The sequence below is a fragment of the Vigna unguiculata genome, chromosome 5 (assembly GCF_004118075.2).
Source record: "Vigna unguiculata cultivar IT97K-499-35 chromosome 5, ASM411807v1, whole genome shotgun sequence".
In the NCBI taxonomy this organism is placed as follows: Eukaryota; Viridiplantae; Streptophyta; class Magnoliopsida; order Fabales; family Fabaceae; genus Vigna; species Vigna unguiculata.
Window position 1 is genome coordinate 5,241,558 of NC_040283.1, and position 142,249 is coordinate 5,383,806.

The 142,249-nt window shown below is 32.7% G+C and overlaps 16 protein-coding genes across 30 annotated transcripts; 10 read left to right on the forward strand and 6 right to left on the reverse strand.

The window, feature by feature from the left end:
• Positions 1–3,061: 3,061 nt before the first annotated feature.
• Positions 3,062–6,096, reverse strand: LOC114185915 (putative receptor-like protein kinase At4g00960). 5 transcript variants are annotated; one of them, XM_028073870.1, is made up of 8 exons: positions 5,984–6,096; positions 5,113–5,897; positions 4,903–5,028; positions 4,561–4,691; positions 4,228–4,438; positions 3,885–4,122; positions 3,638–3,788; positions 3,062–3,558 (listed from the first exon to the last, which is right to left on the reverse strand). In XM_028073870.1, coding segments are annotated over exons 1-8 (1,992 nt in total). In that variant the 5' UTR covers positions 5,986–6,096; the 3' UTR covers positions 3,062–3,210. The 5 variants fall into 5 exon arrangements, with proteins under 5 accessions (XP_027929671.1, XP_027929670.1, XP_027929668.1 ...); XM_028073869.1 differs by having other exon boundaries at positions 4,561–4,694; XM_028073867.1 differs by having other exon boundaries at positions 3,885–4,438.
• A 2,536-nt stretch (positions 6,097–8,632) lies between these two features.
• Positions 8,633–20,310, forward strand: LOC114184925 (C-terminal binding protein AN). Its single transcript, XM_028072329.1, has 7 exons — positions 8,633–9,318; positions 14,414–14,567; positions 14,671–14,801; positions 18,161–18,934; positions 19,097–19,144; positions 19,367–19,480; positions 19,933–20,310. The coding sequence occupies exons 1-7, from the start codon at positions 8,761–8,763 to the stop codon at positions 20,002–20,004; spliced, it is 1,851 nt and encodes a 616-aa protein (XP_027928130.1). The 5' UTR covers positions 8,633–8,760; the 3' UTR covers positions 20,005–20,310.
• An 8,600-nt stretch (positions 20,311–28,910) lies between these two features.
• Positions 28,911–30,129, reverse strand: LOC114182975. The gene is made up of 4 exons (XM_028069786.1): positions 29,804–30,129; positions 29,517–29,674; positions 29,357–29,431; positions 28,911–29,209 (listed from the first exon to the last, which is right to left on the reverse strand). Exons 1-4 carry the CDS (start codon positions 30,127–30,129, stop codon positions 28,911–28,913), a joined length of 858 nt encoding a protein of 285 aa, XP_027925587.1.
• Positions 30,130–33,157: 3,028 nt separating this feature from the next.
• LOC114183930 (protein REVEILLE 3-like) lies at positions 33,158–39,425 on the forward strand. Of its 3 annotated transcripts, none has more exons than XM_028071125.1 (8): positions 33,158–33,455; positions 33,768–33,825; positions 34,965–35,088; positions 35,388–35,567; positions 35,699–35,803; positions 37,353–37,462; positions 37,659–37,721; positions 38,886–39,425. In XM_028071125.1, the coding sequence occupies exons 1-8, from the start codon at positions 33,295–33,297 to the stop codon at positions 38,982–38,984; spliced, it is 900 nt and encodes a 299-aa protein (XP_027926926.1). In that variant the 5' UTR covers positions 33,158–33,294; the 3' UTR covers positions 38,985–39,425. The 3 variants fall into 3 exon arrangements, with proteins under 3 accessions (XP_027926926.1, XP_027926927.1, XP_027926928.1); XM_028071126.1 differs by having other exon boundaries at positions 37,662–37,721; XM_028071127.1 differs by having other exon boundaries at positions 35,442–35,567.
• A 1,278-nt stretch (positions 39,426–40,703) lies between these two features.
• LOC114185239 lies at positions 40,704–48,178 on the reverse strand. 6 transcript variants are annotated; one of them, XM_028072854.1, is made up of 12 exons: positions 47,862–48,176; positions 47,254–47,735; positions 47,052–47,150; positions 46,698–46,894; positions 46,314–46,507; positions 46,021–46,126; positions 45,583–45,893; positions 44,394–44,424; positions 44,035–44,249; positions 43,509–43,590; positions 41,823–43,394; positions 40,704–41,134 (listed from the first exon to the last, which is right to left on the reverse strand). In XM_028072854.1, the coding sequence occupies exons 2-12, from the start codon at positions 47,313–47,315 to the stop codon at positions 40,983–40,985; spliced, it is 3,021 nt and encodes a 1,006-aa protein (XP_027928655.1). In that variant the 5' UTR covers positions 47,316–47,735; positions 47,862–48,176; the 3' UTR covers positions 40,704–40,982. The 6 variants fall into 6 exon arrangements, with proteins under 6 accessions (XP_027928655.1, XP_027928657.1, XP_027928658.1 ...); XM_028072856.1 differs by having other exon boundaries at positions 40,704–41,128; positions 47,254–48,178; XM_028072857.1 differs by having other exon boundaries at positions 44,035–44,183; positions 47,254–48,177.
• A 7,422-nt stretch (positions 48,179–55,600) lies between these two features.
• LOC114185781 (50S ribosomal protein L5, chloroplastic) lies at positions 55,601–58,866 on the forward strand. Its single transcript, XM_028073691.1, has 3 exons — positions 55,601–56,036; positions 56,680–56,880; positions 58,216–58,866. Exons 1-3 carry the CDS (start codon positions 55,773–55,775, stop codon positions 58,558–58,560), a joined length of 810 nt encoding a protein of 269 aa, XP_027929492.1. The 5' UTR covers positions 55,601–55,772; the 3' UTR covers positions 58,561–58,866.
• A 1,444-nt stretch (positions 58,867–60,310) lies between these two features.
• Positions 60,311–70,160, forward strand: LOC114185386 (CAAX prenyl protease 1 homolog). Its single transcript, XM_028073082.1, has 14 exons — positions 60,311–60,500; positions 61,694–61,841; positions 61,981–62,065; positions 62,141–62,236; positions 62,481–62,546; positions 62,679–62,777; positions 62,943–63,056; positions 63,584–63,694; positions 64,538–64,600; positions 65,340–65,432; positions 68,055–68,168; positions 69,157–69,228; positions 69,427–69,492; positions 69,734–70,160. Exons 1-14 carry the CDS (start codon positions 60,470–60,472, stop codon positions 69,848–69,850), a joined length of 1,275 nt encoding a protein of 424 aa, XP_027928883.1. The 5' UTR covers positions 60,311–60,469; the 3' UTR covers positions 69,851–70,160.
• A 3,731-nt stretch (positions 70,161–73,891) lies between these two features.
• Positions 73,892–78,044, forward strand: LOC114185530 (probable serine/threonine-protein kinase At1g01540). Its single transcript, XM_028073296.1, has 7 exons — positions 73,892–74,824; positions 76,059–76,163; positions 76,270–76,392; positions 76,479–76,649; positions 76,766–76,895; positions 76,988–77,197; positions 77,310–78,044. Exons 1-7 carry the CDS (start codon positions 74,229–74,231, stop codon positions 77,433–77,435), a joined length of 1,461 nt encoding a protein of 486 aa, XP_027929097.1. The 5' UTR covers positions 73,892–74,228; the 3' UTR covers positions 77,436–78,044.
• Positions 78,045–85,227: 7,183 nt separating this feature from the next.
• LOC114184839 (protein BPS1, chloroplastic-like) lies at positions 85,228–87,611 on the forward strand. The gene is made up of 2 exons (XM_028072180.1): positions 85,228–85,403; positions 86,311–87,611. Exon 2 carries the CDS (start codon positions 86,323–86,325, stop codon positions 87,379–87,381), a length of 1,059 nt encoding a protein of 352 aa, XP_027927981.1. The 5' UTR covers positions 85,228–85,403; positions 86,311–86,322; the 3' UTR covers positions 87,382–87,611.
• A 1,967-nt stretch (positions 87,612–89,578) lies between these two features.
• LOC114184964 (protein BPS1, chloroplastic-like) lies at positions 89,579–92,142 on the forward strand. 2 transcript variants are annotated; one of them, XM_028072401.1, is made up of 2 exons: positions 89,579–89,781; positions 90,780–92,142. In XM_028072401.1, the coding sequence occupies exon 2, from the start codon at positions 90,792–90,794 to the stop codon at positions 91,839–91,841; it is 1,050 nt and encodes a 349-aa protein (XP_027928202.1). In that variant the 5' UTR covers positions 89,579–89,781; positions 90,780–90,791; the 3' UTR covers positions 91,842–92,142. The 2 variants fall into 2 exon arrangements, with proteins under 2 accessions (XP_027928202.1, XP_027928203.1); XM_028072402.1 differs by having other exon boundaries at positions 89,602–89,925.
• A 1,398-nt stretch (positions 92,143–93,540) lies between these two features.
• Positions 93,541–96,824, reverse strand: LOC114185773 (probable polygalacturonase). The gene is made up of 6 exons (XM_028073681.1): positions 96,605–96,824; positions 96,115–96,450; positions 95,145–95,265; positions 94,679–94,853; positions 94,486–94,556; positions 93,541–94,409 (listed from the first exon to the last, which is right to left on the reverse strand). Exons 1-6 carry the CDS (start codon positions 96,632–96,634, stop codon positions 93,682–93,684), a joined length of 1,461 nt encoding a protein of 486 aa, XP_027929482.1. The 5' UTR covers positions 96,635–96,824; the 3' UTR covers positions 93,541–93,681.
• A 4,788-nt stretch (positions 96,825–101,612) lies between these two features.
• LOC114186221 (U-box domain-containing protein 15) lies at positions 101,613–104,175 on the reverse strand. Its single transcript, XM_028074259.1, has 4 exons — positions 103,766–104,175; positions 103,417–103,533; positions 102,804–103,229; positions 101,613–102,710 (listed from the first exon to the last, which is right to left on the reverse strand). The coding sequence occupies exons 1-4, from the start codon at positions 104,051–104,053 to the stop codon at positions 101,667–101,669; spliced, it is 1,875 nt and encodes a 624-aa protein (XP_027930060.1). The 5' UTR covers positions 104,054–104,175; the 3' UTR covers positions 101,613–101,666.
• A 2,610-nt stretch (positions 104,176–106,785) lies between these two features.
• LOC114184211 lies at positions 106,786–109,220 on the forward strand. The gene is made up of 3 exons (XM_028071491.1): positions 106,786–107,751; positions 108,244–108,783; positions 108,883–109,220. Exons 1-3 carry the CDS (start codon positions 106,912–106,914, stop codon positions 108,979–108,981), a joined length of 1,479 nt encoding a protein of 492 aa, XP_027927292.1. The 5' UTR covers positions 106,786–106,911; the 3' UTR covers positions 108,982–109,220.
• A 1,020-nt stretch (positions 109,221–110,240) lies between these two features.
• On the forward strand, positions 110,241–111,958 carry LOC114185088 (probable receptor-like protein kinase At5g24010). The gene has a single exon (XM_028072592.1). It carries the CDS (start codon positions 110,355–110,357, stop codon positions 111,732–111,734), a length of 1,380 nt encoding a protein of 459 aa, XP_027928393.1. The 5' UTR covers positions 110,241–110,354; the 3' UTR covers positions 111,735–111,958.
• Positions 111,959–118,446: 6,488 nt separating this feature from the next.
• LOC114186059 (ferric reduction oxidase 2-like) lies at positions 118,447–121,960 on the forward strand. Of its 2 annotated transcripts, none has more exons than XM_028074059.1 (8): positions 118,447–118,690; positions 118,764–118,869; positions 118,965–119,156; positions 119,257–119,491; positions 120,161–120,488; positions 120,593–120,836; positions 120,927–121,621; positions 121,771–121,960. In XM_028074059.1, exons 1-8 carry the CDS (start codon positions 118,498–118,500, stop codon positions 121,908–121,910), a joined length of 2,133 nt encoding a protein of 710 aa, XP_027929860.1. In that variant the 5' UTR covers positions 118,447–118,497; the 3' UTR covers positions 121,911–121,960. The 2 variants fall into 2 exon arrangements, with proteins under 2 accessions (XP_027929860.1, XP_027929861.1); XM_028074060.1 differs by having other exon boundaries at positions 118,968–119,156.
• Positions 121,961–123,551: 1,591 nt separating this feature from the next.
• Positions 123,552–135,306, reverse strand: LOC114185002 (RAB6A-GEF complex partner protein 1-like). 2 transcript variants are annotated; one of them, XM_028072470.1, is made up of 23 exons: positions 134,942–135,306; positions 134,432–134,534; positions 134,163–134,311; positions 133,480–133,561; positions 132,919–133,334; positions 131,889–132,321; positions 131,586–131,809; positions 131,141–131,336; positions 130,854–130,999; positions 130,286–130,460; positions 130,096–130,149; positions 129,103–129,282; positions 128,078–128,190; positions 127,221–127,400; positions 127,037–127,094; positions 126,703–126,762; positions 126,572–126,613; positions 126,344–126,471; positions 126,118–126,253; positions 125,948–126,025; positions 124,827–124,943; positions 124,125–124,187; positions 123,552–124,027 (listed from the first exon to the last, which is right to left on the reverse strand). In XM_028072470.1, the coding sequence occupies exons 1-23, from the start codon at positions 135,073–135,075 to the stop codon at positions 123,941–123,943; spliced, it is 3,354 nt and encodes a 1,117-aa protein (XP_027928271.1). In that variant the 5' UTR covers positions 135,076–135,306; the 3' UTR covers positions 123,552–123,940. The 2 variants fall into 2 exon arrangements, with proteins under 2 accessions (XP_027928271.1, XP_027928268.1); XM_028072467.1 differs by having other exon boundaries at positions 134,432–134,539.
• Positions 135,307–142,249: the final 6,943 nt, after the last annotated feature.

A 142,249-nucleotide genomic window follows, 5' to 3' on the forward strand; every position in this document is an offset into this window, starting at 1 on the left:
AATTTTGTTTTATATATATAACCTCTTATGAAGATTTTTTTTTTCTAAATCAAACCTTAAGACTAAAATGACAAGTTATAATAATGAAAGGAACTTAACTAAGTATATTGAACTTAACAAAGTTATTAAGTTTTATGTAGTCCATACAAAGTTTTTCATTTATTCATGCTTGAAGGATTTGGGCCTATTTTGTAGTGGGCTAAGATATTGGAACTGCAACAAAAGAAGGTAATATATAATACTTGAAAAGTGAAAAAGGAATGGAAGAAAAACAGCAATTTAGAAACAAAATCACCAAAATTTTGATAGATTTTTTTCAATTCAAATAAATTGGCAAAACTAATCATCTTTAAAAGTAGAAGTTGTTTATATAAGAGATTTGTTATACTTCTAGCATAAAACCTTAAAATTTAATGGTTATGAATTTTATTTTTATATATACCACTTAACCTTCTTTTTTAGGTGATATAAGACTTTTCACTCTTATTTCAATTTGTAACAAATTTAAGATTATCCATATTTATTTGATAATCCATATATATATATATATATATATATATATATATATAATATTTTTTTTTGGGTCATTTGAGAGAGAATTTTACTGGAAAGATACAAACATCGATGAAACTTGAACTCAATTACATAAGACATTGACATCACTCTCAACCCAAAACCTGTCAATACCTTATATAGTGCTATATATTTTCATTTTTAACTAATATAAAACTAAGACTCACATTTAAATTTTTAATAATATATAATCACAATTTCTGAATGACTATAACAAAATCATACGACGAAAACGAATCAACGATAACTTGTTGCAATATACAGTCACTTAATTTTCTTGGTTCTGGGATTATTGTTAAATTTGAGTTTTTGACAATGAAACGTGATTGTATTTGTGTGGATAAATTTGAGTTGACATGCATGGGCATCATTATTTAGCTACCCACCTCTCTAGATAGCCTCAAAACTTTTTCTTTTTCTTTATTGGTTATGGAACTTTTTCTCCGATGATGTGATGATGATAATCACATGCAATGGTAGCTTCTATGGCTAATAAGTAGTTTCCCAAGAATATACACTTTTGTCTACTCCATGCATAATTCCCAAACCTTTTATCTTCATTTTCTCTGTCATACCCTATTTTTTCTTCAAATCAACGCATGACCCACAAAAATATATACGAGGATGTTTTTGTTAAATAAATTATCGTTTTCTTTGTCTTTGCTATAATATATAAAATCTTTTTATCCTTTTAGAAACCCGTTTATTCTATACCGTCCAATTATAGCCAAAACTCTCCAACATATTCTATACCATTCAAAATATTAATATCAAGTTGACCCTAAATGTGATGTAAAAGATTAATTGTCTCTTTTTTTTTTTTAAGAAAGTTGAAAAATGTAAAAAAAAAAGAATTTTTTTAATAAATAGATACTTCTAATAGTTTTGGATTATTATCATCTAAGGTCAATAGAATTTACTTAATGTTGAACACTAAAAATCGTTTTAACGAACGTGACACAAAAAAAAAAATGTTAGTTTAAAGAAACAAAAAAATGTAAAATCATTTTGAACTTACTTTTAATAAACAAATGTTTGTTTTAATGTTCAATTAGCGTTAGTTTAGTTGTCGTCAATGGCGGATCTTGACTAATAAGTTTGGGAGAGCCAAAATAATATATTTAATTTATATTTTTAATTATTTTCACTAATATAATAAAAAATAATACATAATTTAGTATAACTGTAACTAGAAAGTAAATCACACATATATAGAGTATTGTTATTTCAAATTCTTGAACTATCAATAATTAAATTAGAACTAAAATTTTCAGCTATTTTTTTTTTCAACTTAAATATGAAAATCTTTCCAAATAATTAATACGAAATTTTTTACCTTTAATTTGTTGAACATTAAGAAAAGAATCATTTAGTTGAACGATATGATCATTAGTATTATGTTTAAGAATTTGTAAAGAAGTTTAATTTGTCTTATTTTCATTTACACAAATAGTTTCCCTTTTATCACTTTAAAAAATGAATCTATTATTTTATTTTTTATCAATATTTATCACAATCTAATAAAAAAATGAGAGTTCCTAAAAAAAGTTTAAAATAAAAAAATAAGTTATCACAATTTAATAAAAAAATTGAGAGTTCCTAACAAAGAATATATGATAATCAAACAACAATTAAAAGCCGTTATAAAACAATACATAGTACATTAACTATTAAAAAATATGCTAACTGTTAAACAAATATTTCAGGATCAAGTGAGACAAGAGAATTACTTTGTTTTTTCTTCAATAATGAAAGAAAACAAATGAAACAAACGAAAGAAAAAATAATGAGTTTATGTCTAAGTATTTTTTCTTTTAAAAAATAAAAAGAAAACATGTGAGAGTGAGAGAAAACTCAAAAAGGCAATCAAAAAAGAAAATAAAATATATTTTAATAAATATTTTTATTCTTTATTATATTTGATTGTATATTTTATTATTCATTATTATTAAATGTTATGTTTTATAAAAAAAAGACGTAATATAATAACCATTAATTTTAAATATAAATTGCATATAATTTTAAAAAAAATTACATAATATAAAAAAATTTAAAAAAAGGGGGGGCCATGGTCACCCCTCCCTTTAGAAGCTCCGCCGCTGGTTGTCGTTATTAGAAGTCATTTTGTACCGGACGCTAATAAAATTGATTTAAGTAGTTCTATGATAATATTAACTATTTTTAATTTTTTAATAAATAAAAATATTTATGTTGGTGTTAGACGAGCATGGATTACACTAATAAAAATATATAAAGTTAGTCTCGTCAAATCTTATTTATTTTCAATATTTATATTTATTTAAATAATTATTGTCTAAACTGAAGTTAATTTATATGTTGTGAATTGAGAAACCTTGGTGAGAACAAATAAAAATCATAAATTATTTTTTATTTAAAAGTCTTGATTTAAAGATGTCAAATATACTCACTTACGATTTTTCTGCTTTCTTTTTTATATAAATATATTCACACTCATTCTTTATTCATACTTATAATTTGTTAGTTTAAAGAAACTGAATTATAGGAAAACATCCAGCCTTAGTAAAAACTAGAAAAAATACAAATTACATAGCTTCAACAACCTTGTACCACCATTCATCAGTGTTTTATGAATGTGTGTGTAGCACTGACCAGAATCTAACGAGGGTATAATTCAGTAATTGAAGCTTCATTCACTGATTCCTGAGCTGATCTTGCAGTGGATTGAGTTGATTTTGTTGCCCATGAATTATCATCCCATGACATGTTTGGGAGGCTTTCAGTTGCACTATCTATCAAAAATGCAGGTTTTTTAGGCACAGGGAGACTGATAGAACAACTGTTGAGCATGAGTGCAACGTTAGCCATGGTTGGTCTATTGTTTAAATCTTCTTCAACACACAGTAAACCAATGTGGATGCATCTTATCATTTCATTTTGTGAACTGTTCTTCAATGCTTGATCTATAATACTTGTAACTGTCCCCTCTCTCCAGTTTCTCCATGCCTGCAACAATTTTCTCAGATGCAATTAGTAAATTCGAGTTCCTCATTAGTTTTTTAGTATTCAGAAAAGTAACACTCACAAAGCTCAATAGATCTTCCCCATTCTTCTCATGACGAACACCATGGTTCTTTTGGCCACTTACAATCTCAAGAACCAGCACACCAAAACTAAAAACATCTGATTTCACTGAAAACTGTCCATGCATTATGTATTCTGGTGCCATGTATCCACTGCATAAGAATATGGACAACCTTAATTAGTAAAACATGACATGTTCTGCCTATGTACGATAATAGTTTTCTAACTGCTTCAGTTGCTAGACTTACTAGGTTCCAACAACTCTGCTTGTATTTTCTTGTGTGTGATCTGCAACAATTAATCTTGCCGTACCAAAATCTGATATTTTAGGAGTCATTTCTTCATCTAAGAGAATATTACTTGCTTTGAGATCACGATGTATAATGCGTAATCGTGAGTCTTGGTGAAGATAAAGAAGACCTCGAGCAATGCCTTTAATGATTTTGTAAAGTGTATCCCAATCCAATTGTGCTTTCTTTGTTGGATCTATTTGTGTCAAGCAATGAGTTTCAGAAGAGTTAGTATAGTTGGTGGTCTTTTTCATGAACAGAACTAAAGCAATAGAGAAAAACAAGAAAAGGTTAATAATACCAAATATGAAGAAATCAAGACTTTTATTAGGAACAAATTCATAAACAAGTAGCTTTTCTCTCCCTCGCAAACTAAAACCAAGAAGCCTGACTAAATTTCTGTGCTGAAGCTTAGCCAACAAAATGACTTCATTCTTAAATTCCAAGTCTCCTTGACCAGAATTCCTTGACAACCTTTTGACAGCAATCTCTTGTCCATTAGAGAGCTTTCCCTAAAAATATATATATATATCAGTACAAAGTAAATTTATTTGCAGTTCAGTTTGTTGGTAAATATACCATGTTTTGATGAACAGGTGAAGTATATCATAATACAAAATCAATGTTATCTTACCTGGTAAACAGCACCAAACCCACCTTCTCCTAATTTATTAGAATCAGAGAAGTTATTTGTCGCGACTAGTATTGTGTCCAAGTTGAATTGCAATGATTCAACCACTTCAATTTCATCACCGTCTCCATCTTCTTCTTCAAATGTGATACAAGCACAATTATAGTTAGTACAGGTAAAGAACATCAATTTCTGAAAATTTTGTTTCCTTTTTTGTTCTTTCTTTCTTTCTTCCAAATGCGGTGAGTCAGAGTTCCCATGCTTGGAACATTATTGTATTATGAGTCTATGATACAAGGACGTTGAAAATAGAAAGTATCAAATAAATAATACTTAGACACGTACCAGATGGAAGATTTTTCCTTGCTTTCCTTCTGATGTATCTGCTAATAACAATGAGCAGAACAAGAACAACGAGAACAGTTGGCAGAACTATGATGGTTGCAGTTCGCAAATAGTTGCTGTGATCTTCTGCAAAAAGAAAAATATGGCAAATTTGCTCAAAATATGTGAAAGAAACCTAAAGTTTCACACTAGTAATTACTTGAAAATTACCTTGGTGTGGGTGGAGTGAAGGTGATGCAGGTGGTAGTGCAGGGTCTAATATGGTAGTGGAGTCGTAGAAGGGGTAAATTTCAAATCTAACATTGCAACTGGGTCGAAGAACTACGGCACCAACCCTGTCTTTAGAAAGCTTTCGGATACTTGAGATACTCCAATCCAAGCAGTCACCGCAATCTTGGGTTGAGAGGTCAGGTGTACACTGCATAAGACCGTAAATGGTTTGAAAACTTGCAACAATTGCAGTGTCCGTGGCATACTTACGACGAGAGTCACCTCCTGCAGCTTTGTCTCTTAGATTTCTTAGTAACCCACCTAACACTTTATTGAACTCATCCACATCTGTTGCATTATTGACGTTGTGCATTTGATAGGAAGGAGAATACTCCATGGTGTGAAATATTGAGATGTTGGAATAGCGCACCATGCATTTCTCTTCCCACTTAATTGCCTCTTTCTGGTTTGGACAAAGCTGTGTGAGATTGGTTTGAGAGGAGTTGAGGCAGCTGCGACACTCGTCTGGCTTAACATCTCCTCTGCATAACCCTATGGCGTTTACTTTGTCTGTGCCCTGGCCTTGTAAGAAATTGTAGAAACCGTAGTTGATTTCTGTGTTGGAAGTGAGAGTGGATAAGAGGGTGCGCAGGTTGGTGTCGAAGGTGCTATTGGCTGTGAAGTTCACACTTGGAAAACAGTAGTTGGCGCTATGGAAATCTGGTGTGAACCCGGCTTCACATGCTGTCATTACGGCATGGAGCCAAAAGAGAAAGAAAAGCAACCTACAAGAAATAGTAACCAATGCCATTGTAAGCAAGTAAATTTAACAACTTCTGAGAGTGCCAAAGTCTTCATTTATAGCACACACATTCATTTACATGCAGAAAGTGTCTTCATCAACCATTGCCTGACCAAGAGGGTTTACTTGACAAGTTTTATCGATTTGTGTGATGTGTTGAGAAAATTAGTAATGGAACAATATACCCCAATTTGTCCCTCTCCTCCTTATTGGTGTGTGGAAAGCTTGAGTGCTACTACTTTGTTGTTTTGTTTTCATTATTTCTACTACACTTCGTCCTTCTGCTTTGTTTCCACTCATTTTCTTCCAACACAACCTTATCAACCACTATAAAGCAAGAGTCAATATTCATGTCAGCATAACCATGATCGACTTGCTTTGTTGATGCATATGACGACGGATTTAAGACTTTAAGTAAAAATTTAGAAGAATAAATATACAAAATTAGGAGAGACAAAATAATTTTTGTTTGAGATATAAAACCAAAAGATACGCTTCTACACTCTTATGCACATATTCTTTTATTAATATATATATATATATATATATATGTGCTTGTAACATTAACCGAAAGGTCCTGGGACGAATGGAACTAGATGAGCCGACAGGCCAGGATGAGACAACGGGTCGGGCTGATGACTTAGACGTAATGGACCAACAGTCAAGACTAACCGATCTAAGGTGATGGTTGAGACAAACCGTCTCAATCTGACGAATGAGACATCCTGACCCGACCCAACAGCTTAAATAGGCTGGCCCATAACAACAAGCAAAACGGGTTGAGCTGGGAGGACGACTGAGACAAGCTAGTCCAGGTCGATGACCTAAACGGACTGACCCCGAGCCGGCAATTAAAAGTTTAGTAATATATTTTTTATGTTTAAGAAGAAAGTTTATGAACTGGCTTTGACCCTGACCCTGACCCATATGCTTTTGTGGAGTTTTTTAACCAAACTTGTCTAATTAGAGACTTTTTGACTCCAGTTCACATGGACTTGAGCAAAGTTCTGGACTGGTCAAATTGACATCTCTAATAAAATTATTCTATCTTGTGTATGTCGATTTGTAGTCAAATGATATATCTAAATTACACCAAAATTCTAAAATTTGGTAGTGACAAAACACAAAATAATGTGGAGTGTTCAAATGGACCGCAAAAGATATATAGAACACTTTGGAATTTCAAAACTTCACACGTGCAAACATTTTACAAGAGTTTGTGTGCTGAATGAAGAATGCAAATGACATCTATATATTATTAATGGTTTTATTTAAAAAAAAAATACACATACAATATGATGTGAGTAATAAACAGAGAAGTAACTTACAATACCACCTTTAAGATTTTTTTCAAATTACACTTATATTTCCTGTTTGAAGTGCATGTGTAATATAAAAGAAAATGAAAATATTATGTTAGCGTAATTTACTTTTTAAATATATATATATATATATATATATAATACTTTTTTGAAATAAATAAATAAGTGATCGCAAGAGTAAAAAAAAAAGCTATGTGTAGCTTAAAATAATAATAAGAAGAAAACATACCTTGAGTTCAAATTTGTGTTCTCGATTAACCTTTAATTTTGATCTTTTAATTAGTTTTTATATTTAAAATATTATTTTAATTAAGATTTGTTATAATTAAATTCATTGGATTTGTGATAAAAAACATGTTAAAATAGATTTTTAGTTGCCGTTCTAGTTAAGATAAACTCATAAATATATTGAATTTATTTAAAAAGTAATAGAAGTAGATTACACGAAAAGACATAAGATTACAATAGGAAAAGGAAAAAAAGAAAATCTAAATCAATTTTTATATAAAGAGACTTAGGAAAATATATAAGGAGAGATAAGAAACCTTTCGAGGTGATTTAATTTCATGCAACCCTCATTCTCCACCTTTCTTCATCTATTTTCTATGTTTTCCCCTCGTTCTTCTTCCATTCATATACTTCTCATTCGGTGTTAAGTTTCTAGGATGATTTTACAATAATTTCTTAACAAATTTTAGTTAGATGAATACCAATTTTCTTAGAATAATACTATTTTTTTTTTCATTTTTTCTAATATAAGTATAATTAAAAGTAAAACTATATGATACACGAATATAAATCAACACGTATTTCATAAATTAATATGTTTATTTTAAAATAATAAAATATAATACGTGATATATGTATATTAAAAAGTATATAATAATTTTTAAAAATATAATAAATATATAATTATTATTATATAAATTTAAATTAAAGTTATATAATTAAAGTTGACAACATATGTTTATTAATATGTTTATAAAATTTAAATTAATATGTTTATTTATAAAATTATTATTATTTTATAGATTAAATACTTCATTGACAACTTTAAGTAAAATATCTTAAAATATTAAATATAGATACTTATCCAATATATATACATGATCCAAATTAAAATATCATTACATCTTAAATAAGAAATTTTAGTTATATAAAAGTATTAAAATAAAACTTTATTCATATCACATCCTAATTATAAAAAGAAACTATATTATTTTTCGATTCAAATAATTTTTTTAACTCTTTAAATATCAAGTTTAATAAAATATTAGTACGAGTAAACGATATTAACTGACTTCTTATATATTACATTTTTTATTAATTTCTTAAAAAGATTAGAAAATATAAAAAAATAAAATCGTTTTTAATTTCTTAGAGGTGGTTGAAAATGGCTGGTCCCAAAAGTGGCGACAGAGAGAGGGTTCTAAAGCGAAAGCATAGCGTAATAGTATAACTGAGAAGGCAAAGGAGTGAAGGCTAGAGTGGAAGGTGGAGTAGCAGATCCAATCGTGTGCGGCAATGCCTCACCGTAACAACCCTGCGTCTCTCCCCCTCGTCGTCACCCTAAACTGCATCGACGACTGTTCTCTCGAGCTCCAATCCCTTGCCGGCGTCGCTGTCATAGAGCATGTTCCCCTCAGCCGCCTCTCCGAAGGCAAGATCGAGTCTGCCGCCGCGGTTCTCCTCCACTCCCTCGCCTACCTCCCGCGCGCCGCCCAGCGCCGCCTCCGTTCCTACCACCTCATCCTCTGCCTTGGCTCCGCCGACCGCGCCGTCGACTCCGCCCTTGCCGCTGACCTTGGCCTTCGCCTCGTCCACGTCGACACCTCGCGCGCCGAGGAGATCGCCGACACCGTCATGGCGCTCTTCCTTGGCCTCCTCCGCCGCACGCACCTCCTCTCCCGCCACGCTCTCTCCGCCTCCGGCTGGCTCGGCTCCGTCCAGCCTCTCTGCCGTGGGATGCGCCGCTGCCGCGGCCTCGTTCTCGGCATCGTCGGAATCTCCGCGTCGGCTAGGTCTTTGGCTACTCGCAGCTTGGCCTTCAAAATGAGCGTGCTCTATTTTGATACTCAAGCAGTACGTATTTTTAATCTTTCCTTCACTGAGTGAAGAACCCTTCTTCAGTTGAAATTAAAATAGTAATCGGTGTATCTATGCTTTAATTTTCTGATCCACTTGTTTGTGAGACTTGGTTAGTAATTGATATTGTAGCATTTGTTTCATGATTCTGAAGCTTTTTCTTTTGGCACTGTAACTGGTGTGTAACAGTTTGGGTTTTATGATTAGGGTGTGCATTAACACTGTTGAAATTTAACTTACAAGAAACCAGACAAAAAGGTGGAAATACTGGAAAATCTATTTGGTTTGAACGCATTTGTTTGGAAAAGTCACAAACGCTCTTTGACTATTCGGATTCTCCCATTCCTGGACAATGGTAGTTTAGAATGTGTTAGAATTATTACCTATTGTATCATTAACCCTATGTATAGGGTGTTGAGTGTGGGGAACTATCTACTGCTGTATCTAATCATGCTTAGTATCTTAGAGCAGTCTTTTTATATTCCATATGTACTTGCTTCATTATATATAGAAGAAAGGGAGAGTGGTCATGTTGTCCACTACTCATATATTTTTAAGTCTCAATATATGAGTCCACTACTCATATATTTTTGAATGAAATCAAGAATCAATTTGGTCAAGTAATCAAAATCTTAAGAAGTGACAATGCCAAAGAGTACTTTTCGTTTGCTCTTTCTAATGTTTTGAGTTCCCATGGTATCCTGCACAAGTCTACTTGTCCTCATACGCCACAACAAAATGGTATAACAGAAAGAAAAAATAGACACTTAGTTGAAACTACTCGTACCCTTTTGCTTAGTGCCAATGTTCCTGTCCATCACTGGGGAGATGCCATCTTAACTGCAGGTTTTCTTATTAATCGGATGCCATCTTCCTCTCTCAATCATAAGGTCCCTTTCTCCATTCTGTTTCCAGAAAATCCTCTCTTTCACACTTCTCCTAGAGTTTTTGGTTGTATATGTTTTGTTCATGACATGTCTCCCGGGTTAGACAAGCTTTCTGCTCGCTCTCTCAAATGTGTTTTCTTGGGCTATTCACGACTTCAAAAAGGGTATCGATGTTACTCTCCTGAAACCAAGAAATATTACATGTCTGCCAATGTTACATTTTTTGAACAGACCCCTTACTTCTCTCCATCTGTTCAAGATGTCCATGTCATACTGCAGGTCCTTCCTATTCCCGTGGTTGAGTACAATATTTCCAATGTCCCTGTCACTCCAAGTCTCGACCAAAGTCCTCCTGAGCCATCATCTCCACCTATTGCTTCTCTCCAACACAGGACGCCGACGAATAGTCCAGTTGTTCAAGAACATGGTGAATCCCCTACTTCATATTCTTCTCCCTCGTCTCTTGATCCCACGACTTCTGGTGAAGGTGATTCAGGTTGGCCCATTGCTCTCAGAAAAGGTACTCGTTCCTCTCGAAATTCACATCCCATTTATAATTTTCTTAGCTATCACCGATTATCGCCTTCCTATTGTTCACTTTTATCCTCAGTGTCTTTTGTTGTTATTCTCAAAAATGTGAATGAAGCACTTGATCATCCTGGATGACGACAAGCAATAATACTTGGGAGCTTGTGCCCCTCCCTTCGGGCAAGAAGGCCGTTGGTTGTCGATGGGTGTATGCAATTAAAGTTGGCCCCGATGGTCAGGTTGATCGACTCAAAGCCCGATTGGTTGCAAAAGGGTACACTCAGGTTTATGGCCTTGACTATTGTGACACTTTCTCTCCCGTGGCCAAGATGACTACTTTTCGCCTCTTCTTTGCAATGGCAGCAATTCGTCATTGGCCGCTTCATCAATTGGATATCAAAAATGCCTTCCTTCATGGTGATCTTGAGGAGGAAGTTTACATGGAGCAACCTCCTGGGTTTGTTGCTCAGGGGGAGTCTGGTATGGTATGCAAATTGCATCGATCTTTATATGGCCTCAAACAATCACCACGAGCTTGGTTTGGAAAATTCAGCTCCATTATTCAGAAATTTGGGTTAAGACGCAGTGAGGCAGATCACTCAGTCTTTTACAAACATACCTCTCCTGGGAAATGTGTCTACCTAATAGTATATGTTGATGATATTGTTATTACAGGAAATGATACTACTGGAATATCTCAACTGAAGGAGCACTGGTGTAGACATTTTCAAACCAAGGATCTCGGAAGCCTCAAATACTTCTTGGGCATTGAAGTAGCTCAGTCAAAAGATGGAGTTGTAATCTCTCAAAGGAAATATGCTCTTGATATATTACAAGAAACAGGTATGATTGACTGCAGACCAGTAGAGAGTCCTATGGACCCAAATCAGAAGTTAACAACAGAAGAAGGCGAATTATTCTCCGATCCAGAGAGATATAGGAGGCTTGTTGGAAAGTTAATTTATCTCACTATTACGAGGCCTGATCTATCTTTCGTAGTTGGAATTGTTAGCCAGTTTATGCAGACTCCATGTCTTGGACATTGGAATGCCATCATCCGTATTTTAAGGTACCTCAAGAAGGCTCCAGGACAAGGTTTGCTATATGAAAATAAAGGAAATGTTCAAATCTCTGAGTACTGTGATGCTGATTGGGCAGGCTCTCCTATTGACAGACGCTCTACTACGGGATATTATGTCCTCCTTGGAGGAAATGTTATCTCTTGGAAAAGTAAGAAGCAAAATGTAGTGGCTCGATCCACCGCTGAAGCTGAATATCGGGCAATGGCGTCTCTCACGTGTGAACTCATATGGGTAAAGCAATTTCTTCGAGAGCTTAACTTCTGTGAAATTCAGACCATGAAGATGTACTGTGACAACCAGGCTGCTCTCCACATTGCATCAAATTCAGTGTTTCATGAGAGAACTAAACACATAGAAATTGACTGCCACTTTGTTCGAGAAAAATTGATGATGAAGGAAATTTGTACTGAGTTCGTTGGGTCAAATGACCAACTTGCAGATGTGTTGACCAAGTCATTAAGGGGACCTCAGATTGAGTTCATTTGTTCCAAGCTTGGTTCATACAATTTGTATGCTCCAACTTGAGGGGGAGTGTTAGAATTATTACCTATTGTATCATTAACCCTATGTATAGGGTGTTGAGTGTGGGGAACTATCTACTGCCATATCTACTGCTGTATCTAATCATGCCTAGTATCTTAGAGCAGTCTTTTCATATTCCATATGTACTTGCTTCATTATATATAGAAGAAAGGGAGAGTGGTCATGTTGTCCACTACTCATATATTTTTAAGTCTCAATCTTAAGTGAATGAATTTCAGTTTTTGATAGAATTAGAATAGCATGTATGAATTTGTTGTTCAATCCGTGCAAACAAGCATTTTTGTTACTGGAATAGTTTACACGGTATTTTTTATTTACAAAAATAATTACTGCTTATCGAGAACTAACGAATTCTTGATACTTAAATCTTAAATTAAGCTCTAGAAGACAAAGGAGAGTCTCCAGAGAGAAGACAGAAGGAATCCAAAATTCATTCAATGTTTTGTGGTTCACCTCCTCTCTTTCTAATTAGTTATATAATAAGTACCATTAAATCTTCCCTCTCATACAAAATTCCCCAGCATGACATTTGATTTCTTCTAATGCACGAAACTCATATTCCCCATTGCTGTCCCTAGCCAGATCCACTTGACCTCGTGTTCATCTAATTTTGGTTTCATCTTAACTATCTTGCGCTTCATTTCCTTTTGTAATTTTGCCTGGCATCATTCCAGCATGCTGCGTGATAAGCACCAAAGCATTTGGAGAGATCATCCTTTAAATCTAGATGTCAAGGGGGAACCACTAACCCAACACTAAAATGCTCTCTTGAGTGTCAAATATTACTTGGTGTGGGACATAGGCATCCCAGAACACCGAAGCCCTTATCATAGTACCACACTTACGAAGTTTTCGCACTATGATACTTGGTGACACTTTAGTCAACTTTCTCGTTAGTCATAACTCTTCACTAGTTTGAACCCTTTGTAAGTAACACTTTCTCAGACACTGACAATCAGCTCCGGTAACAATTAATAAGCATCCTAGCATTGGGCAACCCAACCTTAAAGACTAGCTGTTATGGGGAAGAATCACGGCTTGAATACTTGACCGAGCTTCCCATATTACTACTCTATGTGAGACTTAAGTACCACGTCATACCCAAGTCTGTCCATTCTTTCATCAACTTAAATTCTATTTTCTGGTAAGAATAAGATACCCTGGTCTAATGTGAGACTTTACTGTTGTTTGGTTTAACTTATTTAAAAAAAATAATAGCTTATTTTGGCAGTCTCTACAGAGAGCTTAAAAGAATTGGTGATTGTTTCCCCCAAATTTAAGCTAAGTTGTTGTTAGTGAAAATTCCTGTGTTTTTTCTTAAACCATTGAATTTGTATCCTATTTTTGAATATTTTAGTAAATGTATTGATTGTGAGAATTGACTATTAGTTGGTATAAACCCTTTCTGTGGTTAATGCAAAAGCTTCAATTAATCTTCATTGCACCTGTTCCATAATAGTCCTTGAGAACTTTTTAAAATAAAAACCTGAAATAGTAGTCTGTGCTTTTTTAGTTCACGTCTGATGATTGCTTATCACTTAGAGAGCTGATGAATCTATTTGTTGGTATAAATTCTTATTGGGTAAATTTGATACGAAGATACTCTCTTCAAATATGGGGCTTGAATTTTGTGTAATCAGTAAACTTTGTAATATAACTATGTATGCTATTTCTTCATTTATTTTACATGCTGATCAAACTTTTGTTAAGGGTCAATGAGCCTTTTCATTTCTTCATAACTATCATGAAATGTTATATTTGTTTCAGCTTCGTTTTGTCTTAAGTTTCCGTTGCCCTACAAACTTGCACAAGGGTACACATAGACAATTAATTGAGTACCAGTAGCTTCGTGAAAGGGGTTACAGAAGGCTTGATTGTTCTGTATTTCAACTTCTGAATGTTTATTTCATAGTCTGCTCTCTTTTATTTTCATTTTTCATTTGTTTCTTTGGAACATTGGAAATTAGCATGACTTGTACTAGTTTCAAAGCTGAGAGAATACTATAAGGTTTTTACTAATTTATATTTTTGTCGTCAACCTTGCACTCACAGGGAAAAGGAAAGGCAAAGTTTCCTCCTGCAGCACGAAGAATGGATACTCTTAATGATTTACTTGCTGCAAGTGACCTTGTATCACTCCACTGTGCTTTAACAAATGAAACAATGCAGATTATTAATGCCGAATGTCTTCAACATGTGAAGCCTGGTATTTACTTGTTCATATGCTATATATTTTTCTTTCTTTCTGTTAGTTATTTATTGTTTTGAGTTATCTTCACAAATATATAATGTATCTAATGTTTTCATAGGAGCTTTTCTTGTAAATACGGGCAGTAGTCAGCTTTTGGATGATTGTGCTGTAAAGCAGCTCTTGATTGATGGAACCTTAGCTGGATGTGCTTTGGATGGTGCAGAAGGGCCCCAATGGATGGAAGCATGGGTACGGTAAATTTAGGTTTTGTATTCTTTAATTTATAAGGTATGATGCAGACATTCTCAAATGTCTACACTACTGATTGAAACTCACAACTTACTGTTCCTTTACTTTCATACTTGAATGTTTCAAAGGAAGTCAAGTTTTACTTCTGTCAGATATAATAGGAACTTGAGTGCATTTGATTAAGTGCAAAATAAGGAAATAAATCGCCAAAAGCAACAAAGAATAAATGCACTTGTGTTTCTTGAGTATAATTTTCATCTTAAGATAAGACAAAAATGTAGAGAAGAGAAGGGGATACTTATGATATACGTTTAATCAATATTGAATCAGATGATTAATGAATTATTGAAAAGTAAATTCTTCTTACCAATTTCTGCTGTGCTACACGGATGAATATACTTGTGTTTTGGTTTTGACTAGGGGCTCTCAGCAATGAAAGGAAGAGAGATGTCTGATTGGATTTAGAATTAGAACTTAAAATAAACTGCATTAAAAATTTAATGCATATGGTCTTGCTTATTCTTTTCATTTTGTTGTATTGGTCTAAGAAACCTAAACACAAAGGTTGAGATGAAGGGAAAGTTCATAATAGATGAGGATGAAATTGAAGATATTATTCAAGATGGGAGGAAGGGGAAGATCTTTTGATATGGGATGATGAAGATGAATGAAGTAATGTTGATATTGGGGATGACGAATGATCATCAAATTGTCCATTTGGACTTTGGCCATACTGATTTCTAGTCAATTTTTTTGGGTGGGGTGGCTTTATTGCTTAATTTAACCAGTCACTTCTTTTTTATTGTGACTGGTGATTTCCATCTCTGTTTTACTTGAGAATAAGGATGTAAGAGAAGGCACTTGAGAGATTTGACTTGAATCTCTCTTCAGATTCATTTATTTATCACAACAAAAGTACAAAGAGAGGAAAATAATAAAAACTGAAGACCACCGATGACAGATAGATACAACAAACACTTTTGAAGTTTTTTATTCTATTTTGCTAGCCATATAGTGAGCTATTAGGCTTCTTTATGTTAAAATGCTCCTAGTCTTTTGTTATTGGGCATGGATTTGTGCTTTTATATATCTGTCAGTTGTACATGCTCTTTTTTCTTATTGATAATGAATATTACAATTAAATTCATGAATCGGAAAATAGCCATTTTGATTCTCAATGTGACAACCATTTTTTATTTTTGACTATCCCATTTGTCAGTTGTACAAAGAGAGGAAAATAATAAAAACTGAAGACCACCGATGACAGAGATACAACAAACACTTTTGAAGTTTTTTATTCTATTTTGCTAGCCATATAGTGAGCTATTTGGCTTCTTTATGTTAACATGCTCCTAGTCTTTTGTTATTGGGCATGGATTTGTGATTTTATATATCTGTCAGTTGTACATGCTCTTTTTTCTTATTGATAATGAATATTACAATTATATTCATGAATCGGAAAATAGCCATTTTGATTCTCAATGTGACAACCATTTTTTATTTTGGACTATCCCATTTTCCCCATATTGGAAGTCCCACATCAACTAGAGATAAGACTAATTTACTGTATATAAGTGGGTGCAAACCTCACTTTATAAGTTGGTTTTATAAGGTTGAATTAGTCTTAAAGTCCATTTCTTAACATGGTATTAGAGTCATGGTTTAGTGTCTATCTTAACGAGATTTGTTGTTGGGTCTATTCTTCCACCTACTATCGGGCCACTATCGGACCACCTATTAGTCCCACACTCAAAATGGATATGCCTCAGTGTGAAGGGATGTGTTGAAAGTCCCACATCGACTAGAGACAAGGTTAGTTTACAGTATATAAGTAGGTGCAAACCTCACGTTACAAGCTGGTTTTGTAAAGTTGAGTCAGGCTTAGGGTTTATTTCTTAACAAATATTGTACTACCCTTAACTAGGATTTTGTCAAGTGTCTCTTTCCTCGTGATAAATGGGAGGTTTTAAACCCCTTAGATATTCAGCAACAATTTCATCATTTTGATAGTTAGGAATTCCTCACAAAATTAAATGGCAAAATATTGCCATAAATGCATTTCTAGATGTCTTTAGTGACCAACTCTCTATCTTTCAACACCTCGTTCATTGTATTTTCTTCATAGATGCTGAAATTCCCTCCTTCCTCTTCTCAAATGATTTCACATTTCTGTTCTTTTAGCATCTTGGATACCTACATCAAATTATTCTTGATCATTTGCCCCTTTATCTTCTTTTTTATCTCCTAACAGCTTCAAAATCATCTCTCTAACTTCATTGTGAATTGATGTGCAAGTCTAACATTCTCCTTTATGCGAGTAAAAAAGTGATGTTTGATCCTTGCAACACCACCACAACATGTATGCAAACAATACTTGTACTTAAGTAAGCATATGTGGAGGAACACTCTAGCTTCACGTGATAACGATGTCCCTTTTCTTCTGCTGGCCCAATACCCCACTAGAAAAAACTAATGCAACAGTAACAGGGAAGTAAATACATGAGAATAGACATGGAAAGAAGAGACTGGGTGGGGGGTGAGACTGGGTGGGGGGTGACCCAAACTGAGTAAAGGAGGCATTAATAGAGAGGGCACAAAGCATTAATATTCTGACTTTGGTTCAAAATAGGAAAGGTATTCGTCATTTTCCCTCCAATTTTATAGAAATTTTGAAATAAACACTGGTATTGCTATTGCTCAGACCTACCTGATTAGAAAGATATGGCACCTTTTTGTGATGATGGAATGCAAACATTGGTAATTTATGATGATCATAGTAACAGGCTGTTGCATATTGACAAATTGGGGATTTTCTCAAAACTGACTCAAAACCCATTCTATTGTGTGCTTGACTCACATTGCAAGAATTGCATGATAAGGCACCAATAGCAATTCTTCAAATAAAGAAGTGATTTACACAATTTAGCAAATGATTCAAGGAAAAAAATGAATCTCCTGGCAATCTGTATCAAACTCTGAAGATTTTGTATCATACCATCTTATGATAATCAGGGTCAAAGTTTTCTTACAAAAGTTATACAAACTTACGTTTCAGTGTTATGGTTAAACTTCTCTTTGCCCCTTTGTCATCCAGAGGACTTGATGTTTTGGAATATAATTATTTATCAGAGTAATACTGGGATTAATAGAAAAACTGTATTGTCAAACTAAAATAGGTTTTGCAAAAGTTTGTTGGCTTCATGCAATTTGATTTTGTATTTGCTACTCTTAATCATGTGTACACACACACAAAAACACATATATACATTACATATTAGATTATGTTCTGTCAGTGTTTAGCGATGATAGTTTAACAAAAAGGATGGTACTATAACGTACTTTTGGTATGTCTACATCAGGTGAAGGAGATGCCTAATGTGTTGATACTTCCCCGAAGTGCAGATTACAGTGAAGAGGTTTGGATGGAGATAAGGGAGAAAGCGATATCTATATTACAAACATTCTTCATTGATGGAATTATTCCGAAGAATGCCATGTCAGATGTGGAAGAAGAGAGTGAGGTTGACAATGAAAGCGAACAATCTGATCAGCAATACAAAGAAAATGCTCTCCAGATTATTGTTAGAGAGCAAACAGATGATGTTCACTTAAGTCCTGACAGTTCCCAAAAGAAAGGAAGTACTCAAGTGAAAGAGTCTTCATCCCAGCTTCAGGTTTCAAGTTTGTCTCAAAGTACCTCTGCTAGGTCTGAAGGAAGGCGTAGCAGGTCAGGTAAAAAGGCCAAAAAAAGACATACCCGTCAAAAGTCCCAACAAAAACCAGAAGATCCTTCTACACTGGAGAAAGAAGGCACATCTCAGAGAGATGACACTGCTATGAGTGGCACTGACCAAGCTTTGAGCTCCAGCTCTGAAGATTCAAGAAGTAGAAAAACTCCAATAGAAATGCAAGAACCAACTAGTTCTCAAGTTATAAAATCAAATGTGAGACTTAGTGGAAACTGTACTGAACTATTGAGAGATGGATATGTTATAGCTCTGTATGCTAGAGACCGCCCTGCCCTTCATGTTTCAAGGCAAAGAGTTAAAGGTGGAGGTTGGATCATGGATTCCATGTCTAATGTGTCAAAAAGAGACCCTGCTGCACAGTTCCTTATCATCTTCAGAAGCAAGGTTTGTCTTGAAGGAACTTTGCACTTATCCTAGTCACTTTATTTTACATGACATCTGGTATTTCAAATATTAGTTTAGGCTTTAGAATGGTATAAGATGTATTTTTTAACTCAAGTGTTCTGCAAATTAGCTGATATTTGAGTGTTAATACATTTGCTTCAGGACACAATTGGATTGCGATCTCTTGCTGCTGGTGGTAAATTATTGCAGGTAGTTGCATTGTAATTCTCAGAGTTTATCAATTTTATCATATATATCCTTTAGAATTTATTATTATCATATATACTGATTCTTTCGCATGCTGTATTTCTGTTTTTTAGTAGTATATTTTCTACAAAAGCTAAAATTTTAGACATATGGCTAAATTATTATTTATGTTTCACTTCAAACACGATGTTTTTCTAATTTGGTTAAAAACTGTCATTTTTGCAGATCAATAGAAGAATGGAGTTTGTATTTGCTAGTCATAGTTTTGATGTTTGGGAAAATTGGACACTAGAAGGTTCCTTACAGGAATGCAGACTGGTGAACTGCAGAAACCCATCAGTAAGTTTTCTTTGTTTTTTTGGTTGCATTCAGTGTTTGATACATTGGTATGACATGTAAATGGTTCCCAGCAATCTGATAACTAATTGCAAAACATTTTAGTTGGCTGAATATGGTGTTGAGGCTTTCCAAAATGGGTTATAACTTGTAATTGTACAGCCTCATCTTTCTTAATTTTCCTCAAAGAGTCAATTACTTTGGTTGGAACATTCGTTAGAGAGAGAAGTAGAGGAAGGAAATGGCTTTTAGCGGGCTCATTTTGTTTCTTCACTTGCCATTTTAGTTTTTCGTATGAACAAAAATTGTCAACTGTTAGCTTCTTTCAGCAGTTTACTACATCAAGTCGTTTCTCTGATGCATCATAGTATACAATAAATACTTAATTCGTGTTGCTTCTCTCTGAAAACTGATGCGTTAATCCTTGCACTTCCTCTTATTGACCCAAATACTAGGCTGTTTTGGATGTACGCGTTGAGATATTGGCAACTGTAGGCGAAGATGGAGTTACTCGTTGGATTGAATAGAGAATGATTCTAGGTCTGTAATACTCAAAAAGGAGCTTGTAAATTACTCCTGTCACGTACGTGATTTGATGATCTTTCAAATGTTTCTTTGTGAAAGATTGGAATGTATTTATAGTGTAGAGCATAACTTTTTCTTCTTTTGCTTCTTTTTCTTTATTATTTATTGAAGAATTTCATGAGATTTCATTTTGTGATGCACTTGTCCCTCGTGTGATGATCTTTTGGTTGTCCTGTTGCAGTGTGATCTGTAACACTTATTTATCAACCTTCTGAAGTATTGCACCAGTGGAGCCATTCTCTCAGTTTAATTGATTTAACTTCTTTTGTATATAATTATACTGTTTATAAATTATAGCCCAGTATCATTGATTTTTCAAAAAAATATTTAATCCTTTTGGTTGAAAGCTCGTTATTCTATTAATATTGAACTCAACATGTAAAAGTAATGTGTTAAACTTAATGTGGGTAAAAATATTCATTGAAATTAACAATTTTGTCGATATTAACAATTCATGAACAGTTTACGTATATCATAGAAAAATTAAAATTATATAAATCTCGTTATATTATAATACATTTTGAGTATATATATAACGTTGAAATAACTTTAGGAATCGCTGTTTTTTTAGAACCTGCATTTACAGTGTTTGACATGAGTTGACTTTTTATAGAGAACCCATTTCCAAGTTGTGCACAACACTTGATGGAGAAGCTGTGTTGTAGAGTGAGATGAGTGATGAGATTAGCACTTTGGATGGCTAACATGATTAACAGTTCCGTTTGTGTTGTGTATGCAGCCATGTTGGTACGTAGTATCGAAGAAGAACATGTATTTATATTCTAAAGTCCGGCATACTTATGAAAAAGGTTCTATAATTCATACAAAGATCTAACAAAATATCTAGCTATGATATTTGTGCCACTAACAAATCCCATCAACTCAAATTAACACATATTTCATTGTTACAGTTTCCACTTTCCCAAACATTTCCCATCAGTATCAGTTCCCATGGAATCTCTACAAAGCTGCTCTCTCTGTGTTGTTCAGAAAACATCTCTTCGGACAAATCAAAAGCTACATTCATTTTACAAACGGTTTTGACTTCATTCACAAATCTGTCTTTTCGAATTTGTGCATGTCAGCTTCTACTGTTCACAACTAACATAACTCCTTTGAAGATGGTGTAAAAGTGACCAACTTTATACACTGAACTTCATTTTCATATTCAATAAGGAACTAATTATCACCTTTAATTATTATTGAATAGATTAGGAACTTACATGAGTATATTAGGATGCATAAAATTTGTAAGTGCATAGTTATTGTCAAAATAATAATAATAATAATAATGAAGAAGAAGAAGAATTAAAAAAAAAATGTTTTTAGTCTCAAAGCTCTAAAATTATAATTTATTTATATTCTAAATTTTGATATAGTTTAAATGTAAGTCTAAGATGTTATTTAACACATGAATAAGTTAATATCATTTGATTAAGACTATATTAATTTATTTTTTAAATTTGAAAATCAAAATTTTAGTAACAAATTTCAATTTAAGATTGAAGTTGAAGGGCTAAAATCATATTTAAATATTAAATAAAATGATTGTTTCACTTTGTAATTATTGTTACAATTTAATATAAACTATAAAGAAACTAATTATATTTGAGAATGGATTGTGAAATAAAGAATTAAAAAAATAAGAAAGCTAATTAAATTGGATAAAGTTTGTATAAGAAAACTTTTATCAAGGAGTTTGATGTTGAGACTTTGATTCAATATCTTACCTTATTACTTTCTTATTCTATTTAAAGGTGAATTAATTTAAGATGACATATTTAAAAAGAAAAAACATCAATTAAAATAGCTAACTAGAAGAACTCTCAAAGTTTAAGAATTTCTTACTATATTCTTATTTAAACATATTACAAATGAAAATTGATAAATAAAAAATTAAAATGACTTAATTACATTTTGTTTAACCCTAATCAACACAAGTAGTCTATATAAATTATAACTATTTTTCAGCTTTTTTCTGATAGATTTTTTTTCAACTTGTCATTATCATATCCCTTTATAACTAAGTAGACTTTTGTATTGTTAGAAAGATAGAAAATCATTGTTAAACGTTGACACAAAACAATTCTAAGCTAAGAAGTTTTTAAGTTTTTAAGTCCTCCCAAAAGTTAATGCAACTACAATATATGATTGAATTTTGACCTAAATCTTAATCAGATTCTGTTATGATCCCTCCCTCGCGCCAAACCTAAACCCTAACCCTAATAAAATTGGGGCAAACAAACATAAAGTCGTGTTCAATGGGTAATATATCATTTTATAATGATGAAAGTCAATTTAGAATCTTTGAAGTTAGTATTTACTACATATCATAATAATTGCAGTATCAACACTTTTCAATGCATTTAAGAACTTTGTTTCATTCTATGGTTACAAAAAGATATTATCAGTTCAGTAAACATACTTCTTAATTAATGACATCTTATTCTAGTAAAAGAATGTATTTTTATTTTTATTTTGCATCAGTTAATCAAATTACTTTGATAATTAAATTTAAGGAAAATATTTTTAGAGGTTCTTTATCCATAATTTAAAGTATTTTATCATCATTTGCAATTCTTGTTTATAACTTAATAAATATTAATTTAATTGATGAAAAATTACTTTATGTGTATCAAGTTAAATTTAAATATAAATGTTGAATGGTTTATTTTTTTTTTTAAATTAGTTTAATTAATAGAATGTTATTTTATAAAGATCTTGCTGTATGTAATAATAATTAAAAATATTTTAAGAGGATACTTTATTGGGTGCAGAGGAAGGTTACACAATTTTTTCATTGTATGATGACAAAGATGTAAATTTAACTATTTTTGTTTTTATTTATGTAGTAAGAAATTATATTTATATTTGTCCGATAGATATAAATTTATGTCTTATAATAATTTTTTTATCAAAATAATAAGTTGTATATGATCGATCTGTTTTTCTTTTTTTTTGTAAAAAATAAAAATTTTTATAAAATATTTGATGTTAAAATGACATTTATATTATTTTCTTCAAAACTAATAAAAAATATAATTATATAAATTTTAAAATAAATTATATTAAAAAAAAACTAGTATTAAAATAAGTTAGAAATTAATTCATTTCTCATCTCTAATTCTAAAACTAGTTATAAGGTGAAAAGTTTTAAATGATACAATCATATCTACAATAATTAATTGAATTGAAATCATGATAATTACTATCATCAGAATTCGACCTATAGGTTTCGCGTATGTTTATATCAACCATAAAATATAAATATCGAAAATAAAAAAATAATACAATATTTAATATTTTTAAATAGGATAAAATATTTCTTGAAAGCATATAATTTTTTTTTATACTATTCTTCACCCAAAATTTAAGTTTAATACTAATTTTCATTAAAAAAAAAGTTTACTTACATTTTTACCCTCTAATAAGCTTATTTTTAATAATTTGCATACCTTTTAAGTTTCAATTACGTAAATTACATTATCAAAATCAACCTATTATAATTATGTAAATGTGATCTCCCGTGAGAATGATATTAAGTACTTGTTAGTTTTAGCTTCCATAAACACAAAAAAAACGTGTCAATGATGTGATAACTACCATGTTTAACACCGTATTGATTTAATTCATTTTTTAAGTTTATTTGGTACCACATTCATAAATACCTTCAAGTAATACAGTGTTAAAATATTTTTAAAAACATAACATTAATAGAAAAAATAAAATTATACAAAGTGAATTTAAAATCAACACTTAATGATATAAAATTGATTTATAAAATAATGTTCACATTCATTTGTATATTATATACTTAATTTATATATTGTGACAGAGCATATCTAATAAATAATAATTCTTTTAAACAACTCTAATATTACATTAAAAAATATATTTTAAATCTAATTCAATTTTAATACTACCTTAAAAGATAGTGTTTACACTTAATATAAATATAATTTATCTTTAAATTTAACTTATCTCTTATTAATATAGAAATTCTCATGTACATTCATTTAATTTATACAATAAAAACTCAAGAAACAAAATGAAACCATTTTCATAAATAAAAAATGTAACGTCTCATTTAATAAACAAGCTTAGTTAAATGAAACATCACACAAAATAATATAAAGAGCAAAGTTGCGGGAGTATAATGTCACTCCTTACAGTTATCCAAGATATTTAAAGTGAAATACTAGGATACACCACGATTCCATTTAACAAGACAAGATAAGAAGTTTAATAGTATCCAAAGTATATGCTCAAGGAGCAAAGTAATACATGCTAAAGAAAAACTCGAAGATAAGAAGGTCCGACCCAAGACAAGCTAAGCAGCGGAATCTTTATTACCCTGATGTCCAAGAGGAGTTCTCACATCTGCTCACATCAATAAAATTAATGATCATCGCAAAAGGAGGAAAACCACACAGAGAACATACAAACAAACAGAAAGGGTAAGCTAGAGTAAAATTTTTTTTATCATGCAATTGAACATACCATTTAAAAGCCAAGCATACATAAATCCACCAAACATATAATGACCGACAAGCAATACAATAAGACTCAAGACATGATTATCCGAATACATATAATCAGTCGGATTCACCGGATGTTTGCGCTTGTGGTGGCCTCTACTGCTCTGCAAAGCCAATTGCCAATGGATTTCACCATACCACTCACAAGGTTAGCCTTCAAACATCTAAGGTCATTATCCTACGACAGACTAGGGCCTCCTGCTACTCTCATCACTCGATTCAGTAAGCTTTACGTGAGACTAACTGATTCTTTAGAGTGTCAAGATGCAATCCTTACTTGAATCCTTACTAAATTATATAATAAGGCACCACCACAAACCTTCGTGGAATTACGTCCTAATCATGAGGCACCACCATGAGCTCCCACTAACAGGGGTCATGGAATTACGTCCTGACCATGAGGCACCACCACGAAACCATCATGGAATTACATCCTGACCAATGAGGCACCACCATGAGAACTCACCTAGAGATTCATGGAATTACATCCTAAACCACCCAAAATCACGTCTCACCAACCAAACATAAAGTTATCATGCATACCAATTCCATGCCAACATTTGTAACCAACCATCCAATCATGTTCCATACCAAGATTATACCAAACTCATCATTTCTAGCCCATAAACCACTCAATACATGCAAAATCACTCAATTAGTGCTTCAACATAGTAATCCAACCAAACATGTGACAATCATCCAAGAATAGAGGAGAAAACAGCACATGAGCACATCTTCGGCCAGTTCTCATTCAGGATAGAAGGCCTCGCTCAGTGAGCTTTCTTCGCCTAGGCGAGAGCTCGAGAAGTGGGAACAGTGGTTTTCTGCGATTTCTAACTTAAGCGAGACCTCTTTACCTTAGCGAGACTACACCTCGCTCAAAACGAAGACTCGTCGCCTAAGCGACAGCTCGAGCAGAAAACCTGGGCGAGCCTTTGTTAGTCTCGCCTAGGCGTGACACACTCGCTTGGGCGAGAAAACCAACAACCAAGCATTCAAGACCCAATCGACATTTATCAATATTCCAAGCAATTACAACAACACCCAAGCATTTTAAACACGAAAACGAGGCTACAACAGGCAGATATGACTTAAAACGTGAAACTATAACTTCCTTTACCTGAAAAAATGTTAGCAGAATATCCCGACACCTACGCAAATGAGTACGACAGCTCCCAGAGCAAATTCGCGAGCTGGGAACACTAGCACAAATGGAATACGAGTTACTATGGTGAACCCTAAGTGTAACCACGAAAAGCCAAACCAAAGAGGAAAAGTATGAGTTGGGAACCAACTTACGTGGAAGAGAACAAAGTTGGACTTGCTTGACACAGAGTAGCAGCAAACCCTAACAGAGCTTCTGTTGAGGGAACAAGGAGAGAGTAAGGGCGTTGATCTTTCAAAATGGGCAGAAATGAAAGGCTTAGGCTGGTTTAGGGGTTTTGGACACCCTATGGGCCAGTCTTAGGCCCAACTGACTAAGATAGGTCCTTAAACTTTAAGACAAAATTAAAGTGGGCCTTACATTCTCCCCAACAACAAAAATTTTCAACCTCAAAAATAAAGACTTACCAGGAAAACAGATGTGGATGTGACTTCCTCATATCCTCTTCTAGCTCCCAAGTAGAGTTACCTGTTTTTCGGTCCCAAATGATTTTGACAAGACTGACTGGTTTTCCCCAACGTTTCTCGACTTGGCTATCCTCCAAAGCAACGGATGGTACTTCCATTGTGAGATCCTCCCTGATTTGTACATCCTCAGCTTCCAATACATGACATGGGTCAAACATGTACTTCCTCAACTACGAGACATGGAATACCAGATGAAAATTAGCCAACTAGGGAGGTATAGCGATCTCATAAGCCACAGGCCCAATCCTCCTCGAGATTTGGTACAGGCCAAGAAACTTAGGAGAAAGCTTACTTGAACGGAGAGCCCTTCCCACACTAATGGTTCGGGTCACCCTCAAGAACACGTGGTCTCTAGCCGTGAATTCCAAAGGTCTCCTCCTACGGTTCACATAAGCCTTGTATCCCTCTAAGAGGCCTATATCCTATCCCTCACCATTCTCACATTCTCTGTAGTTTGTTCCAATAACTCTGGCCCAACAAGCACTACTTTCTCATCCTGATACCAACACAGAGGGGTCCTACATTTCCTGTCATAAAGAGCTTCATATGGCACCATGCCGATGCTCGCATAGAAACTATTGTTGTAAGTGAACTCTATCAAGGGAAAAACTTCATCACATGCACCTAGATGATCCAGCACGCATGTCCTTAATAAGTCCTCAAGCGACTGAATCATCCTCTCAGACTGACCATCGATCTAGGGATGATATGTTGAACTCATGGTTAGTTTGCTACCCAAAGCACTCTACAAAGTTTGCCAGAACCGGGAAGTGAACCGCAGATCTCTATCTGAGACTATGCTCGAAGGTACCCTATGCAATCTCACAATCTCTTTAATGTACAACTAGGCTAACTTGGCCATAGATATCCTCAGGTTCATTGCCAAGAAATGAGCGCTCTTGGTCAATTGGTCCACTACAACCCAGATCGTATCATGACCTCTAAAGGTTCGTGGCAAATGGGTCACAAAGTCCATGACTATGCTATCCCATTTCCACACGGGTATGTCCAAAGGTTGTAGAATTCCACCAGGTCTCTGATGCTCTACCTTTGCCTTCTGACATGTCAAACAAGCGGATACAAACTGCGTAACATCCTTCTTTATACCCTGTCACCAGAAGGTTTCCTTGAGATCCTGGTACATCTTAGTCATGCCAGGATGCAAACTAAGACGACTCTTATGCCCTTTCCTCAAGGATTAACCTTTTCACCTCAACATCGTCAGGTACACACATCCTACCCTAGAATCTCAATATACCATCATTACCCAAGGAAAAATCCTTCGCTTCATCTGACCCAAGCAATTCTACCACTCTTTTCAAACTGGCATCCATCAACTGTCTTTCCTTGACTAAGCTCAGGAAGTCACTAGATATAGTCAGAGTACTACATCTATTGAACTCAGACCCCAACTCAACTTATAGCTTCATATCTTTGAATTTCTCTAGTAGCTCCACCTCCTTGATCATAAGGTCTGCAGTATGCATTGTCTTCCTACTCAAGGCATCTGCTACCACATTTGCCTTACTCGGGTGGTATAAGAGCTCGAAATCATAGTCCTTCAAGAACTTCATCCACCTCCTCTGTCTCATGTTCAACTCCTTCTGATCAAACAAATACTTGAGACTCTTGTGATCACTAAATACCCAAAAATGAGCACCATAAAGGTAGTGCCTCCAGATCTTCAAGGCAAATATTATAGTTTCTAACTACAGGTCATGAATGGGGTAGTTTCTCTCATGCACCTTAAGTTGTCTCGAAGCATACGCCACCGTCTTCTTCTCTTGCATCAACACATAGCCCAATCCTAGATGAGAGGCATCATAGTAAACCTCAAAGGGTTTACCAACATCAGGGATCACAAGTATTGAAGCACTCGTCAACCTTCGCTTAAGCTTTTGAAAGCCTTCCTCACACTTATCCGTCCAAGTAAAAGGTTGGTCCTTCCGTGTAAGCTATGTTAGAGGTGTCACTATCTTTGAGAATCCTTTTATGAATCTCCTATAGTAGTCAGTTAAACTCATGAAGCTTTTGATCTCTGTTGCCGACTTGGGACTTTCCCACTTTACCACCGCCTCAACTTTTGTTGGATCCACCGCTATATCCTGTGCGGATATCACGTGTCCTGAGAATTGTACTTCTTCCATCCAGAACTCGCATTTTGACAACTTAGCATACGACTGCTTCTCTATCAGAATACCAAGTACTAATCTCAGGTGTTCTGCATGTTCCTCTTGAGTCCTGGAGCAGATGAGTATGTCGTCTATGAAGACTTCGACAAATTTATTCAAAAATGGCCTTAATATTTTGTTCATGTAGTCCATGAATACAGTTGGAGCATTGGTCACACCAAAAGGCATCACCACATACTTGTAATGTCCATATCTAGATCTAAAGGTTGTCTTCTGTACATCATCTGCCTTCACTAGGATCTGGTGATATCCTAACTGTAAATCAATCTTCGAGTACATCGACGCCCCATGCAACTGATCCATTAGATCATCTATCTTCAAGAGGGGGTACTTATTCTTTATCGTTATCTTGTTCAACTGTTTGTAGTCCACACACACGTGAACTTCCATCCTTCTTCTTCACCAACAACATTAGTGCTCCCTAAGGAGAAGTATTGGGTCGTATGAACTATTTCTCCAATAACTCCTCTATTTGACTCTTGAGCTCTACCAGTTCTGCAGAGCCATACAATATGGAGTCATTGACACTGGACCGGTTCCAGGTCCAAGATCAATAGAGAACTCAATTTCTCTACTTGGAGGTAACCCTGATACTTCCTCTAAGAACACATCCTCAAATTCGTGTACTACCGAAATAACAGACGTCCTTTCCTCCTTCTCCACATCTAGATGTGTGAAGATTATGAAACATTGTGCGCCATCTTGTATCTCCTTCATAACCCCTTGAGACGATAACAACTCAGGCTCCTCTGAGTTGGGGAACAACAACTTCTTCTCTCGGCAATCTATAAGGATGTGATTTGCAGATAGTCAATCCATCCCCAAGATCACCTCTAACTCTTGTAGGAGTAGACATATTAGGTTTACTTTATATATGCGCCCCTCTACCTCCACTGGACACCTAGCACACAAGGACGATGTCCTGACCAAACCCGACGGCGGAGTAGATACCACAAGTTGACATTGTAGCTCACAATCCGACAGATCCAACTTTTTCACACAAGCATCTGACACAAAAGAGTGTGTCGCTTCAGAATCATACAACATAACAATATTTTCCAGCTATCACACAATGACCCAAAATAAGGTTACCTAAGCCTGCTGCCTCTGCCCCAATCATGGTGTACACTCTGCCTGTTGCTTGAGGTTTGTTGCCTCTCCTCTTCTGCTGGTTCTGGGCTGGAATCTGAACTGGAGTTCGTGCCACCACCCTCGCAAGGGTGGGGCAATCCTTGCCACAGTTGTTACACCTTCTGAAGCCTTCCAATTGAGGGCACACACTCCTCAGGTGTGGTCCTCCACACTAGAAGCACTACACTTTGTTTTGCTGGGAAGGGAAAACCCTAGACCCCTAAGATTGGGAGTGGGGCCTATCATACAGTTTCCTTCTCTCTTCATGCCTCGGTTTGGACCCAAACGGTCCACCAACCCTTTGTTGATGTGGGCGTTCAACTTCCACCTCAACCTTCATCTTTTCCATAACCCTAGCCTTCTCTACCAAGGCTACAAAATCCTTGATGGACAGTAGGGCTACCATCAGACGGATATCTCCACGGAGGTCATTCTCAAACTTCCTGCATCGCCACTCCTCATCAAGTGGCATGGTGTAGAAACGACTAAGATGTTTAAACTTCTCGGCATATTCAGCTACGGATTTGTTTCCTTGTGTTAATTGGAGGAATTCCACCTCCTTAGCGTACCTCATGTTATCCGGAAAGTACTCTGAGAGGAATTACCTCTTGAAAGCCTCCCAAGTGACTGGCGCCTGCCTCTATTCCATCATGGACTTCATGCTTATCCACCAATGTTCTGCCTCTCTCGTGAGCATGTATACTGCAAAAGCCAACATGTTTTTTGTAGGACACACCTTGCATCAAAGATCCTCTCCATATCCTTCAACATTGGTCTGCGGCATCAGAACTAGTCTTGTCGTTGAATTTCACCGGGTGGTGCTTCAAAAAGTCCTCTGAACTCCACTCCTGGACTGGAGGTTGTGGCTTAGGGTCGTAGACAGGGGCAGTTGTCCTGTTCTCCTCCAATTGGCGGAGGGCCTCCATGTGTTGTCTGTGAGCATCCTCAACAACGACTCTTTTAGCCTCCATCTGCTGCATCACTAATTGTTGTTGCTCCAATGATGTTGGCTGGCACAACATTGACGCCTCATGTTGTTGCATCATTCCATTACTCTGCTGAGTCAGAGCTGCCACCATAGCTTCTATCGCCCTAGCGATGTCTGGTGCGTCGTCCTGAGAAGATTGAGGATTTCTACGAGAATGTGCCATATCACTGGGCATACAGAAAAAACCATCAATCAAACTTGATTAGACAAGAAACTTAGCTAACAACACTAGGAAGACACAATGAAAGCTAAGCACACACACAAGTCCACAAACTCTAAGGAATGACTGCTCTGATATCATAAATGTAACGTCCCATTTAATAAACAAGCTTAATTAAATGAAACATAACACAGGATAATATAAAGAGCAAAGTTGCGGAGTATAATTTCACTCCTTACTGTTATCCAAGACACGTAGAGTGAAATACTAAGGCACACCACGATGTCATTTAACAAGACAAGATAAAAAGTTTAATAGTATCCAAAGTATATGCTCAAGGAGCAAAGTAACACATGGGCTATAGCCCTAAAGGAAAACTCGAAGATAAGAGGGTCCGACCTAAGACAAGCTAAGCAGCAGAATCTCCATCACCATGATGTCCACGAGGAGTTCTCACATCTGCTCACATAAATAAAATTGATGATCATCGCAAAATGAGGAAAACCACACATAGAACATACAAACAAACAGAAAGGGTAAGCTAGAGTAAAAATGTTTTTATCATGCAATTGAACATACCATTTAAAAGTCAAGTGTACATAAATCCACCAAGCATATAGTGACCGACAAGCAATACACTAAGACTCAAGACACGATTATCCAGATACATATAATAAGTCGGATTCACTAGATGTTTACGCTTGTGGTGGCCTCTACTGCCCTACAGAGCCAATTGCCAATGGGTTTCACCCTACCACTCACAAGGTTAGCCTTCAAACATATAAGGTCATTATCCTGCCAAAGACTAGGATCTCTTGCTACTCTCACCACTCAAGTCAGTACGCTCTACGTGAGACTAACTGACTCTTTAGAGTGTTAGGATGCAATCCTTACTTGAATCCTTACTAAATTATATAATGAGGCACCACCACGAACCTTCATGGAATTACGTCCTAATCATGAGACATCACCATGAGCTCCCACTAACAGGGGTCATGGAATTACGTCCTGACCATGAGGCACCACCACGAAACCATCATGGAATTACATCCTGACCAATGAGGCACCACCATGAGAACTCACCTAGAGATTCATGGAATTACATCCTAAACCACCCAAAATCACGTCTCACCAACCAAACATAAAGTTATCATGCATACCAATTCCATGCCAACATTTGTAACCAACCATCCATTCATGTTCCATACCAAGATTATACCAAACTCATCATTTCCAGCTCATAAACCATTGAATACATGCAAAATCACTCAATTCATGCTTCAACATAGTAATCCAACCAATCATGTGACAATCATCCAAGAACAGAGGAGAAAACAGCACCTGAGCACATCCTCGCCCTGTTCTCGCTCAGGCTAAAAGGCCTCGCTCAGGCGAGCTCTCTTCGCTTAGGCGAGAGCTCGAGAAGTGGGAACAGTGGTTTTCTGCGATTTCTAACTTAAGCGAGACCTCTTTACCTTAGCGAGACTACACCTCGCTCAAAACGAAGACTCGTCCCTGAACGACAACTCGAGCAGAAAACCTGGACGAGCCTCTGTTAGTCTCGCCTAAGCGAGACACGCTCACTTGGGCGAGAAAACCAGTGCTCACCATTGTTCACTCGTGCAACAGCCAAGCATTCAAGACCCAATCGACATTTATCAATATTACAAGAAATTACAATAGCACCCAAACATTTTAAACACGAAAACGAGGCTACAACAGGCAAATATGACTTAAAACGTGAAACTCTAACTTCCCTTGCCTGAAAAAATGTTAGCAGAATATCCTGACACCTACGCAAATGAGTACGACAGCTCCTGGAGCAGATTCGCGAGTTGGGAACACTAGCATAGATGGAATACGGATTACTACAGTGAACCCTACCTGTAACCACGAAAAGCCAAACCAGAGAGGAAGAGTATGAGTTAGGAACCAACTTACGTGGACGAGAATGAAGTTGGACTTGCTTGACATGGAGCAGCGGCGAACTTTAGCATAGCTTCTATTGAGGGAACAAGAAGAGAGTAAAGGCACTGATCTTTCAAGGTGGGCATAAATGAGAGGCTTAGGCTGATTTAGGGATTTTGGACGCTCTATGGACCAGCTTTAGGCCCAATTAACTAAGATAGGTCCTTAAACTCTAGGAGAAAATTAAAGTGTGACTTAAAAAAAACATTAAAAATTACTCTGCTAAAGTATTTAAGATAAAAGTAAACTTTTAACTGAAAAAATACCAGCAATGACAAGTAAACAATCGCACAAAGTTCTGTCGTTTTATGGAGTGCATATACATTTGTGTAAAAGAAAAAAAAAAAAAAAAAAAGCTTGTTTTCGGGTGAACCTCAAACGTTATTTTCTGAGAAAGAATAACAGCCCACTAACTGTTGCCACATGTCTTACTACCATGTTTGTGTGTCTCTATATAAAGGTTGCTTCCAATAACTTGTGGAAAAAAATCAAAGTTAAAATCACTGCCTCTCATTCTTCCCACTCAACTTCTCTAAGCTAAGTTACCAACAACTAGTAGCAGCACCAACACCAACAACACTTCACAACTAAAGAGGTTGTTGAACACAGTGTTAGTGTCATTAATGGTGTCCCTCAACTCAAACCCCCCTCAAACTTTTCCCTTCTTCGACCCCTTCAACATGGAGGATCCCAACAAGAAGGTTCGGAAGCCTTACACCATTACCAAGTCCAGAGAGAACTGGACGGACCACGAGCATGACAAGTTTCTCGAAGCTCTTCACTTGTAAGTCTTTTTTTTTTTCTCTGTAACTTATATGATTCATTCATGGTGTTGAAGTTTCTATTTGCTCTCAAAATTCAAATTGTGATACAGTTTAGGACTTGTTTGGATGCTGTGTTGGGTTTTGTTATGCATGATGAGTTGATTTTAGGTTCTGTTTGTGCAAGGATTTTGTGCTTGTGATTTTTGCTGTAGTGGAGACCCTTTTGGTTTTTGGGTTGTGCTCTGGGTTCCTTTTTCAGTTGGGGTGTCTAAAAAAATTCAATTTTGTTTTTTGCATAATTTTTCTTATGGTTTTCTCTTTACTGATTTCAGATTCGACCGTGACTGGAAGAAGATTGAAGCATTTGTGGGTTCAAAAACAGTTATCCAGGTATTTTTACTCTAGTGAGAACAACGTTTGTGTGCTTGAAACTTTACAATTGGACATTTATTAGTTGTTGCACATTGTTTTCATTCCCATATTTGGCATTTGGGGTAACTATTCAGTATTAGTGACACTAATAGCTTCAAGATTGCCTCAGAAAATGAGAATATTGGTGCACACTCTTCTATTTATTTAAATTCATTTGAACTCATAAAGTTTTATTGGACACACATCTTATTTTATAAGCCTTCATTATAATTTTATACTTTTCAATAAATTCTAACAATCAGTAAAATAAATGTGTTCCAGTGGTTCTAGCGCTCGTCCTCAAGAAATTGTCAGTTAAAGGTCAAGCATAGCTGGTAGGTGATCACGTTTCTTATATATACTAACATGAGTTTGATTCCTGCCTGAACTTATGGATAAAGCTTTGTTAAGAGAACCTTTACCACTTTAGTGATTTTTTCCACCTCTAAATTGATCTTCACACACACACACAAGAAGATATATATATTAAAATGAGTAAAGGTTGACATGATAGTTTCCATAAAATAGCTAATTGAAATCTCAGACATAAGTTTGGCGTTTAAGAAAGGATAATGATATTTTGATCCACTTTTAATCTACTGCTCCGATCACCGTTTAAGAAATTTCAACCATTATTAGAAAGCTAATTTAACTTTTTCCTCCACCAAATCAATACTTACATCTTCTTAGAAGCATTTTTAAATTGAATACAATCTACTCATCTGTATTTTTCTTTACATTCCTAGGGGCAGGGGATGTGAGATGTTCATCATCTCATAGTGAAATACACGTATATAATATAGTTTTTCTATTTACTATAGTAGGAAATAGAAAAGTTACACTGTATACGTGTAGGAAAGACTACACACGTATAATGTGTAGCTTTTTATCTACGATCAGATACAAAGAAAGAGAAAATCTTGTAAAAACTGTTTTTTGATGTATTCTGAAAAGTAGGACAGGTTCTCCTAGTCTGAACTTGACATCTGAATCTTCTCTTGTACTCCTTTTGCAATCTATGTATATATGTGCTACATCTGCTGAGTGTTGAGATTAGACTTGTTCAAATATTCAACACTTCTGAATTGAATTTTTTCTTCCCTTCCTCTTTTTGGAAGATAAGAAGTCATGCACAGAAGTATTTCATGAAAGTTCAGAAGAATGGAACAAGTGAACATGTACCTCCCCCTCGTCCGAAAAGAAAAGCTGCTCATCCATACCCACAAAAGGCTTCTAAAAATGGTTAGTGTGACCAACTTCATTTCAAGTACATGTGACCTTAGGTCTTGTTTGAATAAACTTTCACCAAACATTTATAGAAGAAAAAAAATATAAAAAGTAAATGAGTTAAGTTTCTTCCGTAAGTTAAAATTAACTTTTGGGGAGAAGTTGAATGAGGTAGTTTCTAAGTACAAAGTTGATTTTAACTTATGAAAGAAGTTTGATTTATTTTATCTGTTTTGAGTGCTTGCTGAGAAATCTGTTCAAACAGGGTCATAATCAATGCATGAATAAGTCTTTTATTGTTTGCATTTTATCAGCTCTCACTATATCCAAAGTTACGAAGCCTTTGCAATCTTCATCTGCCTTGTCAGAATCATCATTCATTTATAGGCCAGACTCATCACCTGTGCTTAGACCTGCAGTTAGCAGTGTGCCATTGCCATCTTGGGGTTATAATCTTACGCCACAAGCTGGTCTTCTTTCTAAAGTGACAAAAGGTTTTCCTTAGCCTGAACTATGTTTTTTTAAAATCTTAAATTATGTCTGTACGTACCTTTTTTATGTATTATTTGACAAATTTAGATATGTTGAAATTTATGTTAACATGAATTTTCACTTTTATGGTTAGATCATATGGTATTGAATCAAAAAATCAACCCCTTCAATTACTGCTACAGCAGTAGTAGTGAGAGCAAACAAACAGATCAGGGTGACCAAGGCCAGCCAATTAAAGGTAGGAATGCGTTTTTTTTTCAAATCTTAATTTGATGCAACCTGATATATTCATTTGGATTGTGACAAACTTTTATGAGTATATATAGGTATGTTTGGATAGGTTTTTAGGAGAAGAAAATAAGATAAAAATGAAATAGATTTCTTTATAGGCTAAAATTAGTTTTTGTGTAAATTAAAATAATCTTTTAGAAAAGCTATCATGAGAACTTTCACAAAGTAATTTGTGTATGAGCTATTTTTAGTTTATGGAGAAACTGATTTGATCTGTTTTCTTAGTTTCTTCTCTTAGAAGTATTTATAGAGAAGTATATCCAAAGAGACCGTTTTTATTCAATATATCCGTTTTTTACTATGACTTGTTGGGGATTGTACTTCAATTAACAGATTTAAGTAATGGCAGTTTGTAGGAAACAGGCCTTGGAAGTAAAAAGAAAAATTAAGATAAAGTATCTTTCAAGTTTCCATTTGTTCATTGGGAAAGAGTATTCTAAGAAAGAACCATGCAGACCACGGCCAAAAAAACATAGAAACAACCCAGAAGGATCTAGAAAGAAACTAAATAGAAGACCATAAAACAACTACTTGGATAGGGGAATGTAAGCAAAAGGGTAAATATTTTACACCAGTACCTCAGTTCACATAAAATAAAATACTGAAGTAAGAGTTGGTTTGGGGTTGATTATTAAGAAGTTGGAACACGACCCTCAGAAATCAGAATCTAGCTCATGCATTTTATGTATTTAATAAGCTCGAAGCATTTATTTAATGCAACACCTACAAAAGTAAGAGTGTAATATGTAGCATGGATAGTGACATGGACACAAGTCACAATATGGACACGCACACTTCGACACATCTAGTTTCTAAAATGTAGGACACGGAGACACAGATCTACATATTAGATCAGTATGTATTTACATCTCAAAATTATCTATAAACAAGATTATTCAAATATAATAATCTAAACACATTGTCAGCTAATACAAAAATAAATATAATTTATCTATCTACAATCCAAAAAGCGAAAAGTAATAATCATATAAGATTTGTTCCTTATTTCTATAATCATAAGTGAAACTTATGTATTACAAGTTTATGGAATTTTTAAAAAATTATTAGATTTGTGGCTATTAACATTGTGTTGGGTTGGAGCCATTTGAAAATCATGTCAAAGACAAAAAAATATCTTTCAAGTTGAATACTTTGGTACATCTGTCGTACAAGTATTGTACGCGTGTCAGTGTCCAATACAAGTGTCTGACAAGGGACACACCATTTATGAGGTGTGTCCGTCCATTCTTAGTTTACTGCATGATGAATAAGCAGCACATTCCAATATGTAATGTCAATCTTTCAAACATCAATACTGTAGTAGTTGTTATATTTATTTACAACTGTTCAAGTACTACTATTAAGTTCATCATGCTGTGTGTGGCATGCAAGATGCCTGGTGTTTCCTTCCAGTGTTCATAATCTTTTTAATTACTTTGCTCATGCGTTTTTTTTTTCATGCTTTGTTTGACAAGTTCACCTGTGCTATTAAACAGCAATGCCAGATTTTGCACAAGTATATAGCTTCATTGGAAGTGTGTTCGATCCTAATGTGACCAATCATTTACAAACACTGCAACAGATGGACCCAATAAATGTGAAAACCGTAAGTCACAACGAGCCTTTTAATTTTTTTGGACCCATATCATTAGTTTTTTTTTTTTTTCTCCTTTCTTATGGTGTCTTGGTGAGTGAGTATCCAAGGTTTGAGCTATCAGACTACAATTCATAGGGAAGTCTACTGTTTATAGCTTAAATTAATAGGCCAATGTAGCAGATTTATATGGCGTTTTTCTCTTTAGCAGGTGTTGCTGTTGATGAGAAACCTCTCCACCAATTTAAGAAGTCCTGAGTTTGAGAATGAAGTAAGTTTTCTTCCTAAAGTTCTGCATCTCATTCCTTGGTACCTTTTGGTCAGTCTATTACTTTTTGCACACATGAATCTATTTGGATACCTTTTCATCTCTTGATCTTCTACTTCATTTATTGGATATTATGATGCTTGTTATAAGAGGATGTTTTCAACTGTGGGATTATGTTAATGTAATCAAAAAAGTTATTTTGCAATCTAGATATTTTGTTGCTGGAAACTACAGAGTGCAAGGATCTTTGATAGGGCTTATGATTCAAAATTGATCTTTGTTTTTTTATATTGGATGCTTTTCTTTGATTAAAACAAAAGGCTCAATTATTTTGATTATGTGTGCCTATAGTTTAGTGTTGAATGTCAACAATGCAACATTGTTTTAAAGCTGACCATAATAAAATAAGCACTTTCATTCAAACCCATTTCTGATATTGTAAATGGAAGATGGATTACTCTGTCCAATAATATCTTGAAGCAGTATTTAATAAACTATATCAAATGCTCTAAATTACTTGAAAGTAAGTTTGAATGATTTTTGCATTTCAAAATTTTAATTACTTCTGTTTTCACAACTAGTGTCCTAAGGGCACCCTATAAATTTTCCTTAAATAGTTGGAATAGTTTTTCTTCTACCCAGTTTATACCCATGTTCTGTGATAGGGTTCAATGATAAAATACAGAGTAGTGGCAGCGAAGAGACTTAATTAGATAAAAGATAAGAAACTTAGAAAAGTTCTTTAGGTGGTGTTATCAGAATTAGAGTTTCACTAATATACATAATTTGTTGGTTCATACTTTTACTACACTGATTGCTGAGGTGAAATTTCAATTTTAATTGAAGAGCAACTCTAACATCACTTAGGAACTATATCCAAGTTTTTTACTTAAATGTTAGATATACAAGTGCTAACAATTGAGAAAAGAAATTCAAGAAATTGTATTTCAGAGAGAACTGAGTAAGAGAGCCTCCTTTTTTTCCTATTCAGGTTCCTTTCCAATAAAGGAGTTCTCTCCATTCCATGTGTTCTTTTTTTTCTGCCAGAAGTATTCATTCTCCTATCATTTTTGCTGATGATTTATTGAATTTTACTTAACATAATATGACATCAAAATATATACTCAAAGATTCACTTTTTTGACCAAACATTTGGAATTAATGCAGAGAAGGATGCTGTCATTGTACAATGCTAACTCGGAGAGAAAAAAATCATCTCGGCCATCTTTAACGGACAGATCAGAGAGTGTTATCTTATCTGCTTAAGGTGGTAGCAGTGGTTTGTGCCTGAACACAGATTTTAAATATTTTCTTAAAACAAAATAAGCTTCCCTCTCAGCTACCGATATAACTCCAAATGGTGAAATATTGGACACACATGAGGAGCAAGGATTACACGTTCTACTAACATTTTGTAAAGTGCAGATAGTTGCATGTGCATGTAATTTACTGTCATTTGGGTTTGTATGCATCTTACAAAGATGGTTGTCCTAGGAATGCAGGATAATGAGAGAATCTTGTTGAGGTAACCTTTGGAGGCTGTACTGTACAGAGAACATTGAGAGCTTGTGTGTGTAATTTAAAACCTTCTTTATACAAATTAAGCATATAAGAGAAGTATTATTACTTAGGAAGTGTTGCCATGTTGTATATAAACCAATAAACAGCATTATGCTTCTGAATTGCCATTGTGCTTGTTGTGATGTGGATTGTTGTTGTTATGTGAAATTACGTGTCCACAGATAGTAAAAATTAATAATCACTTCTGATATTACCTTTTTTTTGTATATTTTTTAAAACTATGTTTACATTATAGCCACACTCTTCAACTCATCATTATGAGATGTTTCTGATATCTCACTCTCCCTTCTGATATCTCACTCGCAAAATCATATTCGTTCGAACATCAAAACTTTTTAGTTGGAATAGAAGACTGACAACAATATCTGTTATGTTTTTTATGAAAATGAAATAGAATACATTACATTGAGAAACTGTTGTAACTTCATTGTGTATACTTCCTGTGATTGAAAATTACTTCGCAATTGTGAAAGTTTCACAACAGTAATATCACGATTGCAAATACCATTAGGGACCACCACAATTTAAAACCATGAATAACATATAATTGTGCAAGTTTATACTTTTTTTTATCAACAAAAGAAAAGCTTATGATTTTTTTAAAATATGCATCTAAGATGGGAACTTTTTTCTTCTTTTCACATTAACAATAGAAGATTGGATCATTGAACCGGATGTAAGTTTGTTGGCACCTCCATGTATTTTTTTTCTTACAAAGGTGCAAAAACAGTATTCTGAAATGAAATAGTATTTGTTCAGTCTCAAAAAATCATCCTTGTAGTCCTTTATTCCTTTATTTACGAGAATTTGACTGATATGCTTAAAATAAACTGACTTACGTTTCTTTTCTTAACAAAGTTGTGTTATATACATACAATGAAGGTAGCAAAGACCCTAAAACCCTGAAATTGAAAATGTAGGGAATTGCAGAAGTTATATATTACAGTATTTCCAACTTATCCGTTTAGATGACACACTTGTGTCATTAACGTATCATTGAAAAATCGGATTCAAAACCATTTTTTACAAGACTCCCTACTTTTTACCTCTAAAATTTGTCTTATGTCATAGAATTAAGCATGAGTGATATCTAAAGATTTTATAAATTATTTTAAAATGAACAGCCTTTTTCAGCTTAGATGAAAGAGATCATACAAACATGTTCTGAACAAAAGATTCAAGGAAAGAATTTTTCAAACTGTTAGTTCCTTATTAATCAGCTAATCTCTATTTTCTATTAATTTTTGCTTGGATCATTCATCAATATCCCTAATTTCTTTCTTTATTTTTCGGTTCTCTTATCCCATTAAGCAAAATATGAAAGAATCGTAAAATCTTCATACCACAAAAACGCAAGCAGACTCTGCTACCTAACAATTTTTCTTCCACCTATGGAGCCATTAATATCCCAAAACTTGAAATAGCCTTTTTCTTCCTCCTGAATACAGCATTAGTCTTTGTTCCAAAACCAATGTTGGAAGCACTTTGATATGTTAACAAAAGGAAGACAGCAAATTGAAATCCCAGTAAAATGTAAATTGTTGAAAAATCATTAATTACAGAATAGCTAATTTTTTCCAAAGAAAAGCATCATATGAAACCCAACTTCCATGTAGAAGGTAGATCGGCACAACATTAGGTGAATACAATCTAGTATACACATCAACGAGGATGGACAGTACCCTATCTATACCCAAAACCCAAGTCTAGCTCTTGACCATACATCCCCTGGCTGTGACCTGAGGCATGGATTGACTTTGGGTTTGACCTGAGCTCCATCTCAAAAAGCCTCTGAAGTGCTTCTGGATGATTTCTTCCACCACCAACATCTGGAGCTAATGAAATGGCCAAAAAGTATTTCAGGAATTGAAAATAGATCGAGACTAAAAAATATGGATTAAAATTTATCATGTGACCCGGCAGCAGTCGCGAAACAGAAAATAATAATCACTATCAGGCATGATATTTTCCACCATAGTGTGTTTGGCTTGGTTGTAAGCAACAAAAAATTGTGGTATCACCTTGAAAAAATAGAAGTACTCGTTGCTTTGAATGTGAACGGGGAAACAGAATTAGGCTACCATTAACACTACCACTCCAAACATAGCATACATGGCTAGAAAAGTATTTTGTTCACAAAGTAAAAGCAACTGTGTAAACCAGACCAGAGCAAAACCAACAATATGAACCACAGATAAATGTATCTGAATACGTGCATTGTGTCTGTCCTGTGTACACACACACACACACTTAAAGTGTGGATACATGCATGTACGTGTGCAATGTTTCTGTGACATGCCCATGGCAGAGTCACATACTAAAGTGTGATTAACTAACTCTTAAAACACCTACCCATCAAGGTGAATGAAACATGGGAAAGCAGAAGAAACTATAATCAAGATCAACTATGATCATTGAAATGCACAATAGTAAGTACAACTGTGCAGTTTTGTATGCATTCAAGTTAATCACAGTAATCATACAAAAGGCAAATACAATGGTAATGTACATCAAATGTTTTACCTTGTAATTGCATTCCAGGGCCACCAAAAGAAGGATGCTGGTGACCATTAAATGGGAAGCCTTGGCCTTGCATTGGGTTTGGTTCCTGCATGAAGCCAGTCATCGGATTGTTGGGATGAGAAGGCACAGGTCCACCCCTTGGGAATCCACGTAAAAGATGAGGTGGGGGGTGGTTTCCTTGCATGTGCATCTGTTGTAACATAGAATGATGAACAGGAGAATCAAACCCCGGTAGTCCACTACTAGGTTGATGGAAGGGAGGATGAAGCATATTTCCCGGGAATTGATGATTTGGTGGTGAGTCATGATGAATCATGCCCTCAGGATTTGGAAGCCTCATATAAGAACTAATATGAGGAGGATGAGAATCCAGTTGATTAAACATTGGGCCACCATGATTTAACTGAGGGTGGATCTGTTGAGATCGTTGGACATTAAGATTCTGATAAGAAATACCAGGTTCTCTCATATCATAAGGACCACCATGAGGGTATGCTGGGCCTTCATGATTTCTCATAACAAGTCGGTCATCCCTAAATGCAGGATTCAGAGCTGCCAGTTTTCTGGTAATGTCAACTGTTGTGTCTTGGGACATATCTGCTTTAACTATATTTCCAGCAGATAAAAAGTTTTGCAGAGGATCACTAACTGTAATCAAGTTATCTTCTTCTGGAAGGTGAATATCACGAGGCCCTTTGAAACCACTAGCTTTGGGAAATTCACTCTGAAGCAACGATGAATTAACATCTCCCTGGGAATCAGAATAACCCAACCATTGTTCATCAAATCTATTAGTTTTGGGTTGATGTGTTTGCTCTGGTGGCAGGACACCACTTCCACGCCTGTTCAGTGTATGTTCACCAGTGGGAAGGTGAACATTGTCTGAGGTAGGGAAAGGAAACAGAAGAGACTCTGAAACATTAGGCCCTGCAGATCCAACTGAACCCCTTTGAACAGAAAGGGGTGCTCCAACTGATTGAAGCTCCTTCATAAAAGCTGACCCAAAAAGTGTTTCTAGTGTCAATGTCTTCGATGAGTTGGAAACTTCAGCATTTTCTTCTCCAGGATTATCAAGAACATTGCTGGTAGTAAATCCATCAGAATTCGGAACCTTTTTTGTAGAAGAATCTAGAATAGATGATAGTTCCATATCATTGTGTGAGGTTCCTTTCTGTAACAAAGAAAGGAGGTGTAGGGATGCATGATTATCAATTGAAGTAGACTGCTCAGTTTTTCCATCAAGATCTTTGTCCTGAATAGGCTGCTGATGTGATGATCCATTTTCACTAACTTGTGATAAAATTGACTGTTCCAGATCTTCACAGGTAAGAACTGCTGGTGAAACCTCAGGCTTATCACTCTTGGACAATTGCAGAGAGTTGTCAATAGTAGTATGCGCTGCATTTGATGCCATATGTTCACTAATTGGTTCAGGATTTAGGAGAGAAAAATTAGATGCAATATGACCGGTTGTTTCTACATTAGACGTCTGCAAACCCCCCTTTTCGCCACCAACAATAAGTGAGAGCAAGTCATTTGGCCTCTGTGTCATGTCATCCACTGGATTTTTTTCTGCAGTAAGGTGAGGAGGGAATAAACAAAATAAACTCGAATCGAGTAACAAAGTACAAACTTAAAAAGCATAATAACATTAAAACCACTAACGAACATTTTATTTCAGTATACCTTCTTCAACAAACCAATGAGCAAACTTGGAAGATTGGAAGGCATGTGGACTCCAAGTTACATCAGCTTTATTATCAGGCTGCTATAAGAGCAAGAGCATAATTAATCAACTCATAGTAAAATTGCATTGTAGAAGCAGAAAACAAAACGCTTGTCCAAACAACTATATTTTGAGTCAAGCAAGATAAGTATTCACTTTTCAAAAATATCCACCAGTTTTGGTTTATCTATTTTTATAACCTAAAGGACACAAGAAATAGTTGGATCAAGATTCTAAGTTAACGTGTCCTTGACATTTCTATAAGGAAATTCAGTAAGTTCCACAATTACCTCAATAATACTAGTATATTTGTCACTGTCTACGGTTGAAGCATTACCAAATAAGTATCTCTTTTTCACAAATATCCACCAGATGTGGTTTATCTATTTTTATAACCCCAAGGACACGAGACATAGTCGAACGAAGATGATAAGTTAACACGTTCTTGACATTACTAAAAGGAAATTCAGTAAGTTCCACAATTACCTCAATAATACTAGTAGATTTGTCACCGTCGACTGTTGAAGCATTACCAAAAAGCTTGTATAGGATAGAATTTGAATTGTCTGGATTGAGAACTCCCACATCCTCCTTTCCTTTTACTTCAGCATTAAGTTGAGATGCTTCCAAGACTTCTGAAAGAGCAGATCTCTTCCTCAATTGATCACCCGTTCCAATTTTAATGTCGGGAATATCCAAAACTGATGATAAATTTAAAATGTTATCTTTCACATGACTAATTGAAATATTTAGATTTGTGCTTTGAAGATTCTTTTGATCATTATCCATTTTCTTGGTTGATAATTCTCCTTTATTGTCAGAATTTATACTGAATACATTATTACCTCCAGCATCACCGGGTGCAGGTTGTCCGGCCTATGCAAGCATTAGGATAAGAAAAAAAAATGTATTAAAAAAGAGTCAAGAATAATAGTACATATTATAATAAAGCACACTTCATTTGTCAATGACAAAGTGACATAGCAAGCAAAAGAACTATAGTCATTTGCTGCGCACGTGCCATGTTTTACAAATAACATTATATAATTTTAGAGATCAGCTAAGTAAAAATCTAGGGAGAAATTAAACTTCTCATATTAAACTGTGTTCTCAAGTTCTAGACTTTCAGTCTTTAAGAAGAGAAGTAAGTCAGCAGGAAAGAAAAAATGCAGCGAAAAATTCTACAACATCCTCCTTCATATTGATTCAGCATCCAATAAGAAGGGAAGAGGCGGAGAGCTAAACAATGAAGGTAGAGACTGTACTTGTGTACCTTTCTGGTTATACAATATTTGAATGATGTTTGGTACTCGGACATTAAAAATTTCAGCAGAATGTTCTTTTAAACAGTGTATCCCAATCTAGTATCTTGTATCCTCTCTTACAATGTTATCAGGGACAATCAAATTACAGATCAGTACCATGCACTCTTCCTTGATTGGAGATTGCTCTATAAAAATCTCGAAATCTCTAAAGTATTTTGTATTTTAACTGATAATTAGACATGAAACCAACATTCAAACCAGAAAACATCAAATTAAGGTTGGCTGCAATGACAGAATCTAAGTTTTGGTGTCTTGAAACTCCCAGTAAGGAAGAAACTAGTGGCTTGAATAAAGCCATCATTCACTTGCAAACTATTTAAGTTTATTAGACAAATGTCATCACTCTTCAGACAGTCAGGACATTTTTATAACCACACTCTAACTATAACTTCGAAATAATAAAGTCCTTTAGTGATTTTTAACAGTTTTGTGCCAGTAGAGCAGTTATGATTCCCATCTAAAAATATCACATAATAAAGGACTTGGTTCTCAAACAAGACATACCAACTTTCTATCATAACAGTAACAAAAACAAAAATTCCCTACCCAAAGAGATAACATTTAAAAAAGAAGATACCAAAAATTAAAATTTACGAGTAAAACTAAGTTAAATGCCTAATCCAACAAATAAAGAAATTAATCTTTTTGCTTAAAATTTGAAATAGAAGCTGCTAAGAATAGCTAGGCTACAAAAGCTCTAACCAGTTACCTCTGTTGAATGAGTGCTAACGGATGTTTTGGTAGCAAAATTACGTTCCAATTTTGTACTTGCAAATCCTGGAGGTACAAGTGGTCTAGCTGCTGAAAGAGTCTGTGAAAGGGAAGAAGATTTCTCATCATTGCTTAAAGCTGCTACAGTCACATGAGGCTCCACAGACTCATTGTTCCTATTAACTAGCCTTTTCTCATCGTCTTCAACAAGTGAAGTTATGTCAAAATCCTCGTTATTCTTGTCTGGGTTCAACTTATGCTTATCTTGGAAAGCTTTGTGCTGTTCCTTTCTCATCAATTCAAAAGAAGCTGGCAAAATCCATTTAATAAATAATTCAATAGCATGAACTTAACAAAGGTAAACAGAACTTCTAAGGACATAAATAATGAGAACACATACTGAAAACCACAATATCTTCTAGAGAAGAACAGTTACCTCTTCTTTTTCTTTCCTCTTCAGCCCTGTCCTCACTTGTATACTCCAAAGAACCAAATGTTTCATCATTATAGGAGTCATTAGTCTCCCTACGTGAGTGAGGTGCCTGGATAGCATCCAAAGCAAAAAATAACAAGCATTGAAGTTAATAAAATTAAAATATGATTTCATTATTATCCATGGCATTCCCACAAAAATGATAATCATACTTCAGAGTAACGAGATGTCGGAAGTAATTAATATTGCAATGTAGCTAGAATACAGTTGTCTGACATACAACAACTTCCACTAACCTTGTAAGGACGTGGAGGATGATATGGCTCACTAGACCGATTTAGCTGATAGTTGTCATTAGCTTTAAGTTTGGGAGCAGACAACCCAGGGGTATACCCAGAGGGCCGAGGAAAAGAACCACTACCTAGAAGCCCATCATGCTCAGGACCTTGCCAAGATCTACGGGACTGGTTGCCAAAACGTTTTGCGGAATCTGCAAATAAACATAGATAACGAAATAGATAAAAAGAACCTTTTACAAAATCTTCTACTTCAACACACCAATCAATGAGTCCTAGATATAGACAAGAACGTCATCAGTCCAAACAGTTTAACTGTGTACATAATTAAAGATTCTTCCATTAAAAAAACAGGATTATTCTTTGCTGATCAAGTATAAAAACCTGAATCCCATTCAGATTGAGAATCACTGTCTTTATCAGACCGTCCAGAAGATCGAGTCTCCCATTTTCCATGGATTCCCCGTGGAAAGCTATCCCCTCTGGTGGGAGGGGACGAACCATAGTCATTACGTCTAAAGCTATGCATTGACAAACCGCCTGAACTTCTTTGTCTATCTTGAGAAACATCTTCAAGTTCACTGTTTTCAAAATAAATAGATAATGGACACAGATCACCAACAAAAGCAAGGGATGAAAACAATAACTGAAAAGAAAATCGCAGCATTCCTGCACAAGTTCATTGACTTGCTTCCATCACACGAGTAGAAACAAATGATGCAGCACCAAAAACTTTACCTTAAAAGCGATTGATCAAACCCACTAGGCAACTCTCTGCATATATCCAATCCACTCACCGATAATAAAAATTCCCTCGTGTATGAAATTTTTATCTTCCTGAATCACCACCCACAGATTAGTGTTACAACACGCATCTTATTTTCATTTTGATGGAAATCATGTATAACAAGCAACAAGATTATCAAAGAAGAAAGGTTACTTTGGCAATCCTTGATCAGTAGCCTGATCCAACAAGTTCTGCTTTTCACTTTCAAAGCTCATTTTGTTCTCTCTACCTAAGAATTTCTCTCCGCAAAGTTGGTGAAAATAATTTCCAACCAATTTACAATGCAAAGTATCAACCACAAAGAGCACTAGTCAATGGCCATCATCACTTACACAATTCGTAACGCAAGCTCGCCCATATAACCAAAAACTCTTTTGCTCCCAATATCAAACACGGTAAAAGTAATAACCCTCAAATATTATTATCCTACTGTAAGCACGAGGTGAATTCCTGCTTATCCATCGCCTACTTATTCAATCTATGATGTGAAAATCTTGAAAGCCAAGAAAACAAAGAACTCAGAACCAATATACACAGGCAAAATTCCAGCCACTGATCCAACTCAATCAACAAGACCCACTATCCAAAACCCTCCCAAGCTTCCTCCTTTGTGAAAAATTCGCAATACCCATCACCTAACAAGATGAAAACCACTCTCCTCTTCAATGAATTTCGTGAGAAATATATATACAGTTCATCACCCAAAAATCATAACGCAGATTCATTGTTAAAAGAAATTCAATTCAAAATTTGTGGAATACCCAAGAAAATTGGCTCCAAGGGAAAACGAAAGGGACCGTAACCATTGAAGGGTTTGGGCCTAATCTAAAGCTCCGCCGTGAAACTATGAAAAAGAAATGAAAAGAAAAAACTAGGGTTTTGAATTTTTACAGAGGACCTGCGTGGATCGAGGGTTATGGAGAAAATCGATCACCGAAAGAGCGTGGAATCGAAATCTCGGTGAGTTATGGCAGTGATGGATCGCAAAGGAGGAAGAGGGAGTGAGCGAGAAGAGAAAGAGATTTGAAGTGAGAGAGAGAAAATCGTTACTATTATGGTGTTATAATTATCTACGCCAGGCATTGGGATAGGAATGCTTTTTTTTTTCTACGATGATAAACAAATTAGTAATAATTAGAATTAGTGCCTTAATCTCCCTTCAAAAACACCATTTATTTACTTCTTACTACTTTCTAATAAATTATACGTATATACGAGTAAATAGTGTTCGCGGTTTAAAGGATTTTTTTATCAATATCACACATTATTACATGTATGATAAATTTGTTATTTTTTATGATACTTATGTTATAATACATTTTAGTTTAATTCATCATGTGAAATATTTGTACTTGTTAAGATTAGGATTTATCCGAGATTTTAACTTTTTAACTGGATAATTCGTCTGTGTTATTTTCCTTGAAGAACGATAAATAACTAATGTTTTAGTGGAAAATATTTAGTTTTTATATATTTACTTACTTTTAGATTATAAAATTTGTGTAATGTTTATTTTAAGGTGCAATGAGTTATAAAAAAAAAAGACAGCAGTAAGCAGATGAAATGAAAATTGTACTTTTTTTATTTGCAAATGTATTGTTTTTTTGCTAGTAGAAAACTTGAATTCAAGATGTATTTCTCCTTTTCTTCTACTTTTTATTCTTAAATTAAACCATATGAAATGAGAAATGTAATTTAAAATAAGTTCAAATTGTGATTATGGTGTATGAGTAAGAAAAAGAACTACAGTGCATGATTATAAATGAAAATTAATTTTTAGTTGTATTTGATACTTGTAAGTAACATAATCATAAGCAGGATTATGTTAGTTTTTAAGTTGAAAATTACTCCATGTAAAGCAATAATGCCTATAAAAAGGGAATAATTTTATTTTAAAATATTGATTTGGGAAATTTTATAAAATGATGTAAATGAGTAAGTTATGTTTGAATGATAATTTTAAAAAAAATTAAGATGTAATTTTAAGTATGACTTTAGTTTTTTCGATTAGTATTTTTTATGTTAAAATTGTATTTTTTTAATAGGACTTTAATATTTGTCTTCTAAATTCATTTAAGCGTAGAGTTAAAGGACATGATTTTTTTTTTTAATTATTTTATTTTAGGGTGAAGTTTAATTTGTAAACAATTTTAATCTATATGACATTATTTTACAAATATAAATTTATTTTTTAGATTATTTAAATTAGAACACTAATGCAAAAAAATAAAAGTATAACTCACTAAGATGATTATACTTCACTCATCAAATAAGTGAAGTGATATGTCAGTTATCATTAGAAGCGTCGTAGTAAATGGATGCAGTGACAATTTTGTAATAAAGTACAAAATTGTCTATGCCGGTTATAATTGAAACCGTCAAAGTAAGTGAAAACGATGATAATTTTGTATTAAAGTACAAGACTTTTTATGTTGGTTATCACAGGAAATGTCATATTATCTTTAATTTTCTTCCTATTTGCATTGTATTTTGACACCCAACCTTCTTACACCTTACATTGTACTTCACACTCCCAAAATTCCTCCTATTTGCACCCCTATCTCGTCCTTGTTTTGGTGGTTGTAGGTCTTTCTCTCGTTTTGGCTTATTCTCTCTCGTTGGGTCTCTCTTGCTCTCGCACCTCTCCCGTTTTGTAAGAGGGTGTTTTTATCTCATTTAAGGTTTTTTTTATTCCTCCTATTTCTCTATCTCTTAATCAATATTTTAGGTTTCTAAAATCTGCTACCACAACTCCACCGTCGTTTGCACCAACATGCCACTTGAACCCTTAATCTCCTTTGACCCATATGTCGTCACATTGTTCAAGAACACTGCCTTCCTTATACTTCTCAACAACAATAAGGTCTAGAAGTTCAACGTCCTCAACGACACCTTTATACCATCCTCAAAGTTCACCGGCATTTCTCGTGCCTGCGCCTATCTTTACACCACGAAGCCCAACCACGAACTCATAAAGGACTTCTTCCTCCAAGTTCTCGCGTGACAAAAAGATTTCTTTCTCCCACTCTTTTGAAATTGTCTTTGCGAGTCCTTCTTAAAGGTCGAATAATAGCTGAATAAGAATAAGAAAGCAAAAAATTACACTTTTTATGTCGATTATATCACAACGGTATAGAATGTGAACTTTTTATGTCGGATTCATAACTAACATAAAAGTTAAAACTTTGTACATCGATTGTATTTGTGTCAATTTCAGAACCGACATAAAAAGTCCTTTTAATATATTTGTAATTGAAGTTAATATTTTGAATAAATTAGAATTGAAGAAAAAAAAAACATGGTCAATTTATAATATTTGTAAATTAAAAAAACTAAAAATAATATGATGACATTAGTTGTCTATGTAAATAATTAGTATAATTATAATATTCATTTTAGATAAAGATTTTGTGTTGTCGTCAAAATTAAATTGTAATATGAAAAAAAAAACCAACATATTAGTTTAATTCAAGAAAATGACTTTTATGAAAATGTCATTGACATAAAAAAACACAATATATATTTTGTAAATGCTAAAAAAAATATTTCATTTTATTCTTATATTTGATTAATATATTGTATTTGGAAATTGTGACAGTGTAATGAATAATTAATTGTAATTTATTGGCATTTAAATTGAAATTATATGTATATATATGAATGAAAGTGTATGATATTATAATTATGATATACCATATGATGAATTATATACGTAGTTATTTTCAAGTAAGAAATACTACCAGAAGATGTTTATATTGGGTATTGAATTTGAGACTCATGAAGAAGATATCCTAATCTTAATAATATTGAAATCGTATAGATGAAAATATCAAATGATGATGATAGTTGAAAGAAAATCTTATGATATAGTATATTGTCCGAAAAATAACATGATGATAGGTCATTGAGATTTACCTTTTTATATGAGTAAAAATATTCCTATTAATTATATAATTTTCTTATGGTGATAAGTTAGTGGAGGACACTTGTTTATGATGCTGATTAAATGAAAAATGAATTTGTATCTACTAGAGTATGTAGATGAGATGAAATTATAATATATCTATGATTTGATATATACTCGGAGGACAATTTTTTTTCAAAAATACCATATCTTATTGTATTTTATGTAAGTGTGCTATTCATATGTTGATTATATATTACAGGGGAGCATGCTGCATGGAGACTATTTTAGAAAAGGTAAGTGCAAAAAAAAAATTAAGTATTAATATTTTACTCACTTCCTCCTCTTCTAAAGTTAAAATTATGTATGTGTGTGATGGTCTTTAAATATTAAATATTTAAATATAATTGTTAAAAGAAATTTTACAATGACAAGACAATGAATTAATTGAACCTTTTTAGTTCTTAAATATAAAAATATGTATAAAAATATAATAAATACATGACTACCTTTAATAAATCATGAATATTAATACCTATAATAAAAAAGAAAGATTAAATATTATAAACACAAATATATTACCTAAAATGGATAATTTCTAAAATTAAGTTTTAATTTAAGGATTAAATATATTCTTTAGTCCATTCATTACAACAAAAAAATTACAAATGGTTCTATTCCAAAATTTGATTTTATTTGGTACTTTTACTTTTAAAAGGGTTTTATAATTCATTTTCAGCGATGTTATTTTTTTGTTTTTTTACGCGGCAAACAATTTTCTCTTGAGTATATGTCCTGCTTATATGTAGAATGACACATGTATGCCAAGTGTTTAATCTTTATTTTTTTTAATGAAAATTAGTTTTTTTTTTTTATAAAAAATACATTGAATGTGGAACTTATTTCATGATTTTTATTTGTTTATCTAAAATTTGTAACTTTTTAAATATTATATTATAACCCTTGTTACAAAATTTGTTAGTTTATGATAAACTCACGTATTTATAAATAAAAGTTACAAATTTGGAGGTCAAAATTACAAACTCAGAATATTTGGCACAACGTGATGTTTTATAAATATCAAACTGCAATCCTTCGACAAAAAGTGTCAAACTGTAACACTCGACTTAAAATCGAAGCAAAAAAATCCTTTAAGGGAACTTGTTACGAAAAAAATAATAATGAAATGGATAACATTTTATACACTAGAATCTATTTTTTTATTGTTTTATAATTTCAAATTATCAAGAAATTTCTTAGCCTTTTTGTTTGTATTTGCGAAATATTTTTTTCTAATGTATGGGTACATATAATATTAAAAAAGTTAAATTAAATGAAAGAAAATAAATTACACAGTCACGATAACTTGAAAGGTAACAAAACTATTAGCTCAAGTAAGGTTTTTCTTTTATTTTGTGCTAAGCAAACAACACATAGTTATTGACTCATTGTTGGTAAAATGGACAAGGTGAAAATAAGAAAGAAACAATGAAGAGAAAGAGGAATGATAAGAGAAGAAGAAGAAAGTTTTAATGTTTCATTTTGAGAAAATTAATAGATAGTTAAAAGATGGGGAAAAATACACTAGAAAAAAATTATAAAATAGTGACAACTTTTATGATAAAATAATATATGTAGAGACTAATTTAAAAACTAATTTCCTAAAAATTACTTTAAAAATCAATTCTTTAGGTAGTAGAAACCTAGTTAGTTAATTTTAATGACTAATTTAGAGACTAATTCATAATATAAACTATTTTAGTTACTAATTTAGAAAGTAATTATAATTTTTTGAAACTATTTTAGTTACCAGTAATTCTTAGTTCATAAATTGATATCCAAACTGGTTACTATAGTGAATATTTTTTTTTTACTAAAATTGATCATTAATCAATAATTTCATTGTAATGATACTTTGACATGGTGGTTTTAATGTATTCCAATCCTTTAATTTTCTTGTTGACGTGTACATGATGTAACTTGAAAAATGCATGAAAATATTTGTGATTGTAAGAAATTTTCAAAAAATAATCAATTTAGTATCAATCTTTTTTTTTATGATGGTTAGTAGATTTTTCACATTAAAGTCAATCATTTGTTAATAATTTAATTAAAAAGGTATTTATTTATTTATATACGTTCCTTAAACCAAAAATATTATATTTTAATCAAATCTCACATATTTTTATTTAAATTATGTTTCACTTTTATCTTCTTCTTTTTTCTATTTATTTTAATTGTATGTTTTTTTTTCTCTTGTCAAAACACAATTAAATTTGGTTCATTCTATAAAGACTTTATCATAGTCCATGTGGGTTGAGGTAAAAAAAGTTCACATTTTTACAGGTTAAATCGAACTTACATTGGACAAAGTTAAGTTAAACTCATGTATGGTCATGTTAAGTAATACTCACAAAATATTGAGATGAGTTGAACCCATGTTGAGTCAAGTCATGTTGGGTGCACCTTAAACTGAGACAAGTCAGACACACCTCAAATCAAATCAAGGTAGACGCACCTAAAACTGAGTTGAGTAGGGTGCACTCGAGCTCAATCAAGTTGAGTCAAGTTAAGTTGGACCTATGTCGAGCTCAATCGAGTTGGATCCACATGAGGCAATGTATAGTTGAGCCTACGTTAGATTGAGTAAAGTTAAGCCCCTATTGAGCCATATAAAGGCAAGTCAAATTGGACTTACTTTGGACTAAGTTGAGTCAGACCCACCTCAAACCTAGTTAATTCGAGCCTACCTCATGCTCATTTGAGTTGTGTTCACCCTTAGCTCAATTGTGTAAGGGAAACCTCAGACAAAGTAAAGTCAAACCCATTTTGGGCTAAGGCAAGTTAAGTTCGCGATAAGTCAAGTTGAGTCAAGTTAGACCCGTGTACGGTTAAGTCATGACTAATCCATATCAGATTGTGTAGAGTTCGATTGGGCTCACTTCAAACCGAGTTAATTCAAATCCACCTTGGACTAAGTAGGGTCAAGCCCATCTCGGTTCGAGTCGGTTCAAGTCCATCTCTAATTGAGCTAGATCGAGTCCATCTCGGACCAAGTCAGGTTGACCCCACTCGAGTCAAGTTGACATAAGCTCACAAAGGATTAAGTCGTATCAGGGGAGGGGGGGCACCTCAGACAAAGTTTAGTTGACCCATATTAGATTGAGTTGAGTCAATCCCACCTCTAATCGAGTTAAGTCAAGCCTACCTACTTTAGGTTGAGTATAGCCAAACCTCCACCTTTGACAAAGTCAAGTCAGATTCACCTCATGCTAAGTTGAGTTAGGCCCACCACTGTTTAAGTCATTTTGGGTCCATATACCATGTCATGTGAGTCCCACCTTTAATTGAGTTAAATCGGGCCCATGTTGGGCCAACTTGAGTTGAGTCCACCTTGGGTTGAGTTGAATTAGGTCCACCTCACATTGAGCTAAATTGGTACCAACTATAGCTAAATCACGTTTGACCCACTTTTAGTCAAGTTCGTGTTTAATTAAGTAGGATTGTGTCCGTGTTAGGTTGGGTAAATTGGAGTCACATCAAATTAAGTCACTTAGGTCAATGTTGGATCGAGTCTAATTAATCCATATAAGACAAAGTCGTTATGACCCATCTCTGGTGGAGTTGAGTCAAACTCACCTTTAGTTAGGTAAAGTCAAATCTACCTTTAACATAATAGAGTCTAATCCATATTAGGTCGAGTTGAAAAAAGTTAACGTGAATTCAAATCGAATTTAACCTATTTCAGTTTGAATTTTAATTTGCACGTATATATATTTATTCATAATCTATTTTATGTCCATTATTTAGAAAATTGAGTCAAATAAACTATTAATTGTTTGATTAATCAATAAAAAATTACTTATTTATAATGTTGATTTTTTTATTAGCATTCATATCGTCGAACTAAATAAGTTAAAAGATATAAATATATATATTTAATTTTTTATAGTGATGTGATGTGATGATCTAAGAGTGATGAAAGTGGTGGATTAAAAGTGGATAAAAAAAGGGTTAAAATATCATTATCTATTTGAGAAAAAAAGCTGACAAATATATTATTTTAATGTTGTGAACTAAAAATATTATTAGTATATTGAAGTTTAAAGGAGAGTTTACATCCGTAATATATAAGTTAGTTCAACAACACATAAGTCATAAATATCCACAAATAAATTAAGTCATAAATATTCACAAATAAATTATTTGTGTTTAGATAAGTAATTTTATGATTTTAAGAAATTTTAAGATACATTGCTAAATTGTTTTTGTTAGTAAGGGCAATATCCATGGCCTATTTAAGATAAAATCCACAAATTTTGAAAAGATATTTCAAATTCTTTGGTATTTTTTTACATATATACATCTCTCCTAAATTCTTATAATTTTTATTTATTTTAAACTATCATATTAAAAAATGACAGTTTTATTTTCTAAGAAATCCATTCGCTGTAGAAAAATAAAATAAAATCAGATAACCAATACAAACTACTGTTCTCAAAAATGGTAAAACGGACATTCACAGTTTAGTTTTCGACTCCTTATCCATTCTTGGTTTCTTGCATTTTTTTTCCCCACACCTTACACTCACAAAAAAACACAAATTCCTTGTATACGCTTTGGTTGGCCAAGATTTTCTCTCATCCCACGTTGTTGATCTTCGTAAATAGGATTCAACACAAGGGGCACTTTTCAACACTACCCTCTAAACCCCTTCCAACGCTATCCATCTATAATCAGCTCAGAGTGTGAGCACTGAATATCCACCATGGCCACGGCTCCTTCGCTTCTACACTCATCCGGATCCTCATTTTTCGCTCAATTTCGTGCCTTTCCACACTCTTCTTCCTCTTCAGTGTTCCCTCATGTAAAAAGACATGGGAATGTGGTGGTGCCTGTGAGGGCCTCTGATTCTGGGGTTGTGTTGGTGGAGAAGTCTGACGCAGAGAAGACATACAGGCTCAAAACAGCATACACTGAGAAAATCGTTCCCTTGCTCATAGAAGAGTTCTCTTACACCAACAAGCACCAGGTTTTTGCGAAGTTTTTGTTACCTTTTTGCTTAATGGGCGTATTGTTAAGATAGTTTGACAGTAAAAGTGTGAATCTTTTTTGGTTTGGGTTGATGGGATTGTGCGGGTTTGGTATTATGTGGTGGGACAAATGTGATGGGCCTGTGTTAAGCTGCTTTGGATTTATGGGGGGTTACTTTGAAGTTTTGTTTTTGTCTTTGTTGTTTTATTTTAATTTTTATGGTTTAGGGTTGATGGGGTTTGCAACTTTGGTCTCACACAGTAGGGAAATTTAGGTTAGACATGTTAAGTTGTTTAAGGTTCATGTGGTTTCATGGTGAAATTTCAGTTTTCTTTGAGGGTTGATTAGGGGTAAGGGGGACTAATGGTGTGGAAAGAAGACTAGGGAGGAGAGAAAATTTGAATTTTAGAGAAAATGGTGGGGAAGAAAAGAATTGAACTTTTGTTTATAATAAGTGTTCATTTTTCTCCTCAACCAAATGTAAGAAAATGTATCTTTATCTGCCGTTTTTTCGTTATACTATTTTCTCTCCCGAGTATACCATAATTTTCAATGTAATATAGTGTGAAAGATGAAAAGGGGGACATGATCATTTGGTTTTCCTTCAATTTTTGCAATGTTGGGTTTTATCTTCATTTCAGGTGCCTAAAATTGAGAAGATTGTGGTTAACTGTGGTATTGGAGACGCTGCACAAAATTCCAAGGGTTTGGATGCGGCAATAAGTGATCTAGCAATGATCACAGGGCAGAGACCTGTGAAGACTCGGGCTAGGGCTTCTCTTGCCACCTTTAAGATCAGGGAAGGTCAACCGCTTGGGATTGCTGTGACACTAAGAGGAAACGTGAGCATGCTGTAGCATTTGATTTATATTGTCTTATGAATACAGTTGATTGCCATGTGATGTGATGCTTTAATGAATTTGTTGATCCGTTTTTACCACCACTCTAGATGTTTTCCTAGTGTAGATGATATTTAGAACAACTTCAGTATCATATCATGATGTTTTTGGCTTCTGGTACTGAGCTAATGCAGTGCTGATTCAATTAAATGTTATGGTATAAGGAACCTTTTTCTGGTGCTGATATACTGCTGGAAATTTATTCTGAAATGTGTTGCTACAATTTTTTAATTTGTCCATTATCTGCGGCTGAGGATCTTGTGTAAGCTTCTTAACATCCCTTGATATCAGTTCTGAAAATTGGTAATGGATACCTGGCCAACAATAGAACTTGAGAAGTTAAAGTAATCTTTGGCACATGTGCGGATTCCTTACTGATAAATTGATGCTGTTTGTTAACTTGTCCTTATCTGCCGCTAGGGATTGTATATGCCTTTTGACATCCCTTAGCAGAAGTAGGAATAAAATGAAGTTTGGAAATTGGGATATAGTTTAATGGTGAATTATATGATTATGAAAGAATTTGATTTATTTACTATATTCGTTTGGTCTGGGAAGTTAGTAGCAGTTCTGAATAGTGGTAATCAATTGGTGGCAAACTTAAGAACTGAAGAAGTTAAATAATGTATGGAAAAAGTGTCATACTCGACACTAAAAGGTAACCTAGAACATTGTTGCTATTTATGTTAGGAATATATGCTTTCATTTTGCAAATTGGCAATATTCTTTGTCGACATAATATGCTGCCCATCAGTTAGAGATTATCTTGTAACAGAAAATGTTTACCGAGAGAACATTATTCTCCACCTATAAGAACAGAAGTTATCATTATTATCAGATATCCTGAACTTGTTTCTTTAGAATCCGTAAGTTAAAGTAAATTTTGGCCTTCTATTTTGTTTTGGATGTGTATGATGGTCAAAGTTGTTCAATTTCGGATAGCTACACTAATCATTATTGTTTAGTTTTCATTGTCACTTCACTTCAATAAAGTGTTCTGATCCAGAACTGGGTGAATGAACTATCTACGTGTTTGAAGACATATTTTACAACCCAAAATTCACATCTTAGATGTGAAAATCTGAACAACTACAAGTCATTTACTCAGATGTTGCAAAAAATCCTGTCTACCGTAATCCATTTCAAAACATGCAATGGTTTCTGATGTCATGCAATATATGCAAATTTGATGTGTTTAACTTACAACGTTACATTTCTCCATTGAATACTACATCCTAGTTCTGATATCATACATAGCTGAAATTTGATTTTTGACAGATTATGTACTCATTCCTCGACCGAGTCATCAACTTGGGACTTCCCAGAACAAGAGATTTCCAAGGTGTGAACTCTAACAGCTTTGATGGACATGGAAATTACAGCATTGGTGTGAAGGACCAGGGTGTGTTCCCAGAGATCAGAGCTGATGTTGTTGGCAAGCCTAGGGGAATGGACATCTGCATCACCACAACAGCTAATACTGATAAAGAAGCTCAAAGATTATTGGCTCTTATGGGTATGCCCTTCAGAGAGGGAAGTGGTCCTGTGGCGGACGCCGGACGGAAAAAGAAGCTTAAGTCTCATCATTTTGATTCAAAAAGGGGAGGAAGAGGAAGGAAGTGACATAGTTTTGATGCAAAATCATAGGATTAAAGTAAGGTTGGGGACCAGAAGAGACTGTGTTGTATTGCTTGTTTCATTCGGATGTAATGTTAATAAGTTACTTATTCTTTTTGTATGAAGCATTTCCATGCTTTAAACTAATCACTCTGAAAGCTTATGGCGTGATCATGCAGGTTCTTCTTTCTAATGGATATCCATTTGTTTCCTGATTATTTGGATCACTCCACTGTTGCTTCATTGTGTGTTTGGTCTCTAAACAAAACACCCTAAACTTGTTAATAGAGACAAGAATGAATTTTGATTTTATGTTGGATGTTTATGTGTTTTTCCTATGTTGTGTTTCCAAAATACATTAAAAAACATTGATCTTGATGTTGTAAAACATATTAAATTTTGTTTAAAGTATCAACATCGTCGATATATTTTGAAGACATAACAGATATTTTGAAGACACAGCAGATTGACAGATGACCGTACCAACAACATCCAATAAAAAATAATCTGAACTCAACGAGAATACTTATCAGAAATATCTATTAATTCTATAATTAAAGTAATCATTGCAAAAGTTAAAAACTTTATCATTTACAACACTGAGATTTTTATATTGCTAAAGTAATGAATTTAGCTTAATAGAATTTGCCATTCTAGAAAGAGAACAGTGGAATCCACAAAGAGTTTGAAAATGTTCATCTGAGATGGATCTCACTTTCTATTTTTCATTACTGATTAATTTTAAACATACACTTGTCTCTAAAAGTATAAAATTCATGCAATGCTAATTAAAACAAAGATATAAAATGTTGACTTTAAAATAGTTTTAAGCCTGGTCAGACACATTGATTGAACATTAAAATTAATTAACTGGTGTTTATGAAATTAAAACTTGGTCAAACCTTTTCATTGAGCTTATTTCACAAACTCAATGATATAACTACAAAGAACTGGTTTGGACCATAAGTGTAGAATTAGTATGACCCAACCAACACTTAGTTTTAATGGAATTGTGATATATATATATATATATATATATATATATATATATATATATATATATATATATATATAAATTGAGGGACAATGTTTTTTTCTTTAAGTTCCTTGAAGTATAAAATTTATAAGGTATAATTTATTTGAATTTTTTTATTATAAACTTTCTTATGATTTAATAAAGGGTTAAATATGTTTTTGATCCACTAGCTTTCAGTCAATTTTGAAATTAGTCAATTTTTAAACTTTGAATCAATTTAGTCATTCATATTTCGAAATACGTAAATTTAGTCATTTTGATCAAATTTTGTTAACTTTATTTAATGTTTCGTACGTATTTTAGGATTGTATTTGAGTTGTTTATACAGTTTGACACATTTCTTGTTTTAATGTTAAGTCAAATCCAATTATGAAATACGCTTAAAATGTCAAATAAACTGAACAAAATTTGATTAAAAGGACTAAATCCACGTACTTTGAGAGATGATGGACTAAATTGGGTCAAAGTTTCAAAATGAACTAATTTCAAAATTCACTGAAAGTTAAAGGACAAAAACATATTTAACCCTTTAATAAATTGCATATTTTTAAAAATAATTTAGTATGAAATATTTACGTAGTTTAGCATTAGTTTAACCTCCTTCATTGTTTGGTTTGGGATGAAAATTGTAAATACTAAAATATTTTTGTGTAAAAAAAAGAAAACAAATTTATCCTAAATTTTATACTCTAAAAACCTAATTAAGTGGATAACATAATACCCAAATTTTAAGACGTGTCCCAGACATTTGGACCTAAGGGGTTTTTGATCCCAAATCCGATATTCGAAGCAACTCTCTATAAAACCCAATGATCTCTCTCTTCTTTTGATATATCGTTCTTCATTTTGTTGTTGTGTTCATCAGCTTTTGTGTTAGCCATGGCGTTTCCCTATATGGAAGCCGTTGTCGGTGAGCTCTTTCTTCTCTTTTTGTTGCCCCCTTCTGCATTTCCCCCTTTTTTCCCCCTCTCTTATTTTCCACACTCAAAAACTATTTCTTTCAGCTACTGGGTCATTTGATTGTAAATAAAGTTTCTTTCTTTTCCCTGGTAATTTGATTTGGGTTTCTCATGAATTTGCCATTTTTTAAGTTAATTGTGTAATTCGACTCTTGAATTGGATTGAGATAATGCGTTAATTGAACGTGCTGTGATTATTCACTTGAGGATTTTGAGTCCCAGTCCCCTCTTTGACTTGTACTGGCATTTTCCTTTGCCAGCATGCATATGTGTTTTTGTTATTTTCTATGTAGTTTTGTTTGAAATTGGAAAACCCTTTGGTCTTTGACCATTAACCAGTGTTGGGGAGATAAGAATAATGTCGATAGACATTGTGCTTCCTTTTTCTAGTTAGTTAATTGTAACTTGAGATGAAGAAGCAAAGGGCAAAGTAGGGTTTTAAAGGATGTTGTGGTGGTCAAGGATGTGTTATGGAGAACCCTGATGGACTTGCAGCATACGATACTTCACTGATTAGTCATACTCCGATATTTAACTGCAATTATTTGGTTTTAGGTTGTGTAGATAGCTTCAAAAAAACTTTAGGATTAAAAAGTATGATTATTTTATGCCTATATAATATGTTTTTGGGGGCATTAAAGCTAGGTTGGCTAGTTGTTTGATCTTTCAATGATTCTTCGCTGGGATGTTTATTAAAACATAGTTGACTTGCCTTAATGGAATCGGGTGTTTGGTAGACTGTTCTAACCGAGTGAACAGACATAAATAGGGAGAAGAAGCAGACATGAAGCATAATGTGGATCGATCTATATATAGGAAACTGTAGGATTATACTCTGGGTAAAAGTGAAACTAATAAAATGAATATTATAAGTAGTAGCTGCTCAAATCTGACACCTAAATCTTGATGCATCGTATTACTCACTAATGTTAAGCTTCGCTGGACCCTACAACCAATTTGTCTAGTCCCTTCACTTACACCACCATTCTCCATGAATTTGGCTTTTTCTAGCATTTGATTTGGTCCAGTTTTGACTATCCTCTACTGTTTTCATTTACTGTTTTTGCTGTATTCCACTGCTTAACCTTGAAAAATTGAAAATAAAGATGTAAATTTTCCTGGTTTTCTTCTGATCTATTTTCAGGATTTATGATATTAATGTATATATTTGAAACTTACTTGGATATGCGGCAACATAAGGCCCTCAAACTTCCAACTCTTCCAAAGACTTTAGAAGGGGTTATCAGCCAAGAGAAATTTGAAAAATCAAGAGCCTATAGTCTTGATAAAAGGTTTGTTCTTTTGTTTGTGTGAATTTCTTTCATTAGATAGTGATATCGTACACTCGCACAGGGGTATCTCTGGTATTCTATTTTGTAATTGTGTATTATTAGCATTCTTACAGACGAATTTTATTTTTACTTTGTCCAGCCACTTCCATTTTATTCACGAGTTTGTGACAATAGTGACAGACTCTACAATTTTGTACTTTGGGGTATTGCCCTGGTTTTGGAAGGTGAGAATTTGTTATGTTGTTTATGAAGTACAGCTTCTTCTCTGCCATTGTAAAATTTATGTCTATTGCTTGCAGAAATCAGGAGAATACGTGACAACAGTTGGTTTCAATGCAGAGAATGAAATACTGCATACTCTTGCCTTTTTAGCTGGTTTGATGATTTGGTCACAGGTATGCTTTTGGGTTTATTGTGCATAATTGAGACCATCAGTTTTACTCCATATTTCAACTTCACCAAGATAAACTTGGATATTTAGTTTTTTGTTTTTCTCTCTTTTTTGATATTATGTGCTGAAACATTATTTTTTGGAATAAGGTTTTCTTTTTTATGCCTTTTTTAGTACATTTGAATTATTATCAATCTTGTCATCTACATTTTAATAAAATCTATTATGCACTTTTACGTTTTCTGCAGATAACCGATTTACCTTTTTCTCTGTACTCAACTTTTGTGATTGAGGCCCGTCATGGTTTCAATAAGGTTCATATTCTTCCTTCAAATTCAATTATCCATGTATTATTTTAATTGAGATTTTTCACACCTGAGTATGTAAGCTTCTTTTGCAAAATTTATATATGCTTGTATCCTTACATTTTTATGATCTTTATACAGCAAACACCGTGGTTATTCTTTAGGGACATGATTAAAGGAATTTTCCTTGCTGTAATAATTGGTCCACCTATTGTGTCTGCAATCATTGTAATAGTACAGGTAAAATCTTCTGCTATTCAAAATAATCGTTGCTTGAAAATTTAAGCTTGATGTTTGGTGTGATATTTACTAAATTATGTTTTATTCTCTTTCTGTCCTTTTGTTGGCCGTGATGGATGATGGACTCATTGTTTTCTATTTAAACATTCATTTTAACTTTTGCAGAAAGGAGGTCCATACTTAGCCATCTATCTTTGGGCATTTACATTTGGACTTTCTATTGTGATGATGACTCTTTATCCAGTACTGATAGCTCCACTCTTCAATAAGTTCACCCCTGTAAGATTTTGTCATCTTACTATATTTTAGAAAAAGTATGTGTACCATGTTTTTTTATTTTAATTTTGGCGTAGTTACATATTGAAGTGTTCTAAGGTCAGTGCTAATTACACTTAGACTCTCTTCTGTGGGGGATTGGGGGGATGACATGAAGTTTTGGGAGAGGTCAAGTTGATGGATGTGGGTGCTGGCTGGGATGGTGAGGGGATGGGGTGATTCAGAGTGTGGATTTGATAAGGAACAGTCTGCTTGACCTTGGGAGAAGCAAGCTAGAGGAAGGGCGCAGTAATCTTTTGTTTGAGTGTTTAATTTTGCTAAAACTAGAACAAGGAAATTGAAATCATGGGCATGTTTAGTGGCATTAATGCTTTTCACAGATGAATAACTGCTGGGTTAAAGCTGTACACATAATTAACACATTAATGGAGTTGGGTTAGTTGGAATTGTAGTTTGTGCAAATATCTTCTGTATTTTTCTAATCACACTTTATATCTTTATTTTTGTGCTCATGATATTCTTGTAACTAGCTTCCAGATGGCCAACTCAGGGAGAAAATCGAGAAACTAGCTTCCACCCTCAACTTTCCGTTAAGGAAACTGTTTGTTGTTGATGGATCCACAAGATCAAGTCACAGCAATGTAAGGAAATATTGAACTCCTGTAAAATTAAAACCAATACGATTACCCTTCATGCAATGATGCATATTTACTCTAATATCAAATATATTCATTAACGTTAATTTATAGTTTCCATTACACCTGCCTTTTGAGGTCCAGTAAGTCTTATTTCTTATTGTCTGCATGCATGCGGAGGATTCAATTTTTTTGTAGTTTGTCAATCAATCATCCTGACTTTTTTATCAATTGCCAGCCCTTTCAAATTTTCTTATGTTGTTTGTTTGCTGTGTAGTTGTCTTTATATGTTTTTGAATCCCTTGGGATGATTATAATTTAGCTGTAACATGCACTCACAGTCACATATTTTTAATACACAATAAACTATTATGATAAACTTTTTTCTGTTGCCATATACTGAAAAAGGGTCTTGAATAATGGCTTCCATATGATAGGCCTTTTTGAACCTTGCTTATGAAGGTTAGGCGCTTTCTCATTTTTTTGCAGAAGGAAGTCATGGCTTTAGAGGATCTTTTTCAATATTGAATGCTCAAATTTTGTCATACCTCGTTGATGGAATTATAGGATTGTATCTGATGTCAGTCTATTGTGGAGTGGTTTCCTTGGCTTGTTGTGATTTCCAATAGAGTTGCTTAAAACCTCATGATGATGGCTTATAGGGGATGCTGTTTATTTTTGTATCTTATAATGTTTTGAGTTGGATATGTGATCACACTTTCTAATTTGCATAACCTTTCTTTAATTTCTTACGCCATAAAAAACGAAAGTATAGAATATAATCTTTCACAGTTTTCTATCTTCAGTTTGTAAATTTGCTTGAAGTAATTTATCTAAAATATATTGCAGGCCTATATGTATGGATTCTTCAAGAACAAAAGGATTGTGCTTTATGACACATTAATTCAACAGGTTAGGAATTACTAACTGCAGAAAGTTATTTTATCTTTCAGGTTGTTATATAGCTCTTGAGTTTTAGCCTTTTAGAAGAGCTTTCTTTGTATAAGATTCTTACTCTTTATGTTTTCTCAAGCTGCATATTAAAAAATAATATTGAGTGAATCTTTGGAAATGTTTGTATCATTTTTGCTCTCCCAGCTTTCATTAAATTAAACGCTACCTAAGTAAAATTCCTATTTTAAAGGCAGGCTATGGTTATATTGTGCTCAAAACTTATGTTCAAATTGATTGAGATGACTGAATTTGTACCACAATTAACTAGAAGTATTTCCCCCACTGAATTAATGAATATAGCTTGTAATGGCTTCCTTGCCTATTAATTTATTTCTTATAACTTGTTATATGTACTGCTTCTGTTTAAAGTTTAAACTGTTGGATACTATGTAGTAGCATTCTAAGTATCAGAAAGGGGATTTTTTTTTTAATATCAATGTGGTGTTTTCAAGGTAGTGGTTGTGGTTCCAACATTATGTGATTGTCTCTGTATTTACCGGCTCACATGAGAATTTGATGATAAACTTATGTTGGCATTTTCTACATAAATGACTGCTCCTTTGTAATCTTTTGATTTTACTTTCAACTTTTAGTGGCGTTGATATATTTGAGTAGTTTATAGTGAGTGTCCATATTAAGTTCTCAATTTAAGAATTGTGGTTGATTGGTCCTTATATTATCAAATGGTGTTACACAGTGCAAAAATGATGAAGAAATTGTTGCTGTTATTGCCCATGAGTTGGGACACTGGAAGCTCAACCATACTGTATACACGTTTGTTGCAATGCAGGTTTGTGTAATAGCATTACTGAACTGAAAGTGAATACTAGTTTGCCTCTGTTTTTTTTTTAATCAAAAGAAAGAATGCTATTGCATCACTATAGAGGTTGTAATTCTAACCAGGTTAGCACTACAACCTATACCAATCATATGCAGCAGTTTTAATACAATTAAAAGATAAAAGAAATACCCTAAATAGTGATATCAATACCCTAGAATACACCCAGGAGGTTCAGCTTCAAAAGCTGAATTTGCTTGTATAAATTTCACAAAACAACCAATTTTCTCAGCTCTTGAATTCCTAAAAATTCCAGCACATGCTGCATTGTCGTCATAACTAGTGTAAGCTCTATCTGTATTACATTTGATTCAACTTGCATCTGGAGCAGACCAATCCACTTGAGTAATATTATCTTCTTTCCTTGACCTGCAAGTAATAGCAAAAGCCTTAGGAATTTTAAGCTCAACAATGTTAGAATTCATATCATCTGCTATTGATCCAAAGATTTACAGCAGAGAAAATTCTATTTTTAATATGTTGATACTGTATGTGAAGCCCCTCAAATTCAATCTTGTTTCTGCTATTCCAAATTCCTGTGACTATATGAGTAACAGCAGATAGCATCACTGCTGCCACCAAATTACTCCAATTCCTATTGGAATGTAGGTGTGTCTTAATTATTGAAGTGTCTAGCTGCTAATCTGTGATGCTTTGAAGCCAAGTCCATAATGTAACTGTATAAGGACAAGCTAAGAAAGGATGTTTTGCAGTTTCAAAATCATTATAACAAGGAGGACAAAAAGACATCACATTTACCCAAGTAGCTCATTCCTAGGTAGGCAATAACAATCTCCATAGGATGAAAGTTTTATAAGAAGGAATGACTTTGCTCCAAGTTATTTTTCCCCAAGAAACATGTGGTTTAGAATGATGACTGTTAAAAGAAAGCATCTTTAATGGTTAAATCACCACTTAAATATGCTACAATATAAACATATCCTGGTAACTAGCTATGGAAATCACAATCTGCTTAATTTGTTATACAATATCATCTGGCAAAAAATCACGAACTATCTGTTCCTTTTCAAAAATAAAATCAGAAACATTTGAATTAAGCCTATTATGTATGCTCCTATGTTCATAGAATTAAATAACTCAAGTATCAGTCCAGAATTTGATATTTAGTCCATGTCCAAGTTTCCAAGCAGTGTGATCTTTACGGAGTATGCTTAATATTAGCCCCTATAGAAGATGGGATAGTTTTATAAATAGAACCATTTTGCAAAAGCCTCTAGCAGCCATAAATCCGAACATAACCATATATGTTGCTTACAGCCCTAATAGATATCAGCTCCAAATTACCTTCATGATATTCCGAGCACAACTTGTCCCAAGCAACAGTGGCTTCTACCTTGACCTTTAAAATATCACAAGTCCAAATAAAATTCCTAAACCAGGTTTTCAGCAGACTAAGAAGCAGTTTTGGCCATCTATGTATTTGAAAACTACAGAAAAGCATGATTTAACAAGAAGGACTCTCCCATGTATGACAGCAACGAGCCTTTCCATTTGGCAACCTTAGCTTTAACTCTGTTAGAATAAATAGTCTTAAAAGAGATTCATTGAATTGTGTGTTGGACCTAGTTCCTAGGAGCATGCTTTAGATCTAGTTCCTAGGAGCATGCTTTAGTCCTAGTTCCTAGGAGCATCTTCTAGAATTCTCTTCTTTCCTCTCATCCATTGTATCTCATGTACTATAAACATTGAAACCTAAGAGGAGAGAATACACACTCTCAAATTCACTCTAAAATCTTCTTCTCTTTAATTTCAAGTTAGGTTTCCCTTTGAACATAGGTACACCAAGATAGACAAAAGGCTAAGAACCTTGTTGAATCCTTGTGTGGTCCTCTTTGTGAAACCATCAAGTACAGCATATAACTTTTGCATTTGGTGTTGTAATTAGAAATAATGTATTTGGCAATGGAATATTCTGCGGTAAACTTGTAAATTCAATTAGATCCTCCTCTTTTACCTTTAGAAAGTCAAAGGCATGATTTGATTGGATTATCTTAAATTAAAATTTATTAAAGGGTAAAGTAAACTTTCCTTCTCAATGAGATGCTTAAATTAAGCTCTCTCATGTCTTAAATTCTTCAATTACACTTCCTTCCAGTGTAAGATGAAATATGTTACAGTTTGGTTCAATTTAAAGAAAATGAGCCTGTCGGTGATATTTTTCTTTCTGCAATTTGCAGTGTTGCTTAATTTTGAGCTTATTATTGATTTTATGATTTTAGGCAAATTGATGTTTTGATCACCCTATTATTTGTTTGGAACTTCAAAACTAACCACTGATAATGCTGAGTGTCATAAAGAGAAAAATAATGTCGTGATAGGCTCATTCACATTAAGTTATATTGAAATTTAAGGCATTAATCTCTCATGGGAAGGGATACTATTTTTTAAAATAGAAGGAATGAAAGTGTAAATTACTATTTTTATGTTCTTTCTCTATTAAATGCTTTACTTGCTTGCGGTTTTCATCATGTCAAATAAAATTAAATATTCGATGGAAAAGGTGTTGCAATATTTGTCCGAGTTTATGTTTGGTGCTTTGATATGTTGTTGTAGATTCTTACACTTCTGCAATTTGGAGGATATACTCTGGTGCGAAATTCAACTGATCTGTTTAGAAGTTTTGGGTTTGATACAGAGCCAGTCCTCATTGGGCTCATCTTGTTCCAGGTACATTTCAAAATTGTTGTCTTTCCTCCTAAAATATTGTTTGCTTGATTTTGATTGGATGCACATTTTTGTGCAGCATACGTACAATCAATATTTTTCACCAATGATCGGATAATGTTTGTTTCTTTTAAGATAACCTGTGTGGTACATATTCAATTAACAGTATATACAAAATGTTTAAAGATTCAAAATTGTTAATGCTAAATCGAATATGTATTTGAGATGATGCCTTCTGTTCGTTAGCCGTCCTTGTATAGCAATTAGGAATCCAGTCACAATGTGGTGGGTGGCTTAAATATAACAATTATGTTTGATCTTTGGCTTGCTTATCATCTCATGGTAATATAAAAGTTGTGCTTTTCTTTGTATCAAGGAGAACTGAAATTGAATATTAGTTATTTGCTTCGGATGCTGTGGCCTTGGAGCAAGAAAGCCTTTAAATTTGAAGAACAAAGATGGCAAATGAATCACAATTTTTTTTTTTTAAATATCCTTTTTTCATGACTTTTATAATTTTAGGCCCTGCCCTTAATTCCTGGTCAATCCCTACTGTGGGTGTTACCTGTATTGAATGTTCAATTAGTTTAATTTAGAGTTTTTATACCATTGCATTGGCCATTCAATCATCCTTAAATCCATGTAAGGAGCATAATCTGTTGTATGATACAAATCTACATAGCCAAATATTATGCTAGCATGGGAGGCATCCAAAATTGTGCTTTGCGAACCATGTTTAGTTACTAACTTTTAAACTCATCTAGCTTTACCTTCTCAGACATCCCCTTTTACTGGTAAATAATAAGAGGCCCGTTTGAATTTCTAATTTGTGTAATGCATATAAGGTTATGCATTTATAAATAAGAAAGTACAAAGAGATGGGTCTAAGTCTTTTACATCGAACAAACACATATCATTATTCTTTCTGTAGAGTGATGGAAGATTTTATCCTCAAAGCACTTAACATCCTTCGACCTGGGTTTGTTTGCAGCATACTGTAATCCCACTTCAGCAATTGGTCAGCTTTGGTCTGAACCTTGTCAGCCGATCATTTGAATTTCAGGTTACTTTCCTTTTTCGTTTTCTTCCTTCTTTCTTTGTTGTGGTGAATATGGATTAGTGGAAAATATGTTGTTTAAAAATTATTCTATCTGAATAACTTCAATTTCAACTCCAACTGAGACCGAGCATAGACTTGATCTCCCATGTTTTGTGTTGTCTGTCTCCTTCTGACTTTGTTTATGTGTAACATCCTATGCAGGCTGATGCCTTTGCTAAAAAGCTTGGATATGCATCTGAATTACGATCCGGGCTTGTGAAACTACAGGTGACATTTTATTATATGTCCTTGGATACTATTATTTTCCTAGTTTGAAATGGAGAAATTTATTTGAAAATGGCCAGAAGTTGATAAGCGTAAGTAAATTTTAAATGACGAAAGAAGTTTGTTTTTAATTGCGGATGTGTTTTCTATTTTCACTGCTGTTCTTCATGTTTATTATGTGTAAAAAAGAGTAGTTTTTGTTGCTGATGATGGAACTAAAGTCCTTTTGTGGCTGCATTTTCAGGAGGAGAATCTGTCAGCTATGAATACAGATCCTTGGTTCTCTGCTTATCACTATTCTCATCCTCCCCTTGTTGAAAGATTGGCTGCGCTGGACGATTCAGACAAGAAGAAAGACTGAAAACAGCAACTTATAGATGAAGAACAGCATAATTTGGTTGTACTGTAACCTGCAATGATTGAGTACTATAGCTGTAATATCTTAAAGGTGACATGTTTGTGTAGCTTAGGTTTCACTTTCAATGATCATGTTTTGGTCCTGGTTGAACACCAAATGGCTTTAGATAAGATAGCAAGAGCGAAGGGAAATAGGAAAATGTTTTGGTCCATTTCATAACTGTTACTTTGTTTTCTCCATCATTTTTTTTAATACTACATTTAAAATGTTGACCTTTTGGTGATGGTAGAGTATAATACCTTCTTTCTCTTAATAGATGTTTATTTTCTTAGTAGAAAAAACTATTCTGCTATATTCTTCCTAGAATTGTGATAAGTCTGTTTTCTATTTTCAAATTTTTTTATTTCTTCACCTTTTATAATCTGGGGAAAGATTGTTTTAGTTTTTTTTCCTTCTAAACACGGTTGAAGATTTTGTCATATGCTTGATGAATTGTAAGTTTACACAACGACTTGTTTATATTTTTATCTTTCAATGTTTTTATCACGTCTGTGTTTTTTTTATACAGTGCAAAAGTGAATTAACAAAACTTCTTTTTTAGAATATTTGGACTATGAACCTAAATTTTAAATTAAAAGGATCAAAATGAAATTCGTTCTAATCAACTTTGAAATATACTTAAATATTTTAAAAATTACTATTATCACAAAAAGAACAACTTTTACTCAATCTCTTTGCAACTTTCGAATCATTTATATCTTATTTTTTTGTCTCTATTCTACTACGAGGCTTTAGAAGTAAAATGAAAATTTTATTTGCGTTTGGAAACGAGTAGTTAGAGAAATTATTGCTTACTATTTAACTCATCACCTTTGTAAATCTATACAAATTCAATGATAGATGACACCTTTGTCATAATTTTATCAATTATTAGATGAAATTTTGAATGATGAACATTTAAAACAAATGGAGGATTAAGAGTAATTAAAGTTAAAGAGTTGCTAAACATTTAAAAACTAAAAGCTGCAATCAAGTCACAAACATACTAACCTATGATTGGAAAATTATAACAATAATTACAAATGGGAATCATATACATGTACACAAATCTCAAAGTTAATTATGATTTGTATTATTAATTAAGTTATGAAAGTGGTTCCTTACAATAATTATGATATTATGATGTGACAATTCTTTGTTTTGTTGGTGTTGAATTGTGAGAGAGTAGTTTTGGCATTGGGAAAAGTGTAGAAATGTGAAAGTGTGGACCATAACAAAAGAACTCAACTTCCTCCTTTATTCCCTAATCCATAAGAATTCAATTCAACCTCCTTATCTACTTCCCTTTTAATTCCATAACTTCAACCATGTACTTTAGGGTTTCATGTTTCACAAATTCAACCACAAACACCTACCCCACTAATCTTCTTTTCATTTTCTTTCAAAACTATTATGTTTTCCACCAATCCAATTCATTGCACTTTCACCACCCATTCAACTCAATTATGTCAATAAGTTTTAAACACATTTTTAATCTAAGTAAAATTAGTATTTTTTTTTTCTTGTTTCTAAAATTGAAAATCATTACTTCTTTCTACTATTAATGTATTGATTATTTCAATAAAATTTAATTTAAGTAGTAGTTTGTATCCAAGAAATGAAAGTGGAAGAAGTAATTAGAGAATTGTTAATTGAGTTGATAAGAGTGAGAAAGCATGTTCATAAAGAAAAGCCAACTGTGACAGCACAAACAAATTGGCTTTTCACAATCATTCTCTCTTTTAGTATTATTCTGTGCCTTTGTCAGAACACACTACATTTTAATATTTACATTTTAAACATTCTTCCATGCCCATCACAAGTTTTCTATATTACAATTTTACTTTTTAATAAAAAATTATGCTATTTTTAGAATTAAACATGTTTTTTATCTTTATATTTTGACATGAAATTTGTTTTTGTATTAATTTTTAATACATTTTGATTTTAAATTTAAAAACTAATATATATATATATATATATATATATATATATATATATATATATATATATATATATATATATATATATATAATCACCTTAATTCAGCCGAGTTAAATATATTTTATATGTCAAATAATATGTCTGATTGATATTTAAATCGTTTATATTTTTATACCTTTTAACTTAAATGTACGTGTAGAATACTGTTTAACACCATATTATTAAAAATATTGTTAAATTAAAGAGATTATATAAAAATTAAGAAAATTTAAAAAAAAATTGTAATTTTATAAATTACAAATATATTTAACACTTATTTTTATTTGAGTGATTTTTTTTGAAGAAAATGTTGACACCCAAGAATTGGTGTCTGAATTTCAATTAATAATAATAAATTGGTTTGATGCAGTGAATCCTTCATTTTCTTGATGCAATCATGCATTCTTAGCAGAAAAGAAAACCCAAAAAGTGTTATTCTTACTGGCAAAGTCACACTCTGATTATGCTTTTCCTAATGTTACAAAATTTCTACGTTTTATACTAATTACGCGCCCAATAAGGTCACAACACCCATACATCCTATGCAAATTTAGGTTTATTAAAGATAATATCAAATTTATAATATAAATTAAATTAAATTTCATTTTTCCAAATTAATTTTATAAAAATAATTAAGCTTATACTCATTTTGTAATATATTAATCTTAGAATCATTAAAAATATCAGATAGTGTCTTATTACACTTCCTCAATATTCACTTTTATATTTATATTGAATTAGACTTATATTTTATTAATCTAAAATAACATTATTATTTTTTATATAAGTTAAGTTGCTTTTTTATCGAGTTTGAAGTTGACAAAAACTTATCATTGGTTATACTTTTGAAATGGTCACGTAATAAAAGTTTCCAAATACTAAAAAATAATTGCATTTGCTAATATATTATGCAATAATATTCAATACAAAATTTATTTCAAATAACAACTGATTTCATTGATTATCTGTTAAAAAGTTTGACAGATCAAATCTTTTTTTTTCTGATACCATTTTATTTTTTTAAGGGAAAGTCAAAGTTAAAGAAGATTCAAATCCAATTTTGCTCAAATTAACTAACTCTAGTGGAATTTAATTAACTTAATAAAAGCCAGAAAAAAAAAATCCTGAACAGAACAAAAAAAGTAACAAAAGTATGTTTTATTTTTCTTTTTCAAGTGCCTTAAAAAAAGTTTTTTTTTTTCTTACAAAGTCAATAACGCTAAATTAGATACCTTAAACTAAGCCATTTGGAACAGTGCCTGAGCTCGAATTTCAACAATTCCGAACGTTAATCTTCTGTTACTGTTTCTTTCATTTTCTTGTACTTTTTTTTTTGGCTTTGTCATTTTGTAGGAGCCTTCTTCCCCCTGTCCACATATGTTGAATGATTAATAATAGATGTTGTCAATGATAAATATCAATATTATTTATTATATTTAGAAAATAATCATAGTTACTATTATCTACAGCATTTATCATCCTTATACAAGATAGGTCAAACCACATAACAGTTCAGCAATTAATGTATTTGGAGTAATCAATAATGAGATTGCATGCTCTATGTTCTTAAAATATTTTTTGGACAAGTTGATTGATTAATTATTATCATTATTGTTATTAATTGAGTAAATTATTAAATGCATGTCTTTAAAGATACCTATTCTCTTACCAAAAGTAAGTTAGATATATGACCTGTTAAAAATAAATAAATTTGTCCTTTATTGTTATCAAAGAAAGAAGAAGTATAATTTATTTATTGTAAGGGGCAAAATCTACGTAAAATTTTGAGATTAAAATTTGAAGAATTATTTTAAAAACTATAAACAAACATGAATCTGTTTTACTGGAGCACAAACGTGTTTAACCTATATTTTTTTCATTTACAATAATAAAAAGATGTTATAAAGAAAAAATGGAAAAGAGTATAACGTTACTCTTATCTGTGTTTTTATTTTATTATTATTGTTGTTGTTGTATGAGAAAAAAACAAAAACAAAAGGATGCACAACCAACATGAAACCCTTTTCTCAGCACTCTTTGCTGGCTTCATCACTCAACCTTTTCTGTCTGTCTGTCTCTCTCTTACACACTTCCTTTCATGCTGCTAAATTTTCTATTGATCTCACTTTCTTGCAACTCCACATTCTTTTTTCTTTCTCTCTTCTTCCCCTTCATTCAAAGCATTGATTTTTCTCTCTTCACTTCACCCCCACCGTGTAACCGGCGTCGGAAAATCCTCTCTTGTCTCAATTCTCCGGCGAAGCAAATGCTACCCACTTCCTAGAACCTCGCCGTGTGCCGGAAAGCTCACTCTTTTATTACTTTTCCGGCGACCCGTTGTCCTCTTTAGTCTGCAGCAATGTCAATCTTCGACGGCGCTTTCATGAACACGCAACTTTCCAAGCACACTTCTATCTTCGGGCTCCGTCTCTGGGTCGTGATCGGAATCCTCATCGGCGTCTTCATCGTCTTCACGCTCTTCCTCCTCTCCCTCTGTCTGGTATCTCGTCGGAACCGCCGCCGCTCCGTCGCCGGCTATAAGGTCGCCGGATCCGCCCAAGCGGCGAAGGAAATCCATACGATAGTGCACATTCCTGGACCCCACATGCTCCGGCCTCCGGCGAAGGCGCCGGAGATCCAGGTGGAGATGGGGAAGGCAGAACACCGGGTGGTTGTCCACTGCGATAGGGTTTCGAGTGAGGAGAGTAAGGGAACGATGGGGAGTGGGTGCGAAACGACGTCGTCTTTTGGAAGTGGGAGTGTTGGTGGGCTTGGGCTTGGGCCTGAGGTTTCTCATCTTGGTTGGGGGAGGTGGTACACTCTGAGGGAGCTTGAGGATGCCACTGGCGGGTTGTGTCCGGAAAACGTGGTTGGGGAAGGTGGCTATGGCATTGTCTATCATGGGGTGCTCAATGATGGTACCAAAATTGCTGTCAAGAACCTCTTGAATAACAAGTATGTCTTTTTCTTTAGTATAATTTCTGTGCTTAATTGGGAATTTTCATGAATACGACTTTTACTCTCAACTATAATTTTTCATAAATATGGCTTAGAAGGTAATAATTGTAAAAAATAACTAACATGTACTAGTGTTAGAAGATTCTTCTGAATGTTGAAGGTGTGGTGAAGGGGAGGGTAATTTAAGGTAGCCTGATTGAACTCATGATAGCTGATGATCAAGGTTCAACTGGGTAATTTCTGTAAAAGTCAAAAAATTTATCATATAATATAAGTTGAGTTTAACAGGCATACAATTAGTCGGAAATTATTGTCGATATGATTTTTGTTATAGCAGTTAATCAACTTTTTGTAGATGATAATTTGTTAATGGATGACAGTGTAGAACACTTTTAAGTATTATTTATTGTGACATGATAGCTTTATTTTTATCCTGTCTCGATTAGTCTTTGTTGCAAGTTTGATGCTTTGGTTGGATTTTGGAATGGTCTTCAGAAATCTCAGGAAAAAATTATTTGTCTAATTTATTTGTGTTGTTGATGTCATTTTTTCTGGTGATTCTGTATCCTACAGATGAATATCGTGTGATGAGTGTTCAAATATTGGTTCTCCTGTGTGAGCTGGCTTTTCTTAATTTGGCTCACATGATGAAAATTTCGTTTGTGATTTTTCAACCCTGTGTTGCCCGTTGATATTGTGAATCTGTGGAAGGACAAAAGCAAATGATTTGTTTTTTTGTCGAGTCCTATTTGGTTGCAAACAAGTTTAATAAAATTTTGCTTGAAAATACTACTTGTAAATATTCAATTGTCTCTATTATAATTGAAATGATTTATACATGCTGTTCGTTATTCTCTTCAATGATTGTCCTGGTGGCAACCAATGATACCAGCTTTTTGTTGTAGGCCAGTGTTTGCTTCTTTTACTTTAACCAGTGTTTCTACTTTTTAACTTTTATTTTGTGTTATCCTTGTCTGGTATGCTAGAAGTTATCCTTGAAGTGAGTCACTCACTCGTGTGAAGAAAAGAATAATTTTTCTTTTGATCTCCTTGTTCCCACCAAATTGATTAATATTTCATTTGTTGGAGTTTTGTACTCTAATGTATTTTATTAAGAGTCTCTCTCATATCGGATTGACTATTTCATATTTCTATCTTGTGATTCCATGGTCCTGGTCTTGTGCTTGTGTTTATCTTAAAAACAAGTAATTCATGTTCAACTTTTCTTCAGGGGCCAAGCTGAGAAAGAATTTAAAGTAGAAGTAGAAGCTATTGGTCGAGTGCGACACAAAAATCTTGTTCGGTTGCTTGGATACTGTGTTGAGGGAGCCTACAGGTATCAATATCTCCTCTTACAAACTAAAGAAAAATAAAAATTGATGCTATAAATTCTGTTTGGTTTGATGAGACGTGAGATTTGAAGTGTGGTATTATTTTCACAGGATGCTTGTGTATGAATATGTAGACAATGGTAATCTAGAACAATGGTTGCATGGGGATGTCGGACCTGTAAGCCCTTTGACATGGAACATACGCATGAACGTTATATTGGGAACTGCAAGAGGGTACCGAATTTGCTATTAACCTTCATAGATTGTATCCATGGTGAAGTTTGATTGTTTTGATCATGTGCTTTTGTTTATCTTTTCAGATTAGCTTATCTTCATGAGGGTCTTGAACCAAAAGTTGTTCACCGAGATGTGAAATCAAGCAACATACTCCTTGATCGCCAATGGAACTCCAAGGTTTCTGATTTTGGGCTTGCCAAGCTTTTGTGTTCTGAGAATAGTTATGTCACAACTCGAGTGATGGGGACATTTGGGTTAGTATGATTAAACCAAACATTTTCCTATATTTTACCAAACTAGAATCAGTTTCAATTCCTGTATGATGATTATTGTAGTCAAAAGATAGTGACTGTGTTTTCTCTTTCGGTAGTTATGTTGCACCAGAATATGCCTGCACCGGAATGCTGACCGAGAAGAGTGATATTTATAGCTTTGGAATCCTCATCATGGAGATAATAACTGGAAGAAGCCCTGTTGATTATGGTAGACCGCAGGGAGAGGTTAGATGCCATCACCAATGAAAAAAAACTGCTATCATATCTGCCATTTTCTCCCTTTTTTGGGCTAACTATGAATGTTGGAACAATTACAGGTTAATTTAATAGAATGGTTGAAGACTATGGTCGGGAATAGAAAATCTGAGGAAGTAGTTGATCCTAAGCTCCCTGAGATGCCATCTTCAAAGGCCCTTAAACGTGCTTTGTTGATTGCTCTTCGGTGTGTTGATCCTGATGCAACAAAGAGGCCAAAGATGGGACATGTGATCCACATGCTTGAGGCAGACGACATGTTATTCCACAATGTATGTTCCTTTTACCTTCTTAATTTTACCTTAAACTTTATTTGACTAAACTAAATCAATGTCATTCAACATGTTTCTCCCACATAAAACTTCTTTCTCTTTCCTATCTTAGGAACACAAAACTGATGGAGAGTCTTCCCGTTCCTATCAAAATGAACATAAGGACTCAAATTTAAACAAGAGAACAGATGGTGTCAGTGATCAAAGTGAAGATGGTAGTAGTAGTAGATGGAGATGATAAAAAGCTGATAATTGAATAGAACTACGTGCTTATTTTTTGGTCTCTACTGTTATTAGTTTGTCAATTCTTATGTCTAGCTCAATTTAAAAAATGAAAGCAGTATTCACCCTTTTTTTCTTGATCATATAAGTTTCCAGTGTTGTTATCAACCCCAATTTGGGATTCATTTTCAAGTGTATACTCTGATTCGTTGTTATAAAGTAAAAAATTTATGACCTATCTGTTCACAGGACAATGTTAGATAAGCATTAAAGGTACTTTCAAATTTCAATCAAATTGAGTGAGTTTCCTTGGTCTCATGCATTTTGGTTTTTAGTAATCATCTTGGTCCCATCATAAGATGGTTGAATTGCTTAGTGGTGCAAATGGTGGCCCCAGTTTAATATTCTCGTTGAGCAGCAGACCCACCATCCAGCTATCTAGAAAGATGCAATTAGATTGCACCATCATTGCCAACTCCCCATAGTTGGATTCTTGTGGCTAACCATTGTGAAATATCAACCTTTGTCTGCTACTTTTTGTTATTTTGGCTTATAGATTACTCCATTGTACAACCAAACAATGAAATAGTAGCAGAAGGAAGAAGTCTTGTGTAATTTGATTATAGACTTAGGCTCTGCTGTTCAAACTAATAGAAAATTTGTCCATGAAAGACTAGATTCTGACACACACTTCTTCTCAGATAAGGAGAGATTCTTAAGACAGTGGAAACTAATGGAACATTGCAAAGAGGAGTGTGTGATATAAGATTCTTGTATGCTCTCTTGACACCTCAATGTATCTCTTCTAACACACTATTATAGATTAACATTGATTGAAATATACAACATTAACATTATAATTCGTTAAATAAAAGGTGTACTAGCATACTTTTATCATTTATAATACACTTTGGTCAATAACAGAAGGTTTAATCCATGCTTGTCATATTACAATTGAATGGTAATGTTTGTGTTGATGTTGGTGCTTTACACCCAAATGGAAAAGCTGTAATGGGTTACTGAGGATCAAACAACGTTTTAGAACCTGAAAACACCCTTATGGTTTTATGAATTCTTAAAAGAAGATGCTAACTCTTGCTTGAAGTGTTACAATTTGCTTACAAATTCATTGGTTGTGGGTCATGTGATGTGTTTTAAAAGATCGTTAATGTATTGTCTTGTCTTGTTGTCTGGTAGGCCAATATAATGTTGTCAATTTGCCATATTGCCTGGGCAATGTCTTGCTGTTAGAACCTGGGAATTATTCTTCAAAAGATTGTGAAAAATATCCAGAAAAATGAAAATGATTTTTCAAAATGCATCTCAGTTAAATCAGGTGATGATAATGGATCTGATGGTTCTAAATATTTGTACAACATCCTTTAATTTATTATCAGGGAAAATGAAATCAAGTTATGTTTCTAAAGTATTAAATACATTTACCTTTTCATTTAATACTACTTTATTGAATATTAAGAGGAATAATAAAAGGATATGGGATGCATTTGAGAAAATTAGTAGATGCTAATTTTCATTTTAAATACTTTTATTAATGTAAACATGAATTAATAATTTAATATCATAGAAAAGTAATACTTCGCAGGAGAGGAAGACAATAATATTAAGGGTTTCTGAAGTTATAAAGGAGACAAAAAAAATATCAGTTTGATAACAAAAAAATGAATAACATGAGTAAAAGCACAACTAGACATTTTGCTATTACATGTAATACACAGAAATTTTGATTGTACTTTTATGTAGTGTGAGAGATTTTGAGATTATATATTTTTAATTTTGTTTCATAGGATGTTTTTATTTGAGATACATTTAAAAGGTAAAAAAAAAATGTATTGCAAAATTAATACGTATAGTGTATATGATTTCAAAGTTTGATTCTAAACTTTAATAAAATAATTTTGTAATATTAAAAAATATACTATATATAGTTAGTCATCTATGTAGAAACATTTATTGAAAAAAAATGTCACAAATGTTTGAGTTATCTATAATTATTTGAAAAAAAGAATTATATAGTGTGTTAACTTTTTCTATTATAATATTTTAAATAAATGCAACTAAGAAAATGTTATTAGAAATCTTAAAGGTACAGTGAAAGTAAATACATTTTTAAATTTAGTTAACCAACTTAGAAGATTCACGTGTCACTTAATAATAGCGTTTAACACGTTTGCACTTTAGTTAGCTTGTTATGTTAGAATTAATAAATAATTTACATGTTAGACTTACTCATAAGACTTCTCCTTGCCAAATTTATGTTTTTCATATGATGATGCATGGAATTATTAACAAATTGTGTGCATGGTTTAGTATTTGTGTTTACACAAATCATTATTAGAAAAACTATTTGAGTTTACAAATATTAGGAAGTATGTGAGTTGTGTATTTTCTTTTTTATTTTTTACATTTTTTTAGATGTAATTTTTTCTTTAATATATACTTAATTAAGTTTTTCTGGATAATTTTTATATCATCACCTACAACAGTCTGAAATAACGAAATGTAGATGATATCATATTTATATATTATTTTTAAAATAGTTATTAAATATAAATTATAAAAATAAAATATATACACAACAAAAATTTTAAAATAACTGTTGAGACAAAAAAGGTTAAAGGTAAAATTATTTATAAAATAATAATTAAGGGTAAAACTGAAATAACGAAATATGAACATAAAAGACGTTATCTTCTTTATATATTGTTATAGATCAATAGTGATAAACGTCAATTACTATTTATATTATTGTTTTATATTAATCATTAATCGATATATTTCATAAAGCGTTAAGATAACAACATGACTATAAATATACCTAATTATAAGGAAAATTAAAATACATAAACTAAATGGAAAAATATAAAAAATTTGAGTATAGATGAAAAAGTTTAATAAAAATTTAATTAAAAACAATCAAAATTAGGAAGAACTTAAAATTTAATTAATTCTGAATTATATAAACATAAGTTTATGCAATTATATGCGTTATTTTGTATTTATGTAGTTTAATATATTTTCTATTTAATTTTTTCTAAGTTAGTTGGTTTTAAATTTGAATGTTTAGACACTTTAAATAAGTTTAGTGATTATATTTTAATTGAAATATATATATATATATATATATATATATATATATATATATATTAATTCATCGGTGTCGTATCCTTGATATTAATTGCAATAAAAAAACATTAAAGCTTGCTTGTGTAACATTACACACATGGAGGGAAAGCGTGTTATTGATTATGCACTAAACATGGTTTTTGTAAGATTAGATTGAATTAATGGAGAATTTAAGAAAAAATGAAGCAAAATAATTGTTTGATAAAAGTAGAAGTAGTTGAGGAACAAGAATGATGATCATGTTATATAGTTTCTATATGCTGGACATGCCTTTACGTGTTATAGTTCTATGAATATTAATCACCAAGTTCAATTGTGTGTCACGTTTTTCTTAAACTCTTAGAACAACGACTTCTCTCATACGCGTTTTATAAAATTGCTTATTCATTTGCCACTACAATAGAACTTAAATAGGAGAACACGAAATTAGAAGATAACATGACGTGTAGTATCGATGATATTTCAAAACATAAAATAGAACATATATATTTATCTTTAATATTTTTCGTCTTCTATATCACATCATAAAATTAGATTTTTTCTCGCTAGTTTAATCTATTTAGTTTCGGTCTCTTATAAAAAAAATGTCTTAAATCACTTTTGTATTATTTTGAGTGTTAAAGAGTAAATTTTAAGTTTAAGTCAAACTTACACATTTATATTTTTATCACTTTAGTTTTACTTGCTTCTTTTTTATAAATAACAAAAATATGGTCTTTCTTCTTCCATATCATATGAGTATAATCCAATTTCTTTTGATTAGTTTAATCTATTTAGTTTTGGTCTCTTATAAATAAAATGTGTTAAATTACTTTTGCATTATTTTTAGTGTTAAGGAGGTGACTTTGACTCTAACTCAATATAAGGTAAGGTTTGCACTCACTTATATATTAGAAACTCGTCTGATCTCTAGTTGAAGAGAGATCTCCAACATACCCTTTCACGTTGAGACATATACATATTGAGTGTGGAACTATATACTAATGGATAATTCGATAGCGGTTCAAGAATGAGTGACACGATAAGCACAACAAACAACAAATTCCTTGATAGCGAATATACAATAGGTCCAACAAACAACAAACAACAAACACCATTATGATAAATTCTAGCACACGACTTTGGTACCATGTCAAGAAGTAAATTTTAAGTTTAACTCAACCTTATAAATCAACTTGTAAAGTGAGATTAACACTGATTTTTATAATGTAATCTCATCCTAACTCAGATGTGAGATCTCTAATATCTCGTTCATACTAAAAAAAAGCCTCTTCATTTGCATCCATTTCCTACTTAAAATTCAGTTGATGCAAAATTTCTTGATGCTCATTTGATTCTATATGCTAAAAAACACATTCGATATTGACAATATCTATTTGTTATACACTACAAAAAAATATGAAAAAGTGACCAATTTTATGACAAAAATATACCTTTAGAGACCAATTTAGAAATCAAATTCTTGATTAAAACCTAATTTAGAGACCAATTCTTTTGGTAACCATAACCTAGGTAGCTAATGTTAGTGACCAATTTAAAGACCAATTCATAATATAAACTATTTTAGTTAACAATTATAATTTTTCAAAACTATTTTAGTTACTAATAATTTTTAATTTATAAATTAGTATTTAATATTTTTTGTCATTAAAATTAGTCATTAATAAAAAATTTTCTTATAGTGATATCTTATTTTTAATAATATAGTTCACGGAAAAAAAGGATTTTAGGATGCATGTCTATTTCTTTTATTGTTTGTTTTTATGAAAAAAGATTAGTGCTCCATACCAATCCCTAATCGAGTTCAGTGCCAGCTAGTTATGCTTATCTTTTAAGCCATACAAAGTTTCGGAAAATTAGTGTTTGATTTGGTTTAAATGTTCCAAATTAAGGTACTTTTTTGTACTCAGCTTTGCTTGGAAGTGCAAACTAGGATACATCCTTATTAAGAAGAAGATGGAATACCTTTTGGAAAACACCTTTGTTTGGTAAGGGATCATAGTATTGTTTCTGTAAAATATAGAATGGGACAACATTTCCCAACAAGGGATTACTTGTTATCTTAAATCATAAGAATATGTTTCTTAATGAGTTTTGTTGTTCAATAATGGTAAAGTTCTTATGTTAACTACAATTCAGAAATATGCAAGTACACAAAAAGTAAGTTGATAAATAGTAAAGAAGTTTAAAACTGAAAAGAAGGTATTTTAAAGAGTCAAATTCATTAATAGAACTAAAAGTCGATCAAACCTAAATGTATAAAATGAACATTTTTATTGTGTGATTTTTTTTTTTACTATTATTATGAAAACCATATATTATACTTTTTTTACACTTTTATAAAATGTCATTAACTTTAGTTACAACATGAGACTCCATCAAATTACATAAAAAAAAAAAAATCGGTGGGTTATTTCACTTTTATTTTCGACATTTGATATTGTTTTGTTGATTTGTAAGAGTGAAAATAAGCATATAATTGAGAATGTATGATCAATTTTTTATAAAAGAAGTTTATGATAAGTCAAATTCAACTCTTTAAATATATATTAATCACACACGAATGGGTTGTGTTTTTTTGGCTTTCTGTATTTTTTTTAAATAGATATTATTGTTATTATATTTAAAAAAAATTAATAATAATGTAAAACAATAAATGTATTGGAAGATTTTGACCATAAGTTTTGGAGGATCAAGATAAAAATATGTGATAAAATAGAATTTTTCTTCCCTTCATAAGTATTTTTGTTTTTGGTCATTTTGAAAATATAGATTTATTCTTTTATTCTTTATAAATATATATATATATATATATATATATATATTTAGAAAAAATATTAAAAATAAAGATATTTTATTAAAAATTAATTAAAAATTGAAAATTTGGGAGATGTAATGATTAAAAGAAAAAATTATAATAATGAAGAAACAATTAAAAAATAGTTATGAAAAAAAAATATAGTATATAACTTTTTCCTGTTCATAAAATAATCATTATACAAAAAAATTCAAAAAATAAAAAATAATATTTATTAAAACAAAAGATAGTTACTCTTTTATCTTCAATAATGAAATAAAATATATGCGAAATATAGAAAAAATGAATTTGTATTCAACTTCTTATTTTTTTTTTAAAGAAAAAAAAAACATTTGAGAATACCATGAAATATAATATATGAGAAATACAAAAAGAATAAGTTTGTGTCTAACTTCCTATTTTTCTTTATAAACAAAAGAAAACATGTGAGAGAATGCTTGAGAAACTCAAAAGACATGAGAACATAAAAATATCTCAATAAATTTGTTTATTTTTTAATGTATTTAATTTTATATTTTATTATTTATTAACATTAAATATTATATTTTATTAAAGAAATAAAAATCTACTTAATTTAATTTTCACCAATACACTATACTACATATCATTTAAAATTTTTTAAAAATTTAAGGAGGCCATGCCCTTCTATTAGAACACCAAGATCCACGCCTATACATAATAATATATAATGCAATGATAATATTAATTAAATGTATAATTAAATCTCCTAGTTACAAAATCTAATTGTTTGTAGTTATATAACATAGTGGTTTTAATTTTTTTTCGATAAGCGAATATTATCTATTAGTATTGTTGTTTAATTTGCTTAATTACTAACAAATTTAGAGTTCATCTAATTAGGGTGAAGTCATATTTTTGTTTGTGATTTTTTTGTTGTAAATTTTGGTAATTAACTTTTTATTTTTGGATTAAGGTTGAGAGTGTTTACATTAAATTTATGGAAACAAATAGTATATGTACTTACACATCCACTCCTACACACAACCATTAACACTACATCCCTCGATTCAAAAGGAAGTTGTTTAGACTTAAAATGACTTATTTTATTCCTACAATTTATTTAAAAGTAGTATGGTATAACCTACATAATAAAAAGTGTTATTGGGCTTGACACATTGGTTTGGAAAAATATTTTTTAAATTTTTATATCAAAATTTAGTTTAACAATAGAAAAAGCTTACAAAATTTAACGAGACAATGTAATTATTGAACTCTTTACAAATTTAAGAACTAAATATTTTTTCTCTCTTTCAAAAGCTAAATTTTTATTTACTATTTTAAATTTATAAAAAAGTTATATATTAAATATTAAAAAACAATATTAAGTTTAATAACAAATTATTACATAATAAATCTTGATCTATAACAAAAATAAATACTTTTGTATTGATGAAGTGCGCGTTTTAACAATAAAAAACACCTTTTCCCTCGATATTCAGTGTGGAACTGGCAATGTATAAGAACCGTTGGATTAAAATTACAAAGAGAAACATGAGCCGTACAATTAGAGCCGTTGAGATGAATCATGTTGCAGCTGAGCTCGCCAAATTTGAATGCTACTGCCGACAATTATTTTTAATACTCATTAGATAAACATCATAGTTGGCTCCAAATTAAAAAATACCAAATTAAATGAACGACAATAAAATATTCTGAGACAAAATAAGAAAACTTAAGCTATATGATTTTTTACTCAGCATAAAATGATTTTATACTTAATTAATATAAACAATTTTATTTTATCAAAAAACAAAGAAAAGAGTAAGAAAAAAAACTTTCGTCAACAAAAAAACAAGTTGGGCAAGGAACCAACAATATGACACCACGTGTTCAATATGCACGGAATCTGAAGCCAAACCTGGTAGCTTTATCATCACCTCCCACCCATCATCATCTACCACATACAAATATTGATTCACACACGCAGAAACTCTATCAAAGGAACATACCCAAATCAACAAACCAACCCTAATCGTCTTTTCCGATCTGATCCTTTGCCAGGTTGTCTTCTTTTACCGTCTGATCCTCTCTCTTAACCTATTTCTCAATCAAAGTTTCTATTGTTTAATTTTGTGTAATTCTCTTGGAAGGCAATCCCCCAAACCCTTTTTCTGTCTTTTAGTTGAAAATCTTGAGAATTGTTAAAAAATTTAGCTTTGATTTTTTCCTAGTTCCTCGATCTATAGCGTTTGGTGAGGTTCAGGCGATTTATTTGTTTGTTTAATTTTTTTTTATAGTTTTTTAGTTTTTATTGAAAATAACAACGTTTTACCTTTGTGATTTATCGATATGGCTATATCCGTCACTGTGTGTTTTGGGAGCGATGGCTAGAAAACTCTGTGAGATTTTTAGCTTTCTTGATTTGGGGGTTGGTTTATTGAGATCAAAATTATAGTAAGATGGAACTGTAGAAGAGGGAAGAATTTTTATTGGTATTTGATTTTGTTAGTTTCTGTTTTCTCCATTTCTGATTCCCTAATGTATTATTTTTTTCGAGATGCTAAGAAAAGGAACAGAAGTGAAAAATTCTGATATTGGAATTTTGTTTCTTCATTTTTCGGTTCTTTTTACTTTGTCTGCCTTACTAGCAAAAGATTACTTAGGATTAGTTTGTCGCACTTATCTCACACCTTGTTAGAACTCGAATTTAAAAGCAAAGTAAATACTTATCATAATAATGACCTAATTAGAAGGGGAAGGGGAAGAAACAGTGTTTGCAGTGGCTAATGAAGGGTAGTTGTTTGACATTAACCATACCACTTTAAGCTTAAAAATTATATTCAGGCACAAAAATACTAAACTTATTGGACAAATAACACGTAGTCTACTGCTTCTACTTAGTGACGATGTATTTTGATTTTTTTTTCATCAATTTTGTATCTTACTACTTCAATCTTTTTTGTTGCAGTAAAAGTTCTAAATGAGTCGTGCGCAGGATGCAAACCGATCGTTCTTCCCTTTTGGAAATCCTTTTAGGATGATATCACCTAGAGGCACTAAAATGACTTCAGAGCTGTTGTCAATATTACAAGCTTTTGAAGTAACTTTGGAAGAGAGGCTTAAAAAGCTTATTCCCGAGAGCAAGGATGAGATCCTTAGCTTGTCTTGGATGAATTTGGCGATGCAGGCACTTTCTGAGAGTTATAATGACATTAAAAATCTTATAGCAGAGCTTGATCTGCCTGTTAATGATTGGGATGAGAAATGGATAGATGTGTACTTTGACATTAGCGTGAAGTTGCTGGATCTATGCATTGCATTCAGCTCTGAATTATCACGTATGAGTCAGGGTCATCTTTTACTTCAGTGTGCTTTGCACAATTTAGGTTCCTCCTCTTCAGAGCAGTATCATCGGGCATGTTCTTCACTTGATGGTTGGAAGCAGCATATTGGTTCAGGAAACCCTAGGATTGAGAAATGTGGAAGCATTTTGGATGGTCTTCTGGGGTCACTTGATCTTCCTAAGGTTAAAAAGTCTGCAAAAGGGAAGGTCTTAATGCAAGCTATGTATGGAGTCAAGGTGCTGACAGTATTTGTTTGCAGTGTGTTTGCTGCAGCTTTTTCAGGCTCTACAAAGAATGTCATGCATCTGGACGTGGCTGACTTATATTCTTGGTCCGGAACCTTTAAAAGATTGCAAAATCTTGTAAATGAGGAAATTAGAGTTAGATTTTCAAGTGGAAGGTTTACTATTTTGAATGAGTTGGAATCTGTTGATTCCGCTGTAAAGGAATTATATCCTATTATCCAGCGTGTTGTAGATCCCGTCGAGATGGAATCACTTTCGAATGTTGTCGAGGAATTAGGCAAATCAACGGAGAAGCTTTCACAGGGTCTAGATCTTCTTACAAAGGAAGTCGATAGCTTTTTCCAGGTGGTCTTGAATGGTCGTGATGCCCTGCTATCTAGTCTGAGGTCAGGTGCTATTGTCATTCACAACAACATGGGGGGTAACAGAAATGCACAGATTGTCAATTGAATTTGTCGCAACCTAAGACTGGTACAGACATATGGATCTAGGTATTTGGTTTTCTATTTTATGATTGATGGTTCTCAATCATGTATGGCTTATTATTGTATGGAGGTTAGAATGATTAGTAGTTTACATGGCTGTATCATGGTTCGGAAATGTATATTTGTGATAGCCTGTGTAATGTTACATAGTAAAATATATACAACGAAGTTACTTGTGCTCATAGAAGTTTGTAATTTGCAGTCCCGTGATTCTTTCTATTCATTTGGTCTTGAAATATCTTCTGTTATCCTGAAACTCGATGAACTGATTATCTGAGGGCAATTGGCAGATTATTATTTTGTGATTGCATCATTGAATATAATCTATAGCATATTAGTACACACTCAAAATGTTTTAATGTCAGACAGAAAAAGAGCTGGGGGTACATATGCAGATCTCATGAAGTCACAGATTCAGTGGAACATGGGTTTACCGGATGGTGAGCTATATTTCTGCATTGTACATATGCAACTTACTATTTCATAGAATGATTTGTGCGCTTTCTTCAACTCCTCTTGGTCTCAACTTATTTATACCCACTTTTGAATTTGTTTTGGTTGTTCGAGACTTAGTTGTCAGTATTGAATACTGTAGTATAATTGTATATCTCTTGAATATCATTTTATGCAGCAAAGTGTTGAGTATCGTATGTTATTTGGCATATTTCATTTTTTTATCATCTGATATTTTGAAACTCAACTCACAGATCAGTTGCAGTACCTTCCTATCAAGGTGCGACATCTGATTCTAATCCCCTTTCACCTTAACGCACAGAACTTCTTGCAATTGAGTGTCATTTGGGCCATACCTTCATATCAAGTGAATCTTTGCTAGAGTAACACTCAATTTCTATATCAACTCTTAGCTGAAAGCTCTGTCGAAGGGATTGTCTACCAGGGGTTTTGGGTCGATGATATGTTTCATCTCGCTCGATAAGCACCTCAGAATGTGAGGTGTCAAAGAAGTCGAAGATGTGAACCTCAGTACTCAATTAATATCGTGCTCTAAGCTGGTATAAGAGAGTTCTGCTAACTCTGTTGAAGAGTGCAGATACCAAGCTTCGGCAAGAAGATCTATTATGAACGAAAATGGATAACTGAGCTTACTCAAGTTCTCCTAGCCAGACCACGTGCATGCTATTGATCTCGTGAACATCGTGGTCTTTTTTATTAGTGTATTTTAAAGATATAATAAGTAGACAACACTAAAAATTAAGTAGAGAATTTAAATTTAAGTAATTTTTATGGATAAGTAAATGAAGTGCATTTAATAAATATTTTGCAAAGAATGTATAATAATTTTAATTTTTGTTTAAATCAGAAAATAAGAGGTAGTGCATATGTTGAATTTTTTTCGAAGTACACTCATAAGTAGAATAGGTTGGAGGCTTTTGTATCTTATTTATAATTTATAATATAAAGATTGAAAACTTCTTCACCCATAGATATATTATGCAGATTGTTCGGAGGGTTGAAGATAGAAGTGGATTGGTACAAAGGCTAATCGGAGAGGGATGTATCAGCAAAAATCACTTTTTTTCTTTTTTTCCAGATCGGTTGAGTTCTTCATTTTCGAAGAATTTGGAATTGTCATCGTTAAAATTATAATTTAACCATAAATTAGTCCCACGGACAAAATTTTCCTTAGTTTAAAGGCTAACTTTTGTTTTTTTATTACAAATTCTTTTCATATCACAAAAATAATAAAAGACCAATTTATAATTAGAAAAAAAAGGTCATACTTTAAAATATAGAAAATTTTACAAATTATAATACGTAATATTTATGATTAATAATAAAAGAAATATTTTTACAGTGATGTACACTTTTCCTTGATATTTCAGTGTGGAACTGACAGTGTACAGAACCTTTGAATTAAAATTGTAAAACAAAATTTATTGAATCACATAATAAAAACTTTAACTTAACCAAAAATACTTATTTCCTATGTTGTTACTAACCTCTTTATCAAACTACAACCTAAGGTTTTGTCTCTTAAAAGAGCAAATTAGGTATTTGAAAGATGTAAAATGTGTGATACACAAACATTGAGTGTTAAATAGTCATACTAAAGAAATTAAAGTAAGAAGCCCCCACACGTTAAGACTCAAAATTTTGTTGGAAAATTATTGCTCTTGGGTCAATAAAAACGTCTCTTAAGAAAAGGTGAGCAAGCCCCACCAATATGATACCACGTATCCACTTTCAAATAATCTGATGCCAAACTCGGTAGCTTTATCATCACCTCCCTTCACCATCTACCACTAACAAATATCGATTCACATACGCGCAAATCCTATCGAAGGAACAAACCCAAGTCAACAACCCAACCCTAATCGTCGTTTCCGATCTGATCCTTTCCCAGGTTGTTTTCTTTCACCCTCGGATCCTCTCCCTTAGCCTATTTCTCAATCAAAGTTTCGATCTTTTTTAATTTTCTGTGAATCTCTTTTGGAAGGGAATAGTCCCACCCATTTTTGGGTCTTTTAGTTGAAAATATTGAGAATTGGTAAAGTTCTTTGATTTGATTTTTTTTCCTAGTTTCTCGATCTATTGTGTTCGGTGAGGTTCAGACGATTTATTTGTTTTTTTAATGTAAATTTTTAGTTTTAATTGAAAATAACAACGTTTCCCTTTTGTAATTTATTTGTATGGCTATATACCTCACGTGTGTTGTTGAGGGATTGATGGGTAGATATTGTGTGAAATTTTTAGCTTTCTTGATTTGGGAAAAGGGATGAGAATTTTAATTTGCCAGCAAAAATTTTGGAAAATGGAAGTGTAGAAGAGTGCCGAATTTTGATTGGTCCCAGACTTTGTTAATTTCTCTATTTCTGTTTGGTGTCATTTGCTTTTGTAGAGATACATTAGTTTTCGACTTTTAATTTCTGATTCCCTTACGAGTTCTTTTCTAGATGGTATTTCTGATTTAGGAATTTTGTTGCTTCAATTTCCGGTACTTTTTACTTTGACTGCCATACCCGCAATAAATTTAGTCTGTCAAACTTATCTCACCTTTTAGATCCAGAATTTAAAAGCAAAGTAAATACTTATCATAATGATGACCTATGTAGAAGGGGAAGGGGAGGAAACGGGTGTTTTGGAGTGGCTAATGGAAGGTAGTTGTTTGACATTAACCATACCAGTGTTATCATATAAAAAAATTTGTAGCTGCCCTCTTCCTTTATCCTTTTTAATACCAATTTATAATCAAATCACACTTTATTCAGGCGCAGAAATACTAAACTTATTGGATAAATAACACGTTGTGTACTGCTTTTTGTCAGACTGATTTGTGATAGATGTTTATTTATTTATTTTTTCATTAATGTCTTATCTTACTTCGAATCCTCTGTGTCACAGTAAAAGTTCAAAATGAGTCGTGCCCAGGATGCAAACCGATCATTCTTCCCTTTTGGAAATCCTTTTAGGATGATATCCCCGAAAGGCATTAAAATTTCTTCTCAGCTTTTGTTAGTATTACAAGCTTTCGAAGCAACTTTGGAAGAGAGGCTGAAAAGGCTTATTCCCGAGAGCAAGGATGAGATCCTTAGTTTGTCTTGGATGACTCTGGCGATGCAGGTACTCTGCGAGAGTCACAGTGACATTAAAACCCTCACTGCAGAGCTTGAGCTTCCTGTTAATGATTGGGATGTGAAATGGATAGATGTGTACTTTGACATTAGCATGAAGTTGCTGGATATATGCAATGCATTCAGCTCTGAATTATCACGAATGAGTCAGGGTCAACTCTTACTTCAGTGTGCGTTGCATAATTTAGGTTCCTCCTCTTCAGAGCAGTATCATCGGGCATGTTCTTCACTTGATGGTTGGAAGAAACATATGGGTTCAGGAAACCCCAGGATTGAGAAATGTGGAGGCATTTTGGATGGTCTTCTGGGGTCACTTGATCTTCCTAAGGTTAAAAAGTCTGCAAAAGGGAAGGTTTTGGTGCAAGCTATGTACGGAATCAAGGTTCTCACAGTATTTGTATGCAGTGTGTTTGCTGCAGCCTTTTCAGGGTCTACAAAGAATATGTTCGACTTGGACGTGGCCGATATATATTCTTGGGCTTCGACCTTTAAAAGGTTGCAAAATCTTGTAAATGAGGAAATTAGAGTTAGATTTTCGTGTGGAAGATTTGCTGTATTGAATGAGTTGGAATCTGTTGATTCCTCTTTAAAGGAATTGTATCCTATTATGCAGAGTGCTGTAGATCCCACTGAGATGAAATTGCTTCCGGATGTTGTTGGGCAATTAGGTAGATCAACGACGAATCTTTCACAGGGACTAGATCTTCTTGCAAAGGAAGTTGATAGCTTTTTCCAAGTGGTCTTGACTGGTCGTGATGCCTTGCTATCAAATCTGAGGTCGGGTGCTACTGTCATTCACAGCAATCTCGGGGTAACGGAAATGCAGAGATAGTCAATTGAATGTGTTCCAAACTAACTCTGGTACACACAGATGGATCTAGGTTTTTGGTTTTCTGTTTTATGATTGACGGTGCTCAATCATGTCTAACTTATTGTATGGAAGTTAGAATGATTAGTAGGTTTTATGTCTGTGTTATTGTTCTTAAATGTATATTTGTGATGTTCTATGTAATGTTAAATAACTAAGTGTATATGAAGAAGTTATTTGTGCTCATAGAAGTTTGTAATTTGCTGCCCTTTAATTCTTTCTCTTCATTTGTTAATGAAATCCGTGTAATTTAAGAAGCTTAAAATGCGGTTGCATTGTTTTTGGTTTCTTATTTGGAGGGATATGGAAGGGGAATGATTTCCTGTTATTTGCTTTTTACATATCTTCATATCAAGGCGCCACATCTAATTTTGATTTCCTGTTGTCACCTTAAGTCAGAACTTCTTGCAATTGTAATTCACTGCCCTGCATTACTTGTTGAGATCTGTGCAAATTGAGTTCTTTTTGAGATCTGAAAACTTGAAAATTTTCTAGAGTACACACTCGCTTTTTCTTATCAACTATGAGCTGAAGTGGGGTGAGCTTTTCATGCTCTGTTGAAAGCCTTGGGGACCAAGTCTTATGAGGTCGACCATAGGTTTCATCACCCTCGATAAGCCTCTCAGAATATCAGGTGGTAGAGAAATCAAAGATTTGAACCTCTTTTAACAAATTGATAGCATTCTCTAAAGATAATCTGGAGAGCTCCGCAAGCTGTGTTGAAGAGAGCAGAGACCAAAAATAGAGAACTGTTCTGGTCAAGTTCTCCTGGCGGTCTCATTGTGAAAGAGCCACAAAAAACCAAGCCACGTGCATGCTATGGACCTAGTGAACATTTTGGTCTTGCAACAGCCTCTTCAACATTTTTCTTCTGTTTTTAATTCCTGATTGAAATTAAGTTACTTGAGGCAACTTTTTTTGCTGGAGCATTCTAACTCGATACATGAACATAAAGCTACATTAAATATTTTCCAAGAATTTAATAATCCATACTAATTCTATTCAAGATCATTGTTTTTGGCAGAGGATACCTGTCATTTTTACAATAAAAGCACTCCTTTGGTACATGCCCACCTCCCTAATGTTATATTTGGTTATGTGGTGATTAAGTGTTCTTAAATTCAAATAAATGAATCTAATAATTAAGTTATATCAAATTACCAATAACTAATATTTGACCATAAAAAAATTTATGATTTTTGTTTTCCAAAATTAAAGAATAGCAAATAAAGACTAAGAAAAAAAATGATAATATATCAAACTCCACAACTCCACTTACATTAACTCGAAGAGGAATACACATTTTAGCTCCAATTTGGGCTGTGTATATACTATTGTAATGTAACATCTACGAAACAACAAAATTTGACTTACTTGGTTCTTATTCCCTTTTGTTCACTAATTAAACATGTTATATATGTAATTGGCATTATATTTAATTCATATGCTTTTTGCGTTATAACCTTCACAACATTGGACAAAAGAAAAATCCCTGTAATCTATCTAATTATTCTTATAAATTGATTCTTCATATTTTTTCATTTTATAATTATTTGATACCATGGATAATTGTATTAAACAGAAGCCAAGAAGCATTACTTGAATGTTTCATCCAAACCGTTTGTTACTGTTTGAAAATGGCTTTTAGGATACTCTCAGCAAGACTTTTAACAAGCATATTTTGATTCATGTTAACTCTGAAACTTACAGCATCATCAAGTCATCAGGTTTCACAAAAACCTTTCATTTCTATAATTTGAAACACCATTCATCTCTGAACTTGAGAAGTGCTTTCTTGATAATCCTAAAACAATAACTTATCTCCAACATAAGTCATGCTGGTACTGCATTTCTTGAGTTCCAGCATGTCAATAGGAAGAGTATCTTCTGGAAAATCACATGCTGTGATCTTCTCTGGCCCTTGATCAGGCAACAAACCACAAGGTGGAGGATTGACCCCACTTGTGACCCCTTCAATATCAGTGCAGGTCCAAGGCTGCTTCTTGGCCTTTGCTGCCATCCTAAGAGTCACATTGGCAATGCAGATTCCTGTGAATGGATCATTGGATATTCCTTGAAACCTTGCAGCTATGGTGACATTATCAGCCACAACATCTCTGTAGTTGATGTTTTTTATCTCAGGTAAAGCATTAGGGTCATAGTGGGTATCAGCATGAGAGTTATAGTCACCAGTCATCTTGAAAGCCCATTTCATAGTATGCAAGGTCATTCTCTTCACGTATATGTCCTTCACAAAACCTCCTCTTCCCACTGCTGTTTTGATTCTCACCCCTGATTCAGTTTGGATGGCTGTGATGTCCTCAGCTCTCACATCTTGGATACCACCTGACATCTCACTTCCCAAGGCTATGGTTGCACTGTATGGTGAAATGCATGTTAACCTCCTTATCACTAACTGTTTTGTTGGCCACCCAAATTTTATGCCATACTCATCCCATCCACTCTTCACAGCCACACAGTCATCCCCAGAAACTATGTAGCAGTCTTCAATTCTCACATTTGTGCAAGAATCTGATAACAAATAATAAAAATTTGAAAATTTGAAAAATTGGAAAAATTTGAAGTTGCTCATGAATGAACCACCAACCTGGGTTGATGCCATCAGTGTTTGGAGATGTGACAGGAGCAAAAATGGTGATGCCTTGCACAATAATGTTGCTGCATAGTATTCAAAAACTTGTGTTATAACAGTGGTGGTAAAAGTACTGCAACAGTGACTATATTATGTATGTAAGGACATTTTTTTTTTGCAAAACTTGAACAGAGTAAAATGGGATTACCTGCTATAAACTGGATGAACATTCCATGATGGGGAATTGAGGAGGGTTAAATTTGAGATTTGAATATTGTCTGAGAACATCAATTCAATCAGGTATGGACGAGTGTACTTCAACTTTTTTCTGTGAAATTGCTGCCACCAGAACTCACCCTGACCATCTATGGTGCCATTTTCTCCTGTTAACAAAAGGATCATGATTGATACAATTTATCTGTGATAATAATAAGAGAAAATACTAAAAATAGTCGATGTATTAATAATATGAATTAAGAATATAATCCATAGTTAATATTAAGAGTTTGATTGATATCAACAGGGATGCGTGTAAAATATATGTACACAAGCATCTACTTTATCACCACATCATACTAATTTCTAATACAACTATAAACAAAAATATGCAACAGATTTTGGTGATTAGAAGTAAAACTTTTAAATACATGGGAATGGTTTTTTTGCCTCCTTACCTGTGACAATAACATCAGTGAGGTTTGTTCCAAATATGAGACTTGTGAATCTTCCTGCTGGTGCGTCTCTTCCTCTGCCGTATGAAGGGAGTGGTTCAAGCACAGGCCATTCAGTTATATCCTAATCAATTTTATTAGTTCAGCAAAAAAGAGTTAGCAGTAGCACACTTGAAAGTGCCAAAAATGTGTCACACTTGGAACCTTTTTCCTAGATAACACAAGACAAGTGTGTAAGGCACTCTTAAAGTTTTTGTCTGAATGTAAGAATAGACCAAAAGTGTCAGTATAAAGTGGGGAACTTTTGTGTACAGTTGAATTTTTTAAGGCTAGTGTTCTCATCTCATATGCTTGGTAGAAAGTGGGGAATCTTGTGACACATTCTTTGCAGTTTCATTTATTGGACATCTCTCCTTATTTGTTACTCACGTGAACCCCTTATATATTAAATAAATATCAATGAGTTTATGAAGCCAACTGATTGGTACAGTAACAGTCTTTTCAAAACCAGAGTTAGTAGAAAAGGAATCAGAAAATGGCTTTGGTTCTTTCTACTTTCAAAGGCTTGTGAAAGGCTTTGAAATTTGAAAGCTGGACATTACTCATGTGGTGAATGGTAAAAATTGTGAAGGACTGTTTTAATGTTCATAAAACAACAGATTCACACAGATAAAAGTCTCTCATCTAACATGTGAGGTGAAAATTATTGCAGGTGACATCAGTTGTTCTATGATGAAGGTCAAATGGACCGAGTCACAATTAAATGTGATACTTGGATTGTTATGTTCTTAAGTGAAAAGAGGTGTGTCTTGACTAACGGTTATAGTTTTTTTGGTTTAGTGGTAAGTGCTCAATCCAACAAAAATTTATCGGATAGTTGCAATTGAAATGATGGATTTTAAAAGTGTTTTCAGAAAGCAACACTCACTGTGACTTAAATTGTGAGCAAGAAGGAGTAGAAAATGGGATATACCTGAGAAGCAAGGAGAACAGCATCTTTGTCCAGATAGAGGGTGAAGTGACTGGTGAGACTGAAGCTACCAGTGAGCCATTTTCCTGGAGGAACATAGAGCTGAGAACCACCTTCAGAAGCATACTGGCTCAGCTGACTTATTGCTGATTGAAATGCCTTTGTGTTGGATGTTTTTCCATCCCCAACACCACCAAAATCAGTCAATGAAGCACTATGAGCTCTGCAGTTGATAGCATTGTACTCTAAGGAAGTGCTCACAACTTTGCCTTTTCTGCTCTCTACTCTCTCTGAACTTAGTAGTGCAACCAAAAGGAGAGCAAAACATGTTCTAAACACCTGCAAAAACCATACATCCATGAAAATTGCTTGCTAGAAAATGAAGGTGTTATCTTGCAGAAGCAACAAGTATATGCACTATTAAGAACAGAATATGAGAATATTGGTTAAAGTAGATAGAGTAAGAAAGGGAGAAAAAGGGTCTTAAGTGTACCCTCATGTGAGTTTTCCACAACAGCTCCATCCTAATAAAATAGAACTTTGGAATTTGGTTTAGGTATGTGAGGAGAGAGTGAACCTGTGACTAGTATTTATAGTGGAATTCAAGTTATTGCCACTAGGTTCATTGGTTCCTAAAAGATTAAAAGGCATAAACTACTCAATTTTCTTTTTCTTTTCTTGCATCAAAAAGCATATCAGACCTGTTTATACATAGAGATTGCTATGTTTAGGTAAATTTTAGATGATTAATTAACTTTAGGATGCATACATAACAAATCAAAGAACTGGTAATTAGTGCTAGTGTTGACCATAGCTGCAATTCAGAACCGGAATTGTGTTTCACACTATTTTTGTTCTTTTCCTCGTACTTTTAAGGCTTTTCTTAAACAGAACTTGTGTTGAGAATATTGAAGCACATTTTCATTTTAGTTTACAAACACTGCATATCCGTGATTTGATTTTTTTTAAATTGATGAAATGTTTCTTTTTCATGAGTTTTCCTCAATTTAGTGATTGAGAGACTAATCTCCTTGATGATAATCTGAGTTTTTATATATAGCATTCATATACACATTTCCCAGGAAATGGATTCGTACTCATGTCTGAACAAATTCTCAATTCATGAAGCATTTGGACCAGAATTTATCAAGATTCTATTAATGAATGAATTTTTAATTGATCACAGACCGTTTAATTCCCAGCATAGAATCTTCTGACAACCTTAATTTCTAGCACAGTCAACCATCAATTTTTTTGGAAATTAAAAGTGTGCCTTATATATGCAAAGAAAAAGGAAAATGTGTAAATATAAATTAGTGCACATCTTCACTTAGAGAAGAAACAATATTTTTAAATACATCACAAAAATTATTTGTTCTGTATGAATCTCATCTAAAATGTTAAAAAATGCATTGCCAATAAATTAATTATAAGTGTAGAGAAGAAAATTTTAATTTAACCTTTGGTAAAAAAGTTTTGGCAAAAAGTAAACGGACTTCTTTAATAAATGATGTAAATAACTAACATGTGTTAGTTCTATTGAAAGGATAATAATCACCCTGTGCGTGATTTGAGTTTTTGATCATTCACGTGAATGAAAAATATAGAAAAATATACTATAAGGACAAATCTATGTTTTGTTGCTTATATAATAGAAAACACATACAGATACATATATTTCAAAATTATAATTAGATAAATAAAAAGAATTTTTGGTATAACTGTTCAAAAAATTTGTTAGTTTAAGTTATGATATATATAAGCTACAAAATATATATTTTTTTCATTGAATACTATGATTAAATTTAAAAAAAAAAAGTTTCTATTTTATATTTTATTATAACTAAATGATTTAAATAGAAAAGTAATCTATAACAATATATAAAGGGGATTCCATTTTTTGTGTCCACTTTTCAAAATACCGATTTTACTCCTATAAATATAATAATTTATTAAATTTTTAAAAATTGACCGTTATTTTTATAAACCTTTTATAAAATCAGATGTTTCTATTTCTTCTCTTCTTCTTTATTTATCAATGGTTAGTCTTTTATCTGTTCTGATATATTTCACTTTATTTTTAATAAATATAATTTTAATATATATATATATATATATATATATTAATTTAATATATATATATATATATATTAACTTAATAATATTATAATATTATCACCTATTAATATAATGTCACGCATATTTAATAAATGTATACACAGGCGCTATCGCGCCTGTGTTACGCTAGTATATTTAAAAATACATTTATTTATAATTTATTGGATAATGCTATGAGATGGGAGCAAGTGGGCCAGAAGGTTTCACTTTATTGGAGTTCTCGCATCTTCAAATTGGGTCTCGTGAGTGGGCCCCTGTCCCTTGCCGACCCATTTCACGGGTGAACTAAGCCTCTCATGTGCTTCTTTCAATCTCAATCTCCAACTTATGAGTCAAATGATTAATTTTGTAAAATGTTATATTTTTTATTTGTGAAAAAAATTAAACAAAATAAGAAGAAGACGTTATATATATATATAATGAATATTAAAATTAGTTTCAGTTAGAAACATAATATTTAAACTATTAAATAATAATAATATAGTTTATATTAAATGTGGTGAAATTAGGGTTGGAGAGGATGTAATAAAATATTAGATGTGGTGGAAGTATTGCGTTGTGTTCCACTGAGTGATTAATATTACATGTGGTGGCCGCCCACAACTCCTTCAGTGGGGGCTCGTGCTTCTCATTCAATCAATGAAAATGACACTTTTCTTTAGCTTCAAAAATCATCACGAGACCCTCTTTCTATTTCCACTCATTCCTGTTACTACACTTTCACATTTTCAGGATTCATTCTCTACTGAACTTTTTTTATCCTGATTATATTTAATATTTTTAATATATTTTAAAATATTAAAATTAATGTTCATCAATATATTTTAAATATTTTAAAGACATTGAATAACAGTTCAGAAACAAACATCCAATAGAAAATACAAATTCATTTTTCATCTTATGTTTTCCTATTTTTCCTATTTTATTAAATCAGTGCTCCTTTGTGCAGATTTCACAGTAATATGGAAGAGTGATATTAGATCATCTTAAAAAGGGACATTAAATAACTAAACCATAGTTTTAAATTAATCATGAGATTAAAACCATTATTATTAAGTTTTTGAAAAATATATATAGCATTAATTTGTCTTTTTCAAGGAACAACCCTGGCCTCTTGATTTGGGTGGCTGAGAATATAACATTAAACAACAACAAACCTTGGTGGCTGGTGGAACTGACCTAATTTTCCATAATCCAAACACTACAACATGTTTACCATTCACACACACTTTAGATGTTATATGTAATTGTCATAGACGAAAAGTGAAAAGCTTTATACCTTTTTTTCCTAATACTCTTTCTTTAACCTAATCTAACTCTCTCATCAGCTTTTATACATTATGCCAAGTATTTCATATTAATGAAGAATATGATGAAATTATAAGATACGAATAAATGTAATTCTCATTTTAAAAATTACTTTATATGACTAAATTAAATTTAAATTTCACACTCTCTAATATTGAATCAAAACATATTTTTATAGCAATTTGTTAAGCTAAGTTTATAATATTAAATTAGACTTTTATAACATCTTTAACCCATCAAATTACAATATATTCTTTCAAAAGTATTAGTAATACCATTTTAACACCATGCATATTAATTAATTATATTTTTATGTCAGAAACAGGCTTGCCTTTGAAGCAATATGAAGATAGTGCATATATATATATATATATATATATATATATATATATATATATATATATATATATATATATATTACAAATAGTTATATTTTCTCTTGTGAAGACAAAGACGATTATAACAGTGCAATCAAAGTGCCTTCATACTTACAAGGATATTTAATGTTATATTAATCACTTTTGTACAAATTGATTAGTGTATATTTGCTAGAGTTTAGTTAAGTATTTAAATAAATTGAAATAGAACTTCTACATATTTGTTGTTTAAATAGATCTAATTGTTTTGAATAAAAATATTTTTATATTTCTAAAGGGTCCAAAGACAATGATAGAGACTCTTTTGTTTTGTCGTATCAAAGATGTGCTTGCGACCGATTGTTTTACACGTAAGGGAAATAAAAACACTTGATTATGAGTTATAAAAAATTGATGAGAAAAGTATGGTATGAAATTAAAATCGAATTTAGAAAACAACTAAAATTGGAAATTATTGAATAAAATTATATTCCTAAATCTATACACCAATTGGATAATTCCCTTATATTTAAACGATACTTTTATGGCTTCAAATTAACCATGGACTATAGCTTTATTTTTATTTTTTTAACATAATTATTTGCGTGTATTTATAGAAAATTAACTCAAAAAATGTATTTAATGCATTATTTTTTGTATAAACGTATAAATGGGTTTGTGGCCCAAATATGTATAAAACCAGAAATATTTTTCGTAAAATTGTATTCAAATAAGTCAAAATTACTGTTGGTCCGTGATGGAGTTCCTATTATTTTAACTTATTAAATAATTAACATTAAAGTATGGTGAATTCTAGTAAATCTCAGTCATATTCCCTGTATATATTTACCCAGTAATACTACAATTATTTCATCCAAATAATGGTATATAAACAGACTTTAACTGTTAAAGGAAATTGGAAACAATAATTAAGCTTTGTGAAATTAATTATCTTTGTCCAAAGCCAGATCTGTAGGTAGTTTGAAGAGATAAGTAACTAACTCTATACAACTTTTAAGTGTGAGCTTAATAAATTATTATAAATCTTGTCATAGAAATCGATTTAAGGAAGTTAAATTAGGATTAATATTCACTTCTTTAAATACTCTATCAAAATTATAAAAAAATCTATCTTAATAATATTTGTTGGATTTGTGTAATTTATTATGGAAACATTTATTAATATTTAATTCATATATATATATATATATATATATATATATATATATATATATATATATATATATATATATATATATATATATATATATATATATATATATATATATAACCGTGAGAAAGATTTGTTAAACAATTCACATCGGTTAATCAAAAATCACCTCTCATGTGGAGAAATAAAGGTGCACATTTACGATGAGTTACTTAATATGTTCAAAATTTAAAATGCGAACAACAAATAATGAAAGAAAACACTTTTTAAAAAGGAAATTAATCATATTGAGATTATTTTTTAAATAGTTATATAATAACATTTGTTTTGTGGTTGAATAAGGACCCTTTTTTTCTTATAGATGATTGATATCTTCTTTTAAATTCTTTCATCTTTTAGTAGTAAAACGCATCATAATCAAGTTTAATTAAGGTATCTATCCACCAAGACTTGAAGACTTGAAGAAGTATATATATTCATCGTAACTAATCATAACCGAAAAGAATTTTTAATTACACTTTTTTAACTGTACTTTGTACATCAGAATAGACGAAAGAAAGAAATAGTTTAGTACAATTATAGTACATCGGAGAAAGCAAACATTAAATTTGCTCGCTCTTGGTTACGAGCTCTAAGATCGTCATCGCTTTCCTCTGTGCTCTATTTGTTCCATTTTGTTTGATTTCTATCAAATGTTCATACACTCCAAACTGAAGTGCTGCCAATATAAAGGACGAGTTATTTAAGCACAACTCAAGAAGAACAGAGGCTGCACATTCCTTGTTCTTGGGACTCCCTTCTCGCATGAACTGAACAAGAGTTTCGATGAAACTAAGTTGTCCAATCTCTTGTCTTCCTTCAGAATTTAACACAAGGAGTAGCAGAATGGAGAGAGCCTCATCAATCAACCCTAAGTTTACGTCCTTCAGCAACTGAAGCAAGGGTGCTACAATGCCAGCCCTAATGGCCCTACCTTTGTTTGCATGGTTCAGAGACAAGTTGAAGAGAGCTGTGATAGCATCTTTCTTCCCTCGAACCGTTCCATTCTTCAACAAATTCACCAATGGTGGTAACCCGTTTGATTGACCCACAATCTCTTTAATCTCATCAATCATCGACAAGCTAAACAACGTTGCTGCCGAGTTTTCCTTAGCCACACAACTTCCATTCTCAAGAACTTCTATGATAGCTGGAATAGCACCTTCTGAGGATATGAGTCTCTTGTTACCCTCATCGATTGATAGGTTTAAAAGTGCTGTCACTGCATGCTCTTGGATTTTTGAATCTGGATACGACAGTAGCTGCACCAGTGGTGGTATTCCTCCACGTTCAGCAACCAGAACCCTGTTCTCAGCGTTTTCCTTTGACAGCATTCGTATCTTCTCCACTGCTTTTCTCTGCTCTTCCAAATGAATCGACCCTAAGCTCTCAACCAACGCAGGGATTTCATCTTTTCCGGGACAACTTTCTTGAGCCGAATCGTACCTTTTGGGAAGCTTGAAGTTGTTGTTCTCACACCATTCTTCGATCAAACTTCTCAATGCGCAGTTCGGTGCCAGTGACGTGTGCTGCAAAGGTTGCCTGGTCTTTGGGCATGTCCTGTGGTTGGCTTGGAACCACCTCTCTATGCTTTCCCTTTCATATGTCTTTGTTATCACAACAAAGTTTTCTCTCTCAGTGCAGGTACAATACAACAAAAAATGCATTATATTTAACACTTAACATATGTGTTTGTTTACCTGTCCACTTGCTATGATAACAGGATCTGTCATGATTTCTAGTGTTATTGGGCAGAGAAACTCGTGAGGGATGACCAAAGAGGTGCACCTCTCTAGCATCTTGGGTGCCACAGGATCATCGAGGACACTGGTTTCTGGCATGCCTGCCACGTGTTTGAATTTGTTCAGAAGTTTAATTATTCGCTTGGTACTCTCAATATGTTGCCCTTTTCTTTCTTCTGCAAGTTGCCTAATGGCCACTGTTTCTACGTTAAGTTCCTCAACGCTATGAAGCTCCAACTTTTTTGCCAGCCTCTCGATTATAGCACTGTCTGAATTTCTATCATCCTCGTCAGAGAACACCACCATCATATCCATCGCAAGCTCTATGTCCTGTGTATCAGTTCTTCTCCTCGCTCGCTTCAGTTGCACGTGCATTAGCTCAAGCTGAAGAACAAACATAGTTTAAGAATACGATGTATGGTTCATGGTTTTCTCAATGCGACTACAGAATTTCAGACTATGATACCACAAACATTCAAAACCATTCTTCCAGAAAATGAAAAAACAAGAGGAAAGAAGAAAACAAAAACTTCTCCGATGGGAAGATATGAGAAACGGAAAGGACATATACCTGTTCTTTGACTTCATCCGAGATGCCTAATTCCTCACAAGGCACGGCACCAAACGCTTGGCCTAATCTTTCGTACACTTTCTGAAACGTGCCCATTATCGTCTCTGTCTCCAAAGACTGAACCAAAACAAATAACAAAAAAAATGTTCTACATTAGTTTCACACCTTCACAACCCAACAAACAACCCATTTTGCCTTGCAAAACAAGGCATGGATAAACATTCACGAATTATTAAATTACTTCATTCAATAACTGGTTTTTGTTCAAACAGAAGAAACTAGCCCCCATAACAGATGAAGGTTAAAATGATGGGTGAAAACAACGCGAGAAAAGGGATAAATTAATTACGAGGTAAATCTTGCTTCCTTGGCTGCACAGTTGCAACAAATCCTTGGCGTACAAAAGCGCTTCTTTGAATTTGACTAACCAAGCGACGCCGTTTTTCGTAAAGGGTTGTGGTATGTCGCGAAGCTCTTCCAAGATCGGCAACATGAGCTTGAAACGGCGCACGAGGTTGTGGCACTCCCTCCGCTGCGGCCTCCGGTAGTCCCCGATCTGAACCACCGATTCGATGACTCGCTGCACATCCTCCACCGGGTCATACTCCTCATCTGACTCGTCCGAGTCGTTCCCCATCGCCTTCTTCTCCTTCCTCTGTCTCTCTGTGCCTCTCTGCCTCACTTATGCTACGCCATGCACGCACGTCGTTACGTAATTGTCAGGTTTTGACCCAAAGAAACAAAAGTGGATTAAGAAAAGAAAACCACGTGAATGTTTTTTGGGTAACTGATTCTGTTTATGGTTGGTTTGGTTTGGTTGTTGATATGATTGTTTGTTCTATTCCGACATTCTCCTGTTTTTCGTGCTTGCTCGTATATTTCGGGATTCATCTCTCAGTTAGGAAAATATTATCAGAAAAATATATACTCAACATTTTCATTTTTATTCTTTTATGTTGGGTAATTCATCTCTTCACAATTGTAAGAGAAATATAAATTATTTTAAATGATTTACCTATATGTTAAATTTGTAACTATGTATCAAAAAAAAAAAAAACAGGATCAAGGTGTTGTTTTGCATAATTTAAAAATAGGATTATGCTAATTTTGTGAACTGTCCATTGCATCAATATTTCGTTACAAATTTAATATGTCGCTAACATGTGTGAAAAATGAGAAGTTTGATTATAAAACGTCCTATAAGAACTTGAGTGATGAAATGTGTAAATAAGTTTTTAATTAATATACATTTAAAAAGTCATTGATTACAATAAAATATGCAATGTGTAGTGTAAGCCTATCAATAAAAAACCAGTTCGGAAAATTTAGTACAATCCACGGCCCGTAGAAAAAAAGTTATATATTAAATAGACGTTTAGTAAAAAAAACTGTAAAGCTGTAAAATAATATAATATAAACTTTATTAGAAAAAAGGTATTTATATATATTTTTTGATTTTAAAAACATATAAATATTACATAATTGGATTAAGAAAACTAAAATATTCACTGTCCCATCTATTAAATACAATAGGTTATGGAATACATCTCAGTAACCATTAAAAAAAACATAATATATATATATATATATATATATATATATATATATATATATATATATATATATATATATATATATATATATATATATATATATATATATAAACAACACACATGTAATATATTAACACAAATAGCATAATGTATTAAAATAACACGGGTTCAAACATGTCCAATATCTAAAACCAAGAAAATATTACATCTCCAAAATGAAAACATAAAAACATTGTCTACTTGAAAAAAAAAAACAAATTCTTCCAAACATTAACAAGTCTAAAGTTTTACAATATTAATGAAATTGAATTATCTTTCACCGTCAATTTAATAACATTTCCCACTATAAACAAGATTTCTTTGCAAAATCGTTTCCCTCCACAAGTCAAATAATACTCATATCGACTTTTATCACGCTTTCTAATTCTGCAAGGCCAATTTACAGAATTTTCAGTTGATATAAGGTAGTTCTTCTGTGTCTTCACTGAACATTTGGCAGCAAAGGTAGAATCCACGTACTGGATTCAAATATATAACTATTATGACTAACATAAAACAAACAAAAGAGAAACATAAAAAAAAAAAAAATACTAATAATGTACCAATGAGGATGTTTTGAACATCATAACTACGGAATGTTTTGAACATCGAAGTCTCAGATACATTTAAGTTAGGATTAATAGAATTAACACCATCCATCAAATTGTGGGAAGAAATAGATGAATATCGGTCATAAGGCAGGTCACACTTCCAACATAAAAGAATCTATACATGAATATATTGTCTCCAACATAGTTTATATGCATGTTACATGTATCGTACAATCCATAGTAATCAACAACCACATTTGCACCAAACAAAACAATACTATTAGGCTCTATTTTCTCCATATTGAGCTCAAAATTTTTTAAAAGTGGATCAATGAACAATGCTAATTTGTCAAATACAAGATTCTACTCCCAAAACAACTTAAAGATATCATCCAACACTATGTACCATTCTCAAATAGATCAAAACCAAACAAATTAAACAACATATAATTAAAAGTTATAAACCAACAATAATAAATGGTCATACCTTTAATGGGGGCATAACTTCACTACAAAATATCTTAAAACACTTAATGAACACAAAGGTTTTTTTGGACAAAACAAAATCTCTTGGAAAGTTTAAAATAATAATCCACATTTTAAAATTCCTATCACCACATAACACAAGACATGCATAATAAATTTCATTCAAAATACAAAAGTTTAATATTTCATAGTAACCACTAAATTTCATCTCAATATTTAGTATATTTTTTTTGGGATCACAGAAGAACTTCATCCTATAAGTAAAGAATTCCTTCATTTTAAAAAAAAAAATCCTTCTTCAAAATAAAGAAATTCCTATAAAACAGATTTCAGAAACGTTTTCTGTCCATAAATGGAGAAAATCTAACCTGTCATAAAATTGGAAAAGAAATGAACATGAAATGGAATGTGTGATGTGACAAGGAAAAGGAAAATAAAAATTTCAATATTTTTTTTCAAATATACAATCGAAGATGGTTTTTGCTTGTAAATTATATCAGTAATGTATGTCCAGAAATTGCAAAATATAATCCCTTTTCAACTTTTTTACTAGGTATAACAGATTTTACTTTTCAAAATTTCACCTAACTCACTGTTATCAGAATCCTAACCACTAAAAGGGATAATTAAACCTTAAACATATACTAAGAAGTGATGAGATTTGTATGAACTCCACAGGAATAATTATGCAGAGATAGATCTGCATAATGAGGGGCCCAGAAGAGGTTCCTTTTGTTCTGTTCTGCTAACTCTCTTTTTTCACTCTTTCTGCCGCTACTTATTTGTGGGGTTCTTCTTCTTTGCACATTTTGTTCTTTAATTATTTTGGTGTGAAAATCAACCACAACCCTTGAAACCATTGATTCATGTCCACCATGAAAAACAACCTCAAGGATCAAGAACACTACTTCCACTCTTCATGGACCATAGCAAAACTAATCACCTCCTTCTTCCTCTTGGTTTCCATCTCCTACCTCTTCTACTCCCTTGGATTCATCACTCATTCAAACGATTGTCCTCCAAAAAAGCCTTACCCTCTTCCCACCACCACACTCGTTTCCACCACCACTCCTCCACCACCTCAACACACACCAAAACCCTCCGAAAAAACCAACATTTCCCACATAGTGTTTGGCATAGGAGCCTCTTCCAGGCTCTGGAGCCAAAGAAAAGAGTACATCAAGCTGTGGTGGAGGCCAAAAGAAACAAGGGGAATAGTGTGGCTGGACCAAGAAGTGAAAACCGAAGCCGGTGATGAGACCCTCTTGCCAACATTGAGAATATCGAGTGATGTCTCAAAGTTCAAGGTGAAGAATCCACGTGAGGAGTTGGGGGTTCGCATATCTCGAATTGTGTCGGAGACAGTGAGGCTTGGGATGGAGAATGTGAGGTGGTTTGTGATGGGAGATGATGACACTTTCTTTGTGACTGAGAATTTGGTGAAGGTGCTGCAGAAGTATGATCACAACCAGTTCTATTACATAGGAGCCAATTCAGAGAGCCACTTGCAGAACATTCACTTTTCCTATAACATGGCTTATGGGGGTGGAGGTTTTGCCATAAGCTACCCTTTGGCTGTGACATTGGAGAGAATGCAGGACCAGTGTCTTCAGAGGTACCCTGCATTGTTTGGTTCAGATGATAGAATCCAGGCTTGTATGGCAGAGCTCGGTGTTCCTCTCACCAAGGAAATTGGCTTTCACCAGGTTCTGATTCTCTTCTTCAGAAATTGTTCACTTTATCTTAGAAAATTGTTCAGTCCAATCATGCATTGTGTTACTGCTTAGCATTAATTAAGTATGTCTTTTGCTGCATGAAGTTGGTCAATAGTATATGCTTAATTATCATCATTAATTTAATGGACAATATCGTGCCTGGAGTTTAAAAATATATCAAAATTTAGTAACAACTATAATGCCATAAAACAGAAAAAGACAACATTCATTGTTCTTTAAGGTGAAGTTTTCAATGTTCTTTTAAGAACATCTTGCCTCCACGTGTGATGCACGTGGCTAGTTTATCACTCTTGCTGTGCGCATTATGTGATGCCACATAATCATAAGCAGATGGCATGCATGCATCTTAGCTGCCACATTGTTGCATAATTTTCGCAACTTCTTTGTACATTTGTTGCCATAAAAGACTTTAATGTTTTTTATTTTATAAATATAAAAGAATATTTTGCATATTGTTTTCAGTTTGATGTATATGGCAGCGTGTTTGGGCTCTTAGCAGCGCATCCCGTTACACCTTTAGTTTCGATGCATCACTTGGACGTGGTTGAGCCCATATTCCCGAACGTGAACCGTGTGGAGGCCCTGCAGAAGCTTATTGGGCCCATGAGACTGGACTCGTATGGGCTCATGCAGCAATCCATATGCTACGACAAAGCCCGGCACTGGACCGTATCCGTTTCATGGGGCTATGCGGTTCAAATATTCCGGGGCATTTTCTTGGCCCGGGACATGGAGATGCCGGGCAGAACCTTTCTGAATTGGATCCGGCGGGCGGATTATACCGGATTTCCGTTCAACACGCGCCCTTTCAGCCGGAATGCTTGCCTGAAACCTTTTGTTTTCTACTTGGATAACGCCATCTACGATGGGGTTGCTGATGAGACTGTCAGTGACTATGTTCGGGTCCAGCCCAACCCGGATTGCAGGTGGAAAATGCCGGATCCGACCCAAATCTCAATGATTAGGGTTTATAAGAAACTCGATTCGCATTTGTGGGACAAGGTGGGTTCTTTGTTTTCTCAAGTTTGACCTTATATTGATGAGTGGAACAGAGAATTTGCTTACTTAAAAGGGTTTTGGTTGTTGTTATTGTTTGAGCAGTCTCCGAGGAGAAATTGTTGCAGGTTTCGACCAACAGAGGAAGAAGGAACTATGGTGATTGAAGTGGGAGAATGCAGAAAAGATGAATTCAGCTCATAATATTCTTGATTGTGTTCTTTATCTTTCTTTTTTCTTATTTGTGATTTTCGAATGATTTTGAGGACTTCCCCGTGGAAGGTTTAGAGTGTGTAAATTGGTGTTTATTTGGGTGGGGTTCTTATGATTATGTAAAATTATTGCAACTTACATTAGATTTTTAAGATGTGATGAACGAATACTGATGTCAATGAGTTTCCCTGTTACGTATTAATTACATGAATAAATTTTCTTCAGCATAACTTTCTTTGTGGTATCGAGCAGGTGAAAAATACATAAAAAAAAAAAAAAAAAACATTGTAACGGTAGTAGTACATTAAAATTGTAATCATCTTATCCTTTTGGATAATTAAAAAAACTCCATTAACTATGAAAAAGACATTACTAGTCTCATTACGAAGAACCAAACATTCAAATAATATACTTATCTTTGGTTTTCATTCCAATAAAACCACGAAAGGACGTATCACATGCATCAATCTTGTATGTGGTATCAAAGATCACCAACATCTCAAAAGTTTTTGTACCGATCAAAACAATTCAATGTTGTGAATCTTAATAGACAAATTACAAATATCCTTTAGGATAACAAAAAGATATCTATGTTTCACTCTTTTTTTACTTCTTCACACATAATTTCAACAAAATTTTATTATCTTCGTCTAAGAATGTTGTAACGATGTTTAGCAATAAACTTAACCATGTCATTCATCTGAAAATATATCAACATATTTTTAAAGTTTTAGAAACCAAAGTTTTTCCTTATTTTAGAAACATTAACCATAAAATGAGTTGTTTCTTATATACACGGGAGCTGTTTCTTAACTAAATATAATAATTACATAAACTTCTATTGAAATTAATTAATAATGAAAAAATAAAAGGAAAATTGTTGTTTAAAATAACATATAAACACACATTATCTTTGGTATAATAACTCTGTACTTGAAAGCCGAATTTTATTTTATGATATTAAATTTTAATTTTGATATTTTTATAAATTAACTAAAAAATGATATACACTTTTACAAAATCCAAAGACTGTGTAATAACTATTGACGCATTAGTTCATAGTTCATAACACACATAACTCAGTCTGAAGTAAATTTAAAAAGAACTGAAGTGATGAAATCTAGTGTCGGTAAACAAAAATCTAAGTGACCATTACATCATTAATATTATAAAAAGAAAGAACACATTCTAAACAAAATCTAACCTTAAAAAATTAAATGCATGACTAAAGAACGAGTCAAGACAGTGAGTTACCAGGTTGTGAGAGCGTGTGGGTCCGTCCCACGTTCTCTTACTCAGTCTTCTTCTTCTTCTTCCTCTTCCCACCCAAATTTCACCGTCTCGTTCTCTCCCACATCACAACCATGCCTTCCACCCTCTTCTCTCTCTTCTTCCTCCTTCTCCTCCCTTTCCCCACCTTCTCCCACCTCTTCTCTCCCCCCGACAACTACCTCATCAACTGCGGTTCCGCCGCCCCCTCCACTCTCGTCGACCACCGCCCCTTCGCCGGCGATCTTGTCGACCACCGCTCCCCCTTCCCCCGCGCCGTTTCACTCCGAAACAACAACCCCCTACCCGACTTACCCTCAATCTACCACACCGCTAGGGTTTTCACAAGCCCCGCCAGGTACTCCTTCCCCGTCACCGACAAAGGCACCCACATCGTGCGCCTCCACTTCCACCCCTTCAGCTCCTCCAACATCGATCTGGGTCGAGCTCAATTTCATGTCTTGGTCAACGGCCATGTCGTTTTGAGCAACTTCACCCGTTTGGCCAGTGCTTCCAGAAACCCTAGGATCGTGGAGTATCTAATATGGGTCGATGCGGATAGCCTCGTGGTCGTGTTTGTGCCCAATAAAGATTCGAAATTGGCGTTTGTGAACGCCATTGAGGTGATTTCTGCTCCCAAGGACCTTGTCCCTGAAACGGCACAGTATCTGAGCCCATCAAAAGTGGAGAAGTTTGAGGGTTTAAACAAACAGTCTCTTGAGGTTGTGTATAGGGTCACTGTTGGGGGTGTTAAAGTTACCCCTTTTAACGATTCCCTGTGGAGAACTTGGATTCCCGATGATGGGTTTTTCAAAACGAGTGTTGGGTCTGAGAAGTATTACTTTGGTGGTAGGATCAAGTACCGTGCTGGTGGGGCTAGTCGTGAGGTTGGGCCTGATAATGTGTACAACAGTGCTAGGTTGATCAGGAGTAAGAATGATTCTGTTCCTAATGTTAATATGACATGGGTGTTTCCTGTTGTTGGAGGGTACAAGTACTTGATTCGGTTGCATTTCTGTGATATTGCTAGCATTTCGCTTGGTTTGCTTTATTTCAATGTGTATGTGAATGGGTATGTGGCTTATGAAGATTTGGATCTCTCCTATATTACAAACTCGCTGGCTTCACCGTTTTACGCTGACTTTGTGGTTGATGGGGGAGATGGGGCTCTGAGTGTTGGTGTTGGTCCCTCGCAGAGAAGCATGGCGCATGTCATTGATGGTATACTGAATGCAGTTGAGGTAATGAAATTGAACAATTCTGTGAGTAGTCTTGATGGAGAGGTTTGTGCTGATTTTGTTATGAAGAGGTGGTCGACGGGGAATAATACAGGTATGTTGTTTACTCTGGTGGCTGCTGTTTGCATTGTGTTGAGCTTGTCCATAGTGATTCGTAGGAAGTTGCTTGGATCAAGGGAATCTGTGTCGTGGTCGAGGTTGGCTTCGAATTCATCGGATGATAGTGTTAAGAGTTAGTTATATCAGAAGATAAGATTGGCAATATTTAGTCAGAAAGTGGACAAGTTGTGTGTAAAATTTGTGGGCAAATCTAGCCATAATAGGTAGCTTTTCTCGAGAAAAGAATTATTGTAAGTCTGACTTATACAGAGTTTTTAGGGATTGTTGTATTATATCTGTCTTGTCTTAATTGTTTATATCATAATATGAAGGCATTCCTTTTGCCACTTTGTTTTCTGTTATTGGTCATTTTGCTCTGTTCTGAAATGTTGTAGCTTTCATCATTTTAATTGTTTGAACTTAAGGAAACACTTCTGTAGCTATCATACTGAGTGGTTTATATGAATGTATACTGATACACCAAATTATCTGTTTCGGTTTATACTTGGATTAAGTCTTACTCAAACGAATCATGAGAAATGTTAAGTGATGGACTTTAAACAATTTAAGTTGATTTGTTATTTTATGGCTTATTTCTAAAACCACATTGTTAGTGGGAAGGAAGTTGTTCCTTAAGCATTATAAATTATAATGTTCTCGTTTCAAATAATATGGCTAGATTTTCGTCTGCACTCCGTTAAGCAAATTTTTTTTTTTTTTTTTAAATATTTCAACAATTGGTATCTAGAGTTTTGAAAACTTTTCTTGTGAGATCTCTAAAATGAATTTTGAAACAAGTTTTTTTCGGCAGTTCTTCCAATTTTTAATGGAGCAAATTATGATATCTGGGGTGTCAAAATGGAGATTTATCTAAAGGTGTTGGATCTTTGAGAAGCCATAGAAGATGATTACAAGTACGCTCACTATCTGATAACCCCAACCTGATAATCCCAGTGTGGCCTAGATAAAGAATCATAAGGAGAAAAAAATTTGGAAAGCAAAGACAAAATCATGATTTTTGCTGGTGTCTCTATAATATTTTTACTAGAATCATGACTCTCAAATATCTAAAAGCAATTTGAGATTATATAAAAACAGAATATGCCAGAGATGAAAGAATTCGAAACATGCAAGTATTTAATTTAATGAGAGAATTTGAGTTTCAAAAGGATGAAAGAATCTGAAATTATAAAGGAATATTTAGATAAATTGTTTGCTATTGTCAACGGGATAAAGTTGTGATAGTGATTGTGCAGATTCAAGAACGACTGAGAAAGTAACAATACCATAGAGATATGAAGTATTTATTGTTTCGTTCGAGAACACACAAAATTTGTTTAAAATTACTTTTATAAAAGTGATACATGCCTTTTAGTCCCAAGAACAATAAAGAATGATGACGGGGTGATCATGTTGTTGAAGGTGCTTTTCCAGCAAAGAATCAATAAGAAAAAATTACAAAAATCATTTAGTTAGTAGTTAGAATCAATAAGAAAAAATTACAAAAATCATTAAATTAATTACTTGCATATTTCGATTCCATTTTTAGATAATCTTAAATTGTTTGCTTATGTTTTTTTAATTTTTTTTTCTTCTTATGATTCTTAATTTGGGCCAAGTTGAGATAATTGGATAATGAAAGTATTTTGTAATCCTCTTTTATACCTTCCAAAAAATCCAACATCTCTAAATAAGTCTTATTTTGACACTCAAGAGATTCTATTGAAAACTGGAATAACGACTTGAAAAAAAAAAATTGTTTTAGAATCAATTTTACAGGTCCCATAAAAAAAAAGGCTCTAGATGATAATTGTTGAAATATTTTTAAAAAAGAGTAGAATTTAGCAAAGAACACGTGAAGATGTGATCATATTATTTAAAATGGGAACATTACAATTTTTAAAATTTAAGAATAACTTCCTACTAAGAATGTGGTTCTAGACATAAGATATAAAAATAGAAATTACAAATCAACTAAAATTTACTCTTTAAAACTAAGAAAACAATAACAACTAAAAATAAAAAAAATTTAAATGTAGATATGTGTTGGTCCTAAAGCATTTCATTAATACTCATCTTTGCTTTAGGATATATAAATACCAATATGTTGTCTTAGAAACCTAAACCTATTGATTCAAAATAGTTTTTTTTTTTTTTTTTTTTTTTTACTTAAAACCTCCATTTTGACTAACCAAAGATTATAGTTTTTATCCACTGAAAAAATGGAAAGAATTGTTTCAGAAAAACTTGTAAATACATTTTAGAATTCCAGTAAAAAAAGTTTCTAGGTATGTTGGAATATTTTAAGAAAAGCAAATTATGCTTAACAAAGAACATATAAATGTTTGATGATATTATTTAAAATGGAAACATTCCCGTTTATAAGACTTAAGAATAACTTTTTAGTAACAATGTGATTTTAAAAATAAATCATGAAAATAGAGATAACAAATAAATTAAAATTGACTCCTTAAAACAAAGAAATTAATAACAACTAAAAATAACAAATTATGAATGTAACCATGTGTTCTCGAAGCATTTCACTAACACTTATTCTAGTTCATATCCATCCCATAAGCATGTTTGGAACCGAAGAACAAAGGAAAGTTCGTTTTGCTCATTTTCTGCAATTCTAAGTATTTGTTTGAAAAATTTTCTTCTTGCTTATTTGGTTCATTGGTTGCGTATTTATCTCTAACACTTCACAAGTTATTGCATTCCTAACTTCACACTTCATATTATTGAAATTGTTTCAATTTTAAAAAAAAATTGGGACTAAATTGAGACAAAATAACAAATACAAAGATTAAATTGAAAATTTTCACATTCAGTAATGACACATGACACTCTCACTGCCACATCACAATGCCTCTGTCACTGACACAACATCAACTTAGCACGTGATAATTTTTCTTAATTATAAAAAAGATAAAAAGTAAAAGAAAAAATAAATAAATAAAATCATATGCTGACACATGACATATAATTATTACACTATTAACGAAGATGACTTAATTACAATAAAATTTTCAAAATAAAAACCTAATTGAGAAAAAGAATATACTTAAGATTTCTTTATAAAAGTGAAAATCGATGGAATGAATGATATAACCTTAACTATTGTAAGCCAAAAGGTTTATTAGTATGAAAGAAGGTTTTTACTTAAGTCAGAAATAAAGAAGTTGGATTAAAGGTTTGAATTTTGGGAATTCACGTGAAGTTGTGTGGATTAAAATCTAATAATTCCTAAGTATAACAATTTGGATACATAATCAATTTCATCTATTTGTTATATTTCTTATATGTAGCACAATTACTTCAACATAAAAAAAGCTACACATTAAACATTTGACATCAAACATTTATTTGTTTTTTATTCTAATGCTTTCATGTCATCTTCAATGTTATATATACCTTTTTTTATCACTTCAAGTTTTAACCAATCTGAAAAGCTATCTTCATATAAAATTCAATAACTTTAGTACACTTTTAATCACATAAAAGTCTAATCGATATCATATAATATTTTTTTTTTCACATCTTACATCATTATTCATTTTGTATATTAAAAATGTTTAGATGGTATCTTTAATTTATATTGAATAATAAATTAATTTATATTAAAAGTCATTTTTGTAGTGTTGATTGATATTAAAAAAATCAGTAAATATTATTGTTGATTGTAGAAAGTGAGAAAAAATCCACGATAAAATAAAGAGGAAACATCGTTTTCATTTTTTTATTTTTATTTTTATTTTTTGAAGAAAACAACGGTATCGATTGCAGAGAAGTAAAGAAAATTCAATCTTAAAAGGTAAAGACATTCGAATAAATAGTGAAACAATACATTCAGATAGTGATAATATTTGTTTGGATTTTTTTGATTTCCGGAGATAGGAGAGATGTAAGAGACACAAATGTATGAAAAATCTATTACTTTATTTTATTTATGCGCTTTATATATATATATATATATATATATATTAAAATCAAATATAATTAAATATTAAATATTTGTAATATCTTAATTTTTATTTTTTAAATAATAGTAAAATGTACTTTTATTTATGATGGATATTTATAAAATTGATTTTTCTAAAATTAATTTAAATAAAAATGACACTATGTAAATATTTTTAAGATTCTTACTTTAATATATGTTTATTTTAATTTCAAATCTTTAAATTTAATTCTCGTCTTTTTGATTTTGATGTTTGATTTTTTTTCTTTCTTCTATAAAATATACATTCATTTAATTAAACTTTGATTTGTACATGAGTCTTGTCTACTTTCTTTCACTTAGATATTAAATTCATTTAAAAGATATTTATCTTGTTTTTATTTTTATTTTTCTTTTTTTACTATCTTCATTTATAGTTAATTTATCTTTTATCAAATCCAAAATAAATCTTATCTTGCATACCATCTTTGAATAAATTGTTAAAAACAATCTAAGTAGCAGTTAAAATTTTACATTAAATATAAATAACAAAATTAAACAACATATATAGAAGAACATCCATAAATTTATTATTTTAAAATAATAGATAAAAACAACAATAAAATAATACAATCATAACTACACCAACAATAAAAAAAACACTCATCAATATTGAATTAGTATAAATTAAAAATAACTATCACAATTTATAACAAAAAAAAATTATTCTTTATTTACAACTTAAGGACAAACAAATCTCATCTTTCCCACTCACCCCACAACAAAAATATACAACTTAGAAGCGAATATAAACCAAGACAATTATTTCTAATAATATATAAACTTAAATATGAATTGTATTTAACGAAAAGAATATACTTTTTACTTTTACACCGAGAATCAAAGAACTATCTGAAATTAATTAAAACTAATATTTCCTTTAAGTTTAATTTCTATTTTAGGGTTTGATTCTCTATTGTTATAAATGTTCTTGATGGTTATTAAACTGTTGGACGTTAATATCAATAACACCTGCCTCATTCTGATTAACATTTGAGGCAGTAACAGAGTCTACGCTTCAATTGAACCCACAAATTTTTTATATATTTATATATAATAATTTTAAAATTTTAATATTAGTACATAAATGTTTAATATGTTATATATATATATATATATATATATATATATATATATATATATATATATATGAAACACTATCCATAAAACAAGTTTTTAAGATGCACCATTTAAATACGATTTTTAATAAAACTAAATAAAAATATAATTTTTTATCTCTATGATTATTTCATGTCATCACTAATTTAAACAACTCATACTTTTATATTTTTTAATTTAAAATAATAATTACGCATAATAAAATTTATTATTTTAATTAGTAAAATAATGCTTGGATCAAGTTTTAATGAACGAAGTGTAGACCGACCTAGAAGACAACATTAAATACTGAAACATACAATTTTCAATTTTCCATTCCACATGTTTCCAATTTTCTGCACCTCTGCAATTCCATTTAAATACCTTCTTATCTCTTTTCAGAGGCTATAAATTTTAATTCCTAATATTTTATGGAAAATCTTTTTTACTGCTCTTAATACTCTGCCTAAACGTGTGCCAAGAGAAAAACAGTTTAAAAGATAAGTCCTAATTAATATTTTAATTCCGTACAAACCACAATCTTAACTTTCTAAAAAGTTCCATCTTGTTTCTAGTTTCTTAATTACTTCCTCTTTGTGAAATAATTTGTGTGAAAGTTTGGTGGTTTAAGAGGAGAATAAAAGAAGAGAGAAGAATATATAATAAAATAGAAGAAAAAGTAGTATGCTTTGTTGAGTTAAAAGTGAAAAAAAAAGGAAAATAAATTCCTATAAATAAAACAAATATGCGTAGAGTGTAATGATTCTTGAACACCACATAAAAGAAAATTGATAAATTTATAGGTTATGTGATATAATAAGAACAGAGAGATAAGAATTAAAAAATAAGTGTAAAAAAAATGTCCAACAATCATTTTTCATATAAATATTGTAATGCTCCATGAACATAAAAAAAGTGTTTAACATTTAGTATATATACAATTAGAGAGAGAATAAAAATGATAAGTGTGTAGGTTATATGATATGAAGAAAGAGATAGAAAGAAAAAAAAAAAGTGTATAAGGTGTAAACAAAACTCCACACACGCCTACACACTTGAAACACGCGCAGACCAACATCAATTTTTTTCAGGCACGAGCCTACGAAGCGTGGTGTTCTTAGTTATTAACCGCAAAATTTTCAGTTAAAGTGATCCAAAGTTATCTTTGATTATTATTCCTACTTTGACTCAGCATCCAATTCTCTCAACACTCACCATTCATTCTAATCCCCAACCAAATGAACATAACACCCAACCTCGCTTATATACACCCAAATATATGGTGTGTTCTACTTTTCAGACACCATCTCAGCTGGAACAATTCACCACACTCAAGAGGTTAACCTTCCATGATGGTTTTTTGTAACAGACTCTAATGTATAGTACTATATTTTCTAAATAACTGCAACATTGGGACTTCAACTTTGCCTTGTTTTTCATTCCTTCATTCCTGCTAATGTAAAACTAAATGGTGTTGTTAAGTGAAGTTATGGAAAGAAACAACATATGCAGGATTATATCTTTATATAAATAAAGACATTATTGTTCTATCCGAATTCCTCGTAATATGGTCTTGTAATAACTTTATCATTGTGTGTTTTTTATTTTCTCATCATAATTTGTGATATTAATGGCTTTAGTTTTCACAAACAGACACGAAAGTAATTGCCACTGATCATATATATATATATATATATATATATATATATATATGTTAGTTTATTTTCTCTGTACAAACTGTGTCACCATTGTTTCTTGTGTAGAGTATAAGTCAGAAGAAGAGAAGGGAAAGAGAAAGCAAAGATGAATGTGGAAGTGGAGAAAAAGACGCTATCTGAAGAAAAATATGGCAGGGTTGAATCTGTCATAAGGTGGTTGGTGGTGGTTGTGTTTGTGGGATGGATTTTCGTGTGGATAATGACTCCCACAAACACTTACCAGCAAAAATGGAAGCATCGTCTTCAAGAAAAGACTGAATCTGTTTTTGGTGCACAAGGTCTCTTTCTGAGCAAATTCACTTGGTGTTTATATTAGATATCCAAAGTCCAAATAATGATCATCTTTTGCAGGTGCAAGGCTTCTGGTTTACACTTGTCCAATCTTGTTCATAGCTGCTTTGGGATGTGTCTACGTCCACATAGTCAAAAAAGGAAAGGGTTCCAACATGGAAAAAAGGTCCAATATTTTCTCATTCTTCAAACCCCCCATTTCGATCTTATCATATTTGTTCTGCAAAGTGCTTTACTTTGTTAAATTTGGTTCATGAACAGCAGAAAGAAACACGAGGTATCCATATGGAAGCGTTTGGTGCTTGTGAGAGGTCCTCTTGGCATAGTTTCTGTCACAGAACTGGCCTTCTTGTCTATGTTCATTGTTCTCCTCTTATGGTCCTTTTCAATCTATCTGCACAATGGCTTTGCCAAAATCACCCACAAATTAGCAGCAGAACAAGGTGTAAAACTGTAAGAACATTCTTATCAAACACTTAAATTTCAACAACTAGATGGTTGGTTACAAAACATGATCAAGGTTTAGACTTAGTTTTATATGCGTTTTTTGCAGCTGGGAGAAGAGACTAGCTAGTGCAGCTGTGAAGTTGGGTTTGGTTGGGAACATATGTTTGGCATTCTTGTTTTTCCCAGTTGTTCGTAGTTCCTCAGTGCTACCATTACTTGGACTAACACAAGAGAGTTGCATCAAATACCATATTTGGCTAGGACACATTGCCATGACCCTTTTCACTGCTCATGGTATTCTTTTCATTATCTATTGGGCACTTACTCATCAACTTTCAAAGGTTCATCTTCATATCCTTATGCTACTACATATCTCTTTCCTTTGGTGCCTTTTGAAATGTGAGTAAGTCGTAAATGTTAAATATAAGTTCTATAAATTTTAAAATACCAAGTATATTTAATGTTTTCTTCATTGAATAGTAGTTAAACTGTGGAAGTCGTTGCAATAAGAAATTATTACTATCACCAGAACAGTTAATGTATTGATGAAACTTCTAAAAAGTAGTGTACCAAATGCAATAAACGGAGATAATTTATTTTCTTGGGAACGTGAAGAAGATAAAGAGTGAATAGGGAATACACTGAAAATAATCAATAATCCATTGAAACGAGTGCTCACTCTCACTGTTCACACTCAAGGATATAAATGTTTTCTTTTCTGATAAATCAAACAACAATAGCTTATTGCATATAACAGAAAGTAGCTCCGGTGGTAATAACAATGTAAAACTGTGATTTAAATATAGCTTATTATCATTCATATGAAGCATATAAATTAAATTTCTGTAACAAGAGTCTTAGAAACCATGACATGACTTTTATTGACAGTGTAAAAAGATCAAAGTAGCAAGCAATACACATGGACTCTAATTCATAGTTCAATTTGACATATACTTTGTTGTCTTGTCTTTGGAGACATGATTGTATTTTATGTTGGAGCTATGAAGCAGATGCTGGAATGGAAAAGAATAGGGATTTCAAATGTAAGTGGAGAGGTATCTCTGGTTGCTGGTTTGTTGATGTGGATTGCAGCAATCCCTCGTATTAGGCGTAAAGCTTTTGAGGTCTTCTTCTACACTCACTACCTCTACATCCTCTTCATTGTCTTCTTCATTTTTCACGTTGGCTTCTCCTATGCATGCACCATGCTCCCAGCTTTCTACCTCTTCTTAGTTGATCGCTACCTAAGGTTTCTGCAATCAAGATACCAAGTTCCTTTGATTTCTGCTCGTGTTTTGCCTTGTAAAACTCTACAACTCAACTTCTCCAAGACCCATGGTATATATAATTAACACAATGTCACTACATGTTGTTGTGAACTCTATACAAAATATGATGATACTTTAGTAAGATATTATGTGACATGTTTTGGATTTTGGCAGGTTTAACTTATAGTCCTACAAGTATTATGTTCATAAATATACCAAGCATATCGAAGCTACAGTGGCATCCATTTACCATTACTTCTAATAGTAATTTGGAGCCAGAAGTGTTGAGTGTTGTTATCAAAAGTGAAGGAACTTGGTCCCAGAAACTCTACCAGATGCTCTCAACCCCTTCAGCAATTGATCATCTCAGTGTCTCTGTTGAAGGTCCATATGGACCTGCATCAACCAACTATCTGAGGTCTGCATAATGAAATTTACATGCAATTTGTTGCACCCTTTCACTTGTAGCTTCATATCTGAAAATGTTTTGATTTCCTCATATAACTAGGTATGACACTCTTGTGATGGTTAGTGGAGGGAGTGGAATCACCCCCTTTATCTCCAACATTCGGGAGCTAATGTATTTGAACACAGCATTCATATGCAGAACCCCAAAAGTTATCCTAATATGTGCATTCAAGAACTCTTCCTATCTCTCAATGCTGGATCTGATCCTTCCAAATTCTGGCACCCCATTTGATATTTCTAACATGCAACTACAAATTGAGGCCTACATCACAAGAAAGGAAGAGCATGAATTGGAAAGTCAAACTCACCTTCAAGATATAAGGTTCAAACCCAAGGCAACAGATGCACCCATATCTGCTATTTTAGGTCCTAACAGTTGGCTATGGCTTTGTGCTATAATCTCATCCTCGTTCATTATTTTCCTTGTCCTAATTGGGATCATTACACGATACATCATTTTCCCTGTAGAATACAATTCTAATAAAATATTTTCACAATCTTTGGGGTCATTCCTCAGCATGTTAGCCATATGTGTGTCCATAACAATGGCTGCTAGTGTAGCTGTTGTTTGGAACAAGAAACACAACGATATAGAAGCAAAGCAGATTCAGAACTTAGAAGGGTCATCATCAGAGGTGAATGTTAATGGAGGAGATAAAGAAGTTGAAAGCCTACCCCACCAATTCCTTGTTCAAGCTACAAAAGTGCATTTTGATGTAAGACCTGATCTGAGAAGTAAGTCATTTACGTATCATTTCAAGGGTATAATGCGTTTTAGAACTCTAAAAATCTAGTCAGAAATAGTTTTCATTCACACATTTTAAACATGGCCAAGAAATTCATCAATCAAAAGTTTTTTCTTTTTTCTTTTTCTCATTTTCCAGGAATGCTAATGGAAGTTGAAGGAACAAGAGTTGGAGTTTTTGTTTCGGGACCCAAGAAGATGAAGCAGGAGGTTGCAGCCATTTGTTCGTCTGGTTTAGCAGAAAATCTCCATTTTGAGTCTTATAGCTTTAGCTGGTAATTTTATAGGAACTTGTAAATTAGCTACTATATAGAAATAGTTAGGTTCTAATCATTGCTTATAAGAAATTTATTATAAAAAAAGCAAATAAAATTTCAGTTAAAAATTGTGATTAATGGAATGTGAATCAGTGGAGGATATGGTTGAAAAGATGATGAGAATCTATCATGGCATTGGATTTTCTTACGTTATATGAAGGTAAGGTGGCATTAATCTAATTAAGAATAGAAAAAAGACACGCCACTTTTTATTTTACTTCTTTAAAATCCATTTTAATTATAAAATATTATATTTAACTAATAAAGATAAATATAAATAGAATAAGAATATTTATGATTGTTAAATAGAAATATAAAAGAATGATAATGTCAAACTCATTCATGGTCCTAGAAAATTGATATTCCATTTTTTGTCCTTAATTTTTTTTTTCATGAAAACAATTGATATTTTGTCTAATGTCTTGTTACAAAAGTAAAGTACACGTGGTAAAACAGTTCGATTTTGTTTTGTGCAGCTATTATTGACTTTACTAGTAATGAGTTGGAATAGACTGGAATTTTAATTTTCTGACATGTTAATTTCTTTAATTTTATTACTTTTTATTTGAAGTAAAAAGTATATTTTATATGTTTAATAATATTGTTACATTTAAATATTAAATTACTTTATTACAGTAATAATTTAAATTTAAATTTTGTAGTATTAATAATTTGAATTACAAAATTATCACATATTTATATTTTTAAAATAATATAATAAAAGTAATATTTAAAAAAAATATTTAAATTTTAAGTGAAAATACGGGTTAGGAAGATTGAAAATATCATTACAGCCTACTAAATTAGTGGCGAATACAGGTTTAATTTATTTTGTCACTCCTATCCAATTTGTAATTTTTTTTGAGAAAATAGTCACTGCATTAATATTATAAATAATTTTAAAATCAATAAGTAATTGGTAAGTTTTTATTAGTTAATTGACCATAAAAAATTAGAGATATATACAAACAGAGTTTAATCAAACATTATATAATCCAATAAAAAATTATTGTAGCACCACCCATATTTACTTTGATTCAGTTAGTTATAAAAGAGTGCCAAAGAACTTGAATATTGAAAAAAAAAAATTGCTGGACCAAGTTTTATTTATTGTGACTTTCTTAGAAGCAGGAATGATTTTCCTACTTTTCAATTTCTCTGTACCTTTGTTTTTCATTTATGATATACATTTGATATCTTGTAAATTATTTGTGAAATTTGAGGAATCAATTTTGATGAGATACTATGTTTCGGCAGTGATGCTTTAACACAACCTTTTCATAAGAAATACTACATTTTTTAATAATTTTTAAACTAATTACATTTAAACAAAGAAAAAATATGAAATTCATTATTCTAAAGTGAATGATTTCATAGAATAGCCTGCTGCAACATCAAAACAATGTTTTTATGGAGAGAAAAAGCATATTCAAATCTAACAATCGTATTGAAATTCGTAAAAATACTTCTAGTAACTCGAAACCTCACATGCATTTGTTTATATGAAATAATGCAATGTATAAAATAAAAGCAAGTCAAAATGTAGCATAGAACAGGAAATAGAAGTGTAGAAAGAAACTGAAGGAAGAATTGAAGGATGAAGTGAATTATGGGAGAAAAACAAGTGCATAAATTCTACTATGAATGTTAGGCTGATCAACGGCATATAACTAATATATACAGCGAGATCTGTTTATGCTTTTACAAAAACACATGTTACAAAATGTGGTCAAAAGTGAAAAGAATAGTGAAATCCTCAGACATGCACAAGCCTCCCTACACATATTTCTAACCTCTATCTACATGTACTATATTCTGGATTCATTGGATTAACACCATAAAATAACTCGTTGCCAACAACATGGTAATAACTTGGTATTCTGGTCCCCACAATCATATCCAAGGGAAAGGATGCATAGTCCTTACGTGTGACGTGATCAATCAGAAAACCATCCAATCAGCAGGAATCAAATGTGAGATTTATATTCACTTTTACTTTCTTTCTACATTTGAAACTGATGAAAGTCTCTGTTCCAGGTCTGCCAGCAAATCTTGATATTCTGTAAATGCTGGGTGTGACTGTTGTGCAAACAAAACAGATAGGAACATCATATTTAGTTCATTCAAGTCTACATGTCATCATGCCAACACAATAACCTACAACAAATAGATATACCTCCATAGTGGTGCTGTACGTTTTCCACAACCGAACATCATGTCTGAACAAGTCAAAAAGAACCTGAAAAATCTCAAAACAATACACTTGTCAACAAAAGTGAACCCTTTCTAAAATGGAAAAAGATCCACATGTGACAAAAACTTGGAGAACGTGCTTTACACAAGTCACATAGGTATTTTGAATTCATCACATAGAACGATAGAGAATAGAGATGTAAACCATAGGTTCAAGCAAGGGTAGATCAATTAGAGTGCTTTAAGGGTTATATAACAAAAAGGTAACACTCAAACTCAAAGGAAAATTTTACCACAACCATAAGGCCTAAAATGTCATATGGATGGGATTAGGAATATATTAGAAAAAAGGTTGGGGTAGTACCTACGATGGAAAAGATGGAAAAAAAGTCATGTTAGCTGATTCAGACATGCATGATGATGAGTGATGAAGGCCCCACCCAGAAAAGAAAGTATATTTAAGGGCTTGTTTATTTTACATTCAGAAACAATAACTCCCACCAAGTTCCAATGTAAAATTTGGGTACAAATCCCAATTACGCTCTATAATTCATAACCCATTGCATTAAACTTGCCAAATCTCTCTCTTCTTTCTTTGGCTTATAATTTCAACATTAGTTTTGATGAATTCATCTCAGCATAATTTCAGATCTTCCTGTCCTGTACAGACAAAAGTCAAACATACCTCAGAACGTCTTAAGAGAGTAGCCAGGACAACTATCCATTCCTTAAACTTCACAGAGCACATATGTGCCAGGAGAAAATCAGCATCCAAGCGGCTCTGTAATGTTCCCATTTGAAACTGATAACAAAAAATATTTTCAATAATGGAGAAAAACAAAACTAAACAAAATATCAGTATAGATCTATAGAAGCTCATGCCAAATGATCATTGCGTATTCAAAATTGACTTCAGAAATCAGTTACCCCTTTTGAGACCTTAATCATGATACATGGTTCTTTATTTATTTTAGGGTTAAATATGTTTTTGGTCCCTTAACTTTTAGTAAATTTTGGAATTAGTCCATTTTGAAACTTTGGACCAATTTAGTCCTTGATCTTTCGAAATACGTGGATTTAGTCTTTTTAATCAAATTTTGGTAGGTTTATTGGATGTTTCGTACGCATTTCAGGATTGTATTTGAGTTGTTTATATTGTTTGACACATTTTTGCTTTAATGTTAAGTCAAATACTATTATGAAACGTGCTTGAAATGTCAAATAAACTTAACAAAATTTGATTAAAAGGACTAAATCCACGCATTTCAAAATATGGAGGACTAAATTGGTCCAAAGTTTCAAAATAGACTAATTCCAAAATTCATTGAAAGTTAAGGGACCAAAAACATATTTAACCCTTTATTTTATTAAGATATAGCTAAAGAAAGCATCACTATGAGAACATAACATCGCATTTAGGTTGGTACCTCATATCTCACCAATCAACTACTCTCCCAAGGATATGTCTATAAAAGAGAAAAAGAAACAACTATAGAAAAAAATCATGGGGAACCAAACAAAAATCCATGAATCAAGAAAATCTATACTCCGGCAAACCTATTCTAAGAAAATCAAAACTTAAACAGAATAAGCCCATGTCTATACCACAAAAACTTGTACCAAAATATAGCAGGCCACAGAAACAGTTTGTAGTATTATCAGAGAATACAAATAAAGCTTGAGTGAATAAAACAAGGAAAGGTACACCAAGAATCAGATTTTATGCATCAACAACTATAAAAAGAGAGATTGAAAGAGAAAAGGTGATGGAAAAACCAATGAAATGGAAATGCTAAAATCCAAAACCTTTTGGCTTATTAGTTCAAGCCCAGAAGCAAAATTCTCCAACCGTGCACTCCCTTCTTTTTCGCGTTGTAGATACTCCTACAATTGATACCATTGAACAATTTAAAACACTTAAAACTAGAAAGAAAGTTATCTCAGGGACTAGAACAAATCAATCATTAAGATCTTACCACTAAACCAAATTGAGTGCCTTTTACAAATGCAACAAGCTTGGAGAGCTCTTTCCCAGCCATCAGGTAACTAGCATGATTTTCTAAAATATTCTTGACAGAGGTAACATGGGCACTTTGTTCTTTGAATGAGGAGCTGCTCCAGAGGTAATTACTAGTTAGTATGGCTGGAAACTGTGATGGTAGAGCAACCAAAAAAATACAATTGCCTAAAGTTTAAATGAACCTTTTATCTGATGATTGCTTCCTCTCAATAGAACGAAAAAGAAAATAGCCTAAAAATTTTGGAGACAGTTTATCTGAATCAATTGATGCTTGGTCATACTCCCGACCAGATCTCAGCAAGAACCGCACCTTAAAACCCAAAAAAAATAGTTAACAAAGACGGAACTTGTACAAGATTTATTACTTGACCAGAAAAAATGAATAGTCCAATGGCCTTTCAAAATAATACCAGCTCCCCAGCAAGCTCATACAATGATTCATCAAGTGTTGCCTGTAGAATTTTGATAATCACATTATTGATGTAACTAAAGTTCATTAAATAAAACCAAAAAGAAAAACTTAAGCAATCAAACCCCAAACCTGTAATAACCGTAAAGCACAGTACTGACTGACAGCAGGACCTTCCAGTTTGGCGATGACCTGTTTTATTCATGTGAAATTTATTAAATTTAACTAAGCAAGTCTAAAATATACTTAATATGATATCATATCAGAAAAAAAAAAATCCTATTTGTATTTGAAGAGTAACAGTGCACCATGTGAGAGAATAGTCTAACAAGTCAGAGAATTTAAAACCTAATAAATGTCAGAATTGTCATCCTTAATGCAACATTCAATTCATAAACCAATTCTGTCAGAAAGGAGAACCCTGGCATGAATAAAGGGACTATTGAGAAAGGCAAGTGAGTCTTACAAGTATATAACATGCTGCAGTGCGGTACCATCTACGTTGAAAGCATTCCTCAAACAATCTATACAGTGAGCCCCAAAAGAATTAGACATCCAAAATATACAATGAACAAACATTTACAACACAGTTTCACATAGTAATCAAAGTTGAAATTAAAATGAAAACTATAGATGCTAGAAGGACATACTCAGTTGATCTTCCAGCAGCAGCAAACAAATCTGCCCAATGACGACCATCTGTTTTTCTTGCAACACTTACAACAACATCAAGGTACTCTGGAAAATTCCTGATCAGGTCACAGGTCTTCTCTAAAAGAGAGCTTTTAGCATGTTTAACAACTGAGATCTGGTTCCTGCTCACATTTGGCCTGGAATAATTGGCTTGACAATTATTAAACAGCTAACACAAAAACTATGAGGCAACTAAGTTTTACTCCAACTATCAAACTTCCTCAGCTCAAATTAATATCATATTTCAGATTACAGGAATGACCTGATTATGAGATTAAGTCCTATTGATATCATTAATGAGGGCAGGTAACTTTCAAAGTGTTTGAGGTTTATAACTTCTAGACAGGTTTTCAGTCTGAAGAAAATTAAAGTATTGATCTAAGCAATTAAACTCTGTTTTCATAAAGGCTGTTAAAGGTGAATGGCTCCTTTAAGGCACCAAAATCAGCAATGAGCACACAGGATGAAATATTTAAGAAAATGTGAACTTTATCGATCTAACTGTTATATGTAAGGTTCTCATAAATCAAGTCTTACAAAATTCTGAATAATTTAAAAACTAATCAATAACTTCATACAATATCCGATCTAAAACACAAGTAAATAGCTACTATTAGATTAAAGTACACATCTACAAATGCCTAGATATCTAAAATTTGATTTACATGAAAACAAGAATAATATCCCATGATTCAATGATTACATTGATGAAATTTACTTCTTGAAAAGTGTAATTATACATAGTATGCCACTTAACTAGTGTTCATTGATCCTGTCCCATTTTTAGAGTATTAACATTTCCAGATTGAAGTACCTGGATATATCTGCTTCAAATACTGTAAAAAGGAGCCACTCTAGACAATGTGAAAAATGAGGCTTCTCGGCTGATAGCTCTGCCAGCCTTAAAGCTTCCTCAATTTTGTCCCTCTGGAAGAAACATAAATGAACAGGAAATAATCAGATAAATATTTCTTTTCCCTATAGAACAAGAGTTTATAAAGAGAACAAGGTCCAACGTGCCTCTAAAAAAAATCATAAAAAAAGGAAAGCAACAAAACGAACCCCCAACTTTAAGCAGACAATTGCAGGCTCCCAAAACATTTTTAATGTGACAGGTCTTATATCTTGTTGAATCTATTGTTTCATACACAATAGAGGTGAGAAATGAGAAGAGTAGAAATTCAGAGAATAGGCAATCCTTATCAGAAATATAAAAGACATATATGTTCCATCTAGTAGAAAAACAGGACAAAATCTGTTAGACCAATTCAAACATCCTCTGTGATAGTTTTGAACTATTTTCTTATCTAACTCTTATCATGTTTTAAAGCAATGGATCACAAATTGTGCAAATAAGAGTAAAGACTATGAAAAATTCGACAAGAATAAAGATCTCATATATAGTGCCTGAAAGTAAAAAATTGCAATTGTTACCAAACTCCTCAAATATCAACATCAATAATGAAACATTGCAATTTCTCTTTTTCTTTCTTAGATACTTGTTATGTTCATTACATTGTTCATAAGATGCCTAATAGAATATACTTTTACTCCCTTTCTTTAAATTTAATATTCATACATGGCCCCAAGGTGGGGCATATACATGGTAGTCAATCAGAATTCAAATCATAAAGTTGCATCATTTTACGATTATAATCCCTCTGAAGGATTCAAATCGCTCATTTATTGGTCAGTATAGCAAATGGATGCCGTACTAAAAAAAATTCTTTCAAGAATTGAATGAGAAAGGCAACCAAGAGACCAAAATGTCCCAAAAGTAGAATATGAACCAATGGTTAAAGAAATTATAACAATCTTCAATTTAATTCAGTGCAGTACCTGAAGAAGATGGCGTAGTAAGCAGTGTAGTATTGTTTGTGCTTGAGGAGATGGTTCAAAACATGGAAATTCAGCACTTGCTGAAAATGAAATTCTCTGGGAAACACCAACAACTACACCAGCGTTTGGAAGAAGTCCCAAAGGGTAAACTTCACGATCAAACTCAAGCTCTGGGTCCAGCTAAAAATTGTGGCAAATACCAGTAAATTAATTGATTTCAGAACGGAGGAATGACCGAACTTATTTGCTTCAAATGGAATAAATTGTTGTTTTTCTTTACAAGATCTATTATCTACCAGATAAATTGTAAGACAATGCAGCAATTACTCAATAAAGGAAACAAAGTAATGAAGATAAGTCGGACATGCTATGTCTAGTTCATCATTTAGGGTAAAACCAGAGTATTCCAAAGAATATGAAGCCAATCACATACACCAACTATTTATTTATTTTTTACTCAATGTGATCCCTATATTTTTTAAAAGGCTGAATATGATATCTTCCGTTAACGTTAACAACATTTTTGGTCCCTATATTTGTGGCAATGATTCAATTTTTTCCCTTTATTTATTTTTTAGTCAATGTAGTCCCTATATATTTTAAAAGGTTGAATGTGATATCTTCTGTTAGATTAACGTTAACATCATTCCTCCTATTTTGCCCTTGGGATTGGACAATAATTGTGTAAAGAGAGTAGGTGATTGTATCAGCAAACGTCAGCTCATCATCCTCTAAAAGATGTTAACGCTGATCTAATGAAAGGGAAGGGATCATACTGACTCTTTTTAAAAAATATAAGGACCACGTTAGTCAAAATTAAATAAAGGGAAAACATTGAATTATTGCTACAAATATAAGGACCAAAAATGCTATTAAGCCTATAGTACAATATAAACAAAAAGGTCTGAAAGAATGAATACAATATCAAATGAGTATGAAGTAATGCATTCTGTTCAGTGCAGCCTACAAGGTTGTAAACATCCTTCTGCATACCTGTAAGAAATCTTCCTGCTTAAAAGGATCAGCACCTGGAGATGGATACCAAACCTGCAACAATAAACTTCCATGTAAAAAACTATCAGACAAGTAAAGAGGAAATACACCGGAGGGTGAATCAAAGTCATAAACCTCGTCAAATTTAGGGAAGTACATACAGTGAATAGGAAAGATCTCAATGGGTTACCTGCATTCCACGGTGACCGTAATCTAACCATGAAACTTCCTCAATCAAATTTGTTTTATCCTCAGACTGACCACAGGTGACCCAAAATAGTTCAACCGAATCAGTAAGATTTCTCTCCCGTCCATCGTCAAGATCAAGAAGTGAAAGCTCCCCATTTGCCCTCAATATCAAACATCTAGAACAAAAAACACTTTCATGAGGAAACTAATATGCAAATATAATCCCACCTCCTGCATTGGCTGCTTCATCCTAGTTAATATGTCTTGGCAAAAAACATTAAGTAAAATAAATTTCTTTAAGATGAATTATTAGTGAGAGAAAAATAGCACTATTGGCCGTAAAAATAGCAACAAAAACAACAAAGTTTAGGAGGGTATACCTTTTTACTAGCAAGCCAACAACTCATTTAGACGTCATATATGTTTAAATTGTTATGACAATAATTACACGGGATACTTTGTTGTAATGCATCCAGATTCATGGATAGTGGTATTTTGAAATGATTTAATAAGACAAATAGAAAAACAAAGTGGAGAAAGTGAGTAAGGCTGTTCACAAGAACACATACCTTGCTGGCTCTCTTGTTAATGAATCTGATGAAACTGAACTGTAATTGTTTGAAATAGATTCTCTTGGATGTTGATCAGGAATGAATCGCATTGCAGCAGGATGGCTCTTGGCAGTAACAATTGAAAGTTCTCGTACTGCAGAAAGCTGTTTGTCATGTTATCACTTAAAAATGTATAACAATGCAGGATTTATAGAAGAAAATTGAAATAAGAAAGAAAAGGAGCATAACAAGTAATAGTCTTACTCAGGCAAAAACAAAAGAACTATTTGAAAGTATGCATTTACCTGTAAATCTGGATTTCCTGAAGGAGATAATTCACCAAATAATTTCACACGGAATATGTGGACATCAAATGGTCTATAAGTAAGAAGCATATGATCTTGGTACACATCCATCACCATTGGTTTAGCAAGCAATGGTTTCCGACAGAGTAATGAACTTTGGTCAAGGTGATATCTCGGGTAAAAGAGCAATTCATAGCTGAAGATAAAATGAGGAGACACGAGAGACAGTGAATTTAGATCAAAATGGCGTTGCATGATGCTACATAAAGACATAATTTAAATGAGACCTATTTCTTTTCTTGTGTGTGGGCATGTATTAGAGTTAGGCTTTTTCATACAGGCACATTGTTGAACCCCACTTGATTATGAAAGATATTTTTGACAAGCACTAAAATTTGTGAAGTATCAACAGCATGTAACATGTTAAGTGACAAAAGTATCTCACGTGTTGGATGAATCAATATAGTTGCAGACAACAACAATCTTCCCCAACCATAACAAGCCTTTACACTGAATCTTTTGCTCTTGTGTAACATCTCCAAATACTCTCCATCTTTTCAGTCGTATATCATACAATATCAAACCATGAAGACCAGCAATAGCTAAGTACATCCCATCCTGGCTAGCTGCCACATGTTGAACTGGCCAGTTTTGTGAAATATAAGAAACCTGCAAAAACTTTTCAACTTTAGAATAGATATCCATACAGCAAATTACGTGTTCACAAATTGACAATCAAACACATAACTGGAAGCTTAAGATGTAGCATTTTAAGTTCATCAGTCTCTTCTGACTGCACAATGAGTAAACGGTCTTCTCCATAAATCACTTGACGGATATATGTAGTGCCTGAAACACCTCTGCTAAGACAGCATTTCCCAAATGAGAATGATAGAATTCTCCCCGAACACCCCTCCTCAATAGCATAAATTCTATATCCATATTCATCCCACTGCATCAGTGAGGTACCACCCATCAATGGTTCATACTTACAATCATGGTTTTGTTTAGAAGTTGGAGAAGACATGGAACTTAAGCCTATTTGTCGTACAGTTGACATCAAGCGACAACCAGAAACGGACCAAACTGTAAGCCCCCTTAACTTCCACCCGACTGCAAAAGCGGAATTATCAGGTGTCCAAGCAATGCAACTAACAGGACCAGTGTCATCCATTGAATATCTGCAATATAATATTTCAAGCCATCAAACCAAACTCCATCTAAAAAAAAGAAAATACTCCTCTAGAGTGAGTTTGTATCTGAAGTGCACAAATAAGAGTGTACCTACACTTCATTTTAAAAAAGTATATATCATGATCTTACCACATTCAAATTCAGTGGTGGATACATCCTTATTTGTGCAATTCATAGATAAGCTCATTTTAGAGGAGCCTTATCTGTAAATGACATTCAACACAAGTCCCAATATACTGATGAGATAAGATAACATCGAGATAATATCACTATAGTCATATTTCTTCTTCCCCTCTGAAATTGCATGCATTCAATAGAAACAAAGAAATGTAATTTCATTTGGATGACTAGTTATGGAATAACTTAGGGTGTGCTGATCTTTCTAATAATGTTAACTGTGGCTATACACTTTCAAAACATAAAAAAAGAATGAGATAGCATTAGCATCTAGGACTCATAAAAACACATTAAACCAGGTATTTATTCATAATCTTCGGGAGAACTTGTCTGTCAAGCTCGGAGAAGTAGATCATGAAGGTTTCAATCTGATGCTGATTTATTAATGTATAATAAACAAAACTTACCCCCAGTCATACAAAGAGACTGCACGTATAAGTGATACTGATTCTGCCAAATCATACAACTCCACTGTTCCTCTTTTAGTACCAACAGCAAGAATTTGCTGCTCTAGAGCTACTGAGACACAGACAGCATCACCACCAGACAACTTCTTTTCTGCTTTGATACAGTCAACTTGCTTTAGGCCTTTTTTACTCACAGAACATGAGACAAGTTGCCCGTCAGAATACAAGACAAATAGCAACCTCAATGGAAGGCAAAGTTCCAGTTGATTGATTTCAGACTTTCTAGGAATAACGTGATTGAACATAAGAGCCTTCGGGTGAGATTTAGGAGAAAGGCCATTCTCTATTGTAAGTGGCATTTGAGAATAGTCAAAGCTATTAGTGGGTTGTGGATCAAATTCAGAAGCCCCAAAGAACTGTTCAGGAGATCATAAAACGATGGCAATATTGTTAAAAATCAAAAAACAAAAAAGAAAGATTATTGCATACATGGCTGGATATTGCCAGATACCAATGACCATACAATGTCCAAAATTGTTTAGTCTGAGTATTTTAAATTACCTCCCCTTTCCAAGATATACTGTATAAAGTTCCATCAGAAAGTCCAAGTAACATATGTTTGTTATCGCTGATAATATTGCTCCTGACAAAACAGTAGAATAAAGAGAAGTATCAAGATCACACTGCAAATGCCTTAAGATTTAGACTATGATACATAGAGTGAAGCACAGAAATTTGACACTTTCTAGGAAGCATTGAGGAATTACAACATTATTTTATAACTTAGATAAGGCCAGTTAAAATGAAATCATGTAGTCACCCAATTGCAAAAATAATCAAAAATCCATAATATTACACTTACCGTTGATACCAATAGTTACTTTGTAAAGCATTGGCAGTTACACAATCAAATGCATACAGACTTTTACAAGTGGCATATTCTTTGGAGCTAAGATAATACTTCTACTTTTTATTTACAAATTACTAAACTCTCTACTTCTCTCTTCATATCCTATCCATCAGTGAGACATTACACTCAATTTGAACTATCACAAACTAATTAGCATACCTTTGCTGGTTGCATAAAATGGACGATATACAATATTTAATTACTAAGAAAAAATCCTATTCAATTCACATTCCAAAATCCACACACGTAGTAGTTTAATAGTTTTATTCAATCAAATTGATGCATCTCATATACATGAAGAAAATTAGAAAATCAAAACGAGCAGGAAACTTACACAGATAAATCCTTTACTGCAAAAGGAACTTGCTCTGTGAGCAGAAGAGAAATGATAGCTAGGCACAAAGCAGAGGGTTGTCTACCACCCGTGTGTATTCTTTTATCTGAGAACTGGACTTTGAAAATATGAAGAAAGAAGGTAGATGTCTGCAAATTGAAAATATATATGTATAAGGAAGATGAATATGACTTGAAGATTTCTACTTAGAATGTAAAGTTGGTCATTCATAGAATATATCCAATCATGTAAAAGACTAGCAAACTTACAAGAATAGCAATTAATTTGGCATCAGGGCTCCACACGGCCTGCATGTTTTCTCCTTCCCTCTGCAATGAATCTGAATCTCTCTTGTACTTCCCCAATCTCACTCTATGCTGAACCAACAAAAAAATCATAAACACTGTTAAGCCCAAACTCCTTATACCCACATTACAACAATCATCTTTTATCCTAAAATTAAAAATAAATAAACAAAATCCATTACACTCAACTTCAATTACCCACGTTTCAGAAACTCACCTCCATCAAAATCCAGTTCACATTTTTTTCAAAAGAAATAAATATTAACACAATTGAGTATAGTCACAAATTCACAATAAACTCGCCTTGATGAAAACCAGTCCACACACATTAATTCAAACCCGGACACACATTAATTTTCAAACACCCACATTGCAGAATCCCACCTCCAGGAAAACCCATATAAATTCTCTCCAAAAAACAAAAAAATTATACAGAACCCAACCACACAACCGGTCAAACACGGATCCATGTACCTGGGAAGTGCTCCAAAGTTCAAAGTGAGTGGGGGACACAACGAGCAACGTGCGATTGATGACTTTGAGGTACACAATCTTCTGTGCAGATGGAGACAGTCCTTGCTCGAGAGGGATGACCTGGGGCCACCCATATGCCATATACATCTTTTGCCTCTTCTCTTCTCAGATTCGCTTGATTGTTGCAATCTGTGACGGATCTAGAATAAGCACAGCGATATGAGGGACTGCAAAACCGAGATCACGAGCATTTCATGAGAACGCCAATGTTTCAGCTTTGATCCACGATTCGGATTTGCGATTGGGAACAACAACCAAGTTCAACTACAAGGCCATTCCCAACAACACACTGAAAATTAATTTAGAATATGTTTGTATCACAGAAAATTGTATACATAGTAATACTGGTAAAAAAGGGTTAAATATGTTTTTGGTCCCTTAACTTTCAGTGAATTTTGGAATTAGTCCATTTTGAAACTTTGAATCAATTTAGTCCTTCATCTTTTGAAATACGTGGATTTAGTCCTTTTAATTAAATTTTGTTAAGTTTAGTTGACATTTCAAGCGCGTTTCACAATTGTATTTGACTTAACATTAAAGCAAAAATGTGTCAAACGGTATAAACAACTCAAATACAATCCTAAAATGCGTATGAAACGTCAAATAAACCTAACAAAATTTGATTAAAAGGACTAAATCCACATATTCCGAGAGATGAAGGACTAAATTGGTCCAAAGTTTCAAAATTGACTACTTCCAAAATTCACCGAAAGTTAAGGGACCAAAAACATATTTAACCCAATAATAAATTAATACATTGTAATGCCCATTTATCCATCTATATGCCACTTATTGAAGACTTTTATATTAATTTACATTGCCATACAACATATATATAATTTTAATACGTGATTTTTTATTTAATTTACAACAAAATTTGCATATTTGTAGAATTTTATCTTTTAATTATTATTCTTAAAATTTACCACCTATAATATTTGCACGTATAATTTTTTTTTTCTTTTTCTATTTTGATACATATTTTTTAATGATTTTTGCTTTTTTGTTTAATTTTATAAAAAATAAAGAGATTAAAAATACTATTTATAAATATTAAAAGTAAAAATAGTGTGAGTATAAATAAAATTTATACTGTTTTATAAATTATTACACTATCATTAGATTAAGATTACTTTATATGTAATTTTTATAAAAGAAATTAGTATATCATAAAAACGTGTGTTTGTGTAAATTTTGTTCACTTCACCTATATCATTACTCCAAAATCATAATTTTATTAAGATATTCTGTGATAATTATAATTCATTTGTCATAATATTTATAATATTTATATAATAATTACAAAATACTTTCTATTTAAATTGTAATTTGTTCTGATAGAAAGTTATAAATCTCAGATCGAAAATCAAATAAGAAAAACTCTCTTGATTCAAAGTTAATCATACAAAAATCAAAATAAATGTGTCCTTTTTTTTTTGGATGGACCTTTATATTTATAAGAAAAAACAAAAAGGAATTTACATCCTTTGTTCCTAACTCTCTTTTGATCATGGGAGTTAACGTGGTTTTTGGACAGAAAGTTAATGTTACAAGAAGTTTGTTTACAATATATCTTTGAGGGTATAAAATTTGTAATTGGGCTTGAGGTCAGCCCATAACCTTTCTCAAGGTCGGCCCAACACCCTTTCATTGCTCGGCTTTTTGCTTTTCGGAGATTTTTTAGGTTTGGTTACTAGTTATATGCTTAGTTAAGGACTAACCTTCTTGTTTGGTCATCAAAGACTACCTTTTTGCTCGGTCCAAATGTTGGCTTCACTTCCCTACTCAGCCCAAAAGCTGGCTTCACTTCCTTGCCCAGCCCAAATGTTGGCTTCACTTCCTTGCTCGGTCGAAATGCTGACTTCACTTCCTTACTCGATCCAAATGATGACTTAACTTTTTTGCACAGTCTAAAAGCTGACTTCACTTCCTGACTTGGCCCAAATGTTGACTTAACTTATTTGCTCGACCTAAATGTTGGCTTGACTTCCTGCTCGGCCAAATCCTAGTAAGTCACCTTGTACCATGACAAATCTTTAAAGAAACTTGTCATTTTATGACAAATTTTTATTGGGTCAAAATCATAATGATCATGTTGAGATCGACCATTTCTTGGATGATACACAATCCTCCAACCTTGAGTCCTCAATATGTTGTGATCAAAAGTTGTCATAAATCGTCCACCATCTTCTAGTATTAGATTAGGCTTTTACTTGTTCTCACATCATCTTTAGATAAGTTTCGCCCTTTTTTCTAAATTTGGTGGTTTCGGTCTTTAGCTACCTAACAATTTATGGTCTGATTTATTGTACCCACCCGTAAAATAAACAACTTGTTTACAAATTGTGGAGCTTCTTGAACTCATGTTTTAACCATTTGTTGACTTTGAATATGAATATCAATCTTCCGATCTTTGCTTAGTTAGGCTATGTCTTGCTCTCAATCGGGCTAGAATGTCAAATTTGTAGTTTTGTTTAGTCAGGTTGCAGCCTATTCCCAGTCAAGTTGGAATGTCGAATTTGTAGTTTTGTTTAGTCAGGTTACGACCTGATCCCAACCAAGTTGGAATGTCAATTTTGTAGTTTTGTTTAATTAGGTTATAGTATGTTCCCAGCCAAGCTGGATTGTCAAATTCTTAGTTTTGTTTTGTCATGTTGTGACCTGCTCCCAACCGAGCTGGAATGTCGAATTTGTAATTTTGTTTAGTCAAGTTGCGACCTGCTCCCAATCGAGCTAGAATGTCAATTTTGTAGTTTTGTTTAGTCGAGTTACGTCTTACTCACAGTTGAGCTGGAATGTCGCTTTAAGCGGGTGTCTCCACCCCCTAGTGGATCTTAGAGTTTCTTTTGTTTTATGTTGTAAAATTAGTAATTTGTGAGCCCTCAATGATAAAAAAAAATAATACAAATGATAAGTATATATATAAGTGACAAGTTTATAACTTGGGATCAACGACCTTCATGGACTTTTAGCACGTGAATATAAAAACATACTTACAACAATATATGAAACTTATACCTCAATTAAATTTGAGAAAAATAAATAACGAGGAGCTCAACTTCATAATCTCATATATGATTTATCTCGATGTTGTTTCGATGATATTTTAAATAAATCAAGGAGTCCTCCATGTCACAAACTCATTACATACAAATAATATTTTAATAACAAACTAATTCAATCATAAGTTGAATATGACAAATAGTTGAAATAAATGATGAGTCTTCAAGACTTTGGACACGAGTCCTCAACATTTATATACTTAAAATAAAACAAGTCATCGTCTCATATACTTCATATTTGACTTCAGCTCATGAATTATCAAACGTTAAGGTTTGTTTCGCGTTTCAACAATATAAAATGTCTCCCCTGAAATGTCATATGATTTTTTCTTAAAAAGATGTGGATTTGTTGATGATTAATGGAAATTTCGATGGATATTTAAGCATAGACACGTGCAAATGAATCCTCAAAACAGTAAATTAGTACAAATATTGTAATATCATATTAACTATACGCTAATCTTGTCATGAAGTTAAACAATCGTCTAACTTATTTCTTTACCTTATGTAATTTCATTATGATACATTTTATTATGAAGTCTTTACCTTATGATGTCGCGAACTTGGGTGTTGCTTCGTGCACCCATACAAATTTCTTCATCCACCCTACTAAAACAACTACCGGAAATTTGTTTTTCCATAAAAGGAGGGTTGATCAATATCCGAAAAACAATTTCCAGAACTGTTTTTGTATTCCGAAAAAAAATAATTCTTGAAGTGTGAGGGTGCAAATAGAAAATTGATATGGTGCAGGAAGTAATTCCCTCGTCAGCTCTTGGGTGACAATATGTAACTTTGTTATGACTTGGGTCTTGTCTCTTCTAATAATTTATTCTCCCGAAGGCACCTACTACTTTTACTGGTTTAAGCAAATTCAACAGTAATAGAGAATGATAAGATTCGAGTAAAAATTAAAGATTAAATATATTTTTGGTTCTTTAATTTTAGTATAAATTAAAATTATTTAATTTTTAAAATTTTGATTAATTCATTCATTTAACTTTATAAATGTGTAAAAATATAACATTTTTAAACAACTCAAATAATATAATAAAGCATGTTCGAATCGTCGTGCGAATCTAATAAAATTTAGTTGAAAGAACTAAATCCACATATTTCTAATACGGAAAATAAAATTGGACCAAAATTTCGAAAAATAACTCATTCCAATTTTGATTGAAAGTTAAAGAAACAAAAACATATTTAATTCTAAAACTAATTATCACAAACCTATCTGTATCTTAATAATAAAAATTCATTTTTTCACTTAATTTTTGTAATTTTTTTTTTCATGTTTTTTCTTTTATTTTGTCATACGAGAATTGTTAAATCACTAATTAAATTGGGCAATTTTAAATGAGTTGGAGCGAGTGACGTTTTTGTATACATGACTACTTTTTGGTACTCGACTTTTTTAAGTCTTGCTTTTTTGAGGTCTTCCTTTCTAATAACGTGTTTTACATTCGTAAGGTTGAAAGCCAAGACTTACGGGATCAAGTTGTTCTCTAATGTGAATGAGAATGATTACAATAATTTTGATACATGCAATATAACATTGACTTCATTTTGTATTACTTTAAAAACTCATTTAATGCTCATAATATAATACCAACATGATAAAAATATATAAGCAAAATAAGTATTAAGTATTTGATATATAACACTATGAAAAAAAGGCATAAAAACCATATATATATATATATATATATATATATATATATATATATATATATATATATATATATATATATATATATATATATATATATATATATATCATGGCTTAATAAAGTAACTATACAAAATATATAGTATTTTAAAATACAATTCAAACATTCAAAATGTATGTAATACAATTATTTACAAAAGATAAGTCAAATTAAAAAAATTTAATCTTGTCCAAATGTTCCTGTATATGTATCTATACTTTCTTATATACATAATACAATTCTCACATATCAGGGAGTATACATAGGTAAACTATTGAAATAAATTTTTATCATAACAAAAAAATATGTTTTAATTAACAATTTATAACAGTTCACTTTCATTCACAAATCCTACATACGTAAATCACACATGGACCTATTCATCAAAAGTATTCAACTGGCGTAATATTAACTTGTCTTTCGAAATATATGTATTAAGTATGAGTATGTCCTACTGGGACTATCATTTGATCTAATACTCAATGCAACCCAAGTCTACATATGTCACGGTGTGCAAGAACTTTCCCCTCAGTTTCTCACCACCTGATCACTCTATGTGACTTAGACTACCCGTGAAGCAAGAAAATCTTTGTTACAACATAGGTTTCAATACTTAATATACAAATCAAGCAATAGTTTGTGTATCATATGAAATTTGTGACCATGTATTCATACAAGTCTTTATCATTCTTAATAATAATTTCTATACAACATAATTATTTAAACAAAATAAAAAATTAATTAAATATAAAAATAATATTTATGTTACATTTATGATAAACATTCAAATACAATCTATTCAAGAAACAAGCAAAGAAAAAAAAAAGAGGAAAAGAAGAGCTAGGTTCAAAACTTGTTCTATTTTTGCTTCAACAAAAATTATTTTATTTATAATAAATAGCAGGAAAAATCAATCTTAGCAACAAAATTAATAAATTTTAAAGGTATTTCAAAAATATTTTAATAATACAATTTCTTAATAATTTATTTGATTAATCCAAACTTTATCCTTTACTCTTCTCAATTCTACATGATCGTGATAATGAATGTTGACAATGAGATTGGTGATAACAACCTATAGTTATAATAACATTGATGATAATGATAATAATGACAACAAAATTATATCACTAATAATATTAGTGATGAAAGTATAGTGCTTTTTAATATGATTATCATATAACGATAATATAATGAAAATGATAATAAAAAATGCAAATGACAATAATAATGAGGTTCATGATTGCAAAAGATAATATGGTGAGAATAAAGATATGGTTGTGTTTCTTGTTAACAATGATAATGACAAAGAAAATAATCATCGCTCAAATTAGGATTTGAGATTTGAGTGATAAAGATGACATAACTATTCTATTCTACAACTTCTATAGCTCAAACTTAAGCATTAGTTAGATGAGCTAGGTTTTACAAATCTTTTTGATACAATGGCTATGTATATAAACTTATGTAACCTTTTGAAATACAATAGTTTTGTAAATCCCTTTGTTAAACATATATTTTATATAGTTAAACTTTGTGATTGCATATGTATGAATACATAGTTAAGTTGATATGAGGTGTTACACATATCATAAAATACGTTAAATATTTTCTCGATCATACATATATAATAAAATTGACACATTGGTTAAATATTTTATGTTCGTATATTATAGGACGATACATATAATTAATAAATTTTTTGAGAGTGGTTTTTGTTTAGATTAACAAGACTTATAATATCATAAACTAGAATAATAGATAATTTAGTATATTAAAAGAAAGATGTTATGATCGAAAATATATACTAAGATTAAGATTGAAAAAAAAAATATTATTATTATTATTTTACCAATAACAAAAACATAAAGATTTGTAGACAAAAATTCATACTGAAATTATAATTATTATTTACACTTTAGGTATTAAAGCAATCCAAAACAAGACTATAATATATAATTGGAAAATTGGAAAGTTAAACATGTCTTTTTCAATTACAGAACCATGGAAAGTTAATCACTTTTTTATTTAATATATACAGGTTTAAATCTAATTATTTTTTCCAATATACAAGTTTAAATTTAAGTTTGAGGTTTACCCTTTAGTATGCCAACCATCAATTATAATGTGAAGTTAATATCTTTTATTTTGACTCATAATTATCATTATTTAAGGTTTAATATCTATTTTAAAATTTTTAATTTATTTCTAATTGCTATGAAAAACAAAATTCATTGGATTTTAAAAATATTATCGTACGTTTGAATAGGTCGAAAACTAATTATACATATAATTAAAAGGTTAAGATCTAGAAAATATTCACACAATTAAATGTGATTTTATAAAATGAAAACCTAACACTTACCTATTGGTATACACATGCTCATGCACAATCCTACTCCTACACATACACACATCTCACACACAACCTTAGATATACATATATTAGATGTATGGGCACAAATACACACAAGAAA

Bases quoted from the DNA above. Each gene is read 5' to 3' on its own strand.
- LOC114185002 (XM_028072467.1), bottom strand. From the start codon at position 135,088: ATGTATATGGCATATGGGTGGCCCCAGGTCATCCCTCTCGAGCAAGGA. The intron at 133,562-134,162 runs GTAAGTTTCCTG...CTGTTTTGTCAG, and splicing joins GCAGTAAAGGATTTATCTGT to GAGCAATATTATCAGCGATA. The intron at 124,944-125,947 runs GTTTTGGATTTT...TTTTGTTATCAG, and splicing joins TTGAACTAATAAGCCAAAAG to TTTCAAATGGGAACATTACA.
- LOC114184925 (XM_028072329.1), top strand. From the start codon at position 8,761: ATGCCTCACCGTAACAACCCTGCGTCTCTCCCCCTCGTCGTCACCCTA. The intron at 9,319-14,413 runs GTACGTATTTTT...TTGCACTCACAG, and splicing joins TCTATTTTGATACTCAAGCA to GGAAAAGGAAAGGCAAAGTT. The intron at 19,145-19,366 runs GTAGTTGCATTG...TCATTTTTGCAG, and splicing joins CTGGTGGTAAATTATTGCAG to ATCAATAGAAGAATGGAGTT.
- LOC114183930 (XM_028071125.1), top strand. From the start codon at position 33,295: ATGGTGTCCCTCAACTCAAACCCCCCTCAAACTTTTCCCTTCTTCGAC. The intron at 33,826-34,964 runs GTATTTTTACTC...TCTTTTTGGAAG, and splicing joins GTTCAAAAACAGTTATCCAG to ATAAGAAGTCATGCACAGAA. The intron at 37,463-37,658 runs GTAAGTCACAAC...TTTTCTCTTTAG, and splicing joins ACCCAATAAATGTGAAAACC to CAGGTGTTGCTGTTGATGAG.
- LOC114186221 (XM_028074259.1), bottom strand. From the start codon at position 104,053: ATGGGGAACGACTCGGACGAGTCAGATGAGGAGTATGACCCGGTGGAG. The intron at 103,534-103,765 runs GTAATTAATTTA...GTTTTGGTTCAG, and splicing joins AAGGAAGCAAGATTTACCTC to TCTTTGGAGACAGAGACGAT. The intron at 103,230-103,416 runs GTATATGTCCTT...TTTGTTCTTCAG, and splicing joins CGGATGAAGTCAAAGAACAG to CTTGAGCTAATGCACGTGCA.
- LOC114184839 (XM_028072180.1), top strand. From the start codon at position 86,323: ATGAGTCGTGCGCAGGATGCAAACCGATCGTTCTTCCCTTTTGGAAAT.
- LOC114185915 (XM_028073866.1), bottom strand. The intron at 4,439-4,560 runs GTAAGATAACAT...ATATATTTTTAG, and splicing joins GGTTTGGTGCTGTTTACCAG to GGAAAGCTCTCTAATGGACA. The intron at 3,559-3,637 runs GTGAGTGTTACT...AAATTGTTGCAG, and splicing joins GGGAAGATCTATTGAGCTTT to GCATGGAGAAACTGGAGAGA.
- LOC114184211 (XM_028071491.1), top strand. From the start codon at position 106,912: ATGTCCACCATGAAAAACAACCTCAAGGATCAAGAACACTACTTCCAC. The intron at 107,752-108,243 runs GTTCTGATTCTC...TATTGTTTTCAG, and splicing joins AGGAAATTGGCTTTCACCAG to TTTGATGTATATGGCAGCGT. The intron at 108,784-108,882 runs GTGGGTTCTTTG...TTGTTTGAGCAG, and splicing joins ATTCGCATTTGTGGGACAAG to TCTCCGAGGAGAAATTGTTG.
- LOC114185781 (XM_028073691.1), top strand. From the start codon at position 55,773: ATGGCCACGGCTCCTTCGCTTCTACACTCATCCGGATCCTCATTTTTC. The intron at 56,037-56,679 runs GTTTTTGCGAAG...TCTTCATTTCAG, and splicing joins CTTACACCAACAAGCACCAG to GTGCCTAAAATTGAGAAGAT. The intron at 56,881-58,215 runs GTGAGCATGCTG...GATTTTTGACAG, and splicing joins CTGTGACACTAAGAGGAAAC to ATTATGTACTCATTCCTCGA.
- LOC114186059 (XM_028074059.1), top strand. From the start codon at position 118,498: ATGAATGTGGAAGTGGAGAAAAAGACGCTATCTGAAGAAAAATATGGC. The intron at 118,691-118,763 runs GTCTCTTTCTGA...CATCTTTTGCAG, and splicing joins ATCTGTTTTTGGTGCACAAG to GTGCAAGGCTTCTGGTTTAC. The intron at 119,157-119,256 runs GTAAGAACATTC...CGTTTTTTGCAG, and splicing joins GCAGAACAAGGTGTAAAACT to CTGGGAGAAGAGACTAGCTA.
- LOC114185530 (XM_028073296.1), top strand. From the start codon at position 74,229: ATGTCAATCTTCGACGGCGCTTTCATGAACACGCAACTTTCCAAGCAC. The intron at 76,393-76,478 runs GTACCGAATTTG...TTATCTTTTCAG, and splicing joins ATATTGGGAACTGCAAGAGG to ATTAGCTTATCTTCATGAGG. The intron at 76,896-76,987 runs GTTAGATGCCAT...GAACAATTACAG, and splicing joins ATGGTAGACCGCAGGGAGAG to GTTAATTTAATAGAATGGTT.
- LOC114185088 (XM_028072592.1), top strand. From the start codon at position 110,355: ATGCCTTCCACCCTCTTCTCTCTCTTCTTCCTCCTTCTCCTCCCTTTC.
- LOC114185239 (XM_028072854.1), bottom strand. From the start codon at position 47,315: ATGAGCTTTGAAAGTGAAAAGCAGAACTTGTTGGATCAGGCTACTGAT. The intron at 46,895-47,051 runs GTAAAGTTTTTG...TTTTGAAAACAG, and splicing joins TTTGATCAATCGCTTTTAAG to TGAACTTGAAGATGTTTCTC. The intron at 44,250-44,393 runs GTAATAATGTAT...ATTTATCATCAG, and splicing joins TGCACCCGGTGATGCTGGAG to TTTTGGATATTCCCGACATT.
- LOC114182975 (XM_028069786.1), bottom strand. From the start codon at position 30,129: ATGAGGTACGCTAAGGAGGTGGAATTCCTCCAATTAACACAAGGAAAC. The intron at 29,675-29,803 runs GTATGATAGGCC...AGGCTTCAGAAG, and splicing joins CATGAAGAGAGAAGGAAACT to GTGTAACAACTGTGGCAAGG. The intron at 29,210-29,356 runs GTTTGGTCAGGA...ACATCCTTATAG, and splicing joins GGTATCTACTCCGCCGTCGG to ATTGCCGAGAGAAGAAGTTG.
- LOC114184964 (XM_028072401.1), top strand. From the start codon at position 90,792: ATGAGTCGTGCCCAGGATGCAAACCGATCATTCTTCCCTTTTGGAAAT.
- LOC114185773 (XM_028073681.1), bottom strand. From the start codon at position 96,634: ATGGAGCTGTTGTGGAAAACTCACATGAGG. The intron at 95,266-96,114 runs GTATATCCCATT...AAAATTGATTAG, and splicing joins CTGTTCTCCTTGCTTCTCAG to GATATAACTGAATGGCCTGT. The intron at 94,854-95,144 runs GTAAGGAGGCAA...TTTTGTTAACAG, and splicing joins CACTGATGTTATTGTCACAG to GAGAAAATGGCACCATAGAT.
- LOC114185386 (XM_028073082.1), top strand. From the start codon at position 60,470: ATGGCGTTTCCCTATATGGAAGCCGTTGTCG. The intron at 62,066-62,140 runs GTGAGAATTTGT...TATTGCTTGCAG, and splicing joins TATTGCCCTGGTTTTGGAAG to AAATCAGGAGAATACGTGAC. The intron at 65,433-68,054 runs GTTTGTGTAATA...ATGTTGTTGTAG, and splicing joins ACACGTTTGTTGCAATGCAG to ATTCTTACACTTCTGCAATT.